This window comes from Amphibalanus amphitrite, unplaced genomic scaffold (assembly GCF_019059575.1).
Source record: "Amphibalanus amphitrite isolate SeventyFive unplaced genomic scaffold, NRLGWU_Aamphi_draft 000104F_arrow, whole genome shotgun sequence".
In the NCBI taxonomy this organism is placed as follows: Eukaryota; Metazoa; Arthropoda; class Thecostraca; order Balanomorpha; family Balanidae; genus Amphibalanus; species Amphibalanus amphitrite.
In genome coordinates this window covers 242,584-373,851 of record NW_024881599.1, presented here as the reverse complement: position 1 = coordinate 373,851, position 131,268 = coordinate 242,584, and the positions used below count along the sequence as shown (strand labels likewise).

Here is a 131,268-nt window from a genome sequence, read left to right as displayed (position 1 = left end):
AGGTGTGTAAGAGTGGCTATATGAATCCATTGTGGGGTCGCCCTTTCCAATAAGTGTCACGTAACAGCAATGGGACCAGGGACTCTATATGAACTGGACCCAAGGTGCTCGCCAAGAAGACCAATGTCTCCATCCTATCATCCTTCCGGCTCTGAAATGGTGTTGTCAGACCGAAAGGGCATAACCCAACAAAACAAACTGCGTTCGCTATCTGGCTGCGTGGTGTAGTGGTTAGCGCACTAACCTCGCGTTCCAATGACACGAGGTTCGAATCCCTTCGCCAGATGACACTTTTGGCGTGTTGTCCCAGTAAACATGCCGACGTCGGCGACTGGGGGGCTCGAATCCCGCCGCCGGTTGATATTTTTGGCGCTTTGTCCCAATAAACATGTCGACGTCGGCCCCGTCGGTCCAACGACAAACGATCTCGTCAACCTCGGCAAACGACCTCGGCCCGACGTCGGCTCGACGTCGGCTGGACTTCGGCTGGACGTCGGAACATGCGGGCATATCCGACGTCCAGCCGATGTCGGGCCGAGGTTGAACCGACGCTGGGCCGACGTCGGACCGAGCCTCGGCCCGACGTCGGGCCGACGTCGGCATGTTTACTGGGGATTGAAAATGAAATTGATGGAAGGCAGCGAAAGCTATGACTATACCTATTCATATAACGGCCACATTTAAATGTCAGTCTCCGAATCATATGAATTGTAAATAAATGAGGGTGAAATTGATTTATCTGTGTTTTAAATATATGAAATTCTACTGCAGATAACACTTATTGGAGATGCTGCCCACACGTAACAACATTGAAAGAGAAATGAGACGATTTTAGCGCGGTAGGCATACCTTGCGAAGTAAGGTGCAACCTCTATATGCACCAGAGGTCAGAGGTGTACACTTACAGAGGTCATGATGTAACCCATGCATACAAAACTAGATTATTGCTATTAAGACATGACGAAGATACGATTCCAAATTTGTGTTCTTTGTGGGCATATCATTCATAAAAGTTCCACTTTTCCAGGCTCCAGCCGAGTGCAGACATATGAATGAGCCGGCGTTAACAAAATAGACTGAAACATGAGACGTCAAGTCACGTCATCTAACTCGTTCTGCAGCTGTGTTTCATTAGGTGGGTCGCTGTTCTTTGCTGCGAAGTTTAGAAACGACTATTGTTCAAGTGCAGCTGAGTTTCACAATATATATACAGGTAAAGCTCGTACGATACTGATCAACAGCTTGACGAAATCAACAACATCAACATGACGAAATCAACAACAACATCAACAACAAATCAAGGAAGCGTCCCTAGAAAAGCTATGGTAAACAAGAAAACACCAGGGCATAGAGCTGACGAAAGCTGTACAAAATCACGCCACGAGTGTGAAAGTCCTCTCACGTTGAGGTGACACCAGTTGTGATTTCACTCTGACCACCAACTGACGCTATAGGGAAGGCGAAAAAGATGGTAGTGACGGTAACAGCACGATGTTGCCCCAGAACACACGTCACGGACAACATCATCAGCTGCATGCAACTAAGCGCCGCAGTTTTCAGCACCTGAAGCGTGCCACCAGTGATCTCACGTCAGCTCTGCAGTCGTAGTGACGTCATCGGTGGCCTACACGTCATGACCCTCGGGGGCCCAAGACCTTGGCAAGGCACCAGTCGCAGTCAACAGACGCCGTCCGTGACCAACATCGATCTCTCTCAAATTCTCACGCTAGGGCGATAAACTAGGACAAACGTGCATGTTTTACAAAAAACGTCATAACTTCTACAAAAATGAATATATTGACTCCAAATTTGGCACACTTCTTCCTTGCTATGTCCACATCTTGTCTCACTCGATGAATGAATCCCCCTAAGCCTCCACGACACGTTCGATTCGGTTGCGGAACCCCTTGCACGCGCTGGCCACCATGGCCTTGTCCAGGAAAGCCATCACCTCGGTCATCTTGATCTTCAGGGTGGGTTTAGCCCGGCAGGCGGTGGGCCTCCCCGCCACCTTCCGCGCGGTGGGGGGAGGGGGCATTTTTTTGCCGCCCCCCACCGTATCTCCAAAACCACTGAACGGAACGGTAAAATTCAAACGGCGTTCGATAGCCCTGTCAAATTTGTCGAAGGAAACCAAATTTCATTGACCTCAGGGTCACCGATGACGTCACAGGTCAGGTCAAAGATAAAATGTTTCACCTTTCACGGGTCTTCTAGGGAATGCACTATAACACCGAGTAAAACGCATTTTGTCGAAAATCAGCGATAGGGCGTCAGTTGCCTAGTAGGTACATATGATGCTATTAGAGGTCACTGATAATACCAGGTCAGGTCACAGGTTGGGTCACCAAACGTCAGCTCATGAACCCAACTTTACTATAAGGTTGTGCGATGCATGTTTTATGGCCAATTTTTCATTTCCAACTCGATGGTGTTGGTTATAAGACCATCAGGTACGGTTTAGGTCACTTTCTGGTGGATGTCAGGTCAAGGTCAGGTAAAAAAGGTCAAATTTTAAAGTTGATAGTTTTGCATAAAATGGGTATTGATTCGATGCAGCTCGTCACGGGGAGTCTAATGGTGGTCTTTGTTTTGCGCTACGACGCCTAGAATTGCTAAAAATTGAGTTTGAAAATTTGACGTCATCAATTTTGAACAGTTTTTCGCTATAACTTGGCAAAAAAAAAAAGAGGTATCGATCTCAAATGTGTTATGTGGATAGGAGGCGATAGGGACTATCACATATAGGTATTCGGTTTTTTATTCAAAAAACTTTTTGGATGTTTTGGTTGTTATATTCAAAAAAATATATTTTTTGATTTTTTGGGTCAAAATCCAAAGATTTCAAAAACCCCAGATAGCAGTTTTGTAGCCCTCTTAATTCTATACCTTTTATGTCTGAAACATTTTTCTATATCTCTAAAGCTGTAGACATGACAGCTCTTCCCGCGAAGCATTTTTTTTTTGTCGAAAATGGCAGAAATGACGTCACTCAGACGGCATTAGCGGCCAACCTATCATAGCCTTTGGAAAAATCTTTGGTCACAATGTGCAAGCAATAGCCATTCACGGGAGAGTACTGAAAGTTTGGTGACGATCGGCACAGCGGTTCTGGAGATATATCGAAAAAACTAAGGGGGGGGGGGCAAAAAATGCCCCCCCCCATCGCCTGGAAGGTAAGTGATGTGAAAGTGATCATTTACTTCCTGCTCACAAACGCTACATCGAAAGCAATTGCACGGATCACAGTCAGGGGAGCTAAGGGACCAGATGTTCTTTGGCAGGTGGTCCATCACGTTTTCCTCCCGCCATGCCAGCGTTTTGTTGGCGGTGTGGGCTGGAGCTCCGTCTTGCTGGAAGGCGTAGTGGCGGCTTCCAATAACGCCCTTCATAATGGCTTCACCACTGTGTCCATCAAATGTGTGTACGCATCAGATTGGCCCTCAGGCCCTCCTTAAAGAAGCAAAACGGCATAACCTCACGCTCATTGGAGACGACTCTCAGCACCATTACAGTGGCTGGAGTCCTGAGGGAATCCCATCTTCTCTTATGGGCCTTCCTTTGCACAGAAAATTCATCGTGGTTCTCTCCACCCACTACTCTTCCATCAAACTCCTTAATAATCCGATAACACAGGTTCCTGGGCTCTTGTTGAGCTCTGCTATTTTGCCAGCGGTCCTCCCAGCGCAGAGCCCAACGACAAGGGCGACCTTTTTGTCTTCTCCTGTCCTTCAAAACGCACAGGTCAATGCAAAATTCAGGTTAAAGACCGTGAACGAACAGCTAATGAAGCTCACACCTACTCAAGCACCATTTTATTGGTCAAATAGCGTCCTCGAAGTTGTCCTAATTTATCGTCCGCACCCTGTATGACAGTCATGCAGTCATATTGACTGCACGACCTATAAATTACCTCAAGAAGCAAACTCAGTTTTTGATGCAGTAGATACAGTTAATGAACAATATGCTTCATAGTACAGCTGATGTGGATTGTGGGGGAAACATGTCGAATAAGTAGCTAAAGAAACATTACTTGCCGTTGTACCTAAGGTACCCTCGAAACTTGTCTTCTCATCGGATTTAGGCCACTTGTTTTTCGTCACAGCCCTGATGCCTGATGCGCTAGCATTTCTTTAACTAAAAAGAAAAAAAATAGAGAAATGGTAGCCATTAGCCAAGCCAACCCCAGCTTTTGTATTTGTTTGTAACATCTCATATGCTTCACCAGACGCTAAAAAACTCGAAATTACAAACCTCCCATTTTTAAGCAATCAACTCAAAGTTTTGCACTGAATATTATTCCCTTTTAAGCACTTGGGGTAGGTGAGGTCAGGTCAGGTTAACCAGTTGGTGTCCCGCCGGCTAGCTAAAGTGGGTTTTAAGTGTCAACCACCACTGACATCTTCGTAACAAGTCGCATTGGCGCCAAAACTACAAATGTTCAAACGGTTGTCAAAATTGACATCATCTTCAAAAAGTATTTTACTAACATGATGGGCTTGGAAAAGTGAACTACGGTCATGTTAAGTAATGACCTTGACTTGATCTTCACTTGACCTTGACACAGGCTTCAGGGTAATTGTCAAGGTGTCAGGGTTATTATATTTTTCAGGGTAGTGTAAATTGATCATCTTGAGAATACTAAAACTTTTGCCACGATCGGCCACTTTTTACGAGGGTGATTTTCCAAAACCTAGGAGCGGGTCTATCCGAACCCCCAATAAGTGCGGGGATCAATCTCTCAAATGCTGGAAACCAACAGCTTCTCTCATTCCTAAAGCTATGTGATATTCTTATTTGACCGAAAAAAGTTCTCTCTAAAAGAATGAACGGCTTACCCGAAATAGGTAATAAACCTGGGTACCGAAACCGAGTGACTCTCCTTCATGGGCGGCACTCCATGGCCCTCTGACACCCCTGTGCAGAATGTTTAGCAAAAACTTGACTGTTTTTACATAAAATTTCCAGAAAGACACTTCGCTATTGTTGCAGGTCCGTGCATTGTTTGAAAAATCAAGGGGACACGGTACCCCTTCCCCGTTCCGCCTGTTTCAAAGAACGGATGCCATCGCCATAGTCAGAATGTTCATGCTAGTGTGACCCGTAGGCATCCGTAAGGTAGCATGTTTACAATCTCCGTGTCGTTGCATTTGTTTCACTTTTCGCTATGAGGTTGCAAAGGCTTAACTCTCGCCCCGTTGGGGGACATTGGCCCCCCTGTGGTTTTTCCTAAATAGCAAGAAAACGGCGGCGCGCAGCGCCGCCAAATTTTCAGTACCTTCCTGGGGATCAATTTGCCACCCTCACACCAAATATTTCAAGTCTTAGGTCACCTTAGATCAGGAGTTATTGAGGTCAAACTGAGGTCATGTTCGAGCAAAAATGAGCAAAAAAACATGCAATCTTGAAACAATCACCAAATCTACAGTTATCAAGCAATTTCAAAGTTCTTTATATGGTCTAGTAGACAAAAAGCGGCGCTACAAAACTGCTATCTAGGATTTTCAAAATTTTGGGTTTTTGACCCCAAAAATTCAAAAAATTGATTTTCTTAGAAAAACTAAATAAAATCCAAAATTTTTCCGAATTTCGAAAAAACCAGAATATGTGTGATAGTCCCTGCGCTCTTCTATATACATACCAAATTTCAGATCGATATCTCGTTTTTTGGCCAAGTTATAGCGAAAAAACTGTTCAAAAATGATGACGTCAAATTTTTGAACTCAATTTTTCGCGATTCTAGACCACGTACGGCAAAACAAAGACCACCATTGAACTCTCCGTAACGAGCTGCATCGATTCGATACCCATTTTTATGCAAAAATATTAACTTTGAAATTTGACCTAATTTGACCTGACCTTGACCTGACTTTGACCAAAACGTGACCTAAGCTGGCCCCAAAGGCTGCCTGACCCACATTATCGCATTTGTCATGTAAAATGGACCATAAAACATGTATCACACGCCACTTTCATATTGTGACCCCCCCGTGACCTGACCTCTGTGACCTGACCTGGTATCAGTGACCTCTAATAACAAAATATGTGTTTGAAGAACATTTCCCCATCGATGATTTTCAATGAAATGCATTTTACTCGATTTTACAACGCATTTCTTGAAATGCCTGTAAACGGTGAAAATTGGACCTTTGACCTGGCCTGTGACGTCATCGGTTTGACCTAGGTCAATAAAATTGGGTCACAAGGTAGTTCCCTGATAGGGCTATCCAACACCGTTTGCCGCTTGTCGCTAGGTTGCGTGGTTCTCGAGATCTTAGGAGGGGGGGCCAAAATGCCCCCCCCCCAACAGGGCGCGTTGCTCGGCAGAGAACAACGGGGCGCGGGTTAAGATGGGAAAGTGGAGGGGCACTCATACTTAGTGACCCTTCTTCATGGTCCCTCTGACACCTGTTCCTACTTCCTACATCTTTGAACAAACACCTGAGTGTTATTGTGCAAGATTTAAGGGGGGTGGGCACTTCGCTATTGGTGCCCCCCTTTCAAGAATCAAGGGCGGCCCGGTGGCCCGGTGCCCCCCACGTTTCACCGCCTATGGCGAGGGAGGTGACGCTTCTAGATCTCGAGAACGGCTGCGTCGATTAAGAACATAGCTAACTACTATGCATTTCAGACCCTGTGGAACAGTCCTTTTCGGCTATTTCTCGTTGTATATGCGTTTGATTTTAACCAAACTTTGGCATCGGTAGTTTGAGATCCCTACCTAATTTTTATCAATATGGTCTATTAACAAAAAATGAAAAATAAAGGCACTTGTCATTGACTGATAATGTTAAGGTCGTCAGAGCCCTGCTTAGAGGCTGGCACAGGCCGGGCGCTGTCTCCCCTCTGATTGGTCGTGACGCACATAGCACACTGCGGCTTGGCTCCACCTACTTGCGGTCCAGCCTCGGGTCATGTCGGCGGCAGTCGCAGTCTGGCCGGCCGGCGTGCGGGCCGCGCGCGCAGCGCAGCGGAGTGGAGCACCTGTTTGCATGTCATGAACTTTTAATAAGTTGCATACTACGACAAATAAGGACGGAGGAAGAAAGACAAAGGAAGAGGAGACAAAGTGAAAATGAGACGAACGGCAAACGTTGGCTAGTGGACGGGTAACATACAATATGCATAAACGCTAGAGCAGAGACTGAGACATGATACAAAGACGGTAGATGAAAGACAGACACAAAAGATGGCAGACCAGACCAGAGACAAGTGACGAAGATAGAGATTACGCTATAGACGAGAGACTAAAGACTATAAACCTATAGACGAGAGACTGGCAAGGGGGAATGAAGGATGGGAGATCTCTCGATATTGCATATCTACATTTTCACATCGAGTCATCTTATTTCCTTCCCTGTTTTATTGTTTTTCGGGCCTAAGATCTATCAACAATATTCCTAAAGTAAAGCATTGTGGAAATATCCAGGAAAGATTGAATATTTTCACCCAAAAATAATAAAATTTTATCCTTAAAAACTACAAAAAATGCATATGTGGATATCCTTAATTATATACGACCGTTGAATGCAAAGACAGTCCGGTAGATTGTCCCGTTACTCCTTAAATGCACAATAGCCGGTAGGAAAACGGCTGCGAAGAGGCTCGCTATAAATTATTGAAAATTAGATTATTTTAAGTCTGTATGGAATATTCTGTAGCTAGAAAGAGTGCTTATCGTTTTATACATACACATTACACCGATCTGCATTGCATTCTTCATCCTTATTCACTCCGCGCGAGATAGGACATATACATATTCACGCAAGGATACCTGCGTTAGAGTGTGTCTCGCTCCAGTCTCTCAGAGCTCCGCACCGCTCTGACCCCGAGCGGCGAATGACCGGTCTCAGTGTCGCGGCGCAGTGGGCGGAGCTTAGCTGCGGCGCAACAGCTGACACTGCTACGCCATGCTAGCCTCTATTACGGTGCAGAGTTTTCCGGTCAGTTTTTACCATTACAAGTCAATGGCAAGTGCCTTTCATTTTGACATTTTGTTAAAAGACCATATTAGTAAAAATTAGGTAGGGCCTTGAAATTCATTGTGTCAAAGTTTGGTTGAAATCAAGCGTTTTGGCAACGAGAAAGAGCCAAAAAGGACTGTTCCAGAGGGTCTGAAACGTATAGTAGTTGGTATTGACATCGTTAGCAACCAGTGAGTAGGGTGGTGTGCAGAAGTCAGAAGCAGATACCCTTTCATACTTCTTCAAGAATTACCCTCTTACTTGCTCGTTTGTCGCCCCCAAAGGTGTCTTACTGGTTACTTATATACAGACCATGAAAATATTGTTAACTCGCGCCGTGCTGGGGGTGCATTTTCACGCCCCCCCCCCCCCTCCTCGTTTTTTTCGCGAATATCTCAAAAACGTCGTTTTTGGCACACCTGTTCATTTTTTCCATACATATTGAGAAAATTACAGACCCTGGTCGTTCAAGGTCAGGTCTCCAGGTCACAAGTGATCTTACCTCAGAAAAGGTTCCGAGAAAGTTTGCTTTTGTGCTGTAAGGGATTACACGGGTAATGAAAAATGCTGGAAAATATTGCAAAATTGATTTGTCATTCAACACCAACAAATAGATTTAGAATATTGGCACAATAAATCGTAGCAAGACAACTGACGGGCAGATGTTGTGTTGAGCAACGGAATGCCCGACAGCGTGCAGGAGGAATGCACATTGCACAAACAAATATCTGCCAATGCATGGTTTAAATCTTTATAATATAGCCTAAATTTTGAAACATATCATTCTAATAACAGTATAATTTGATAACATGTTTTTGATGTGGTATATGCATCTAGGCCCATTAAGGCAATTAAAATGAAAATAAGAAAAATAAAAAGTCAAACATTAATCCCTATCGTAACGGCTCAGCTTCTTTCGAAGCTGGATTAGAATCCGGATAAGCGGTAAGGGATTACGGGTGTTTCCATGGGCAGCCTAAGCACTGATCCGGATCAGTGATGCCCATGGAAACGGGGTCGAGACATTTGTTTCTCTCGTCAAGACGCGTCGAATAAAATTTGAATGGTTTGAAACGTTTTTAGCATAATTATAATCACAGTTCTAATATGAATGAAGATAATTGATAAACTTTTGCTCATAAATAAAGGAAGCCAAACACAAATCTAAATGTAGTTTCGGTGCTGGACCTTCTTCAGTGGAAATACATTCTTCCACTGAATAAGGTCCAGCAACGAAAATATGTGTTGGATTTGTTTTTGGCTTCCTTTAGTTATGAACGTCGAATAAACTTTAACCCTCGCCCTGGCAGGGCATTTTCATAACACGGCCTGGCGGGGGGGGGGGGTTAATGCGACCCCCCTCGCGATTGGCTCCTATGGCACATAGAAACATCAAATTTGGTAGGTAGGTGGGCCCCCTGGAGTTCTCGCCCCTGTGCAAATTTGGTTGCTCTAGGCCAATATTTAGGGGGGTTTTAGGGGGGTATAAATGTAAAAATTTCGCTAAAAACAGCTCAAACGTTTTTCGCTTATGACTTTTGGTCTAATTAAGATAGAGAAAAAAGAAAATCACCAGTGAACTCAGCACGTCAAGGCGCGTCGAATGATATACTTTTTTGCTTGCTCAAGTGTGCTTAAAGTTGTTCTTAATTTTTAAGTAAACGTTAATTAATTAATTAAGTTCAAGTTAACCAAATTGCATCATATCGCATATCATTCGATTTCGATTCGGCTTATCACCAGGAACACAATGATACCATTTTTTAAGCTCTAGCTTCATTATGTGCCAAGTTATTGGCAAAAACGTCATTTGACCTCAGTTGACCTCATTTGACCTGACCCATGGATAAGTACACCAAATAAAGAAGCACCAAGTGACCTGCTGTTAAGTACTGTGGTTTCAAAGCACAAAAGTGATAGAACGAAGCGGATATCTCCAGTATTTTCCGAATTTAGTATTTTCCCATAGGCTTAACATTACGACGTAATGACCTCTAACTGACCTCAGGTCAGTGACATCAAAAAACCCGAACTATATGTTATACAACTCGGTGAACTTAGCACATCCTGAAAGTTTGAAGGAACTCAGTCAAAAACTGTGAGTTGGACAGGTGCAAAAAGAAAATTGAAATTTGACCATGACCTTGTACCGGTTTACCGGACCTGGTGACCTGACCCAAGGTCACCGGGACCTGAAATTTTCAGGTCATATGTAAAAAGGTTGCCCCATAGGCTGTGCCAAATTTGCGCCGCCGTTTTTACGCTATCTTCGAAAAACCTTAGGGGGGTTGCATCACCCCCCCCCCTGCCAGGGCGAGGGTTAACTTGACTTGAAGAAGTTCGTTTGAAAATTTGACCTCGGGTCAAGGCCATGACGTTACTGAAAAAGCATACTACATATCAATCAATCTGCATTGCTGAGCTGATCACAGTCCAGGTGTTTTCATCGCTCTAACACGTCACCGTCAAAAGTTATTGTGAGGTCACAAATCTGACCTTACCCAGGTTAACAATATGAAAATCTGAGATATACATGTACGAATTGTTGCTGACAACCTAATGTAATACACTGAGTTTCAAGCTTGTAGGATATATGCTGTAGGAATGGCAGGCTCGCAAAGTCTTTTTTGGGGCATGGCTACTTAACTTGTTTTGGTGACATACACTTAGTTGACCTGAGATTATGATGACGCGAGGTCGCGTGCGTGAGTGACGTCATTGCGCGCGCAGGTCAGCGAGCCGAGAGATAAGAGTTTTGGTTAAAGCCTGCGGCCTCCCCAAAACTCAAAACCACCATTTGAACTCGATTCAACATTGATAAACTATGCCAATTTTCGTGGCGTTGCGCGCCGCATTTTTTCGAGCTAAACCAAACCTGTGAGGGTGACGGACCAGCGCCCCCCCCCCCTCCACCAGGGCGAATGATGAGTTGGATCCGACACTCCCACTTCACTCAACATCTGCTACAGGACAAAAGCTATTGGTCTTGTGTTGCCATTGCCATTGTAGCATACTAGAGTATGTAGATAGAAGGAAACTTTTCGGAGTTATACAATCAAAAGTACACACTACACAGCATGTTTCCAGTAAGGTACGTACTCATTTCTTAAACTTAAGACTATTGCATGTGCCGATTTTTTGCATTGTTTGGGAACTAGGCGGGAGCATAAGACATAAAAGGTCGAAAGGCGAGGTGTATGTGTACCTAAGGAGCACACCAAAATGTTTGTAGGAAGTTGTTGTTTCTCGAAACGTATTGCGGTAAACGTACAGAGCTTAGACTTTCCAACGAAATAAATCATGCATCACTCTGGAATTGGCTTTGCTAATTTCGATCATACTTATCCTTGAATCATGTGCGCGATTCATTATTGTTTTTTTTTTTAATGAAACTTACATTGCCTGTTCAGCCGAATGTCGTTACCAGAACAGTCGAAGATAAACATAGTCACGTGGTGTTGCTAGGATGTTCAATGGCTATCGTAATTGGGTAGGTATGTCATGCGGATGTCCTCCCCGAAGGCCCAAACTCAAGTGTCCAAACATTTATGCTACGGACAGTGGTCGCCATGGTCCCTGACGTTTGACGTAGGTACGCGCTGACGCCTGCCGGCTAGTGTTTCTGTCCTTGGCCCACGCGCTGGTGTCGAGCGCTGTCCACGCTGATTGCATAGTTACCCACCTACATAGGAACTGCCAACAATGGGAAGATTCCCGGAAGGCGCACGTCAATTGGATGCCCAGGTAGTCCCAAGTGATGCACAGTTAAGAGTTAGTAACATTCCAGTTTGGCTGCCGTTGTAGTGTTTTCCAAACGAAGCTAGTTATCAAACAAAGATGGGGAGTCAGAAATGCAATGTTTACCTGTCCATCTATACCCCTAAGCGACGTGCTACATGCCACGCCGTCACGGAACGCCGGCCGGTCCAGCGATGCGTCACGGTCTTCCCAAATACGGAGCCGAGGTGGCTTGGTATACACTATACACGTCTTGAATTATATAACAGTCATGCTCGGTGTTATTTGATCCTGTGTTTCCCAATGACAGGATAAGTTGTCATGAAACTGTATTTTTCAATCGGGATAGTAACTGCGTTTCAGTACTATTTAAGCGGTCACCTACTGAATGGGATTCACAGTTGTGCCTTGGCTTGCATCGGACAAAGACGGGTCAGCGCTCTTTGCCGATCAGCCTCAACATGGCCGCAGTTCTTTCCGTCGTCTTACTGGTGCTGCTGCGGTCGTCATGGAGCAGCGGTTGTGAGCCGGTGGGGCCCGAGGGCCACGGCTGGAGCTACCACGACCTACACGCCTGGAACAGCGTCGAGGGCTCGCAGTGCGGCCAAATCAGCAAGCAGCAGTCGCCCATTGATCTGACCCGCGGTCGGTGCGGGGCCTCGGACGCTCAGCCACCGCACGTGGCGCTCAACAGCAACTGGTGGCCGGTGGTCGTCTCCAACGACGGCAGGACACTCAAGATCGACTTCGACTGCTTCGGCGCCGTGGACGGCCTGGCCAGCCCCATGATGCTGTTCTTCCCCGGGGCACAGAGTGACCGGCAGGTGTCGAAGGAGGACCTGCGATACGAGCTGGCTGAGGTGCACTTCCACTGGGCTGGGAAGGGCAGAAAGGGCTCCGAACACGCCATCGAGGGTCAGCGATTCGACGCCGAGGCGCACTTCAAGTTCAAGCACGTGACCTACTCGCTGACGTCCTACTACCAGGTACGTCTGACGGAGGGTGCGCTGTACGCTGTCGGGGTGCCGCTGATCGCCGGCGCCGGCGAGCGCTTCAACCTGGTCTCCGACACCGGCTTCCCAACGTTCGGCCTCGAGGACACCATGAGTCAGGTGCGCAGGTACAACACGGGTTTTAACATGACCATCAACGTCGCCGAGCTGAAGACGCTCTTCGACCGGGTGCTGCAGAACGTGTACAAGTACACAGGAAGTCTGACCACACCGCCGTGCACGCTTAAGCTTCCCTGGCTGGTGTCGGCTGAACCCACTTACATCAAACCAGAGTTCCTCGCCGAACTCAGGAAGCTGCGAGATGAAAAGGGCAGCGTCATTAAGCATAACGTTCGTCCACTTCAGAAGAAGACTCTTGGAGGCCAGTCATGTCTTAATGAAGGGTTCTTCTCTCTGGGTAACTTCGGGACTCCTGGTGACTTCGCGGCTGCTAGTAACTTGAGAGCTGCTCGTAACTTCGGAGCTGCTGGTAACTTCGGGGCTGCTCGTAACTTCGGAGCTGCTGGTAACTTCGGGGCTGCTGGTAACTCCGGAGCTGCTAGTAGCTTCGGGGCTGCTGGTAACTCCGGAGCTGCTAGTAGCTTCGGGGCTGCTGATAACTTCAGGGCTGCTCGTAACTTCGGGGCTGCTGGTAACCTCGGGGCTGCTGGTAACTCCGGAGCTGCTGGTAACTTCGGAGCTACTGGTAACTTCCGGGCTGCTGGTAACTCCGGGGCTGCTGGTAACTTCCGGGCTGCTGGTAACTCCGGAGCTGCTGGTAACTTCGGGGCTGCTGGTAACTCCGGAGCTGCTAGTAATTTCGGGGCTGCTGGTAACCTCGGGGCTGCTGGTAAGTTCCGGGCTGCTGGTAACCCCGGAGCTACTGGTAACTTCGGGGCTGCTGGTAACTTAGGAGCTGCTAGTAATTTCGGGGCTGCTGGTAACTTTGGGGCTGCTGGTAACTTCGGTGCTAATGGTTTTTATTGATCGTGCGCTCTCTGTAGCTATTCATGTAGTGTATATTTATGATTTATTAAATGTGTTGTGTGGGTACCGATTGTAAACGTGCCTGCTGTTACCTCCTTCGAAATATTTTGTTTGAATGTGTGCGTTTTGCAATACATGTAGCTCAGGAAACGTATGTATTTTTCAACATCTGTCCGTGGATAAATAACTAGTGTCCTTTCCACTTTCTAGTTTCTTCACGCAGACAAATCAAAGGTGATAAACAATCATTAAAGTCAGCATTTTTTCTTAAGTTCCACCCTCATGGTAAACCTAGTTTCGACGATATTGTTCACCCCCGCAACACAAGGTGCGATATCAGTGTTTTCAGTCATTCTTTCAGCAAATCTGTGAGGTGTGTCAAAGCTCCGTTCAAAAACAAATATACAATGATGGTCAAACTAAAGAAAACCTCCATTGTTCCGGAGTTGCAACTAGCGTCGATCCTGCTATCCGGGCCATTTTTCGTCGCCAGAAGCCTGCTGGTGTCATGGTCTGGGCCGCCGTCGCATCTGACGGCTCAAAAGGGCCTTTGTTCTTCATCAAGGAGGGTATGAAAGTCAATTCAAAGGAGTCCATCTGCTGGAGGAACATGTTTTGCCTTGGGCCACACAGTCGTTCCAAGACAGAAACGTCTTGGTCCAGGACAGTGCGCCGTCCCAAACGGCCAATATCGCTCAGCAATGATGCAAGACCCACATGTCTGGGTTGTGGGACAAAGACATTTGGCCACCATCAAGTCCAGACTTAAACCCGATGGACATCGCCATCTGAACCATCTTAGAGAGGAAGGTGTGTGCAACGCCACACAGCAAAATCATCGCCGTGACGTTGTCCCTCGAGACGGCATGGTCGAATCTTGGCGAGGACACCGTGCGGCGCCCCTGCCCTCCGCAGAGGGACGTTTCGAAACAGTGGTGAAGGCCAATTGTGGCCATATTGATTCGTAGTGCTGTCGCTGAGATGTGTACATGCTGCTGAATACATGTACCAAAAATCAATTCGACCAAAAATCACTTGATATTCGATACCTGCTCCTCTATCCTTTCTTGATGTCCACTGAAAATTTCAAGTTTTTGTGGTTTGTGGTTCCGGAGATATGGCCTTGTTCTTCAGGTCATGTCATGACCCAAATGACAAATATCCAATATCTTGCGTTGGCTATGGGTTTTGTGAGCTTTTGACACCTTGACTTCGGCCTTTTTTGCCAGTCTTACCTCCCACCTATCATGGAACATGTTGTTCGGCGATGTAGGGTAAGGTGCCTAATTAGCGACCCTTTCCGATTTGCGACCTACCTCCCTATAGAAAAACTGGCAGGAGAAAACGGGGTAAAAATATCGTCAAAAGGTCAGCCATACTTTGGTTATCAAATTAAATTATATTCCGGTCGTTGATGTTTCTGGTGGGACGTTTCAGGTGAGTTTAAATAAAAATGACGAGTTTCTTATCCAAAACGTGTGTGTTTGGGCCATCTCTGATGAAAAGCGATGCACATTAGGATGATGCACCTTTTTTATTCTGAATCGACGTTCCTTCTTCAATTGATTGCCGTTTTCCCATAGTGAATCGCTCAACTGTGCAGTGTGCACAGCATGGCGGTTAAAAATGTGTCGCAACTCATATTTCCTATTTGCGCCTGACATGGTCGCAAATAGCTCAAGAAGGGAAAGAAAGGGGAAAAGAGAGAAATGAAAATGAGGTGTTGCTGAAGCTTGCAATGTGTGGAAGGGGATGCCAAATGTCGTCACCGACTGCAGGGGTGTCGAATTCAGCGCGGACCTCGAATATCATACGAGATAGCTCGCAAAATTTGGGTTTCCGCCTTCTTTTCGCCTTTCGGTGCATCACGTGATCAGTTTTTACTTCCGTAAATGTGTTGGATAAACGTTCCTGTTCGAGTGATTGAGTGCTTTGCGTATAGGTTACCTTTTTGAGATCATATTTCATCTTTTCAGGCGTCGCATTTTTTGCCATTTTTAATATGGGGAAACCCATAGACTTATTAGCGACCCTCCCCGGTCGCTAATCGGGAAGAGTTCCCTATTAGCGTTTTTTGCAATGGTTTGCCAAAATGCTCACTACAAATAAGTTAGTGAATATTGGGGCAGAAAATGACTATATTTTAATAGAAAAATGAACGATATCTCCGAAAATCAAGCCAGTAATACAGTGGCACCCACAGAGCGTGAGCAATGATGGTTCAAATTAAGGGGGTCGCTAATTAGGCACCTTACCTACAGATGTCAAGGTCAGGGTCAAGGTCAACCTAGGTCATCTAAAATAATTGCGTTTTAGGCGAGCTGAATTTACTTTTCGTGAAGTTTCTTTGATCGTATTTTTGATAAAAGCTTCTCATTTCATGATCTCATCTAATATGGACACATAAACAATCGGTGCACACATCATTATGCATGCAGACACACACAGACATACAAACACATATCATTGCCCTTGACCTAACTTGACCTGAAATGACCTCAGCAGTAGAGTTGCAAAGTTTTCCCAATGGGCTGCTACCGGCACCGCCCCGCCCCACAAAAATTTTCTGGGATACCGGCATGCTACCACGCCCCAAGGAAAAAAAACCGCCAAATTACCGGCATACCGGTAATTTGGCGGTAATTTTAATACGGCATATGGAACTTTTACCACAAAATGTATTTTGCAGTGGCTAAGATTGCTGTTATTACAATTCAATAGCCTCTTAGTATCCAAAGTTTGAATCATATGCTGATAATTTTTTTGTGTGCAAAATCAAAAATACCGGCATGCTACCGGCAAGACATGCCAGATACCACGAAAAAACCTGCGGTAGTGAAAAATTACCAGCATGCCGGTAGTGCGGTAGGGAAATTTTGCAACTCTACTCAGCAGCAAAAACCTGGTCGGATAGTGTGATAAAGAGGTTCTAGCTGCCTTGGCATCACAATTCGTCATCGTCATCGCGGTATGATGAGCAGCGAACTTGATATCCAACGGTGACCCAAAACAGCAACAGTTCTTAGTTTGACCTGACCTGGGAGGTCAATGACTGACCTGAGAAGGTAAAACTGGGTATCATTGGATTCGTCTCTTCCCAAAGAATCTTTTTGGTTTTACTGCGAAGCTCTATCTCCAACAGGAACGAAATGGCGCGGGGGGTGGGGGTGGCAGCCCCCCCCCCATGTGCGTTCTAGGATGGGAAAATGGCATGTGCGGGCGAGGGTTAATGTAACTGTTTTTCATTTTTGGAAATTTCGGCTTTTTTAAGCAGATAAGGAACGATATCAAGATTCAAGAAATACACAGGAACTAATATCCTTGCTAATATCTAGGACACTACCGCGACGAAATATTTCTATCTCGAGTTTTCAAAGAATTTCATGCACTCGGCCAAGACCTCGTGGATGAAATGCTTTGAAAACACTCGATAGAAATATTTCGTTTTCGCGGTATCGTCCAAGAATGTATATTCTTGGACCAGGGGCTAATGACATGGGGGCACCATGTTTTCCTACTTACAGGAGCGCCAAAATGCACGATTAGTGAAATTTGAAGTGAAAGCCTTTAGCGAAAATCGGAGACAACTTCTTCTGTCTCTCTCCCTTTTTCTGATCTTTATAGATATGATATCTATATCGTTGCGGCACCCTGATTCGTCACTCCGCAGGGCGGTGTATTTTTTTCGGCTAGAGGCTTTAGCTCCCATAGCTCTCCCCCGGATTGTCCCCTGGCCTATGTAAAGACACTCATGCCGCTGTGAAATTTGATTCACCAGTGGACGATTAGGCGTTCCTCGCTGTTTCAGCCAGTACTGGTATGTTTCGAGCAAACCAAACAGCACAACTCTCAACTTGAAAGTCATACATCTGGTAAAGTCTCAATTACCCGGCAGTCGGCACTGAGCATAACCCGCAAATACACCCCTTCCTGCACTTTACCGTGTACATGCTACTTCGTATGTACGACAGATGGATACGAAGTAGCATTCTGGACATTCGTAGTCACGACAAAAGTCAACTGGCATGTTCTGTATAAAAAGCATCACCGTCACGCTCGCGTCATCGACACTATCGCATACATTCTTATGGATCTGAGCTTCGCATACACGGATCAAAGCCTTGAATCGAGAAAATTAGCCACAGTCTCCTAAATCTAGCCCGAAATAGCACCTCAGTGGCGTTCACTACATGCATAAAAAGGAATGTGACAGCTGACAACCAACAGGGAAGGAGCTTGGTGCATGTCACCCATTTGACGGTCGCGCTGATCCATTTCCATAGGCATCGTTGACGGAGGCGTGTCGCACGCGACCCATCCGGTGGCACCGCGCCCGTCAGTACTTAAGGCGGCAGTATCGCACTGGCGGCGATTCAGAAGTGCTGTGCACCTGCGGGCACCGGCCAGGCGCCGTGTCCATGGACTGTCGGCTGTGCTGGCGATGGCCACAGTTCGAGGTGCGGCTCTACTGGTGCTACTCATAGCCCGGTGCCAGGGCTGTGGTCTGGCCCCGCCCGAGGGCCTGCCCTGGAACTATCGGGACTTCCAGCACTGGGAGAGTCTGGACGGATCATTCTGCGGCGAGCAAGAGGAGCAGCAGTCGCCCATCGATCTCTATGGCGAAGAGTGTGAAGAGGACGACTCCTATCAGCCACGCGTAAAGCAGAACAGCAAGACATGGGACGTCACAGTGACGAACAACGGCAGAACGCTCAAACTGATGTTCGACTGTGATAACCAGGTGGCCAGCAATGAGGCTCACGGCCCACTGACTCTCTACTCCGATGTCGGAATGGAACACGAAGGTCTGGATTATGACCTGGCGGAGATGCACTTCCACTGGGGCGAGGACGACCAACACGGCTCCGAGCACGCGCTGAAAGGTAACAAGTTTCCCGCTGAGGCCCATCTGAAGTTCAAGCACCGGTCTCACGCGGGCGTCGCGTTCCACGTGGCTAAGCTGACGGAGGGTGCGGTGCACGCACTGGGGATTCCACTCATCAGTGACGAGCGGGGCGGCAGTGACATCAAATTTCCCACACTCCGCCTGGAAAAGAAGATGAAAAAAGTACGGAAGTTTAGATCCAGTTTCCGCATGAAAGTGAAGGTCAAGGAGCTGAAAAGGCTGCTAGACAAGGTCTTAGATAAAGTGTACAAATATATCGGGAGCCTGACCACACCACCGTGCACGCTGGGCCTTCCTTGGTTCGTTTCAGCCAAGCCGGCGAAGGTGAAGTCTTCGTTTCTGGACGAACTAAGGAAGCTGAAGGACGAGACAGGCCAACAGATTAAACGCAACTACCGAGATTTGCAGGAGCACACCGACGAGCTGGAATTGTGTCGGCACGACGATTAGGAGGATCCGTCGCTAATCATCTCTAATGATGACGAGAACACATCGCTGCACGACTGCGTCCACCGACTTAAGTGTTGTGTGCTTACGACGCCAAGTAGTCGGTAGTCGAGCGATCCGCCCGCACATCTCAGACCAAACGAGCGACCACGCTGAAGAAACAGCGAAAAATGCGCCTGTTTCAGGGGTGTCATCGAGAGGACTCGGCGCGGCGCAGCACTACCCGAACAGCACAGGGGTCATGTCTAACAGCATCTGCATTCCGCATGGGCAGCGTAACAGGTGGACGACAGCCCCTGCTGACTGACTTAGCATCACTTTCGTCAGCGGACAGCGTCACCTGCAAGGAACAGCTGACAAGTAACACAGAAACTCCAAGGGACTTGTAATTGTTAGACAACTAGCCTTCAGATTCAGTATCAGTAGTTTCACATATGCGAGTGCATGTGTTCAAGAACGCCAGTTCGTGGGCTCGTGTATGTTCGTCGTCCGCGCTACTATATAAGCCAACGACTCATTGCCGCGGAATTGAAATGTGATCGATGAGTTTCTCTTTCTCACTTTTTTTACATCACAAGATCATCATTGATCGCTCTCGATAGGACCAATGTTGATTGCAATAAAAAACGAACATTTCGTGCATCACTGTTGACATTTCTTTGAGTTCATTTATTCATTTCGCCTGTGAATAGACATTAGGCATTCCTCAAGGCATTGTTGTGAATTAAATGAAATGTTTATTTAGGTACGAAAAAAGAAATTACCCAAACCAACAAGCGCATTAGTTTGATTTGACTACAGGGTGTCCAAGAATTACCCGAACATTGCTAACTAATTGGGGATTAAGATAAGCTAAAAATAATTGCACTTTTTCTTTTTATCGTCCGATATAGTAAACCAGAGTAGCCATGAAATGGCACACGCAATGGACACGCTAGTTACAATATTAGCCGACAATGGTAGGAAAATGCACGCCGATGTTAGTTTCAGTTGTTTTACGGGTCCCCTAAACTGTTGTAGGCCGGTTTTCATTGACCTCTTCCCGGAGGATAATACAATCATTTCAGATGAAATTTACATCCAGCGTCCCAAGGCCATAATGTAATAAGGCATCTCCCCCCCCCCCCTCCACAAATAATTATGCCTACTCGTACACCACTGTGACGTTGTTTTTGACATTATCTTAAATGGAGAACCTCCATGCCTGAACATGGCGCGAACTTTGGCTTCCAACCGACTTGGTTTTCCAAACAAACCCGTTCATGGCCATTTGGTTCACGGCATCCAGTTTTGTAAGTTGCTACGGAGCGAGCGAAGCGAGCGTAGTCTTTCCTTGATTAACGGAAACTTCTGAGTTCTGAGTAACTATGAGCGGCCGGCCGTGCGGACGCTTATGCGAGGCTTCTTTTATCTCAGCAACCACTTGACCGATTTACACGCGGCAATTTTTGTAGGGTAGCTTCATTCCTTTTACCAAGTATTGGACTATTCCCAATGCATGTGGGTGACCCCTTATGCACGCGGCACGTGTTAAACGAAGAGGTGTCAGTTTTGTAATATCTCGGTACTTGGCCGACTGTGCTGAAAGTTGGCATGTAGGTTAGGCACCCACTAGGCACTGCATATCCATGTGCCAGAGTTGGGGTGCTGCTGCACGTGCGCACGTGCAGGGGTCGTTTCCAGATCTCGAAAACGGCTGGACCGATGGCGCTCAAATTTTATACAGTTAGGGACCAGTTAGTAGGGTGCCGTGCACAAGTCAGATGGGACCCATTTTGCACGTGCGCACGTGCAGGATGCCGCTTCCAGATCTCGAGAACGGTTGGGCCTATTGTGCTCAAATTTGGTACATCGCTAGAGACCGCTTCGTAGGGTGCCGTGCACAAGTCAGTTGGAGGTACCCCTTCGAAATTTCGCACGTGCAAGGCTCACCCTCTCGCTCGCTCCGTGAATCGCCCCAAAAGGCGATTATACTGGTAACGCTATAATATTACCAAAGTAGTACCTACTATGTGTCAACGGTCGTCTTTGGGGCATCATATGACGATGATTGCTGAATGAGTGCACCGTGGCTCAAAATGTCTCACACTTTGATTTTCGACGGGCGCCTGGCCGTCTCCGCTGTTGGGGCGTTGTCGCAATCTGACGTACACACGCGCCTTCTTCGGACGGTTAAAAAGACAGAATATTTTCGTTAGATCAGTTTGTTTCAGCTTGCTTCTTTGTTGTATATGTTAACCCGCGCCCTGATGGGGTCTGCCGAGCAACGCGGTCTGATGGGGGGGGCATTTTGCCCCCCCCCCTAAGATCTCGAGAACCACGCAACATAGCGACAAGCGGCAACAGCGTTGGATAGCCCCAACGGGGAACTACCTTGTGACCCAATTTCATTGACCTCGGTCAAACCGATGACATCACAGGTCAGGTCAAAGGTCAAATTTTCACCGTTTACAGGCATTTCAAGAAATGCGTTGTAAAATCGAGTAAAATGCATTTCATTGAAAATCATCGATGGGGAAATGTTCGTCAAACACATATTTCGCTATTTGAGGTCACTGATACCAGGTCAGGTCACAGAGGTCAGGTCACTGAGGGTCACAAATTAAAAATATCATGTGATGCATGTTTTATGGTCCATTTTATATGCCAAATGCGATCATGTGGGACAGGCAGCCCTTGGGGTCAGTTGAGATTATGTTTTGGTGAAGGTCAGGTCAAGGTCAGGTCAAGGTCAGGTGAAATTAGGTCAAATTTCAAAGTTGATATTTTTGCATAAAATGGGTATCGATTCGATGCAGCTCGTCACGGGGAGTTCAATGGTGGTCTCCGTTTTGCGCTACGTGGTCTAGAATTGCTAAAAATTGAGTTCAAAAATTTGACGTCATCAATTTTTAACAGTTTTTTCGCTATAACTTGGCCCAAAAAAGAGGTATCGATCTAAAATTTGGTATGAATATCGAAGAGCGCAGGTACTATCACATATGTTCCGGTTTTTTCGAAATTCGGAAAGTTTTTGGATTTTTTTTAGTTTTCCTAAAAAAATCAATTTTTCTTATTTTTTGGGGTGAAAAACCCAAAATTTCGAAAATCCGAGATAGCAGTTTTGTAGCGCCGTGTTTTGTCTACACAACCACATAAAGAACTTTAGAATTGCTTGTTAACTGTAGAATTGGTGAGCGTTGCAAGATGTCATGTTTTTTGCTCATTTTTACTCGAACATGACCTCAGTTTGACCTCAATAACTCCTGACCCGAGGTGATTGTGACTTGAAATTTTGTGTGAATGTGTGAAATTGATGCCCGGTAAGGTACCCAAATTTTGGCGGCGCCCGTTTTCTCGCTATTTACGAAAAACCACAGGGGGGCCAAAATGCCTCCCCCCCCCCCTCCATCAGGGCGCGGGTTAAAGGATGCCTTATAAAAGTATGATGCTTGTATGCCATTAGAATCGAGCGCATTCGTACTTTTAGCAACATATAAATGTTTGTGTAATTCTACGACACTCTATTTCTAATTTGATTTCAACGCAGCCCGCACGAATGAGAACGATTGACAGTGACAGTCCGCTAGATTTTTTTTCATAAATTGCTTGACACTACATACATTAAATGTTCTGTGCAATTAGTTTCAATGTGATGAAATTATGATATTGAAGCGCTGCAGTGTTACAACGAACTGTGCACTGTGCAGTGTGTACCATCACGCAATATGCCTACATCATCAAGCACGAAAAAGAAGCGGCTTGACAAAGCCCGAGATGCAGTATGCTATTGCTGAATATTCCTTAACATGATGGCGCAAAATATCTCAATTATACCAACAGTTGGTTTCGAATGGCCGTGTTCATTACTTGACAGATAACACCGATCATGAAACGGGTACGTATGTAGGCATCATAATTTGGAAAAACGAGTCCTTGCTGGTGATGTAGAAGACCAACTGTGAGTGTGACATTTTCCGTTTGCCGCACCACCTCAACATGTTTTTTATTCCTTTGGTTTGGTTTTCATTTCCGAAAGCGCCGAACACATGCCAATGTGTGCCATCGTACGCCATAGAATAATTTTCAGGAACCAGTACAATCAATAAACATGCAGATAGGGTCGAGCTAAGAGCGAACTATCCATCGTTGCTATCCATCGCCATCATTCAGGGAAAAGGGTGTACGTGAAAGCGTGAAGGCGACGCTGTCACAGCCTTCACGTCTGTGCCAATCTAAGCGGTGTCGTAGAGGGTTGGTGGACATTACTTCCAGCGGCCAGACAGTTCTATAGCCTTGGGCCAGACATAAACATTTGGAAGCGAGATACACCACTTAGACTTGGCTAGTTGGTCATATTGTTGCCAAAATAGCCAATGTCGCCAGCTACGCGGTCGTTGACGATACAGTGAGAGTACGTTGGTAAACATTAATAATGCTGCATCTTGGACGTTGAAAGATAGGCGAGTCTATTTATTTATAAAGAGAGAGGCATTCTTTCTAAAAACACACGGAATTTATATAATTCTGGAATAGCGCATGTAGAGTCACAGTTTCGCGTTTATGTAAGCATCCTTGGCCAGCTTCTTCATTATTCTTGACACACTGTCCAGTGTCGCGAGTCCTTATTGTGTCCCGGTTCTTAAAAAAGGTTGCAAGGAAACGGTGCTCTATATAAAAAGTTCAAAACAATAATAGCTTTGAGCTCAATATAGAAGGCTACAGTTGTTCACTAACGGCGACCAGGGATTGTCGATATATCTCGGTTTTCAGAGGCCCGTCATATTGCAAAACTCCATTTTCCCCGGCTGTTTCCGCGAGCCGCCTGCACGCCAGGCAATGGACGGGTCTGCAGGCTGCAGTTATTTAAGAGGGGCACCGGCTGAGTGTGGCCCGAGTCCGGCCCTCCACTCGGCATCGGGTGGTGTTGGTGTGCTCAGCCTACCAGCCAGGATGCCAGCCGCCCGCGCCGTGCTTCTCCTGTCGCTGGCCGTGGCCTGGTGTGACGCCAGTTCGTGTCCTCTCGTGCCTCCACATGGACTTCCATGGAACTACCACGACTTTGACTCGTGGAAGGACGTCCCCAACTCGCGCTGCGCAGAGGAGAGCAGGCAGCAGTCTCCCATCGACGTGTATGGTGAGCACTGTGAAGATGACTTCTTTAAGCCGTGGGTGAGGAAGAACAGCGACAAATGGGATGTTATCGTTACCAACGATGGCAGAACGCTCAAGATGATGTTCGACTGTTTCGGACAAGTTGCTGACAACGGCGCTCATGGTCCGCTGACTCTGATCTCCAATGTTGTGGAGGAGGAAGGCTACGACTATGACCTGGCAGAAATTCACTTCCACTGGGATGAGCACGGCGAAGAAGGCTCCGAACATGCCGTCGAGGGAGAGAGGCGTGCCGCCGAAGTGCACTTGAAGTTCAAGCACATTGCCCTGGCTGGCGTTCCATTCCATGTGGCGAGAGAACAAGAAGGAGCGCTGCATGCGTTGGGCATTCTTCTCACTGATGACAGGCACTTCCACGGCCACATGCATTTTCCAACGTTCCACCTCGAGAAAGACATGCATCATGTACGCAAATACTCATCAAGCTACAGCAAAGAGATCCACATCGATGAGCTGAAGGACGTTCTGGACACGGCTCTGGAGAACGTGTACAGGTACATCGGCAGTCTGACCACGCCGCCTTGCACCCTGGGCCTTCCCTGGCTGGTTGCCACCAAGCCAGCAAAGGTCTCGTCATCATTCCTGCACCAACTGAGGAAGCTGCGGGACGAGCATGGCCACCACATGCACCGTAACCACCGGCCTGTTCAGGAGCGCAGAGATGAGCTCCTGATATGCCGACACGAAGGATAGACCATGAGCATGGCCAATGCGTATTCGGAACCCGGAGACCGTCGCAGATACTTTGAATGGAACGCGTTACACATTAACCAGAAACGTCGAGCCTTGATCGCAGAAAGGCGTTCAGTCTACCTAAACGCACCAATCTGACCGCTGAAAAAATAACCATACGGACGTAACTTTGCATATGGTTGATGTGGAACGCTTCCAACTATCAAGTAAGCGTGGACTTCCAAACTAGCTTAAACGACACGTTTTATTTTTACTCTTGCCATGCAATAAATTCTACAATTTGAGAAATTGTACATGAAACAAGTGTTTCCCATAAACCTACAGGGATGACATTGTCGTGAAATAATTGCAACGACACCACAAGCATACTAGGTACACTATAGATATTTGCTGAGGCGGATGGCATATTACCCGATTTCACACAACTCGAGAGCGCGTTTGTACACCCATGTGCCTACAAAACCAAATCCTAGCGTGTCATTCAAAACGATAATCTGGAATGAGCAATCTTTGTTACTCGGCACAAAAGGCTTTACAAGCTGCAGTTCAGTTACCGTGCATTGCGTAAGTTTGTAAAACAATAGCGTCTGCTGCTTGGATATAATCGGTTATAACCAATATTTCGATTTTATTATTAATGGGTAATTGGTGATGGTGGACGGTAATGGTGGTGAAGGTATGTGACTGATTACATCTATATCTGTGTTCTGTATCGTCTGCTTTATTTCATCGGTAAAAATAAGATTTCCGCATTCTCCCATTTTCCCGTTGGAGACGATAAAGAGGAAAGTCGTATTTTCAATGGAGGCCTATGCACAGAATGCGTTGATTTTTTCTATTGGTATTCAACGTGTCTCAAAATGTCCGACCCAGAAACATAAGAAGCAAAACTTACACTGAAGTGCGGTGTTGGGGAAATCTCTGGAGTTGGTCATGTTAGCCGTCTAGTTACAATACCTCAACTTTTAAGAAGCGCTTTGAAAACAAATACCAATTATGTCTTTCCCGTGCTCAGATGCACTTATAGAAAGCGTATGGAAAAAGATTAGCAACAGTTTTTGCTTCAGACGTAATGATCATGCCAATAAGAGCAATAAATATACGGACACCGTAACTGTATTTGCATCATGAGGCGAACACGACCAACAGAAGTAAAAAACAGACAATTGTAGAAGGGCTTGCATTCCAGCAAGCCACATTTAGCGATCACGCTCACGCAGTGGTAGCTCCACAGTCTCCAAGAGACACCGAGCTGGTGGATCGCCAGGTTCGCACACACTACCACATCGCCGCTGTTGAGCAGCTCAAATCTTCAGCACCTGGGCAGAGAACACCTCCGGGGCCAGGTCGCGCTCCGAGGGCGGCATCCGGAGACGGGCGTAGGAGCCGCCCACTTGGCCCCGCGACAGTCGGGAGGGGTTCACCACCAGGCACCCCGACACCTCCTGAAATGCGCATAAAAATAAGGAGTCATGTACTCGAATATACCTTATGATGTTATAAATGAGGATAACAAACATAGATGGTAATATAAGGATGCAAACGGAGTGTGATACCAAGAAGATCTGACATTGGATTCAATGCTCAAGAGAAAGGCATCACTAGGGAAAATACTGACGTCGGTAAAAAATACTGACAATGTTTCAACACAGAGTATGCCAAAATGTGGAAAATCGGGCATGAGCCTAACAGTGAGTCATTACTCCTTACTGGCCACTTTTCAAATTAAGACGAGGGAACATCTAAATTCAGCATAGATGGCACCAAAGTTGCATAGAAGTTAAAAGTGATCAATGAAACTTTGACCTCAACTCATGATTTTCAATGCGGCATTTCACCAGGATACAAAAAGGTCTAAACATTGACAAGAACTGGGCGTCGACGCCAAATGACAGTGGGAAGGCCAGTTTGTCGGAATCCCTCGGCAAGAGGCCCTACAAGTTACAACGGACGTGATCATCACGAGACACACAAAGTGGCGATCATTTCTAGCCCACAGTACAAACACGACTATCAAATAGGTCCCTTTGCGGTTCTGTTCACTCACGGTTTCAAAAGGTGTTCCAAGCTGAGTACTGTGTAGCCTTGCACAGTTACAGTGTCGCTCACTTAGCAGGAAAAGGAGAACCTGAGACACTTTTGGAGGATTAGCCGGATATTATGGGCTCAAAAAAATGCCACAGTCAATATCACAAAGCGAGGCCCTCGTAGAGGGGCAAGACGATACCGTTGCATTCAACAGCCGCATGTTTTCCCTCACTGTTTCAACTCCAGGACCAGCTACAGACGAGCGCCTTAAAAAAAAAAAACAGCCACTGTACCGAGAAGTTGATTTTGGAAAGGAGAGAATGTAAGAAAACACGACAGGAGCTTACCGGCATGATGCCCCAGCTTGTCGCTAAGGAGATATGACTGCACAATATACAGCTGTGCAGAGTGACATGAGTTATGAACTTTCGTCCTGACAACTAGTCCCCCCCCCCACTCTACCCAATGTTTTTTCCTCGACATCAGTATTTCAAAAACAAATGAAAGAGCTTGCCTATTACAGCTACCTAAGGCCTACTTAAAACTTCAAAAAGACATGTAGCAACTCGCAAACCGTGCAAACATTTGACACTAGAAGGCATCAATCCTTGCATTCTTGCATTATCAATGCAAAATTACTTAATTAACAGCATCGAACTCATTCACCGAGCCTGTAGAAAATTACTCCTCTCAGACTTGACTGGGCCAAATCTTACAAACAGTCGTCTCTCCCTATTTACGGAATTCGGTAACAGTGAACATTATCCGAGTTAAATTTGTCTGCGAACGCCAATACATGATTGACTGAAATGCGTGAGAGCAATTTTGCCTTTAAAAGTCCTTTACTGTTGCCTGACATGACAGTGGCTCCAAATCCCATTTACGGAACATGGCAGGAACGGGCCCACGTTTGGTTCTCCTGCTGCAAGAAAAAGCCAGTACTGCTGGCATAATACTCACCTTGACGAAGCCTTTGAAGTCGGAGGGTGTGACGAGCACGTGCGGCAGCACGGGCAGCTGGCAGTGACGCTGCCAGTGCTGAAAGTCGAGTCCGACACTCTCCTCGGCCGGGTAGAGCGGGTAAAACGACTGCTGGTCGATCAGATAGCCGGCCAGACGGGCCAGACGGTCGGACGGGCCGCCGCCCGGCCTGCCGAACACACAGAGCGGGTTAACTCAGCTCACACGCTGTCCAGGAGCAGCGGGGACGATGCTAATCTGATTAGGTAATGGTCATCCGAAAAGAGGTGTCACCGCTACCATGGATGAGATAATAATGGATTGGTGTCTTCGCAGTTTTTGGCGACATTGAGCTCAGGCCTGCCATCTAGCGGGAGAATTATCGTAAGTTAGGAGCAAGCCGAGTGAACATTACCATTGTGACACACGGGAGTGTGGTGTAGTAGCAGGCTTGTTTTGCAATTTTTCAAAAGGTTATGTCTTTATATGTCAGCAAAAGCGAAGAAATTAATAGATTTATGTGCAGGGTCAGTAATAAGATAAGCAGATCCATGCTATTTCCTCATTAAATCGTGAAACAGGGAGTTATTTGAGACTTCGCCAGCACGTGTCGTTTTCGCTATTTTTCACACGAGTCTTTACTTGGCCTAAATCAAACAAGTTGTCCGATCAAAGAACAAAACGAACGTAAGTACTATCTATAAGTCTAATGAAAAAGTTAAACGGAATTGCTAACGTCATTGCCGCTCAATATGTCATTCAAGACGCTCTATGAAAATGACCCAACCAGTGCTGCGTAGTCGATGAAATTTCAGTGACTTTGGCTCCAACTCCGACTCCGGTATCCAAATATCGACTCCGACTCCTTCGGGTAGAACTGTCGATTCACAGACTCCGACTCTGACTCCGACTCTGCAGCCCTGGAAAGTCTGTGGAGTCGATGACTTTTCGGTGATGTTCGACTCATACTCCGACTACAGCTTTTAAAAATCAACCGACTCCGAGTCGGAACAGAACCGCTGGCTCTGACTACAACTCCGCAGCCCTGGCCCAATATAGCCGCCTAAAACAACTTTGATGTGTGATCTTCTTCGTACATTGTTAATGTTATTTTAAGCAAGGAGTGGAAAAGGGAGACGAAGCCTTCACAAACAAGGATCTCCTGTTGCGGATCAATCAGCTGCTGGAACAGAAAGGCATAAACACCACGCATCTCATTTCATCGTTTTCCTAACAACTCCAATGTAAGCACTGATCAATGCAGTGCGAGCATCGATGTGACATTTGTGTACCAAGTTTGAGTGTTATCCGCCCAGCCGTTCTTGAGATATGGAAGCGGCACCCCGCACGTGCGCATGTGCAGTAGCACCCCCATAGTGACACATGGAAATGCATTGGCCACTGGGTGCCTAACTATTGACGAAATTTTACTGTAATGGACCCAGCCATTGCGGAGTTACTTTATGTGGAACAATTTCGACACCCCTAAGTTGGCACGTGACACGTGCCGTAGCATTAACTAAGGTGAAGAAAATCGGGCGAAATTCGGAGAAGAAGGTATAAGCCTACCAAATATGTATAACATATTGTCAAACTGCTGTACCATTGTGAGTAAATGGCCATATAAAAGCTCGTAAAAGCCGACGGGACTGGGCGTTTCAATATACACACCGTCTTACGGATTTTATTTTCGTTATTACCCAAAGGCTGCTTGACGTTTTTGGCTTTCAAGCATTTAAGACATTTTTTGTGGTCTCAGGTCCAGTAAGATTACCTCCAACTCGTGGGAATATGCACTTCGAGCCAACTAACACACCACACCCACGTGTGTCATAATGCTGAGAGATGGCGTTCACTCGGCTTGCTCCTAACTTACGATAATTCTCTCGCTAGATGGCAGGCCTGATCCCAATGTCGCGGATCCCAATGTTAATTTCCACGAGACACCAATCCAGTGTTATATCATCCATGCCGCTACGATAATGTGGCACAGTAAGCAGCATCGGCATATAGGGCCTTGAGCATCGGCAACGCTGACCCAATCAACAAACAAGCGTTATGAATTATGATTACTTGCGAGCAAAGCAAAATGTAGGTTAAAAAAAACAGATTCACGCCAACCAACCACTCGATAAGACGGATGTCGCACATGTTTGAGTAATTCAAAACATAAATTTTCATAAAGAATTTTCCAGCTGTAATTGTATGAGCCTGATTCCAAGAATGCGCCCACTGACGGCGGCACTCACAGTTTGATGTCCTGCTGGCTGAGGTGCATCAGCACGTCGGTGGACGTGGCGCCCACCACCAGTCCGTCGACCGAGAAGCAGCACGGGTTGGGCAGCATGGTGAACGGCCCGGCGGCGGCGGCGAACGGCGGCGTCGGCAGCACGGGCTCCGCGTGCAGGTCCGAGGTGGACGGCATCAGCAGCACGCGCGTGTGTGACCTGAGGTGCGCAGGGGGGGGGGGGGGGGTGTCAGCGGGGCGCGGACGTTACTCCAACGTAGGTGTAAAGAGCTGTTCATAGTCCCTGCTCAGTGCTTACTCTTTGCGCTTGGGAGATGCAGAATTATCGGTGCTAAATAGCAACTGATGTTCGATCAGTGGTGGAATGCACTGCAATAAAGGTGAATCAAAGTTACATTTTTTGGCCGAGGAATATACAAAAGTGCTGCACAAGCTGCACAAACCAGCTGCAAGACTGTGTTGATTGGTGATTCCCTGTTATCACTGTTATTTAAGATATTCGCTGCAAGTAAATCCTCATGCAGGAATTATCACTTAAAACACACGGTGAAGTTAGAAAATGGTCGCTTTCAAAGCACCTTAAACAGCCGGCATTGATCTACAAAACGAAAAAGCTGATAGTGGTGGCGATAGTGATCGGACAGCGGTCAAAAGGTACATTCGCCAGCGATTCATGTGCATAACTCTAAGCAGAAGTACCGACGACGCATTTTATACAAAGCAGCGCAAAAAGGAGAGGTCCAGTTTTCCTATCCAAAGTTCCCAGCGCCTACAGTAAAATGATGGGGTGACCTAAAGCGCGACAACTGTTGTCAATTTTGGACAGGTGTTCGTAGCCGGACATGGATTTGCAACCGTTCTAAATGCAAATACCTGGCGTGGTTGGTGGGCTGGCCCGTTGTGAAAGGTGCTCGTCTATTTCCTTTTCTAAAATAACTTATATAAATATCTAGCCCAAGAAAGGTAATAATACCTAAATGTTTTCAAAACATGTCAAGTCTTCATAATAAGCGCTTATGTTGATTTACACAGGTTTCAAACTGAGGCGCACTGTCATTTATCGATCATTCAGCCATAATGTAATAAAAAAGTTACCTATTACACTATGACTCAACTAACCACATTACATGTTAACAGGTGCAAGCTGGACTTCTGCGTGACTCTTAATCCCTCCGTATCGCTTCAGAGCCTCACACACGCAATATCATCGCAAGGGCGAGAGGTCGGCAAATTGCTTGCCCCTCTCTGTCTTTAAGTCGTCCAATCACACGGGGAGAGCCCGAACTTCACCAGACAACCGCGCACTGCTGCGGAGCCCCGCAGACAGTAAAGGAAGAGCGGGCAGCGGTCGGGTGGCTAACCGCTACACCGATATAGAGGTCTATGACAGAGCAGATTCAACCCAGAGACGCAGGGACTTCGAGCAGCCTTGTCCAGCCATCGCGGCCGCGAGGTGCTCAGAAACGGGTTGTTTAAGATTATCGCGTTGCATCTAAAGCGATGTCATTTCCAGTGAGCCAAGGCCAGACGGTCCCTGGAGCGAAGTTATTACCGGAACATAGCATTCACGGCTGTCATTGTGTAACAGCCCTGAACTCATGGGAAACGAGGAGGCCGTTTCGCGCCGTGTTAAGCGGTGGGTGTATGCATCGATCTGTATCGACTGCTGTCAGGTAGGAATTGGCTACGGGATACGCTTTGACGGGTCAGCTCGCGACCCAGGCAGTAATGTAGACAAATATGTTGTTTTTAAATGGATTAAGTAAGCCAGTACAATGCATAAACGATCAGCGGCGTCTCGAACTATAATGCACTTGCTTCTTCCTTTACTCATCAGTCACAACAATTGAAATATTCATTGACACTTTAGTCACACTCATCCGGGGTCCGTTTTTTTTTGTCATAAACGCTAGTAAACAAAACCATAGATAACATTAACGTGTACATAGTGTATAGTTCATGTTATCTATGGTTTTGTTGATTAAAACGCTAGAGTACAAACTGAGACACACATGAGACAAAGGTGGCGACAGCAGTCACACAGACCACTCCGGTGACTGCAGTGCAATAGACAGAGGTTATGCAAGAGGTCAGAGATCACAGCTGAGGTCAGATGTGAGGTCACCTCAGTTAAGATGTCAGGCCCTGTGCACATTTCCCACTCACCCCTTCACCGCCACTCTGATCAGCTCCAGGAGGCGGTTCCACAGTTCGTGGTAGGTCTCGGCCAGCTCGTTCTCGATTATCTGAAAATCGGCAGCGCCGCGTCAGTCCAGGCGGGTTAGCTTCCAGTTACTCACAAATTACATTAAATACAAACAAGATATTGAGTGGAAACTCAACTAGGAACACTTAATGGAGGCGGGAAGCTAAGTGTCTCGCTGCCTAAATAGCTCATTTGTCGACATTGAGCGATATGGTTAGCATTGCCGTCCGTGCCTCATATGATGCGACCCGTTGCGACCTCTTTGCTAACGTTTCTGTCATTTGCTCCAGGCTGCAGCAGGCTCGCTCTCGCCTACCACCAACACTGTGTGCGCTGTTGGAGTTCTTAGACGGACGCTTCAGTCCATGTAGTCTTTCGAGCGTCCTAGGTTATCGGAAACATTGTGTGACCCATTATTCTACCTCAAAGTTGGCCTTGACTAAAACATAGAATTACTTTAATCGTCCTTCCACATACACCCAATGCATTCTATATCGCTCAGCAGTCAGCAGACCTCCAAGTCTCTTTCTCGGTTCGCCCGCCGCTCTGTCGCCCGCCGCTCATCACCTTGGTGTCGATGAAGGGCCCGACGAGGAGCAGCAGGTGCGGCCTGAGGCGCGTCACCTGCTCCAGCAGGTCCCGCAGCGGGTTGTACAGCAAGTCCTCGGATGTGGTGAACGGCCCGCAGGCGGTCACCAACGTCAGCTCTGTGGGTCGTGCGGTGGAAGACCGTCACGGGGCCAGTGCAGTGGGGCATAGCATAGTACTACATATTGGTCAATACAGCAGGAGATTTGTATGTGTTTCGACGATAATTTCTTGAATACAGAAGCAAAAGCTCTCACGAACATCGAAGCTCCCCTAATATACGGGGAAAGAGACACAGGCTAGCATCTCGTGTCCAAAAGCGGTGGTAACTAAATCTATTCTGTTCAGAATATCACCCATTCATTACCCGTTATTACCCAGTACGTAATTTGAGATCTTCCGTCCATTTTACATACCGTGTTTGGGTTTGACTGGCTCAGGAGCAGGCGGGGGTACCGCAGTGTAGATTCCCGAGGCGACAAACTTTCGGCCTGTAGGGTTGACTCCCGACACGGCCACCACCTGGCGGGCACAGACAGAAGCACAAGTTAATCTCAATCCCCCCGGAGGTATTCTTCCGCGCTGGGATCTCGCCTGAACTCACAAAAGCTTTATATTAACTGCAAGAACACGAACTATGCGATCGAAACGTTAGATAATCTCACTGCCAGAATATCGGTCCATTTACACTGCGTTTCAAACACCTCCCTGGCTAGAAAATGTCAGGCGAACAGCATTTTTACTCCCAGTGCATTAAACCGTTCATAGATATCAGTGCCCCACACCCTCAGTAATCAGTCACACCGTACGAACCTGCCCGGTGAACAGTCCGGCGTTCTGTAGCTGGGACACGTCCAGCTCCACGTGCCGACCTTCTCCATAGTCGCCCTTGCCGCCCTCCAGCAGGATCGACTTGGAGTTGAGCCGACCGTGTCCATCGCACGCGATGCGCCCAACAGCATACACCGGCTCCTGCGGGAAGTTGGAGTTCCGTCAGCGTCCAATAGATGTCTCTAGCTACAGCTCAATCTCCCATAGCAGCAGTATCAAAATACTCCAACAGATGGCTCTGCCTGTAGCCTACCCGTACCCGCCACGTTTCTGCCGGACAAAGGCAGCAAAAAACGCTGACGGCGGCCGAGGCCGGGCCGGCGCGCTGGCCGCCCGCAGCGGAGCCATTCCAGCGTGTCCCGGCGGCGGCGCCAGTTTTTGTGAGGGTAGCGTCGCCGCTCCGCCGATCCCATCCCCAAGCGATGCTCAATCAAGGCGGCGGCGTCCCTCGCAGCGGGGAGGGAGGGGGGGGGGGGGGGGGTGCGTCGGGACTACAGGTGTCAATTTCAGAAATTTCTTGTCCGATGTCCGTCCAATGTCCAAAATCCTAGCTCACTTTTGTCCGAAAAATGTCCAAGGCATGGATTTGTCCGAAAACTGTCCGAAAGCTGGATATGGAAGGAGAGGATGGGGGAATTGATCTATATTAGGTATATGTTATTATGTACCACATGATAACTAAATAACAGATATCCGCCATCTGGTTTTGAGTGCAAAATATTGCCAACTAAAAATGTTGAAGCAATATCATATGCAGTAGGGAATGGGCATTTGGGCAAAAGGCCTAATCTGATATACAACACAAACACAGCATGTTGAGACAATTAGCCTATTCTGCTCTAAAATGTGCTACAGCCTACAACTGAAGCTGAGTAAGCAGGAATAATGCAAAAGATTGCCTTATCCCTCAAACTTGCGTTCTCAAATATTGACTTCTTGCCGCATCCCTTTGACACTAAGCCACTTGATGATGAATTAATACAGCAATAATGCAAGAAGCTAGTCACTTACAATAATACATATCTTCATCATATATCACACTGGCTGACATGTAAAGTAGAACACTTCTTGCAAAAGCAAAATAGTTCAAGTTCATGTAAGAAGAAACATGTGAGATAGGTAGGTACATCTGGAAGAAACGTGCTCTTCACTGAGCAACACATCTCTGAATATCGAAACAAAATAAGCGATCACAAAAATAAAAATAGTTGCTATGATCCCTCGCATGTGTGCGGCGTTTTCCAGCTTCTAATGTGTAGGGGGGGGGGTCGGTTGGACCCCCCCCTTGCCGTTTGGCCCCTGATCGAGCTAGAGCTTCGCGGAAAAAACGAGCGTGTTGCCCGTGACGAGAGGAAGCCGATGATACCCAATTTTAAGGTCCTAGGTCATTGGTTGACCTTCCAGGTCAGGTCAATGACCCAAAGTCGGGAAAATCGGGACCTATTAGAAAGTCGTAAAGTGTGGCTGCTAAGGGGTTTTTCGGGGTGCTGATCACGAATATCGTGTTAGTTTTGATCACAGATGATGTCTTTAAGCATTTAGACCAGGTCGGGTCAGGTCAGGTCAGGTCAATCAGTAGGCGTCGTGACGGGTATTCGTAGTACGTGTCAACCGCTTCTGACAGCTTCGTAACATGTTACGAAGGCACCAAAACTACTTCGTAAATGCTCAAATGGTTGCTAAATTCGAATTCAGCTCCAAAAACTAGCCTAGAAACATGTAAAACTCGAAAAAGTGAACCGAGGTCACCCGAGGTCACCAAAGGTCAATGACCTGACCTGACCTTCAGGTGACCTTGACACCCACCATAATGCATGGGAGCAACATCAAATCACATGTTTGAACGTTTGAAACCACGAAAAGCTTGCAAACGCGCGGCTAATGCGAGCCGACGTACGCCGAATCGCGATTCTGGCCAAACATGGTCTCGGGAAAGAGGTCACAGGTCAAAGGTCATTTGGGTCAGGGTCATGAAATTTTCAGGGTAGGTGTCAAATCGATCAATGCGAGGGTACTGAAAGTTTCGTCGCGATCGGCCGCTTTTTACGCGAGTTATTCGCGAAAAACCATGGGGGGGGGTCCATCCGACCCCCCCCCCCTACACATGCGAGGGTTAACACAAATTCACTGAAATTCACAAGCAAAAAGAAGTTGTAATACTTGGTAGAATGGAAAACACATTTCATGCTACCATTCTCGGTAGAATGGAACATGGTATCCGGCTTTGAGTCGATGATGTGAAAGTAAATCAGTAATATGACGTCATTATCAGATAATTTGTCCTATTTTAGTACATTTACCATTGGTTGTTTTATTTAAATATGATATGCAGTGCGAAATATGATAATTTTTCAAAAAATGTTCTATTATTAAGTAAACTGCCTGTATTTATCATTTCAGACGTCATTTTTTTGTCTTCTCTGATTCTCATCCGGGGCCATCTTTCCTTAGGTGACATTCATGACGCTTTCGCCGCATTTCATCATCTTTTGGTAATCATTTTCTTTGGATAGGCATAGAGTTCAGTGGGATAGGCTATCGATTTGTTCGATATTTCGGCACGGATATTTTTTGGGGGGAAGGGGTGGAAGGGGAAGATTTTATGATAGGGGGTTCTAGGTAAGACTCTTGTGCTACTTGGCACACCTTGATATTTGCAATTTTCTTCAGCCTCTTCTGTTAACTTTCAAGTGAGGCAAGTCTATTTTTGGATTTCCTACTTTACTGCTTTGGTGCCTAGTGCTTCCCACAGGTCAATGATTGTACTTACATCATATTCATAACTGTGTTATCTAATGATGGGCCTGATGACAACAATGTCACCTCGTAAACACATTTTCAAATTTAGTTAAAAGTTGTCACAGTATAGGTGGGTATATATTTGACTCAGAGCTACCTGCTACATGCAATTATGTTGATGTTCATCTTGCACTATAATTATGAATGATGTATGAACCACCTATCCCCTGCCAATTTTGATGACATGTTTTGCAATTTGCATATTGATAATGGAATTAAGTTTGAACTTTAACTTATTTAAGAAATTTGTAATTTTCAACTAGTTTTCCGAATATGTCCGATGTGTTAGTCACTTGTCCGTCCGATTTCCGAATCGGAATTCGGAAATTTTCGGAATTCCAAAATTTTCGGTTCCGATTGACACCTCTAGTCGGGACGCCGGCCGGCCACCGCGGGCGTCGACCCGCGCCCGCTCTGACAGACACTGAGCGAGCCGCTACATGACTCACGTCCTGTGCTGTCGCCGGGCGGACCGTCGGGCGCGACAGGGCACCTATCGGCCCGTCGACACCGCGACCGCTCTCGTGCCGGCCACAGGACACTGGGACGTCATCAGCTATTCGCGGCGCACGCGGAGCGGTGCGGAAAGATGCGGGGCCGGCCCGGGGTTTCACAATCGGCACTTGTCTGGCGGCCAGACGAAACGAAAAGTTCTTGAATCTGGTAATGGAGAACTTTGGTAGAGTTGGTTTGACGAGAGGACTAATTTCGGCATCAAACACGGAAAGTCATACATGAGTAATCTAAATCACAGTCAAACAGGCTTCCATTCTTTCATTCCCAGACCAACACGTGCTGGAAATCATCGCCAAATAACAAAGCAATTTATTGGGTGGTGACGGCGTGCCTATTCCGTGCGTCACTTCCGTAATATTTCCAGCAGATGTGACTCATCGACCCATACCATATCTGTCCGTTCACCGTTTGCTCCGAGGCGGCTGCACCCGGCCATTTTGGAAGAATGCGCCTAACGTGAGGGCAATGGGCGATATTCCGCTTGACACCATAGGGCTGGCCACTAGATGAAGGTGTAGAGGTGTGTAGGTTCAGGCCAAATAAGGTAGCATTGGGGTGACCCTGGCATGGTTACGTAGAAGAAAAAAATGCGCGAGACGTAATGCATCATACCTCGAGGCACCGACATACGTAATACGTAATGAATGACGGGCCTATGCCTACAACCACAATGAAAACTTGGCGAGTATGAAAACCAAACCCTAAAACTGCACACGGAAACTGCGAATCGTGAAGACCTTTGAACTATGACTTCACTCGAGCCAATCAACTTCGGCGCATCTTGGAATGCACGAAGGGCTAACTTTTGGAAGATGTCTCAAGTACAGATTCCTTTACAGAAACAAAATAACACTGTCGCGAGGCAAGTTCGGCATAGATAAGTATGATAAGTGATAACTCTGCTTTAGTCCCGAGTCCAGACAGGGCAAAGAGCAGACACGTTAGAACTTTGTGAAGGTCGACAAAACTTTGAGCTCCGTATGATGCACAAAACACAATCCACCTCGTCTTTCGTCGGACTAATGCAAAATTCATGAAGCGCGCGCTGATCACGAATTCTCGACTCGTGGATCTCCGAGCCGATTCAGAGCCAAAGCTTCCGATGTTTGTGCCTCGTTCACAATCTTGAGTTGAAGACATCTGTCATAAATTAGCAAAGAGCTGCCGTAAACGCATTACGAGAAGGGAATGTGCTGCGGTATCAACAAAGAAGGCTCAAAGTTTAGGTCACTGGCAGATCTAGAGGGCATGAGTAGTGACAAATGTCCCTCTCCCATATCGTTCGAAGACCAAAAATCACGAATATTTGCCGTTTTTCTGGCATAGTAAAACTAAGCTACCCAACAAACTTACCAGCTTCCGGAACATAATTTCCTTAGAAATGCCTCGCAACGCACGACAAAAGCGACCTCCGATGAGTTTTGTAGTGTAGATAGGGTTTGAAGACAGTATTTCCAGCGCAGCACCCGATAGGCACTGCCACATTTTGTCCAGATAGGAAGACTGATAGGAAGATTGGCAGATAGACTCAAAGGTCAGTTTTTTGTGTAATGGCATACATGATACACTTTCTTGAGACAGCGTTAAACGTATGCAACAACAGCGCACTGTGTAATGTGTATGATGTATGCAATCACTATTCACACTGTCGTGCTCTCAGCGGATCCAAGTGCGTTTTCAGTGCTTTTCAGAAACGTCTCTTACTTCCATTGTTCGTACTACAAATTTTGCGAAGGCCAACACCGGCTAGCTGCCACCAATGAACGCCATGGCGGACCCTGGCGACAGCATTAGGGACATTTGCGCCTAACGCAGAGCCCGAAATCGACGAAATTTGCGGTTTTCTTTGCATGGATGGAAAGGTCAGCAACTAATTCTTTAAAGGAAATTTTCATCTTTAAATGCACAAGAAAACTTGAGCGAAATCCAGAGTTTTTTAGGGGGAACGAAAGATTTCATTGGAGACCCCTTCCTCCTGCAGTGTAACCACTTTTCTGGACCCACCGGTGCCGGTGTGGCGTACTTTATCCGTTCCAGTTCTGGAGCATTTATCCTATTCCCCAGACCGCCATCCATACTTCGAAGAGCAAGGACTACAGAAAGATCCTATAGTGGAACCAGTGCAGCAGCATCAGGATTCAGGGGCATACACATATGCATTATGCAGGGGCGTCGCCACGGATTTTTGAGTGGGGGGGGTCGGGTTTCTAGTCTTCACCCGATGGGTAGGGGTGTTTTTACCTACCTACATCACTTGCGTAAAAATTATCACTGGTCACTTAAGGTCAGGTCGCCATGTCAAGTTCATTTATACGGTATACCTCTATCAAACTTTCCCCTCTCGCCATTCTTGTAGCTTTTCTCCTATAACTTCGAAATTTAGTACACTGTATACCTAATGTATGGGGTTATATGTGTCAGCAATTCATGATTCTGAGGATTTACATCTATGATCTGGAGGCAGGTCAAATACGTGACCTCATCATTAGAAAATAATGAGAAATTAGAAAAAGCACGAATGCCTCCTGCTTTGAAAAAGTTCGTCAGAAACGCAAAATATCTTTGGAGCCATGACAAATCAGCTCATCATTGCCAGGGACAGGGTGCAACTTATGGCGAGTGATGACTCGAAAGGTCATTAGTGGAAATGTCCATCGATGGCCACCAGCATTTTTTTTCTACAACTTTTGACGAAGACGCGGTAGAGCGATGACAGCACCTGGAAGGTGCTCACTGTTCAGCTCAACAACACGGATCCATTCATATGCAGCAGGAGGTCCTTTTTCGATCAGGACATAACGTTGACCTGAGGTCGTTTTAACGTTAATTCTAAATGGTCAGATTTTAACTCATGTGACGCGTCTCAAAGAGATAAACACGGTGGTGACAAGACAACATATGTAAATATCATACAAATTCACGGAATTTAAAGTTATTGCAAAGCAAATGTTTCGGCAGAATCTGTCCAGTTAGCTGTTTGCCTTCTATATGGGCAAAACATAGACCTGAGATGAAATCTGACGCGAAGCTAGCGAAAGAGCGTTGAAAGAGCTATCGAATATGTTTTCTGCTTCACTGTAGCCCTTCTATTGGTGGGTTCCCAGTCGCTAGCGTATAACGTATACTAAAGTAACGCTGAGGTATGCTTTCGACCCCTGATCGATCTAGAGGTTTGCGGAAAAAAGAGCATGCTGCCCGTGACGAGAGAAAGCCGATGATAGGGTAAGGGCGGGTAAGAGTACGCGGGCGATAAGAGTACGCATCAGCTGTTTCGGTTGCTTAGCAACGCGGGTTTGTCGAGTTCATGAAGTGACATGAAGCCGCCAGTGCGTGCATGTCACCAACGGAACGTGGGCGTTGAGCGGCGACGCTGTTGAGTTTAAGGCGATGAATATTTTTTTCGAGCGTTATGATATTATTATGATATGGTACAATAATTTTGATACTTGGCAGTTGAGATAAGGTACATTTCCGTGATTATTGTGGGAAACTTGTGAGGTTATCTGGGGAAATACTGAACAGTGCAATATTCTGTTTGCGAAGTTTTGCACAACGTTTCGGGGTTGTTTTGTGCGCGAATTGCATGTACGGTAAGAGGACGCACTGTTCAGGAGGGTAAGAGTACGCAGAATTATACATAAAATCGAATATACAGAAATATAGAATTATTAATCTATCGCTCAATGACGTTTGTTTTGTAGGTATATCATCAATGGAGCACTGTGATGCAGATGCGTACCCGAAATTCTTCCAAATACGAGTTATTCTCCTTTTTGATTGTGCATTTTTTTAAGAAACACACGACATAATTATTTCCTGATTTATAGACTTGAAAGATTTATTTTATGTTTTTCTTTTTGGATACTTGAATTAACTTAAATGCCTTCTGAGTTTGAAGTTAAGCATTTGGACAGTGCAAGCTGCATAGGTGTGTGTTCATATGCTTGCGTACTCCACCCGCCTGGCGTGCGTACTCTTACACACCCCATATGGTAAGAGTACGCAAGTGCAACGGTTCAGAAAATGTCAGTTTTAGACCACTTCCATTTACGCTGAAGGATCGTTGCCTCATGGGTTGATGGCTAATTCAATGAACTTTAATATTCCCTACTTGCGATTTCTTTCCTTCAAATATTAAACAAATGAGAGCAAGAAATCCACTAAGTGCGTACTCTTATACGACTTCACCCTACCCATTTACAAGGTTTCGGGTCATTTCAGGACTCAGGTCATCGCCAATAAGTAGGGAAACTCAGGACCTGCTAGAACTTTGCAAATGTAAGTTGTGATGGTTTTTCGAGGTTCTGATTACGAATGTTATCTTAGTTTTGAACGAAGACGATGACTCCATGCATTTGGGGTAGATCAGGTCAGGTCAGATCGACCAGTACCTAGTGGATGACCACCACCGATTGCTTCCTAACTTGTTATACATATGTATAAGCAACACAACTACTTCTTAAATGTTCAGATGGGAGCTAAGTTCAAAATCAGCTCCAAAAACTATCCTGTACCTAAATTAAAAGCATGTTATGAAAAAGTGAACCAAGGTCATCTTTATTTGAATCAGGGATATCGATTTATTTTTAAGTAGGTGATTAACTCGAGCGCACCGGAAGTTTCGTTGCAATCGGCTCCTTTTTGCGCGACTTCTTTGCGAAAGCCCGAGACGGTTTCATCTGACTCCCTTTCCCCTACATGTGCACTGTACAGCTAGGTGTGACGGTAGCCATGGGGCTGAGGCTAGTTTGTAGTTTTGTAGTTAGGTACGGATCCGACGAATCGACTGCGACCATTTTTTTTTTTTTTAACGATCAGACGAACGCTCGGGGCAGTTTTGGCGCGTCCAATCCTTTGAGGGATAAAAAGGTGCTAGAATGGTGGCTACTTAAAAATATTGTTGTGCTGGTGTTCCCCGCCCACAGCTAATTGAACTTTAGGTAATTGGCTAATTGGCTTTAGGGAGCTCTTGAAGCGATTCTGAATCTGATGTATTTGTTGGTGTTGCTGACGCCTGCTTCACTGACATGATAGCTAAAAAGCATACTCAGCATCGCAAAAAGTGGGGGGGTCGACACCCCCAGTTTTCAAGAGTGGGGGGGTCACGACCCCCCCCCCCCCCGACCCCCCGTCGGCGACGCCCCTGGCATTATGCATCCTCTCGGAGCGTCCAAATCTCATTGAAATTTGCCGTTTCCTTCGCAAAGACAAAGAAAAACATTTTGTATGAAGCTTGAAGAAGTTTCCTTGAATCGTAATGGAACGCATAATAGATCGGCGGCATTCAAGGAATTTTTGGAAATTGCATTTAAGTTTTGGAGCGTATGCCGTCCCGCGGGGTCCAATGCCGACTTTCTGAATCCACCAAAATGGAAAAATCGAAAAATCTATGAAATGATAGGCAATTTATCAGAAATGCATGGATCTACAAAACTAGCATTTTGATCCATGGCTTTAGTGAAAATGTTCTATTTTTCCACTTTTTGTCTTCCATCTCCAGGATAGCGATGGAAAAGTTCCACCGCCGTCACCACCCAGCGTGATCGCCAACCCTTCCACGTGTCTCAGCGACTCGGCTTTTGTCTCGGGGCCTCTGCTCAGCTCACCCCAGCAGCGCGGCGCGGCGGACCGCCGCCGGCCGCACCCACGTGGCCCGAGCCGGGTGGCTGTGACGTCACAGATCACGTGCTCGGCCCGCCCCCGGCGACTCGGGGTCCGGCGGCCGGCCCGGCCGGCCGGAGCGGCCCGGCGGGCAGCGGGGAATCACTTCTGAGGGAACTGAAAGGTATCACAGCATTACAGACGGGGGGGGGGGGGGCTGCAGATTCCCACTTTTGAAAATGGGGGGTCGAACTCCGTGCTTCAAAAGATATGCTAAACTGCCATTTTTGGTCTTTTTAGGACTGTCATAAACATAACTTCGACAGCCCTGTAGCATAATTATTGGCGTTGAGCATTGAGGGGGTCACCAAAACAACGTGCCCCTACCCCCCGAATTTTCAAAATCGTGTAAATGTTGGTATATAAGGTGAAGCCAAATCAAAGTGTTCATTTGAATCGTTCCGCCACCAATGCGGGGAATCAATCTGTTATTTGCAACGAAAACTGCACCAATGCGGTATGCGGTATGCACCTTCTTCCTTAACTCACACAAAACAGTATAACAAATTTGTAACAAATCAACGCATGCACTCGGTCGGTCTTAGGAAGAGTGCAGAGGGTGAGAGAGGCTCGGGGAGGGTGAGAGGCGGCACGATACGCTCGATACGCTCTCACGGCAGCACGAGTTGCCGTGACGTTCAGTGGAGACGGCGAGAGACGGTATCAGCGGCAGACGGTGCACGATGCCTGCAGACGGCTCCCAAACGGAGGGAGGGGAGGGGTCAGCAAAACAAAAGAGTTGGTGTGTAGTGTGTACTAGAGAGGAGAGAGAAGGGGAGAGAGAGGGAAAGAAAAAGGGAGAGAGATGGGGAGAGAGAGAAGAGAAGAGAAGAGAAGTGAAAGAAGGGAAGAGAACGCAAGAGAAGGGAAGAGAAGGGAAGATAAGGGAAGAAAAGAGAAGCAAAGAGAAGAGAAGAGAGGGGAAGAGAAGAGGTGAAAGGAAAGGAGAGGAGAGGAGTGTAGATATTGTCAAAACTTACTTCAAAATTGTATACGAGCTGAATTCGCAACTTATACATGAAGAAACTGCCTTCCGCGCAGATATGCTTCCTCAGACCATCGTTTCCCGAGACCAGACCAGAGCAGACCACTGAAATGCTTCCCCAGACCATCGTTTCCCGAGACCAGACCAGAGCAGACCACTGCACCATATCGTCCTCTACCGGACACCATCTGGCGAACGACTGTCACCAAGACATGTACCATTATCCACAACATTCATCATACAAAATAACAGGGTTGCTGCGGGCTAATTTCACACACCAACGAACTTATACCCCCGGCACCACTTCGCCACAATAACTGGCTATTTTGCTATCATTTCTAATAAGGCTGACCGTAACACATTGCTCTGAGATGCATGATGTATAGTGCATAAGAACCGAATATGTGGATAAGTGCTTTTGAGCGATAAATTTAGCAAGTTTCCTGCCGCTGCAGCGCCACACACGTCACACAGCGTATAGGTAAGCGACAGCGAGATGAATGGTTTCCTGAAATTATCATACGTGACCTGGCACAGCAGCAGACGTTTTGGTGAATTATCAGTAAAATGTTCTCACTGACACACTAAAAGTGCAGAAGCAAGGCAGCAGGTTTTGGTCAATAAAAGTTGATAACGCCATTAGGCTAGAATTAGATAACTGGATAGATTGTTTATAACCGATGAGCGCTAAAAAATGCGCATCAGTCTTTGTTGCGAAACACGCTCAAGCTACCGTTGTATAGCAAGGACGTCATTTTGTAAGTCCATCCATTCCATCTCCTCTATTCAACCAGCTTCCTTCAAAACTATGCGCTTCTGACTTAACGCACACAGTTGAGCGTGCTCGCCATTGCGTGTGCGCGTGCTCACGTGCGTGTGTGCGTGTGTGCATGATGCATATTACCGTTGATATACGTGTGCGGCGGCGGCCGGCGCAGTGGTGCGGCAGGCTCGATCAGCCCGGGTCCCCGTTACCTGTGATATGGCGTGCGGCTGGACCAGCTCCTCCAACTTGTAGCGCTTCTGCAGCAGCTCCCCCAGCCGCAGGATGTGTGCGTTCAGTACATCGGTCCGCTCGCGCAGACGCTCGAACATGTACCGGTACGGTTTGTCCAGTGTGACGTCACCTAGACGATTGACGTCACCGACGGCCGTGTCGGCGGCGGTCCAGCTCTGCAGCTCGGGTCCCCAGCTGCTGATGACGTCACCGCGGCCGGTGCGGGACTCGTACCGCTCAGACGGTGCCGTGCTGTGGGAGGCGGATGACGTCAGCGTGACGTCACTGGAGAGCACGGCTCTCACAAACCGCGATATCGAGGGAGATTGAGTGCTGTTGTGACATGATATATGGCTGCGAACATCAAACAACATTGTGAACGAGGAATGCCATTACTATAACAGAGACGGCACTGATCAGGCGTGGGTAAAAACCACGGCCCCGTGACGCAAATATGGCTGAAAACAGAAAAACAATGGCGAGTTGATGAGGACATCATCATTACCATCATGCAAAAGTTCATCAAGTACGTCTCTACCCCCTACGAGTTTGAAAACGGATGCAGATTTGCGGGGCTGCAACTTAAGCGATTACAATGGGCGATTGCTGGCGTCTTTCATGATGCCTGCGAGTGCGACATTACAGGGTGATCGAAAAAAAGTGTCACCCCTAATTTAAAAGCCATATAACTGAAAAAAAAGCTGATGGTTTTACTCAAGTGGTAAGGGCCAAACCAAGAAGACGGCAAATTGTTACAGGCTCCGCAGCGTGTCATGCATGTCATTCATTGAAAAGTTCTGCACCTGACATAAGGTCACTATGCAATGACTATGACATTGTGTTCCTGCAAGAAACCTGGTTAGCTACTTTTGAGCTTCCAATGCTGAACATCATGCATGACAATTTTTTGGGCACAGGTGTATCGGCCATGGACTCTTCGGCCAACTTACTTAGAGGAAGACCATATGGCGGGCTGGCTATATTGTGGAAAAAGTGCATTCAGCCTTCCATTAAGGTCAGTGTTATTGATAAACGGATAATGCGTCTTGATATTGAAACAAATGCAGGTTTGGTTTGTCTCTTTAATGTATACCTCCCAACTGATTACGGTAACCATGATTGCTTAGATGATTTCTGTATGTTCCTTGGTCAACTCAGTTGTACGCTGAGTCAACAGCGTCACCGCTCGAACTTGTTGGGAATTATTGGTGATCTTAATGCCAACAGTCGTGGCTCTCGGTTCTTCACAGAACTACTCGAGTTCTGCGCAGAAGAGGGCTTATTCACTTCCGATATGTGCTTTCTAGGACCCTCCACGGACAACTATACATTTCTAAGCGCGGCACATGGCACAACTTCCTGGCTGGACCATTGCTTATGCAGTCCCACCCTGCATCATTTAATCAATGCTGTAGAGATACGCTTCGACATTTGTATAAGTGACCACTTGCCTTTAGTTGTCACATATAACTTAAGACCCTGCCGGCTTACACCATCAAGTCTGTCCGCTCAATGTGCGCCTTCTCTCAACTGGAGAGCTGTTTCCGTCGAGGATTTGTCTCGTTACAACGCTGAAATTCGCAATTGCCTGCCTTCGTACGATGCAGCCGTTGCAGAGATCCATCCCAACTGTCAGTCTGACTGTAACGTAACAGAACACGCGTATGCTTTGGCCGGTATGTATGATTACGTTACTCATGTAATTGTCCGCGCTGGAAACAGGTGCATCAAAAGGCATCCAATGGCACATCCAAAGTGCACACCCGGCTGGAATGGGTCTGTGCGTGCCGAGTATGTAGCGTCTCGCGGTGCCTTTCTTAATTGGCGTGCCGCTGGCTCTCCCAGGACAGGTGCTCTCTTTTCCCGAATGTCACTGGCACGTTCATCGTTTAAATACGCCCTACGCCGCTGCAAAAGGGAACGTGAGATCTTGCTGGCCAATCAGTTGGGTGAGGCTCTTTCCCATCAGCCAGATAATCGTTTCTGGGTTCTTGTCAGGAGGCACCTCGGTGGTGGCAGCCCCGCGGTGTCTAGCTTTGGAGAGGTGTCCGAGAGCTCTAACATTGTTAGGATGTGGAAGGACCACTATTCAGAAATCTTTAACGACCACAGTTGTGGTAGTGACCAGCAGTATCTGGACCAGCTTTACAGTACACCTTCAGATGATCTCCCCGATATCAGTTATGATGAGATCAGTGCTGCTATAAATAAGCTTAAAAATGGCAAGTCCCCAGGCTGGGACGGTCTATCCCCTGATCATCTCCGTCATCTGGATGGCGATATTAAGCAAATATTTGTGCTATTATTCCGCAGCTTTGTTAGCCATGCTTATGTTCCAGAAAGTTTGATGCATTCGATTATCGTACCCTTAGTTAAAAATAAGGGCGGTGCTTTGGATGATAAGTCGAACTATCGGGCCATTGCCCTCTCAACTAGTGTATCTAAAGTACTGGAACTAGTTCTACATGAAAGGCTAGCACCATACCTCCACACGAGCGACGCACAGTTTGGTTTTAAAGATAGTCATTCAACGACCCATGCTACTTTTGTGCTCAAGGAAGTGATCAATTATTATAATGTACTTGGCAGTCCAGTGTATGCATGTTTCCTGGATGCGAGAAAAGCTTTTGACCGTGTTTCGTACTCAAAGCTGTTTGGTATTTTGACCGACCGTGGCGTGCCTTCACAATACCTCAAACTGTTGCTGTACTGGTACAGGATGCAGACATTGGGTGTTAAATGGGATGGTCTTATCTCCGAAAAATTTCATGCTGGCAATGGCGTTAGGCAGGGGGGCATCCTCTCTCCGTTGTTATTTAGTGTGTACGTTGACTCCATTCTGTGCAAAGTGCGAGAAATGAGTGTTGGTTGTCGCGTAGGTGCATGTGCAACGAACATTTTGGCATACGCTGATGACATTGTGCTTCTGGCCCCCACGAGGGAAGCGTTGCAGACAATTGTAAATGAGTGCAATAGGCAAGCTCATCTTCTCGACGTTGAATTTAACCCTCTTAAATCTGTGTGTATGCAATTCCTCCCTCGAAAACCGTACTCGGCCACTCATCTGGTTAATTCCAGACCTCCTTCGTTGCTACTTTCTGGCCAGCAGTTAAGATGGGTGACGTCTTTTAAGTACCTGGGTCATGTAGTTCGTGATGATCTGCGCGACATCGATGACATGCGCCGTGTTAAGAGAGCGCTTTATACCAATGTAAACATGCTATCAGCAGCTATTGGCTTTGCCGACAAAAGTGTACTGACGAAGCTCTTCAAATCGTACTGCACCAACCTGTATGGATGTGAGCTCTGGAACGTGTATCGTGACCAGCAAACGTTTCGAGAGTTGTGTATAGCATACCACAGTTGTCTCAAGAAGCTTGTCAAAGTCCCTCGGTGGAGTAGGAATCATGATCTGTGTCACGATCTTCACATGCTGACCTGCCCAATGCAAATCACCTATCGCCAGTTAGTCTTTTGGCTTCGACTCTCGCAGGCCTCCAACACACTGATTGTGGCCTTGCTAGCCAGTTCCATCGGGAGCAACGGCTTGTCTGCCCGTATGCATACAAAACATCGCCAAAAGTACGATTTGCTGAATCTCAACTTATATGCCACTTCGTCGCCAGATCTATTCAATGTTTTTGTTGCACACATAGCAAGATTCGTTATGGAACGACGCAACCGTGTCTTATGACCAGTGCATCTCTCTGAGGAAAGAGTACCTGGCTTGTGTATTGGTTGTTTGGTGGTGTGTCTGTGTGTGTTTGTTTTAGTGTTCGCCTATATGTACCACTTATGGTATGAAATAAACATGTATTATTATTATTATAACTCGCGATTGGTTGGTCGTACGACTTTGCGCCAGGCAGCATTGGAAAGAGCATACAATTTCCTTTCGAATGGATGTAAATATGCATGGTTTATGCCGCAAACGAAGATGTAGCTATTCAAAAAGTATGTTAAGGACGCAATTTGGCGTGTTCAAAAGTTTGGTTGTGCAAATTTGTACTTTTGACAGAGTTTTTGATCTGACAGCTCACGTGACAGCTCACGTGAGCATTTTTACTAACTGTTCCATGGTTACCGCTGCATAAAATTGATAATCCGGTAGTGCAGGTTGTCGCAATGTTTCGCTAGTTATCGCCGAATTTGTGAATAATGAGGCCGCATGTTTGCAAGGAAGATCTGATAAGGTCTTCCTTGTCTAAGGTCAGCTGAGAAACGAGTCTAAGGTCAGCTGAGAAACAGTCTGCGGTGAACAACATACACTCCATGTGTAATGTGTAAGGTGTGTGTCATGTTGAGTTACGATACGCATTGTTCTCGTTCAGCGGTGTCCGATCCCGTTCGGTGAATTTCGTTTCACGTGAAAGCCGCACATTGACTGGTTTTTGAGTCCATGGGGACATGATTTGGAATAGAAAACAATCATGAATACATTCAATTGAAAAGAAATCGCCTGCTCTTTCCGATGCTGCCTGGCGCGAAGTCATCCGACCTACCAGTCGCGAGTTATGTAAATTTTAAGTTAGGGGTGACACTTTTTTTCGATCACCCTGTACATTTTGAAAGAAATGAACACATCAAATCGGCAGTTGGGAAACGTCACTGTTTGCCAGAAACTGAGCAAAGGTATTAACCATCGGCTGTCATTGCTCAGACATTAAATTACTCTCCTGGACTTTGAGTCGAATCAATGATTCAATGAAGGAATCACTTGTACACAGTACACACGGTCATGGACCGACTGATCCAAACGACAGCAATAAATTCATCACGGTAGCGTCAAAAGCACGTCACGAGAAAGTCCAAAAGAGGAAACGGGCTGGTGAAATGACTCCGGGTCAGCTGTCACCTGTTGCTATATAGTAGATTCATGTGGGTAGGCTATGACTATGGGTACGGGTAGGCTATGGAGCGATGTGTGTTGTGTATCTTCATCATGTCCATTTTTGTTTTACCCGAAACATAGACAAGAGAAAATGTCCTAGCAATTCCTGAATAACACTCATTAGACAGACCCATCTCAAAGCCTAAAAAGTAACTATAGTTTCGTAGCTAAAGATAAAATAATATAAAAATATAGATACCTACGAGAAGCTATACTTACTACTAACACATTCCCTTGGCTTCAGGTTCTTTGAATTCACGGCATTCCTTATTTCCTTTCAGGGAGCTTCAGCCAAATATCCCTGCTCGTAAGTAAACCGATTGGACACAGGTCGGCAGCTCGGCGCCAACGACGATTATATTGGTTCTGATCTCTCCCGCATTGCGATTCTGATATCGCAGATCAAGTCAAAACGAAGTGCGGCAGGTTGGGATGGCGTTGACGCCGGTCGGCGCCAGTGGCTACTGAGTATGGAACCGGTAGAACCAGTAGAACCGGTGGAGCGAGCACAGAGCGACCCGGGGTTCCGCAGGAGAAGGATGAGTTGGACCCTACCAGAAGAATGGGGCAGAGTTACACTACGGGAGGCCTAGGGATGAGTTAGACACTAGTGACTAGTGTCTAACTTCGGTAGTATCACACTACTGAAGGCATATGTATGAAAAACACACTACCGGAGGAATAGAAATGAGGTTTACCACTATCCCTAAAGAGTAGCTGAATACCGAGAGGAGGTTGGGAAGGTCTAGAACGCTACCAGATGAGTTGGGAGGGAGTCAGACACAATGGATGAGTTGGGAATGTTGGACACACCCTCATGAGCTGGGAGAATCGGAGAAAGGATAGAAGACTGGACTGAGACACCACACTTCTGAGGGGGCAGGAAAGAGGAAACCACTACCGGAAAAGGGGTCAGGTTCAGCTCCCCTGTGCACCTGTCTCAGGGGATCATCCGGGAGGCATGTACCTGACAAACTTCCAGCACCTGTCAAACTGGAGAGAGACAGCGGCCACGGAGCCGTCTGGCCCTCAGACACGTCACAGTGGTGACGTAGCCGTCACAGCTGTCACAGTTGCTACACGGGGACGGACGAAACATGGCACACGGCCGCCGGTGTCACGCTGCGACGGGAGGTGGGGTCGTAGGATAATGCCGCTGTCGGACGACGCGACATGTGACATAAAGTCGCGACGTCTGTAGTATGCTACAGCCTCGATCACCTTCATGGTTGTCTGCCACGAGAAAGTTACAAAACTATAGCTTGTGAAGAGTCCACTGGGTGATGAGTGTCATGTGTCGTATAACCTTCACAGTTCACACCCTACAGTTGGTCGTCGAACAAGCAATAGTCGTTATGCAAGAGTCACACAGTCGCAACACGAATGCAAGTCAAAGGCACAATATGAGCGCCACAGGAGTCCCACAAGAGTCCCCCAAACGTAATACGAAGGCATCCCAGTAGTTAGTTGTGTTGCACATAAGCTTCATAAGGGTCCCATAGGAACATCACAAGCGTCACTTAACAGTATCAGTGACAACACATGCATGTCACAGCTGGGCATCACACAAGTGCGTCACAGGCGTCACACATGCGTCACAAGAGTCTCGCTCACACACATAGGACCGTCACAGGCGAGGGGCGGCCACTCGGCGCAGAGGAGCCCGGGCTCCGGCGAGTCGCCTTATGCTGGATAAACAAACAGTGAGATGACAGCCCCGTCCCGAGGCGGGGAGGCCGCCCTCAGCTCGGTCCGCGGGGCAGTCTGTCCTCCAGATGCACCCGCAGGGGGCTGGTGTTACCAGCTGGGCCCAGTGGCCCAGATGGGAGGTGCCCGGGAAATGGAGCGGCGGCGGCGGCGGGATGAGAGGCAGGGGTGAGAGGAGAGCGGCGACGAAGGAGGTTGTGTAACGGACGAGGCGCCGCGGCGAGGAGAGATGGAGAGATTACCACATCTGGCGAGTGTGGAAACGATTTCCGCGCCGCTAACGACGAACGTCGCGAGTTGGGCGGCTGAGCGGAGCGATTGGATAAATGGAGCAAGAGTTGCTGAGCTAATAAACATTTTCTTTTTTGGAAGAGGACATGTACTCGTATTGTATGATCGTCATCACAACGACGGTCCTGTTTCATCGGGTCATTCCTTGTAATATTCCAGTCGGAATACAAAACTCCTAATATATTGCCGGGCTTCGTGTGATAAAAGCTCCCGAAAAGTGCATCTTCGGCAAGTTGGAAATCATGTCATCAATTGACACGTCAAATGGCTCACGAAAAGAAGGCTCAAGTGACACGAAGTACCCATGACTGTTGAACTCAATCAAGACAATGGGACAGTAATCCGGAGTTGCGAACCCGCGCCCGGCTGGGGGTCCTGGATTTCCACGCCCTGCTGGGGGGGGGGGGGGTGTTTGAACACCCCCCCTTCTAACTCGGATCCTGGGCCACGTAGCGATACGCGGAAGGCGGCGTTCGAAAGAGCGTCAAAAATAATGAGGAAATCACTTCGGTCAATTTTTTGGTCAGGTCAAAGGTCAGGTCACCAGAGGTCATTGAAGGCAAAATTTCGCCGATTTCCAGGTCGAATGTCGAACATTTCCAAGAAGCCAACGCATAACTCGGGAACCAATAGAGCTACAGCGCCGCGGAAAAGCGCATTCGATAGCCCTATTAACGCCCTTTCTGAGTAATTCTCTCAGATTTGACCTAACGTCAACGGTTTTGCCTGCAGGGGGCAAAAACTGCAAAAATAGCCGATTTTTTCGGAAACAGTTTTTCTGCAATAACTTTTGACCCAAACCTTGTACGAGCTTACTTTTACCAGCATCGTGTTCCTCTCGTCAAGACGCATCGAATGAACTATAACTTGACCTTGAAAGGTCAACTTGAAAATTTGACCTCAGGTCAAGGTCATGACCTGACCGGAAAGGGTCATGTTGCATATCAGTCGATCCGCATCGTCGAGCTGAACACATCTAAGGCGTTTTCATCGCTCTAGCATGCCTCTATCAAAAGTTATTTGCGAAAAACTGTTAGATACCATTCGTGACCTAAGATGACCTCAGGGCATAAACAGGGGTCACGGACACCATTTTCATGTTCAGTGTGTCTAAACCACTTGTAATTCAGTGTTCGGAAGTGTTTATAATGTCTTTCGTCCAAAGGAGGCGCATTTCAATTTTCTCCCATTGACTTATAATGAGGAGGTCGCAAAATTGACCTGACCTTAGGTCATCGATATTAAAATTCTGAGATATACATTTTGTACATGCTATTGCTCTTAGCAATCGCTGAAAGTTTCAAAGCAATCGGTCACTCAGTGTAGCTATGACAGACATTGAAACTTTTTATGAGGTGAGAAGTGACCTAGTGACCTGACCTTGAATGACCTTGGTCTGAAATTTTCACAATATGTGTAGAATTGATGTATGACAAGGTGTACCAAAAACGGCGGTTTGAGATATTCGCGAAAAATCACAAGGGGGGTGTTCAAACACCCCCCCCCCCCCAGCAGGGCGCGGGTTAAATAGCAGCAGCCAGAAGAAACGGGCTTGCCACTTTCCTTATCGACAGGCTGGTAAGACAACACGCGAAATGAAACAAGCTTTGTTCAATGTTCACCCCAGAACGGCTCGTTTAAAGCACATGCTGTTACAGCCTCGTAATAAAAAACATCGCAAATAGGATATCTTCGCTACAACGAACAAAAGTTGGCATGGCTGAAGTGGTGTGGGTATAACCCTGGGTAAAAAACCGCACTTGATATTCTGATAGTGGTTCCAATTTCGGTAATCGACATGAATACCTACTGCGCCTCAGAGTGGTACAGCTAATGTAAACTATAAATATGCATAAATGCATGCTCCGAACCCAAAGCACCAAAGGTTACGTAAACATGAGGATTAAGGACGATAGTTCGGTATATAGGGGAGAGTGGGGCACATTCGTGCATGGGGCACATTCGTTTTCAGCAGTTTATGGGAACACGAGTGACTGCACGAGCTCAAGGTAAATTATGGAAATATGTCTATCATTGCCGCCCTTCGTTCACCGTAGAAGACAACACTGTACCTGCTGTCATGCTTGATAAAAACGCAAATTTGTAATATTCGTGAGCTTTCCAAACTTTTCTCATATCATCCATTTTCGTGATCCTGACTCGGAAATGTGGTTCAGCTTTTCAAAATTGGGGGTGAAGAAGCCCACTCTATTCACGGAACTGCTGCAAACTTGTTTGTTGAAAAAGTGTCATTTTTTCAAAAAGAAATTTTGAAATATATTACTAATAACGTTGTGGGGCAGGTTCGTGTACGCACTGCCTGGGGGCACATTCGTGCATATTTTTTTTTAGTTTTTGCGATTTATGACTTTATCTGTAGTAGGTTTCTCTAATGACGCTCGCCTGACTCAGTCTCGACTGCTTGCGACGTCGTGACGAGCAATTCACGCGAACTTGGCGAGGTCACGGAGGCCGGCAGTTGGCACATTCTTGTTGGCCAGCCCATTCTTTCTACATTTGTTGTGCAATGCATTCTTGTCGAAAGGAATCAAGTGAAATGACCCCCTGCCAATTTCCTTTGGTAAATTTCTGGTAATGCCCGGTAATTTCTCGAATTTTGCCGGGTGAACGGAAGTGCCCCATCTCTTGAACGAATGTGCCCCATAGGTGGGACAGTTTCGTGCAAATGTTCAGAGTTAATAAAAGTCATTTTTTCTAATGGAAACAATAATTTTATAGGATAACTTTTAAAGAGGAAAACTATCTGCAATAGTTCCTTTCCATACTACAATCAACAATTTTGCCATTGCACTAACCAAAGAACAGATATATGGGTTTATCCATTTTTTGCACGAATGTGCCCCACTCTCCCCTACTCTCATTCAGCACGGCAGATGACACTTGAAGCTTTTTCTTAGGTACAGAGCATTGCATCTATAGGCCCGACCAGTGCTGACAGAGCGAAAGCTAAAAATGTTCCCTTTACACATAAACGTCAGTCCAGTCGCAATACAATGAACAGCTGAACGCTGAATAGCCGTGAAGGCAATGTTTATAATACTCGTATGGATCGTATGTGTCATGTGTGATGAATCGGCCACCCTTCCCCACCCGGCGACCGGCCGGCGGCGCTGAGTGGCGGGCCGGCCGGATGTCAGCTGATCAGTGCCTCGGGCGTCGACCGGTCACGTGGTCTCACAGGGGCGACGCCAGGAGCGCCTGCCGGGTGGACCGGGTCGATCGACCGCACATATTCGATTCCCGGGCAAGGCACGAAGCAGTGTCGCGGACGGGCGCTTGGAACCGTGTGTGAGCTCCTATTATTACGGAGCGAGCGAAGCGAGCGGAGTCTCATACTGAATTAAGGGAAAATCCTGAGTATGAGCGGCCGGCCGGCCGGCCGGCCGGCCGTGGGGACGCTCTTCAAAAGCTAATATCTTAGGAACGGGACATCCGATTGACAAGCGGTCTTCTTTACTGAATGTCACTTGGACGTAAAAGTTCTGTGGTGTGATGGCCACCATGCGTTCTTGCCAACCACCGCACGTGGCGCGTGGTAAAGTTGGACATTTTTTAAGAACCCCCAAAATTGCAACCTCAATAACGGCACAACGGTTGGGCCGATTGAATTGAAACTCGGTACATAGTTAGGTCTCCATCAGATAATTCATCTGCATGTGTTAAGGTTGGGGTGCTACAGCACGTGCGCACGTGCAGGGGGCACTCCCAGATCTCGAGAACGGCTGGGCCGATTGCGCTCAAATTTGGTACACGGTTGGGGACCAGTTAGCAGGGTGCCGTGCAAAAGTCAGTTTGGACCCCGCTTGCACGTGCGCACGTGCAGTGTGCCGCTTCCAGATCTCGAGAACGGCTAGGCCGATTGCGCTGAAATTTGGCACATCGCTAAAGACCCGTTAGTAGGGTGCAGTGCACAGGTAAGTTGGAGGTACCCCTCGCAATTTCGCACGTGCAAGGCCCATCCTCTCGCTCGCTCCGTTGGTCGCCCAAAAGGCGTTTTACTGGTCATATGGTCCACTGAAAATGATATTGAATCTGACCGCGCACACCCAGTTTTGACACTACATATCATTGACCTCTAGTAGAAGTCAATGCACTATGCGCACACCCAGTTTTGACTGGTGTGTCGCATAGGTATTGTCAGTTTTGAAGAGGCGCGCCCTCGTCTCTACCCGCCTTGTGTCTTGTCATTCGGTTTCTCCCTGGTTTCAAAAATTGAACAATATAAATAATGCTCGTTTAACGCAGCATTATCGGCGGTAAAAATGGCCGGACAAAAATTTAGCAGTTGACACGCCACGAACCACGACATGGATATCCATGAATCGCCAAGGTTCGCCTCGAATATAGTAAGAACTTTCCCATAATAGCGATCACAACAAATATGTAAATGGCTGTTTTGACAGTTGTTACCGCGAACACTAGCATATACCCTACGAGCATAGACTTCAAAAAAAAAGAACATATTCAGGTTCCGCCACGGCGGCGGATGACCTGAGCGACATCGCTTGATAAACAGGCCTGCAAACTCCATAGGCATCCGTATAAACGGGAGCACTTATGCAGACGGGGATATCCCTGGCCAGCGATCAGCAGGATCGACATACATTTGCTGTGCATTTCCAATTCAGAATAAACTGAATAGCGATTGCAATGCCCATTCGGCCTTCGATCCGCCTGCATATTGGTCGCACTACCAACCACAGCCCCAAACGCTAAACTGGCGGCAAACAAGGGGCCAGGGTGCAAACAATACCCCCTCTCTGGGAGGGGAGGGGCGCATGCGTCCAATTTGTGACGGGTTTCCTGGCAGTTTAATCCACAATGTTACTTGTGTTTGTCCATTGAGGTGAGCCAAACGTGACAGCATTGCTACAAACGCGTCTAAATGATACACGCTGCGTATCATTGCATGCTTCTTCCTACTCGTTTATGTGGGTAAGCCTTACAAAAATGTCTTATTCAATGAAATATTCCAACCAAACTCTGGTCTAAAATTTGGGTAGGCGTACCAAGATTACGACAGAGCTGTTCGACTCCGATCTGATAGCTGGTGTGAGGCGAATGTGATGTGCGAGAAGCGAGAGGTAAGCATAATAAGTGAGTGTGGGAGGTAACTGTAAGCAGTGTGAGCAGCGTGAGAGTTGTGAGGTGAGAGGTAAGTAACAGAAATGTGACAGGTCTCCGCGGTGAGTTGCGTGTGAGAAATAACTGAGGACTCACCCGCTCGGTGAGTAGCTGGTCGGACTGAAGAGGGCAGACCTGGAAGGACCGGTGCCCGCCGCTCGCTTCGGCGTGGCCTGGCTTCCAGACAGGGGCCGCTTCCCCGTCTGAAACAGACACAAAATAGTTGGGCAGGTCACCACTAGACGGCAGCACATGTGACGGTTATCGAATGCAGACAAATGAGTCACTTGGACACTGTGCCTGTCGTAAATGTAATGCTGTGCGAAATCAAACCGACGAACTGACAGAAAATAAGGACTCCGAATAGGGAGGCCCTAAGTGGAGAGCAGCCATGTCTCGGAATCCATCAATCACCCCAATCTGCAAGCTCCAGAGATACGGCGTTCAATGTCCATGTTCCGGATTCGTGTCTCGTTGGGGACACTATCGGTTGGACACGTCATCAGAGGGCTGAGAGCCGACATCAACACACCCGGCGGCTGCCGATAGCAGGTTTACGTTTCAGCGCAGGAGGGCTTCCTCTGTTTATCAGCATGTGGGCGATCTACCTGACCTATCCGCGTCGGCCGCCGATTTCTGAATGGGAGCCAGTCTGGTGTGCAGCGTACTCACTTTAAAAAATAGAACGCACCGGCAGCAACAGAATAAAACAAAAGTGTAACAAATAACTTATCTATTACACTGTTAATAACACTGTAATAACTGTTATTTAATACCTATACTATGATAAAACCAAGGGAAAGGAAGGCTCATTGCTCCTCTGAATCTGATTTTGAACATGACGTCTAGAGTGCGTGGAAATGACGAATTTCGCAGATTGTTTGGTCCGTCCTCCCCTTCAAAGCTGAAGCGTGGCATTCATAATTCGTTTCGATCGTGGTCAGCCTTCATCGCCCAAAATCTTCAGTATTTTCCTTGGCTTGCTTCTCCATCATACAATATCTTCCCATATGTGTTAAGTATATCTATCATCGCTCAACGCATTTCAAATTGAGTTATGCGCTTATGTTCCGATATATCCTCATTTGATTTAGACTCAAGTGCCAGCGTAAATTCACATTCGATTTTGTCTTCCTCATCTCCCATCAGATTCCCATTCGAATTTGTCTCCCCACCTCCCCACACGGCACCGGGCCGCTGGCTGTCTCCGGGCCGGGCGCCGGAGACCGTTGGCCGGTGGCGCAGAAAAACTGGCCGACGCCGGGTACCGCGCCGTGGCCACGTTTGAAAAACCGGTCCTTCTCGGTGCGCGGCGCGCCGGAGCGCTCCGGACCAGGGACCGGGACCGAGACCGGACCAGGGACCGGGACCGGCCGACCGGTCCGCCGGTATCCGAAGGGGAGACCGGCCCGGGCCCGCCAGGCGACGTGGCAGCCCTGGGGCGCGGCGGCCGCGACTGGGTCCGAGATAGGACCGCTGATACTGTCCCCCGATCACCGGCGCGGAACGGCGCGGCCGGCTCCCCACCGACAGACCGAAAAAAAAAACAATTTACCATAAACTATCTACCTGCAAAAACAGTCGCCATCGCCGTCATCGCTGCCATCAAAAGTCGAAAAGCCTCTAGCCTCGGCAGTTCGCCAGCGCAATTTGGAGGCGTCGGCGCGCGGCATCCACGCTGCGCCCGAGGCTGCGGCGGCGTCCTGGGTCGGTCGGTGGCCGCGGCGGCGTCTTTCCACGCTCGGCGGCCCGCTGGGTCCACCGGCGCAGCATGAGCTGACCTTGAAAGTGGCGCGGCCGTTGGCAGAACGCCAGCCGTCCAGACCTGCCGGCCGGCCGGGCGGCTCGCCTGGAGACCGCGGCGCCGGCCGGCCAGCCGCGGGCGGGGGGCGGGGTGGGAGGAGAGAGAGAGAGGGAGCGAGGGAGGTGTGCGGGGGAGCGGCAGGTGCAGCGGCCGGAGAGCGGAGCCCAGCGACAACGGCCGCTCCGGGCCGAGCGCGCTGAATAGACGCCGCCGAAAACAGGCCCACCTGCATGGGAGATGGTCGAGGGACGGAGGGGGACGACCACGTGTTCGTCACCTGAAATCTGGAATCACCGGCTCCTGGCCCCTGCGATTTTCAACGGAAAGCTGGGGGATTTTGTGAAATAACACCGCTACCTTTGAAAAAAATATGGAGTTGTTCCTCGGCCCAGATGCGAGGATTTGCGACGGCCCGTAACAAAAAAAATATATATATAAAATAAGTGTTGCGCCTGTGCTGTAAATATCTTTGCGAAATGTTTCCTATAAATAATTTTACCGCGGAAAAAAAAAGAACGACTTTGGTAAATGGTAAGAGAGCAATTGATGAACTATCCAACGCAGTCTAGGAAACCTACCTAATGCAAGAGCCCCAGCCAAGTGCTTGATATTTGTACGGAAGAAGGAGAGAATATAAGAAAAGGGGAGCTAAATTCGTCGCATGTATCAGGGTCCAAATAAAATTTGTCAAAAACAAATGGAATAATATTCCGCTCAGTGGCGGATCCAGGGGGGGGGGCATTTAGGGCCATGGCCCCCCCAAAGGCCTAAAGTGGCCTGTTTGGCCCCCCCCCAAAACGTCAGAAAAATTGCTAAGAAAATATACCTTGATGGAGATTTTTAGCCACTTGGTGAAGTAAAGCTTTCCACAGCATAATGTGTAAGCAATATGGTAGCAGTGAGGGTCAGTCAAAAGCTGCGCGAGCGGAGTCGACCTTCAAAAAAAAAACTGTTGTTGGCACGTGTTTATGGCGCGGCAGCTGGCAGTTGGCGGTGTTTCGCGTGGTGTGGCATCACTGGCGGATCCAGGGGGGGGGGGGGGGGGCACGGGAGCCTGAGGTGCCGCTGACAGGCCCGTGGTGCCCCTGGACCCTGGCAGGCCTGTGGTGCCCGTGCCTCTGGCGGGCCTAGGGTGCCCCTGCTAGGCTGCTAATGCCCCTGGGACCTGACAGGACTGTGGTGCCCCTGACAAGCCTAAAGTGCCCCCAACAGGCCCGTGATGCCCCCGACAGGCCCAAGGTGCCCCTGCGTGATGCCGTGATGCCTGCGAGGCCGGTGGTGCCCCTGCGAGGCCGGTGGGGCCCCTGACAGGCCCATGGTGCCCCTGCGAGACCGGTGGTGCCCTGCTAGACCGGTGGTGCCCCTGCGAGGCCGGTGGTGCTCCTGGCAGGTCTCTGGTGTCCCTGACAGACCTGGGGTGCCCCTGACAAGCCTGTGGGGCCCCTCACAGGCCCGTGGTGCCCTTGCTAGGCATGTAGTGCCCCTGGCGGGCTGGTGGTGCCCCTGCTAGGCCGGTGGTGCCCCGGGCACCAAGGGGGGTCATGACCCATGTGGCCCCCCTTGGATCTGCCACTGATACATAATATATTGATTTGTAAAGGCGTTATGACTTATGCAATTGCAGGCACTTGGTATCCCTCACTTATCCCTCATTGGGGGCTCTGGCGGGCTCCTGAGGGCCCATGTCTATCTCCGGGAGCCCTAGACGGGCTCCTTTTGGTCCTTTCAGTCCACTATAGCATAAGAGGTCTCCACGCGAGTCCTATACATCTGAGGGCGTACCCTGACGTCTGAGGTACCCAACTGCAGCTCCAATGGTCTCTTACACTGGCGGATCCAGGGAGGGGGCATTTAAGGCCATGCCCCCTTCCCAGAGGCCTAAAGTGGCCCGTTTGCCCCCTCCCCCAAACGATGATGAAACCTAGTTCAATCAGTGCGTGGCCCAGGAGCCGAGTTAGACAAGGGGTGTTTTACCACCTCCCGGCCCGCAAAGGGACCCAAGCACTGACTCGAAGCGGGTTAACTGGTCGACAAAAGCAATGGTAAGTGTTTACAAAGTAATATAAAGGCATGGGTCGGGTGGGCTACCATTTATATATTTTTCTTTTTAGTTAAAAAAAAAATATTAATAGTGTCAGGGCTGTGACGAAAAATAAGTGGCCTAAATCCGATGAGAAAACAGGATTTGGGGGTACCCTAGGTTTGGCTTCTGCATGAGTTGGTCCCCCCCCCCAAAACGCAAGCCTGGATCCGCCAGTGATTCCGCTTAGCATAAACGATCATTCAATGACAATGATTCAGTAAGATCAGGAACTCTTCACTTGATTTTAGAAAGGAGAAGGCATAAAAATCTAGCAAGGGCGCCATGTCGAGACGAAATTGAAGGTGGAACCGGGAACGACACAAATTACATTTCAGCGCATTTCATTTCATTTCAGCGCATTTCAGCGTAGAAGGGCTAACCGGACCGTGCCGCCGTAGAAAAAGACGTTTCACCCCTCGCTTTCTCCGAAACTACTGGGCCAGCTTTCAAAACTCAAACGGTAATCGTCAAAGGCCCGTTAAAAATCAAACATCAGACCTACTTGCATTGACCTCAGCGATACCGACAACTCAGTTTTTTTTTCTCTCTTCTCTTGGCATATGGAGATTTGGTGTGGAAATAAGCACTGGTAGTTCTGTGGCCACATCGGCATTAACCATCCAGGCGGTGGGGGGGGCATTTTTTTGCCCCCCCCCCTTTAGTTTTTTCGATATATCTCGAGAACCGCTGCGCCGATCGTCACCAAACTTTCAGTACCCTCCCGGGAGCAGCTAGCGCACATGGTGACCAAAAATTTTTCCAAAGGCTATGATAGGTTGGCCGCTAATGACGTCAGAGTGACGTCATTTTTGCCATTTTCGACCCAAAAAAAGGTTTCGCGGGAAGAGCTGTCAGGCCTACAGCTTTAGAGATACAGAAAAATATTTCAGATATAAAAGGTGTGGAATTAAAAGGGCTACAAAACTGCTATTTCGGTTTTTCGAATTTTTTGGATTTTGACCCCAAAAATCAAAAAATAGATTTTTTGAATATAATAGCCAAAAAATCCAAAAAGTTTTTTGAATTTCGAAAAAACCGGAATATATGTGATAGCCCCTACCGCCTTCTATCTACATACCAAATTTGAGATCGATACCTCTTTTTTTGGCCAAGTTATAGCGAAAAAACTGTTCAAAATTGATGACGTCAAATTTTCAAACTCAATTTTTTAGCAATTCTAGACCTCGTAGCGCAAAACAAAGACCACCATTAGACTCCCCGTGACGAGCTGCATCGAATCGATACCCATTTTATGCAAAAATATCAACTTTGAAATTTGACCTTTTTTGACCTGACCTTGAACTGACCTCCACCAGAAAGTGACCTAAACCGTACCTGATGGTCTTATAACCAACACCATTGAGTTGGAAATGAAAAACTGGCCATAAAACATGCATCGCATAACCTTAGTAAAGTTGGGCTCATGTGGTGACCCTTGGTGACCTGACCTGTGACCTGACCTGGTATGACCAGTGACCTCTAATAGCAGCATATGTACTAGACAACTGACGCCTTATCGCTGATTTTCGACAAAATGCGTTTTACTCGGTGTTATAGGCGCTTTCCCTAGAAGCCCCGTGAACGGTGAAACATTTTATCTTTGACCTGACCTGTGACGTCATCGGCGACCCCGAGGTCAATGAAATTTGGTTTCCTTCGACAAATTTGACAGGGCTATCGAACGCCGTTTGAATATTCCGGATCCGTCCAGTAGTTTCGGAGATACGGGGGGGGGGCAAAAAAGTGCCCCCCCCCCCCCCACCGCGCGGAAGGTGGCTGGTAGGCCCGCCGCCTGCCGGGTTAAGGATTCTCTTTATATTGAAAAGGCAGTCAGGGACCCTCGACTTCTCATTTCGACCCCGTGCAATGGGCAATGCGCGGGTTGAGGAAAGGGGCATCTACTTTGCATCCTTTTCCAAATCCCATAGCGCATGATTGTTTGTTTTTTGCTTTTTTTTTGTTTTTTTACTTTCTTGTTTTCATTCTAAACTCAATGCACCATAACTCTAGCAGAGTACGACAGGTACCTTCAGCTGATATCCTGTTTGCATGGGCATTGGGCGTAGGTGACCTCTTCTGAACTATGTTACATCTAGAATCCCTCAATTCGCAGCGTTGTCTGAACTGCAACCGACAACGGCGCCCCATAACCGGCAAACAAGCGACCCCACCGGCCACCTCGCCTGACCGGCACGAGTTAGCGAGCCGAGTACGCCAATAGTCTTCCGAGAAGACAGAACGAGGCGGCGTTCTCAGCATCTGCACCTGCCCCGGCAGGAGGGAGGGGGCAACAATTAATCTCGTTTGTCCGGAATCGCGGCTGGCGTCTGCCGGGAAGTCGCTGGGATTACGGCCCGGGCTAAAGGCTCAAGGAGAGTCGCGGGCATGCGGTGTCAGATTACACTCGGTTTCATCAGGGTGTGATGAAAATGAAGGGTAAATGCAGCAGAACCTGCATTGTGGAAATACGACCTGGCAGCCGCTGTTTATGGGCGTTCCTAGTGGGTGATGAAACACAAAACGTGGTTGAAATGAATTTATGAACAGAGGAAATGATTGCACCCTTACTGAGGTCATCACCTGACAAACCTTCGCATATCATCGAGGAAACACTGCAAAGGTAAGAGAACAACAAAATATCGATTAAACGGACTCGCCGCGTATGTAGAATTCGACAGGTAGAACCTACACTTTTTTCTGCAGCGAGGGAGTTACGTCACAGACAAACTGTTGCCAACAGCGGTAAAACACAAAAACACCCGGCGTGCCGGTGGGAACTGGGGTAATAGCGGCGGCCCGACTGCGGTATGTGCGCCGTCCTCCCCCTCCCTGGCTGTTGTGCTCATTCAGCGGACAGTGAAAGGGGCGGCGGCGGAGGGGGAAGGGACGGGGGAGAGGCAATGGTATGATGGGGAGGGGAGGGGGAGCGACCCGGGCCCGACACGACGCACCCCCGCTGCGTAATGTGCGGTTACCCGTGCCCGGTCGGAGGGGACGGGCGGCGGTGAAAATGGGAGAAACGTTCCGAAAAAAACTGACACAAATTTATTGATGGTGTAGCCGATAAGAGCCGAGCCGTGATCTTCCTGGTATAACCTCGTTGTTCCCATAACTTACAAATGCAGGATTAAAAAAGTAACTTGGAAAACAACAAAAATCGTCCGCAACGAGTATTTTCGAGATAAAAGTTACACTACAACCACGCGAAAACAGCGTGGCGTAGAAAATAGCGTAGGCAGCACCGACAGGCGGCGTAACACAGCAGGCTTTCCCGGCAGCATTAATTTTTGTTAGTTCGGGAGGGTGAGCCAAACAGGCTTAATCAGCCCTTCATTCCCGCTTAACTGCCCATGGTTTATGAGCGAAATTCATCACAAAACGAGTAATAAGTAGAATTGATTCTATTCAGCTCTAGTAACATTCCAGCTATCGCCAGGCTCGGCAGACTGGGAATAACAATACTTGACGCTCATACACAATCACACAGAACCACAGGAAGCCCTCGATAAGTTCCAAATGTCATAGCATGCTTGATGTGTACGGCACACTTACATAAGAGCCATGTAATGAAAACCCAATGAAGCCGTGAGGACTTGCCATGAAGAGCACGATAACCATAAATATTCAGCAAAAAAAAGATGATCAATTTTCTTGAGAAGAGGAATAGGAGACCCAAAAGCATCAACTTGCGCATCAGAAGCTGAAAAGAAGCGCACGGCGCCAGGGTTCGCATCGAGCGATAGCCCGAGAGAGGGCTGAACAGTGAATAGTGTGGCCTGAAAGCGAAGAGAAAGGTGTCGTAAAAACGCGGAAAAAAAGTTTCACAATCGGACCGTTTGCGGGGAACCGAAGGGGAGAACTCGACTGAGAGCCGGAGACCAGGATCACGAAAAGCCGAATGCCTGGAATGCATTTGCTCGCACATGGAGCTCATGTCCTAAACCGCCCCATAAAGTGAGTTTCATCAGGTTCTCCAGTAAAAACGGGCTGTCAGGACGAGTCGCCACGGCACGACCACGCCTAGTCCTGCGCGCGCGTGGAAACTCCATCGCGAAGGAACGCGCCGCTCGAAGGACGCCCATCGCTCTCACACAGCGAGGAATGTCCGGTGGTCCAGCGAGGGACCGCGGCGGGCAGCGAGGGAGCCGGGAGGGCGGGGAGGGCGGGGAAGGCGCGGCGTGCCGGCGTTTCCGTCCCTCTGACAAACGGTCGACCTCGGCCACTCCGACGGGTCCGTATCAAAGCGTCCAAAACCGCAGCATCCAAAGTACGCAACATCCAAAACCGCAGCGTCCAAAGTACGCAACGTCCAAAATACATCCAAAATCGGGTTTATAGGGGGAATTCACAAAGTCCAGAACCGAAACATCCAAAACCGCAACGTCCAAAAACGTATCATCCAAAAACGCAACATCCAAAGACGCAACATCCAAAGTACGTAACCTCCAAAACCACAACGTCCAAGACCACGACATCCAAGGCACGCAACATCCAAAACCAACCTAACCTAACCTAACCTAACCTACTGATTTTTGCCTATCCCTAACCCAACCTAACCTAACCTAACCTAACCTACTGATTTTTGCCTACCGGGGATAAGGAAACCCAACCTAACCTAACCTAACCTAACCTAACCTAACCTAACCTAACCTAACCTCACCTAACCTAACCTAACCTAACCTACTGATTTATGCCTACCGGGCAAAAGGAAACCTAACCTAACCTAACCTAGCCTAACCTAACCTAACGGTTTTGGATGTTGCGTACTTTGGATGTTGCGTACTTTGGATGATGCGTCCTTGGATGTTGCGTTTTTGGATGATACGTTTTTGGATGTTGCGGTTTTGGATGTTTCGGTTTTGGACGTTGTGAATGCTCCCTATATACCCGATTTTGGACGTATTTTGGACGTTGCGTACTTTGGACGCTGCGGTTTTGGATGTTGCGTACTTTGGATGCTGCGGTTTTGGACGCTTTGATGGTCCCCCCACTCCGACACGGGTCGGCGCGGCGAGAGAAGCCGGGCGGGGCGGGGCGGGGCGGGCGGCGACTTCACGGCGGAGCGGACAGCGGACGGCCGGCGTCCCGCGCGCGCGGCGCGTCTGGTGCCGTTGCCCTCTGAGAAGGAGCGGTGGGAGCGGGAATCCCGCCGACGCCGCCGCCGCCGGCGGTTCCAGGCAGTCATCAGGCGTCCGACGCCGACGCCGCCGGCCACGGCCAATGGCGGCCAGCGAGCGAGCGGGAGGGCACCGCCACCGCCGCCACCTCTGCAAAGGCCGCTGGTGCGAAACCATCACAGGAATTATCACTTACGATCCGCAAAGACAGAGACTTGCCGGTAGGTGTGAATTGTGATTACCCGAACGAACTTTTAGCAACAGAGAGTAATAAACGTCAGGGATCTCACATTCCACAACTTCAATCAACACAAACCACATCATTTCGAAGTGAATAACAAAATCTTGTGTCAGTGCTTCTTATGACCGGACTTTCGAATAAAATAAAAGAAATAGCAGCTCAGCGGGCATTCGCTGGCAATACGGATACGGAATGCCTAGCTTGTCGGGATGCAGAAAGAACTGTTGAAACAAGCTTATTACCTTAACAGCTTCGGTACGACGCAGCACATATCGCGCTACATCTTGGCAGCCGCTTTTAACAAACAAGCAGCAAACCGTTAGTGCCAACATTTGAAGATGAAAAAGCTCAGTTCTCACAGAGGAACGGAAGAATGTAAGATTGCAGATTACTTATGTCCACGAATGAAAACTTCTTATGACATTTACATTTTCTTGTGACTTTCAGCCAAACCGTCCGAAACAAAATAAGCAGGTAGCACGTAACAATGAATTGACTAAATCAGTCCGCTCCTAAATAAACGTTGAATTAGAAGAAGCATTCATAACCATTTTTACGTCAATTAGGCATAAAGTCGACAACCGCCGACAAGAATTGCCTAGGTAAGCCAATCGTTCCGTCCTACTACAGACTCGGACAAACCGAGCTCCATATTCCTGCCCAGTCTTTGGTACTCTGTCCACCAGCCAGCCGGACGGCAGGCCGGGGTGTCCGCTCCAGCCACTGAGAATGCCACTGAGAATGCCAGCGTGGCGCCCGCCGGGTCTGTTCAGCGGCGCTGCTGGCGGCAGGCCGGCCAGCCCACACCCGGAGCCTCACGCCGGTCAATCACCCGGCCGATGGAGTAACCCCGACACGACATTGAGCGGAGATAGCTCAGGGCATCACTTAGATCCGGTTGATAGTATTGGAGGAGTACGGAGACCGCTTACTCACTCCCCCTCCTTTCATACCCTGGTCACGCCTCTGCTGACGCAAGGAACCAGCCCCCCCCCCCCCCCCCGGCTCGTGAGACCAGCTCAGCAGCATGGTCCCGACTGTCCAGTGTCCATGGCCGACCGGGGACCACTCGTCACATTCAAATCTCGGGCAGAATTCTCAGAATTTCCGACTTCTGAGAATCGGTAGACGCATCGTTTGCGACCAAATCGCCGCCATCATAGATGGCTCGGCCTTATTCAAATCTCTCCGAAAACACAAGGCCGGAGATTTTTTCCATATATTTCGAAACAAATATACATCCAGCATTGCAGAAACACAACGGCCACATCGTAAAAAAAAAAATAACAGATCGGTAAAGCCGCAGACCGGTTCCAGACTAGTCCGGGCCAGCGCTGTCAGGCGAGCTGGCTACGCAGTTCTCTATCCTAGCAACCCTTTCAGAGCATTGTAGGGTACGCTGTTCTCACGCTGAACCCGCCCTTGACTTCGCACATTGCCACAACGTTTACACACAGTTACGGGCGGCCTGGGCACGGGGCTGGTCCCAGGCCCTTCTGGCTGCCGGCGGGCTAACCACCAGCGTCGGCCTTTGAACCGGGGAGTGCCACAGCCACAACACACACACCTCCCCCCCCCCTCCGCCCCCGCCCGCACGAGGCCGACAGGGTAGGGTTGGGTAGATAGCAGAAATAAGACGGCGAGGGAAATCTCCAAACGTTCAATTAGGCGATAAGCACCCCACAAAACAAACATGGCACAGCAAAACGACTTTCGTAAAAGCCAGGAACGCAGAAAAACCCAAAGGACTGAACAACCTGGAACGCAGGAAAAAATCTTGGAAAATCTGAGAAAAGGCAAAACGGACAGAAAACTATATCGTGCAACATATAGAAAAAAGAACATATAGAAAAAAGTAAAACGTGGTAAACGCAGTGTCGCACCGAAACGATCGCACTTCCCAAAGCTTCGTCATAAATCAAAAGAGATATCCTCGAAAGACGATAAATTATCAGCACTAAAGCAATGTCTTCTCATCAAAACTAACCCTTATTACCAAATCACGACGTCTGGACTCCAAGAAACATTTCAGCCAAATACGTAAAGCACAAAAAGCACTAAGTCCTTATAAATCTACTAATCAATCACTATCACAGCCTAGAACGCGCACCACCGCACGGTGGTGCCGACCACGCGGCCGGTTCCGGGACCTCCATCTTGGTGACGTGTCGGCCGGCCGGCGGGCGCCGCTCCTCGTCCTGGTGACCTCCAGATGTCTTCTAGCCTGGCCGCCGCCGCCGCCGAGAGCACAACCCTCCATTGTTGAGTATAGATCTAGTCATGTATCTAAGAACACCACGCACTAAACCTATACCCACAACGGCTGGCTGCGGGGCAGAGCGGGGCACGGCACCACACCTCAGAGTTGCGCACGCGGCACCGGTCAGAGCAAGACAGAGGCCGGATTAGGTCCACGACCTCCGCAGTCAACCGTCCGCCGCGGGGAGCACCGCCTGAGTGGATGGTGGCCTTGGGACTGGCCACTACCCCTGCCTCGTACACTCGCTGACAAGGCGCCTGACGGCCCCGGGGCCGGTCGGTCGGCCGTCACTTTGCAGACGGCAAAATCAATGTCGCACTGATACAAAATCGATACATGTCCAAGTTCCAAATGTCACTCAAAAATCGAGTCACCAGCGCGTTTTAGCGGCGAAAAATTGGCGAAAATCGACAGGGTTTGTGTCAGAGAGTGTACTTGCCGCCGATTACCGCCGGACGGCACCAGACGCCGGCGCCTGGGGCTACCCGCCCAGAACCGGGTGAGTCACTGCCATCTGGCGGGGAGGCGGGGAACTGACGGTACCGTACTGCAACGCCAGTGCCCCGTGGCGCTGGAATACAAGCGGAAAAAACGTGCCGGACACGCAGGTTATCTGCCGCGATGCTGATTTTAGCCCGCGGCCGCAGCCCGCGTCTCGCACCTATGGAAACCAATCAGACTAACACCAAAACCTCGCCAGCTTTGGATGAATAAAACTAGTAAGATTAAAAAAAAATCAGACCAACAACGAAATCATTAGTGACGTCTTCAAAGCCAGGTCGCCACTCGCCACAAAATAATGAAATCGCAGTTGTAGTCCGATAGTTGTAGTTATCTATTTCCCATTCGACTTCGGTGCTAAAAGTTCAAATGAATGTCATGGCTAGCCTGCAGTCCATCCGTGGCATACCCCAGTGCAGAAAGGCTCATGTAAATCAAAAAGCAGCATTTCGAAATTGAGCAAGATTCGTATTCGCATCAGAGTTATCACCTTTGCCCGACCCGAGGTTTAATTGATGTAACGTTGGAAAACCGATGGAATGCGGGGGTTCGAGTCACTCCGGCGCTCGATGGATGGACGAGACCCCTGTCGGGGACGGTCCACGGCTACTCATGGTTTATGAGTGCTACTGCACTGCAGGCGGATCAGGTAGTGATGCGGAACGTGTCGACGGCTGTACGTGCAAGTTTATCATCCAGGGTCCCGAGAGCCCATAAAATTCCGATCGGTTAATGGCGTTCATTGAATGCACCATCACTGCTTGGCGTGGGCCCGGCTTCGTCAATCCGTCCCTTCATAACATTCGATCACAATGCCATAAAACAACATGCTCATTGAGCTTGCATTGCTCAATTGATGGTAAATACGAACATTAATTTCTATGAAATCCTTCCAATGGACAAATCACGACGAATCAAAATGCGAAAACGAAGAGCGCTCTTTCACTCGGAAGTCTGGCGCATTTTGGGGTTCGCCCAAAACACGAACAAGGGAGCATTCCATGCAACGAAGCAGCATAAAAATACCACCGTGAGCCTAGTTTCCATCTTTTACAGTGGGATTGTGAGGGGAAGAGCAGCCGCCGTGTTACGTACCTGTCCGGAGAGAGGCGAGGATCCGGCCGACAGGTCACTCCGAGGTCTGAGTCCGCCACGTCAAGGAAATGACGTCATTATAAAAAAAGCAGCGCCACACAGAACGCATGAACTTGGTGCTGGGTGATGAGACAGCATATGTCCGTGAACCGACATTGACACGACGTGAGAGACACTCTGGATTTGGTAAAATGAAGAACATAGGACTACTAACGCAAAAATTGATGAAAGCATGCATATTTAAAACGATTGTAAGTACTAGCCAATAGCCATGCACTATGCAAATAACTTATTGACTTTCGCCTGTGTGTGCGGCGTTTTACAGCGTCTAACCTGTAGGGGGAGGGGAGGGGTCGGTTGGACCCCCGTTCGGCACCGGATCGAGCTAGAGCTTCGCAGAAAAACGAGCGTGTTGCCCGTGACGAGAGGAAGCCGGTGATACCCAATTTAAAGGTCCTAGATCATTGATTGACCCTCTAAGTCAGGTCAATGACCCAAAAGTCGGGAAAATCGGGACCTACTAGAACTTCGTAAAAAGAAGCTGGTATAGGGTTTTCGGGGTGCTGATCACGAATTTCATGTCAATTTGATCACAGATGATGTCTGAATGCATTAGACCAGGTCGGGTCGGGTCAGGTCAGGTCAGGTCAGGTCAGGTCAATAAGTAGGCGTCCTACCGGCTATCCATACTAGGCGTCAACCACCACTGACGGCGTTGTAGCATGTTACTAAGGCACTAAAACCACTTCGTAAATCCGAATCGCGATTCCGACCAACCACCGTCTCGAGAAATAGGTCACAAGTACAACTCACAGGTCAAAGGTCATTTCGGGCAATGTCATGAAAGTTGCAGAGTAGATGTAAAAAATTGATCAGTTCGAGGGTACTGAAAGTTTCGTCGCGGTCGGCCGCTTTTAGCGCGAGTTATTTGCGAAAAAATCGAGAAGGGCCATCCGACCCCCGAGTCCCCTCCCCCCCCCCCCCCCCTAAATGAAGTGGGTTAAAAAAGATGTCCCAAAAATATGCAATGCCCAGATGACTTTTTGTAACCGCTGACTTCTGAATGAATAAGTCAAGACAGCACTAATCACTATGCAGTAAGCAAAAAAAAAGTCAGCCCCATAACTCATCAGTCAGTAGAGTGTTGGACTCCCGGAAGTGAGAGCCCAAATTCCAGTCACCCTGGCACGATCAATATATGAGAAACCTATGGGGATGGTCTCCAGTTGGTGAGAACAGCCGCAGCCAGGTGAAGTCGGTTAAATGGGACAGCCATGTCCAATGTCCAACCTTGATGGGCATGCTGAGCGTCTTAATTTGGGCATCTCAATCCCCAGCTACCGGGAATGCCCATTCAGGCAGTAGGGGATGCTGCAACAAGCTCGGCTCAGCATGGCCTTGTTCTCATCCATTCAAAATAATTCAGAAAAACTTATCAACAAAAAACTATAAAGAAACCAGTTAGTCAATGAAATTAAACATTTTTCAAGCTCCTACATTGATCTGACATTATGGAGTGGAAACTTTGAGGATCCAGTTCAAACAAGAACAAAAAAAAAAAAACACAAAAGCACATGATGTAACATGATCATGACATCCGTGAGGTTAGGTACATTCAGACTTCCTCTAGCTCATCTGGCAAAAAACACCCAATCAGAAAAAGGATACGCTTGATCAATGGTGTCTTTGGTGTAGATCTTGATCCTCGAGTTGTTTGCTGATGAAGACTCAGATGGCCGTTTTCCACTGAGTTTTGCCCTGACCATCAATTCGAGGTTGGATTCTGTCACTGGAGGCCTCTTGTTCTCTGATGAGTAGGCCACCCATCCATAGACCAGGTCTTCGGCAGTTAAGTGATACTCTGAGCACAATGATACACCTGAAATACAGCAATGGTGCTAGCTGGTGATTCACAAGACTTCCTGACGATAAAACCACTTAAAAATATGGCGGCAATTTAAGTTGTTCAAAACACCAGCAGTTTTGGCCCTCCAGGTTACTCCTTCTAGTCTACCACAACATGGTCAGTACACTCCAATGGGAGCTACTGCTTTCAAAATGATGGTGACCATTCAACCTGGAGCAGCAGCACAATGTCCTGTTGGTTTAGTTGTAATAGGCATGCCTGAAGATGGAAGATGTCAGACAGCAAGCATCATTTGTCATAACTTGTTTCAGTAGATACAATGTTTTGGCTGCAGTTATTACGAGCGAGCGAGCGCAGCAAGCGAAGCGAAGTCTTTTCAATATAACGGAAAAATCTCAGTATGAGCGGCCCGGCCTGTAACGCTTTTGAGAGGCTTATGTCTCAGCAACTGCTGGACCGATTGGCCTGCGGTCTTTTTTGCTGGGTAGCCCCATCCCTTCTACCCAGTAATTGACTACTTTTGACACATCTCAGTAGTGACCGTCGTGGCACGTGCCACGTGAAAAGTCAAGGGTGTTCAAGCTGTTATGCAAAAGTAGTGATTTTGAGAGGCTCATATCTCAGCAGCCGCTTGGGCGATTGTCTTGCGGTAATTTTTGCAGGGTAGCTGCATCCCTTCTACCAAAGGTTGGATACTCTTGATCTATGTGAGTGACCCCTACTGCACGTGCAAAATGCAAAAAGAAGAGGTGCCAAATTTGTTCCCATTTCAATAACTCGGTAATTACTGGGGCCATTTCGCTGAAGCTTGGCATACAGAGCCTTGTTCGGGCAGCGCATCCTATTGCAAAATTTTGCACGACGCATGCGCAGTTGGGGTCTGTCGGGTGCCAAGCTCCGCCCTTCGGCGTATGACGTCACACGTGTGACGTAGGCTCGCGCAAAATCTTTCAGTTTTGCGCAAGAAGAAAATAGTAGCTGCAGGAGGCGAAAGTGGCGCGGATTAAAGTTTACCCTCATATATTTCTTATTGTAAGTGGTTAGTATGGTGTTGTTTTGGTATCATTATCTTTCTTTTCAGTGGCACATTGCTATTAACCACATTTGAACGCATTTTACTTAGTAACTGAACGAAACACACCAGTCCATCCGCGCCACGGTTCGCCGCGTGTCGCGTGGCCCTCGGCTTTGCGAACCGGCGGAGAGGGGGCAGAGCATGGGCGGAGCCAGGCGGCTGACAGCATCGCATGTGTGACTTCACACTCAGCAAAATATTTTGCGCGGACCCGAACAGGGCTCAGGTGGGCACCCACCAGGCAATGCATTCCCATGTGTTGCGGTTAGGGTGTTACTGCACATGCGCGCGTGCAGGGGGTGCTTCCAGATCTCGAGAACGGCTGCAGGCTGGTCCGTTTGCACTCAAATTTGTTACACGGTTGGGGACTAGTTAGCAGGGTGCCGTGCAAACGTCAGTTTGGACCCCGTTTGAACGTGCAGAGTGCCACTTCCAGATCTCAGGAACAGCTGTGCTGATTGCGTTCAAATTTGGCACACCGCTAGCGACCAGTTAGAAGGGTGCTTTGCACAGCCTGTTGGAAGTGCCCTACCGCCCTTCCGCACGCGCAGGGCTCACTATCTTGCTCGCTCGTTCTTCGCCCAAAAGGAGTTTTACTGGTGTAATATCCAAAGTAAAAAAAAAACAATGTAAAAGAGTCTCATCTATTTTCTACAGGCAAGTCAAAGTGAGGTACCTACAATATTATGATACATCACCCGTCATCGCAGACATTCCGTTTGTTTGTAAGCTTACATTTTGACAGTGTATCTTTCGTGAGGTTGATGCAGAAGTTTCCAAACTCTTCATTTATCTCATCAGCCAGTGGCATTTCTCACAAATTCAATAACACTTTCCTTAAATTAGCAAACAATAAATAAAAATATCGAGCCCGCACAATACCGCGGGACCGCGTGAAGAATTGTTGAAATATACAACCAAAACCAAGGCCGTATAAGAGACCAAAACACACACAACGGACACGCGCTTCGCGCTTCTGCACCTTCTGCAGACTTGGCGCCAAAAAGCATGTTTTGTCTCATATGCCATAACTGTCTACTTCTCTAGAGCATTTCTTATAAAAAAAGAGTTTGTGAAAAATGAGTTTTTATGTCGACTTGGAGGTCGAAAGAATAAACACAAACTTTATCTGCATTTTTCGTTTCCTTTCATATTTATTTCGAATTATTTTCGCTATTTACCATTTAAATTCAGATCGCTTTTGAGACAATTAGGATCCGCCATTTTGCCTCAAGAAAAGAGACGATTCTTTACAAAACTTTGTAAAATGTGACGTAATTTTGACGTCATGATTTCAAACTTTATGCTTCTGATTCGCTCTCGAGCTCAGTCAGACGTCAACTACTAGTTTTAAACATTAGGTTTCATTGAGGTTTCAAAAGATTTCTTGCATGCTAACGTTGGAGTGCGTGAGTGTTATTGATGAATATTTTTAACGGTTTATAATCATAATGGGTGTGATGCATTTTGCTAAAATAATATTATAAAAGCTGCTGCTCCTTGTGCCTGAAATTGTTCATGTTTGGTAAGCATTGCCTGTTTGTCATTTTGCGATGTTGATGTTTGTTCTTTTCTTTTGGCATAATTTGCGACTTGTGCTTATTTCTCTTAGGATTTTAGTAGTTGATGAGCTGTGATTTATGTGCTCGTAAAAGAGTAGCCATCAACGAATTTATGAAAGCTGCTGAATCTGATGAGGCTACACTAGCTGCATTTTTCTATTTTAGCGGGATTTCGGTCTGCGTATGTTTGCTTCGGGCAACCTTTGCATAGAGCATTTTTGTTAAAGCATAGTGATGGTGATATGATCAATTAATGAAAGTATTTTGTTATGCTAATAGAGTTTTGTGAGGCTATTGACAAATTATGTTTTGGAATTTCCTCATTTAAACATAATATTAATGATCTTGAAAACACGTCAAGTTTATACAATCATCACATTCTTTTAGAATGTCTAGGGGCTTGGAGCTAAGCCAGCCTGCAAAGCTCAGTAATTTCAGAGATCTTGTTGATATGGTGCTTTGCTGATGCTGATGCTGATGCTGATGCTGATGATGTGGTCGGGCTGTCACCGGTTGCATCGGTAGCCCTATAAATGCGCGTCGGGTGGTGGGAGGTTTCTGGGATATGGTTAGGATGTAACCTGGACAGAATTAGACAAGTCAGCTTCTGTCCGCTCCAGTCCTCTGCTCACCATCCGTCACGGTCACCAGTTTCCTCTTCCTCAGTCTCCAGAGCTTGTAGAGTCCCTCCTTGTTCTTCTCCATCTCTTCCGTGCTTTCATTGAAGAGGAATGTCTTCAGGACTTCTAGTTGGTCTTCTTGGTGTGGGCGTTGGAGTGAAGTCATCTTGAGCCGTTCTTCTGCGAGTTTGGTGCACTCAAGCAGGAAGTGGTGCTGGTCTTCCTCCCCATCTCCACACAGGAGACACGTGGTTTCTTCGCCAGTGTGTCTCTTCCTAGTCTCCAGCGGGAGCGTGTTGGATCTGGCCTGGAAGAGTATGATTGACGATGCTGTGTTATCGTAGATCGGATCTTCTTTAATGGCTGTTTTGGCAGATCGGTATACCATTATACTGGACTTGGCCTCGAGCTCTTCTTTCCACTGTTTGTCATCCCACTCTTTCAGGCGTTTCTTCAAGGTAGACTTGTTCATCCTCTCCAGTTCTGCAGCATTTAATCCCACAGCTTCCAGGTACCGTTTCGTTGTCTTCGCCCATGTACTTTTCCGCACTTCTAGTTCTGCTCTGGCGATCCTTCTGATGAGGTCGTTGCTTCCTTGCATCGCGCCTCTCAGGAACTGCAAGTGCCCTTCCATGATCCTGGTCTTCATCAGGGAGGTTCCCACCTCACCTCTGAGCGTACAGATCGGCGTGTATCTCGGTGCTCCCAGAATTTGTCTGAACACTCCATTCTCACATACTTGGAGCTTCTTGATGTCTGCGTCCGTAAGGCTCAGGATGCTCGCCCCATGAAGAAACGAAGGGAGCGACAGACATTTCCAATAGCACTTGCCAATCATCAGCTTGTTGCAGCATTTTTGCGTTATTCCGTAGGTCATGTTGGCCAGCTTTTGGGACTTCTGATGCATTACGTTAATGTGTTCCTTGAAGAGCCTTTTCTTGTTTGTGACACAAACTCCCAGGTACTTGATCTGTTGAACCACAGGGATGTCTGCGATGACCTTGGGTTGCTCCTGACAATTGTAGATGATGACCGCGCTCTTGTCTTTGTTTATCTTCAAACCGAACTTGCCACTGATGTCCGCCAGCGTTGTCACTAGGTGCTCTGTCTCCTGTAAAGTCTCAGTTAGGACGAGTCCGTCGTCAGCAAAGAACAACACTGGGATTCGGACAATATCATTTTTGAAGCCCAGTCCCGTATCTGTCAGAGCTTTGGCGATAAGGTATGTTACAATTTTGAAGCTTGTCGTTGACCCATTGCATCCTTGTCGTATTCCTGATGTGACGTCGATGACTGCTTCAGTCCTGTCATTGAGCTTGATTTTCGTTGAGTCTCCCTGGTAGATTTGCGTCGTAGCATCAATGATTTTGGAGTCGATCTTGTAGAACTTCAGGGCTTCTACCATTTCAGCTCTATTAACCGAATCGAAGGCCTTCGAATAGTCAATGGCTGTCACAAACAATGGCTTTTTCCTGCGAAAGCTGTCTTCAACGCAGTAACGCAATAGGAATAAATTGTCTTCAACCTTCCCCCCACTAGTGAAACCTGCTTGTATCTCTAGCATTTCATCATTATACTTTAAGTGACTCTCAATTTTATCCTTCAGAATACTCATGAACAGCTTGTATGATATGTTTGTCAACGCTATGGGACGCAAGTCTTTTGCAGTGGGTTTCTTGATCTTGGGGATCATTTTAGTCTTCGACGTCTTCCACGAATCTGGCTTCGAGTCGGCATCCAGTTGCTGTTGTAGACAGCTTGTTAGGGTATCTAGGCCTTCCTTCGTCATTACGAGTGCTTTGTATAGTTCCGGTTTGAGCAAGTCTGGTCCTGGTGCAGTTTTGTTCTTCAGTCCGGATACTGCTTTTTTCACATCTTCTACTTCAATCTGTGTGGGGTTCATCTGTGATATTTCCTGTCTCACAGGGAGAGCCATATCCATCAACTCTCTCATGTGTCTCGGGAAGTGGGGTCCCTCGTGCACAGTTCTCCTCATACCTTCTTCATATTCCTTCTTCACATCACTGTTCCATATTTTACTGATCTCGTTTGAGTGCTGCTGGTACACAGTTTTCCAGAATTTCACCAACTCCTCTTCTTCCACTTCTGGTTCCAGTTTCTTGCCTTCATTGTCATACAGTTGGATGTCTTCTTGGTTTCTCTCCTTCTTCCTTAGTTTGTCAATGTTTTCAAACATTGACTTGCTCTTGTTAGCACTGTTCCTGATTTCTTCAGTTGTCTTCTTTTCTGATTTTGTCACAGCCTCTTTCACCATTTCCTGGACCTTCTTTTTCTGTATTTTATACTGTTCATTGAGCAGCTTCTCTTGATCTTTGTCTTTGGTGTTTCGTTTTTCCCGGTTTATGGCCCTGCGTTTCTTGATAGCTTCCCTGATTTTATCTGTGACCCATGGCTTTTCTTTCACCTGTTGCCCTATCAGGCTTTTCTTGCGGTATGTTGCTTTTAACTTGCTGTTGGCCACTTCTGTCATCAGGCCATTGAGCTCCTCTATGTTTGTTATGTTCTCATTTTGGAGCCTTCTCTGCATCTCTTCTCCGAAGAGTTCCAATGAGCCAGCATCTACCTTCCAGAATTCTCTGACACTTGTCGTTCCCTTATTAAAGCTTTGGTTTCTTGTGGGTATTTCCATTCTGACCGAAATCATATGGTGATCTGAGAGGTCAAAAAGCTCCCTCTCTTCATCAATTGTCATGCTCTCAATACGCTGATAGCACCTCCTATTTGCGAGGACATAATCGATTGCACTATTTTGGTCCTGCCTTGACCATGTATATTTACCTTGGCAAAATTCTTCTAGGTTTAGCAGTATCAGTGATGATTTATTTGTCCAGTCTAAGACAATTCTCCCATTTTCATCTTCTCTTTGATAGCCAAGCTGTCCAATGTGTCCGTTCATGTCTCCGAGCAACAATAGAGCCTCATCTTTTGCCATAATTGTTTCAATTATGTTATCAATTTCAGCTTTCATGTTTTTATTCCTCTCACAGTCTTCAGCAGATTTCCTTACAGACAGATATACAAGGATGATGTGCAACTTAAAACACCCTAATTCCATGACTGCATGCAAAATGTCTGTGCTACACGTTCTTTGTTTTGCAACACTTGTCCCTTGCTTAGTTTGGAACATTATCCGGAGTCCCCCTCCCTTCTTATCCCTCATCTCTCTCATACTCTCAATCATTGTAACACCTACAGAAACTTCATACTTTTCAAATTTTTGTTGTGTTTCTGTAAGACACAGTATATCACAGTTTGTTTTCAAAAGTTCTTCAAGCTCAAGAAGTTTATTTCTTGTGAGGCCCTGCACATTCACCATGTTGACTGTAACAGTTTTACTCTTTATCAGCTGATTTCCCCTTTTCTTCTTTCTTGGTAGTTCATTGGTTTCTGATGACCCTTCCTCGAAAGATCCTGTGTGTGGCAGTCCCCTTTTCCTCGAGTTCCTTTTTCAGCTCATGGAACTTCTTCCTCTCTTCTGGCGTTCTATCCAGGGATATGTATTTGTTTTCTATATTTACCTCTCTCATCCTCATGCGGTTCTTGTAGATTTCTTCTGCCTCTTCCCTGCTGGACAGTCTCACCAGCATCAGCCTGTTCTTCTTTGTCGTCTCATCTTTCTTTCCGAGCCTGATGATTTTTTCTGTCTTGAAGCTCCTGTTTTCTCCCATAAGCTTTTTCATCATTTCCTTGAATTGTTGTTCATCATGGTCTTTTCTTTCTTCAACATTGGCAGACTTTGACTCGTCTATGTTGTGGAAGATCAGGTTTTGTGCTCTATTCTCCTTCTCTTTCAATCTCACGACTTTCTCTATGTTGGTTGTGTTACTCTCCAGGACTTGACTTTGTTGGGCCATCTGCCTCACCACACTTTCTTCCATCCCTTTGAGTTTATCACTCTGCTCTTCACTTTTCTGTTTGATAACATTGACTGCTTCAGACATTTCTGCTGTTCCCTTCATCGCAGACTGCAGTTTGCCAACTTGATCTTCTATCTTCTTTGCAGCTTCAGCATATGTTTTTGCTGGTTGTGTTTCTTTGATGCTTGTGATGATCACTTTCTCTTGCTGCTTCATGGCTGCCAGGATTTCTTGTTTTTGGGCCTTGATGGCAGAGATTATTGCCTGGTTGTCTTCCTGCACATTTTCTTTCTTGTCAGCCTTTGGTTGTGATTCCTCCTTCTCTTCTCCCATTGTGATGGCCCTTCTTGCAAGCTCTGGGAGGTGCTTTGCGGTGTGGTGGAGATTAACTGGTCTGGTGCACTGCATAAATTCAATTGGCACTGAGCTGTTATGACCCTTAGTGGCACTGTGCAGGACAGATATTGAAAATTATACACAAACACAGGGAGACACAATGGGTTGGGATGGGGAAAATTAACCTTTTATTGTACTTTTGTTTTATCTAAAATCTGGATAATAATGGTATACTGGTATACTGGGATATTGGGAAGAAAATAGGATCAGAAGAACCTGTGGTTTTCCCACTCATTACTGGATTATCATTGTTTTCTTCTTTTCCTCTGTTCAATAAGTTACCTATGTAGCAAAATGTTTTATTCTTGTTCAGTGCCGGCTGGTGCAGATTTCCCAGCCAAAACTGGTTAATGGTTGGTGGGTATGTGCTGGTGTGGATTGATCCCTTGTTGGTCTGTCTTACTGGCCTTGTTATTATGCCTTGCAGTCTGGCTCAGGAGCACAAGAGCCACACAGCTAGAGGGTTGTTTATTTCATAAGATAAAATTGTCTAGTTTCCCATATGGCAATTTGTTTTGGGGTCTGTTAGCTGGAGCTCTATAATTGCTCTGCACCATATGGATAAAAATACAGATGGACAGTATTAGGTATAACTTAGATGTGTTCAATTCCTATTTCTGCAGGTGACTAGGGTTGTGGGCCTGGCTAATCATCCCTCCATAGCCAATCATTGTTTCCAGAAATTCATTCTTCTAACACACTGACATGGGTCTCTGCCATGGCATTGGGCTATAGGATGGCGCACTCATTGTGCTTGGGACACATTGTGTGGCATATTGTCATTTCAATTTACTCTTTGCTAACTCATCACAACACCTCTAGTAATTTTGACTGTTTATACATCACTAAGCTGCTGTTTTGAGGGTAAATTTACCTTATTATTTACCCTTTCCATATGTTGGCAAATGATGGAGCTTTAAATCATCTTCATAATTGCAATCCTGCCAGGATTTCAGAGTAATATGCTGAGAAATAATTATCACTTCATGCAGCCCATCCAGAATAAGCTATAAGAAAGATGGTGTTGGTTTCATGCAATGTTTGAATATGCAATTTGCATCACCAAAACTGTTAAATTTTGTCACCACATTGGCACATTGTACATGAACATATTCAAGTACAGTTACTTCGCATTGTAGCAGCCCAGCAAGAAGTGTGTTTTTTTTCTGACAGAATCCACCTTTTAAGCGATGATGGCTAATGCATAAGTCAGTGTCCTGCTTGCTGTATTCACACTATTAATGGCCATCTTGGCACAAATTGGTGTTTACATTATCTAGCTTAGTTGACTCATGGAGAGCATTGCTAAAATTGGGTCTGCTCTGCTCTGAGTGCTCACTTGTGCAATGTTTCATCCGCACCCTGATAATCCTAAAGGGCACTGAGGCTACCTAAAATCGTAATAATCATTATTTGTTTTCCTTGCAGAATCATAGTGAGAGCATCTCCATCCTGCCAGCAATGGAGAAGTTCACGTTTTGTCTGCGCGGCGGCCTGGCTAAGCGGCTGGAGCGGCTCTCGACGAGCCACGGGCCGGGCTACCTGGACTACCTGCTGGAGACGCACACCCCGGACGCCGACCTGCCGCCGCCGCCGCCGCCCCGGCCCGTCACCGACTGGGCGCCCAAAATCGGCGTCGACGACCTCACCAAGAGCATCGAGATCGACGTGGGCTCACAGGTGGGCTGCGGACGCTGAGTGCTGATCGTATGACGGCGGCTGTAGGCTTACTGAGCTTACATCTTTACTGAGCGTTGATTTTATGAACGTGGCTGCTTTGCCGATTTTTCTTTAGGCTGAGGTGTTTCGAACTTTCAATTGCTACTTTTCATCAATATTACTGATGTTTGGCCCAATCAGCAAAATTCATATCTCATTCAAACAAATCTGAAAGTCGAGATGAGACAGGCTCTTCTATTGCTGTCATTTCCTGCAACGGTGCATCACGTGCATCACACAGCAATGCCTCTCTTCCCGCCCATCCTCAGGTGATAGTGGTGAACCTGTCCGACTTCTACAAGCCGCGCGACGCGGCCCAGCTGTTCGGCACGCCCACTGACGATGTGGCCAACGGCGCCGCCAGCGGACTCGACCTGCTCGCCTCCACGGCCAACATGTACCGCAGTCGCGGCGGCGGCGGCGGCAGCGCCGGCAAAAAGTTCGGCGCACCCAGGTGCGTACAGCGGAAGGATGCTCTGCTTTAACCTCGAATCTTAATCAGGTTGAGGGAAGATGACATGATCAAATGTCGTGAATGAAGAAGTGCCATGTCCTGTCCGTCCTGCTGACACATCTCTATGCTCCTCGGTTGTGGCCAGGTTCACGTGCCCGCTGTGCCAGACCAGCTTTATCCGCCGGCGCGACCTCGACAAACACGAGTGTGACGATGACGACCCGGCGGCGGCCGGCGGACGCAGCGCCGGCGGAGCCGGGGGCGAGCCGCGAGTGCCGCCACTGGTGGTGCGACCGACGAAGGTGGGTGAACACAAAATTACTTTACTCATTATTAATAGCTGAACGTGGCGGGAGATGAACCCTCTGGTATTATATTGAATGGCACTGGAATGTGTTAGTGTGGTGTGGAATGGTAGGTAGGCAATAAAGATGGTAAGGAGGGACTCCCCTGGTGAATAATAACGGTGTGTGGTTAATGGTTTGATTGAGCTGAAATTGGATGAGCTGTGAGGCATAGCTGGCAGAAGCAGACTCGGTCGGTTATCTGGTGTATAGTGCTGTTATGACCCCACAAAAATTTGGCGTCGTATTAATGTCATGAACATTCACGATAGGTCCGAAAATTATGAGCGCTGTAGCGTCCAGTCTTTTTCAGCGTGTTTGACATTTTCTCCGCCCGTGTTTTACCAACAGCAGCAGCAGCCGCGGCGGCTGGAGGACTCGAGCTCCGACGAGGACGGCGCCGCGTCCCGGCCGCCAGCGCCGCCCCGCCGACTGCTGCCGCCGCCGCAGGCCGCCAAAAAGCGACAGGACGGTCAGTGGTCCATCGACTGTTCGGACAATATTCGCTCTCATAATTCAACTCTCAGTTATACGTCGCAATAGCTTGTTGTAACGTACTGAGAGACGTAGTGAGAGACGTATGACGTCTGAAACAGTTTCTCAAATATCAAAGTGAACGTGATGAATCCATAATTGTCTATGATCCATGGTCTGAGACGGTTATAAGTAATCTGTCGTGCTGTAATATGCCGTATCGTGATGCATCTTACAGGCAAGAAGGAGGCGTACGTGTGCCGTGTGTGCCAGTCCAAGTTCCGCGATCCGCAGTCGGTGCTGCACCATCTCAAACAGTTCCATCGCGAGCACGCCATGAAGGCCTGGAGCAAGTTCCAGGTCAGTGTGTTCAGTATGCCTGAGTGGGTTGTGGCGGGAGACTGAGATGTGTTGTAAATGAGTTGGTTGACAGTTTTGTGTATGGATGAGCTCATAAGCTTGCAAGTGCAGACGCTGTGGTAGTTTATTTACGTTGTCGATCATGAGACCAACTTCCCCTACAGCGATGGATCATGCCTTCCAAATTCAGACTTTTGTGTAATCTGCTGTTTTGGACAACCGCAATGTTGTTTTACTTTATTGCCAGGTTTCATCAGCTGTCTCCGTCCTTACCAGTTTCGTGTCTCCTCGCCCCCAGGAGAACCTGCGGACGCGGCAGCCGGAGCCGCCGGCCGGCCGGGGTCGGGGTCGCGGCGGCTCCTCGGCAGCCGTCCACGCGGCGCGCACGGCCGACACGTTCGCCGTGCGCTCCGTGTCGGGCGCGCCGATGAAGCTGAAGCTGTCGCGCTCTCAGCAGCAGCAGCAGCAGGAGCTGCGGCGGCGGCAGCAGCAGGAGGAGGAGGGCGCCGAGCCGGAGGAGTACGCCGTGCTGCCGTCGGAGATCCCGGCGCTGCGGCCCGGCCAGCGCGACCCCATCTACCATCAGACCCAGTACCGGGTGTACCAGCCGCCCGACCCGATGCCGCTGCCGCGCGCCAGGTCAGTCGAGGCTCGGTGACACGGACTGGGACGGGGGTGGGTCAAGCTGTTGGCAGGTCAGGATCGGTGAGGGGACAGGATGGGGGACTGAGGGCAGAATATGACACCGCTGGTCTGACCAGTGAGAGGCAAGATTACTTAGTTAGAGGGAGGGGGAGGGGTGCTGGAGACAGTCATGTAACCCGGAACTAGTGACTAGACAGTGAATAGGGAGTGTTGAGCGCAGGTGACACTGCCGCGGACAGGCCGGAAGGGAGAGCCAAAGGCGGAACAGAACGTTGTGGGTCAGAGAAGGGGAGAGCTAAGGGCAGAACTTGACGCTGCAGCGGCTGTGCTCATCCAATTCACTCTGCTTTCATGAGCTGTCTGCCAGCCGCTGACCAGGGCATTGGTCGAGATCTGTAGTTAGGTATCGTGGCAACAACTTGGGTGCTCTACAATCATTGGCCATTGCCACATACAGATGCCACATACAGAGACATTGTCTCTGTATGTGGCATCTGAAAATTGGTTAAGTGTAAATTTGTCGCTCATTCGGTAGATGTCAGAGTATGTACAAATTATATCGGATGTAAAAGTTGGTAGGGTTTGTTGTTGAATATAGAGAGCTCGGTCTTTGCGCACTCCTTTGCATTCTTGTTTGTTTGTTTTCGTTTTTTTTTTTTGTAAATCAATTGGTCAATAGCAGACATAATTGATCAACGTTCGGACAATAAATTCGATCGGACATTTTGTTGCGTAAGCGTCAGATGCGTTTGCGTTTGTTTGCCTTGGCATACCTATGTAGTTGATCCTTCGTTTTCGTCTCCAGTAAGTATTCCTTTCCTTACTTGCTGTTCCGTATGTCATTTCCCCCTGAGTGTTCCTGTCCTCTTCAGGCAATTTGAATATTTATAGAATGCAGTTAGGTCGTAAAAGACGTAGGTGAAAAATTGTTAAGAACTGTAGGTGTTCGGGCACCGCAAATTCGCCGCCCTAGCTCGCCGGCTTCGCTTTGGGGCCAGCCCACAACAGACGGCAGGGGTCAAGGTCAGAGCCAATCCGGCGCTCTGGGACGGCGGATTTGCGGTGCTCAAACATCCACAGTTCCAATACTTGAGGTCCTGAGCCTGCCGAAAGGCGTTCCATATTCAGCGAAAAAACACCTTCTGGCTCACGCCATGGCCTGCAGCCCTGTACCGTTTACCATGGTTTTAACGTTCATCCGTGAGCTTCTGTTTGCGTCCTAAAGCTGCAATCAACAAACAACTCAAGCCAGTGTTGGGCCTACTGTTTATCATCACCCGTGGACTGAAATTTATAGTATCTGTCCCTGGCATTACTCTACAGTCGACTCTGCATACATTATTTTACTTTTTTGTCATTCCCTTTTATTTTTGTTTCACAGTGCAATCACATGCCAACAACATGTCATATATCGTTTTCGCCATGGCTTGAATGGGTTATCATGAGCGCGTAATCAAATCTTAATAAGCTGGGGGTCTAAAAATATGCATATTCTACTTGAGCGGCCTCTTACGATGTTCATGTGTTACTGTGTCAGATGTACCGTACAGTCAGTCTTCGCTCATCGGTGAGGTGGATCCATCAAGCCCGACCGAGGAAAGGCTGCTAAATTGGAGAATCATTGAACAAGACTGAATCCTTATCCATCCCCCAGGTCACCTGGCTCGTTACTCTCAAATTAGTAGCCTTTCCTCAGTCGGGCTTGATAAGTCCACCGCACTGATACAGCGGTACTTTCAAGACTGACTACAGTATGTACAGGAGAGCGGCCTCTTTTGATTACCGTGTGACTGTGACTCGGGTGCCCGCGCCTGCCGCCAGCAGCCCCCCTCTGGACACGGGCCCACCGCCGGCCAGCACCTCGCCCGGCTACGTGACGTGCGGCGTCTGCGGCGGAACCAAGTACTACACGTACACCGAACAGTGCCGCATGTACGGCTCGTTCGCCTGCGAGGCGTGCCGCAAGTTCGTGGCGCGCCAGCCGCAGACGCAGCCGGTGCAGTGCCAGCTGGGACTGGGCCAGTGCCACATCCCGGTGCTGGTGCCGCGCAACTCGACCGACACGCGCTGCCGCGCCTGCTGGCTCAAAAAGAGCCTGCTGGCGTTCAACATGCCGCAGGAGAAGCACGACCGGTTCCGCGAGTGTCTGCCGCCCAGCATCCGCGACACGGTGCCCACGTTCGCCGTGAAGCCGTACAAGGAGATGGGCGTGTGCGAGAGGGACACGCTCGAGTGAGGGGGCCGACCGCGCCGGCCGCCGTCAGGATGGTGGTGAAACGAAGGAAGAAATGCGATCGACCGAACTGGGTCTGTGTCAGGAGTGTGAACGACCGAACGAAAGTGTTTGGTGATGTGTCTGTTGACATGGTCATTGGAAGGTAGGGTATCCCGCGTTGCTGGATGCTGGAATATGAGAGACGAGCCAGAGAGGCAGCGCGATGTGGGCCCGAAGGCAACTGTACAAAGATTAGGTTAAGGAGCGTCTTGTGAGGCAGGTGTGTAGTTACCCATGATGGCGCTGCCCGCCGCAGGATGCTGCGACTGCCCGGTATTATCTATGGCGCTGCGCCGATGTGTCGCACGCAGGGTGTCTGGGACGGGGCTCCCCGGCTCTGCTCTGCGTCAGTGAGTCAGCGGGTGCCAGCTGCTGGGAGATAGGAGCTATGTGTTGGTCTTGTATCTCAGTAGGGTCATACTGCTGCGTTGAACGGTAAATTTTTGGTAATGTTGGCATCACCAAACTCGTGTGCACATTGTTGGTTACTTGTGTTTTTGGAAAGGCATTCGTCGTCATGTATATCCATTTTGCTTGCCTTGTTTCTCACGTTTTGATTGCAACTGGTAACATTTGGTCGGCATTTTTACTAGGATGCGTGGGGCACTTGTCTGTCAGGCGTCAGCTGTGTGTGCGTATGCATACACACATTGTCAATGAGTAACAGCATGGTTCCGTGCAGCGTGATAGTGCTGGATGAATTTTTTGCTCTCAATAAATAAGCGACCTTGTTCAAAAATTGTCCTTTTGGGAGGGATATTATCCGCACCATTACTTACGTTGATGTCGAATGATATGTACTTAATCTTCTTAGGCTACTTACCTATTTCAGCGACGACCGATCAGTATTGGTTTTGCGTGACGGACATTTCCATATGAGCAATCGCCACATTAGCATATGGCGTACGATCCTGGATCCGCGCCATGATGTTTCGATTTTGAGCACACGCGACTGGAGGGGTTTTCACCGTTTATTTTATACAAATTATCGACGCGTACGAGGAGTTAAGCTTCCGCTCAAATGCGAAACCTGCGTCCAGACAGGCCCCGTCAAGACGACAAGCATCCACAGTTCCACATACCACAGCGCTCCTGACATTGCGTCTCGCAAGTCACGTCTCTCCTTCCGATGAAGGCTACCACGGTACTACTGAAGCTGACTTGTTACAGACCAGTGAAATGCGGTCATTAATTGAAATCCCTTCACTGTTCTCACCAGTCTCTGGTCAGTGATGCGGTTTCGTGAAGTGCTATTAGATAATGAGGATGGATATTACGCGATCGCTCTAGACTTCGAAACAGCGCTTACGCCCAGAAGGAACACTTCCGCGTTTACATCCACCATAGTTCCACCTGCTGCATCATCATCATGCCACATCGCTCTCGCATAGTCTAAGGGCGCGCGCGCCACAGTTACCAACGTATCACAGAAATGGACGTTTCTGCTCAAGTAGGCTTCGTTGCTCCCGAACATCCATCCGTAATACTATATAGCAAGCATGCATCGGATGCTTTCACCGCATCTACTACGCAGCACAGCATCTTACAATGTCAGCACTCATTCAAGCGACCAGACTCCATCGCTCAGAAATTCGAGACAGCATTCAGTCAACGGTTATGGACGTCATAAATAACTTCGGATGACGCATTCAAATGTATATATTCGCTCTGTCCTCCTACCTACTTTGGTCGCGTTCGATTCAACAGTCATATATGTACATAATGACAGTAGTTTTTTACGACTGCGGGCTCCACATTTACCAACGCATCACGGTTGCTGAAACCAAAGAGAAAACGACCAGCCTTGGAGTCGCTAAGTTTGTTCTTGCATCACTGTTGAACGATGAGTTCAGTGATGTTGGCCTGATGATTGACCTCGTTGTATTACCTTGTTCTTGGGGATCATATTACGATGACCAATGAACAGATGCATTCCTCTGATGAGACCCGCTTCTTGCTTTTCATTGAAGGTTCAGGAAGTCTTACTTAGATAGCTACGTAAACGTGATTCAAACGGTCGAACGTAACCAAATAAAGTTGGAGAACTAAGCATCGCGGAGGAGATGCGTAGGAAACTTATCACAAATACAGCTGGTGCTTAGAAGCAGCTAAAACTGAATGACTTTCTATGGAGGTCGGGTATAGTGCGTGGAAGACCATAAAATGATGTGCTGCTTTCAAGCACAACGCGAGAAGCCGCCGACAGGCTCAGGCCGGTGAAGTATACGGGGAAGGGAAGGGTGGCTAAGCTGTCTGCTACACCATAATGCAGGACGCCGTGATCCCAACCGCGCTGTCGGTCTCTAAAACGACCATCCTTACCCTCTTCAGGGGATGAAGCGGACCTGTCAGGCTTTTGTGGCGAAAGACCGAGTCCCACCATCACTGCTCTTGGGTCACAAGTCGGGTATCATTTTCGCCCCGCTAGCGTCCTATTTGAAAGTCAGCTCCTCGGTGTGTGGCTGAGCCAGTCATTGGCACCCCTACCGGGGGCGCCACCGTCGACGACCCAGGACGCTCTAGCGGCGCAGCCTGGGCGCGGCCGTGACGCGGCCCGCCGGCTTCTTGGCGGCGGCGGAGGCGCGGCCGGTGCCCGGCTTGCTCTTGTTGCTGGAGATGGAGGCGCACTTGGGGATGTGCCGGTCGGCGGCCGCCTCGTTGAAGCGCCGCTCGCAGTGCGGACACTGCACGTAGTCGGAGGTGTCCATCGGCGGCGGGGGCGGCAGGTCCTCCAGCTTGCCGCCGTTGGCCAGGTGCTGCTGCGCCTTCTTGGCCGCGCGGATGTTGCGGATGAACTCCTCGTGCTGCTTGCGCCAGTCCTTCTTGGCCGGCTTCGGAGCCTGGCGATACGGAGGGTGGCAGTCAGTTGGGCACGTGACGGAGGATGTGATCGGGATTCACAGAACTGCATAAATTGTCGGGCTTCTTTTTTAGTAAACACGCAGTTGCCTTCCCTGCATATCGAAATATCGAAATAAATGCATATGTAGAAACACGGCACATAATGTTATTGGTAGAGATAAAGAATTGATCTGACAGCGACCAAATGTACCGACGATAAATGAGCTCTCATGGTCAGCAACTATTAGAGATAGCTGTGATTTTCGCTTTAAAATCAGCTTGAAATATACCAGTTACAACAAACGATACGGTTCGAAAGTTCATTGTATTATCTACAGGCATTGACACCCGGGGGCCAGCGCTACTTATCACAACGCAGGAGAGGTCTCGCACGTAGGTAGTCCTTCAGTCCCCATCCCTCCATTTAACCTCACCTCCTTCTCAGGTTTCTTGCTCTTGATCTTGCGCAGGTAGCTCTCTGACTCTGTGCCCTTGACGCGCATCTTGACCGGGTCGAACACCTTGCGCTTCTTCTTGGAGGACTTTTCGCAGATGGTCTGGTGTTTCTCGAGCCGGTCCTTGTTGAACTGGCGCTGGCAGATCGGGCACTGGGCCATGTTGGGATCCGTCGGCGGCGGACGAGGCGCCGGTGGCTGTAAAAGGGGAGAAGGGTTCGTCACTTGGACGGCAATTGACAGTGTGCTCTTCTCGTGTCATATGGCGTGTTGGCCATGACACTGACTGGATAGTCCAAGACGGGAGTGGGGCTGGTTCAGACAGACAGAATGTCAGTACGGTGCAATTTTGTGACATTGAGCTTGAGGTAAGCGCAGAAGAATGTGATTTAAAACGCATTAAAAGGCTTGCCTTTTGATTCTGATCAAATAATTCTCTTTTCAGCTAATCTGAATATTTTAAACCTCTCCCCAAAGACGTACGCTTGTGGCGTTTGGTGGCATGATTCGACAACAGTTCATAATTGGAAGCAGTTAAGAGGTCACCCATTCCGTGCTGCTTCATCATAAAAAGCCCACGACCTGCCGGGCGGGCCCCTATCGCCTGGGCGTAGCGCGAATGAGGCTGTCTACTGAGGCAATGACTCATACAACCATCCCGTGGTCCATTAACAAATTAATTCATTTATTTCTGGGCCCGCGGTAGCACAGTGACGTGCCAAATTAATGAACATCATATTTATCCCGTGCTCTCTATGATTGATGCGTCTCAACCTGTAAACCTTGAGAGCTGTGAGATGTCACCTTCAAAACATGTGATTGATGACGTTCCTTTCATAAATTTCCCGTCAGATATCTCAGATCGGCGCACCAAATCCGTCGTATTCGGGATGCGCGCTCAAGGCTATCCGCATTTCCTACGCAATGCCGGTGAACTGTCGGAACTGTGGGTGGGCTAAGTCGCCCGTCACGTCAATGTCATTGTGACTGCACAGATGGCGGCTGACTGCTGCTCCGGTGTGCCCTCTGTCCCTCCTTCTGATTTAGGGACTGCTCGTGATATCTGTGACCAAACAGGGTAGGTCTGCTGGTGCAGAGTGGCCGGTCACAGGCCAGTCGCGGTGGACCCCGCCAGTACCACCGGCCGCAGAGCTGGGCTGCCCGTCCCCGCTGTGTTGAGCAACTGTCCGCTGTGGGCGGGCTAGTCGCCGGATCGCGTCCTTACAAGGAGCCCACTCTGCGCTGTGGCCGAGCTGTGCTGGTCGCACAAGGCGGACCGTGCAGCCAAGGCTGGCGCTCGCGTGCGGAGGCCGCTGCGGCCCAGGCGAGACAAACAAGCACTGTTCTTTTTGGCCAGGTCGGTAAGAGAGTGAGGATGGGCAATCAAGCACTCCGCAGCGGTCATATGTTACCCACTCTCTTCAAAGCATCTAAGCTCGAACTGGCCGTTGCGTTTGCGTCTACTCACGAGCATCATCACAAACTATCGTTCCATACATCACACACGCAGAATCACCGAGGAAGCTATCACGACAGTCATCGTCCGTCGCTTACCCTGTTCTCCTTGGCTGGTGCTGTGGGCGGCGGTCTGGCGGGGGCGGGGGCGGCGCGGGCGGCCGGCTTGCGCGGCTCGGCGGCCGGCTCCGGGCGGCGCGCGCGGGCGGGGGCGGCTGCCGGGGCCGCCGCCGCCGCCGCCGGCTTGGCCTGAAACGGTGCCGATGTGTCATTGTGACGTCACGATCGGGCGTTACCGAGCAGCTCTATCAGGGATCACCCTGGGACCGGCGAGGAGGCGGAAGGTCAGACGGCCTTTTACGGACAGGGTGGGCGGCCCGGCCCGGTCCAAACGACCGTCGTGCCAGCCGTCCGCCGGGACCGCGAAGGAGCGATCGGACACAGACGTTTCATTAGGAGCTTGGGAGGGATGTCTTTCCAAAGTTTCCAGCGAGTACCGATCATATAGGCACGGGCGAGGTCCAAAAACGGGTCAAGTCAGTCGGCAACAATCAATCACTTAGCAAACTTATGCGAAATGACATTCGGATGATAACATGACGGTCTCAGCGAGTGCAGGTGCATACGTGGTACGCACGCACGAAAAGTACGAATAGCTGCCCGTGCCTAAAAGCAAACCAACAAAGTCAAATATTACGCATGTCGTGGTGATGCAACGAGCACAAAATAATAGAAAAGAAAATGATAAGCAAAAATGCTTAGCATTACAGTTCACATCCATTAGGTACTCACTCCTGGCCAACCCTGCACGACACGAACGTAGCATAAGCGCATATGCTCATGTCAATCACCTGACAGAATTTAACGACTTCCAGCCTTTTCAGATGTCAGTGCACAAAAAGACGATTGAAATTAAGCAGTAAGCAGATCCGCGGATCATTAGTCAATTTCCTGGTTATTAGAAAGTATGGATTTTCGCGAGTGTTTGTGTCGGTCTGTTGTCGACTGGCGCCATAGCGACGGGTATGAAGCTACATAAGCGACCGCATACCAATGAGGACTGTTGCGCCTGCTTCGGTATACAACATAGGCCACTGCCAGTTTCTGCAGGGATTGTGAAATATGCAATATGCAGGTTGCTGTGTTGAACCCACAGAGGAGTGCGGTTACGTGGCCACGGCCAGGCATTCTGTCTCGTGTCCGTGACACATCTGCGTGACACATGTGTCCGTAACACCTCTGTGGCCCCGGGCCCGTGACACATATATATGACACATATGTGACACGGGTGTCCGTGACACGGTGTCGGGCAGCGCGCGGTGCCGGGATCACCGGGACGCGTCGGCCGACACGCCAGTCGGCTATCTCAGACACAGAGCTTCACACGCAACGAGCGACACGCGCCGCACGCAGTGCACAGCCGCGGGCCGTGCCGTGTACGAGCCGTGAAATCACGGGATGTGCGGCTGACTAGACTCCCTGCTCCGCTCCACGGCGCCGGAGACGGTCCGCCAGCTGACCGTTACGGCTATTGTCCGACGTTTTGGTATGAGGCCAGGCTGAATCCAGGACGTTTCCCAGTCGAGTGAAGGTCTCTTCCTGTTTGACGATCGGAGCGATGTGGTTCGTTTTGCCGTGTGAATTAACCCGCGCCCCGTAGGGCTACCGGCGGACCCTACCACCCGTAGGGGAGGGGCCGTTTCGGCCCCCCCCTAAGATCTCGGAAAGTTACCGGCCGATTTTCAAAATTCAAACGGCGTTCGATAGCCCCACCCGGGAACTACCTTGTGACCAAATTTCATTGACCTAGGTCAAACCGATGACGTCACAGGTCAGGTCAAAGGTCAGATTTTCACCGTTCACAGGCAATTCAAGAAATGTGCTGTGAAAGCGAGTAAATTGGTAATTTATTGAAAGCCATCGATGGTACATTGTTCGTCAAACACATACTTTGCTATCTGAGGTCACTGATACCAGGTCAGGTCACAGCGAGGTCAGGTCACCGGGGTCACAATATGAATGTGTCGTGTGATACATGTTTTATGGTCCATTTTACATGACAAATGCGATTATGTGGGTTAGGCAGCCTTTGGGGCCAGCCTAGGTCACGTTTTTGTTTAGGTCAGGTCAAGGTCAGGTCAAATTAGGTCAAATTTCAAAGTTGATATTTTTGCATAAAATGGGTATCGATTCGATGCAGCTCGTCACGGGGAGTCTAAAGGTGGTCTTCGTTTTGCTCTACGAGTTCTAGAATTGCCAAAAATTGAGTTTGAAAATTTGACGTCATCATTTTTGAACAGTTTTTTCGCTATAACTTGGCCAAAAAACGAGGTATCGATCTGAAATTTGGTATGTAGATAGAAGACGGTAGGCACTATCACATATATTCCGGTTTTTTCGAAACTCAAAAAACTTTTTGGATTTTTCGGTGAATATATCCAAAAAAATGCTTTTTTAATTTTTGGGGGTCAAAACTCAAAAATTTCAAAAATTCGAGATAGCAGTTTTGTAGCCCTGTCAATTCTACACCTTTTATGTCTTGATCATTTTTCTGTATCTTCAAAGCTGTAGTCCTGACAGGTCTTCTCGCGAAGGTCTTTTTTCGGTCGAAAATGACAGAACATGACGTCACTCTGACGTCATTTGTGGCCAACCTATCATAGCCTCTGGAAAAATTTTTGGTCACAATGTGTAAAATTGATGCCCGGAGGGGTCCTGAAAGTTTCGTGGCGATATGTCCAGCCGTTTAGGAGATATCGACCGAAAAGGACAGGGAGGGGCCGTTTCGGCCCCCCCCCCTACGGGGCGCGGGTTAATTGGGATGGATGGAAGACCTTGAAATCCGGCTCATTAACAGGCCTTTTAATGGCATCAGTCGCCGTCAGCAGGTACAAGCGGTCCAGCGGATCATTCATTTTACATCTTCCCGCATCTGGTGTTTGATTCATCCGTTCGCTCAGAAGTCAGAACGGTGGGTGGTTCGACAGGCCATCTGATCAGGCGATCCGAGAATACGCCCGGTCACCCGAACACTAATTCGGACTCTTGCCTATTCGGTCTGAGCTTTTGACATCATTTTATTAGGTTAGAAAAATTATTACAAAATACAAATGTTTCAGATAAGGCCTTAGACAAGACACGTAGCTGGTCAAATGATTATTGCATCATTATTCCTGATGGACTCGATATTTCTGTCTATTCGCATATCTACTCGCTTTCAAATTTTGACGATTTCATATTTCGCAGAATCCCTTTTCCTGGAAGTCGGTCACCGTCGTCACGGCGACCGTGTCACTCCTTCCGAGTCTCCGGGCTCGATAATCGCGCTGATTTCTGTCACGCCGCCAGCACTGGTCGCGGCGTGTGACACAGTCTGTTTGACATGTAATGATGTAACGCGATGTCGCGGCGCTGTGAGTTGTCGAGTTGTCAGGGAAACCGGTAATTAGTCGGCCGACTGGCGGCTGCGAACGTCAGTCCATGGGACAACCCCCCTCCCCCCCCCCGGCACCGTGCGTGCATTTTCCGCAATTAGCAGCGTCCTCGGCTGTCGGCTGAATGAAAGAAAAGACGCTGCTAATTAGCGCAGGTTCCAAGGTAGGTACCAGACTTGGTAGCCGTGAGCTGAGGAAAGATCGCGAACGATCTTATACGTTATGAAGTGAACGTTTAGGTTAAAGCCATGAAACATACAGCTTGATTTTCATTATTCATCACATAATATTAGTGGGTGTTGCCTTGGTAATGCAATGAACATTCGAAATACCCTTTAAATACCAGAGGACTGAGGAGCCAGGGCCAGGTGACTGACTGTCTCCAAACCGTCTCCACGTGATGAATGCTCCAGAGTTTGGCTGCACTTTATCAGCTCCCAGTTGGGCGCTTTATCATTATCGATCTGCTAGGATGACCTAGGCGTCACATATTGACCCGTGGTCGGCGCCACCGGGGCCTTTTGTCGGGTGCCGAACAGAGCAGGACAAAACAAGCAGCATGCAACACTGGCTGACCTTCAGGCGTGTATCGTATTGACATAAAGTGCGCCCGTAGGCCGTACATGGCGAATAGCTCGTGAGGCATTACGCGGCATGCTGCAGACCACAATCGAACAATTGACGGCGTTAGACCAGTTGGTGGAAACCCATTGACAGTCAATTTGTCAGGATGCCCGGTGAAAATGGGGACTATGTGGCGGCTGCAATGCCTAGACAAATGATCAGAACACAGTTTTACAATGGATTTATGAGGAATGAAGCGTCATTAGGTAATGCACACATTTCAGCGCAAATGGAAACGTTTCAAATAGTCTCATAGGTAGGGTGACAGTTATTTTCTGATTTTTTGAAAAAGCATAAAGGCAGTTCATTTTATGGTTCCATATAGCATAAAAACATCACATGCAAAGTTTCATCCGGATCGGATTATATTTAACCGTGCCTCCTCGAACTTGAATGTGTACGCTTTTAATGTCCGTGAAGTTGGCGACGTCGCCAGCGACTTTTCCAGCGACGAGCACCGATTTTAGCCAAAACCTCGTCCAAGGTCAATTGGACCATGAGGATCACGAAAATCGAACCCATTCACCCATAAACCTTGACCTTCAAGGTCAAATTCAAGGTCAAAGGACGGGGAACTGAAAAAGTGCCACTAAATATTGTCCGATTTTCAAAATTTTGGCACCAAAATGTAGCGCGTGCAAAGTTCTAGCCGCACATCGAAAACCATTTTCATCAAGGTCAAACTTCAAGGTCAAATTCAAGGTCAAAGGACGGGGAACTAAAAAAGTGCCACTAAATATTGTCCGATTTTCAAAATTTTGGCACCAAAATGTAGCGCGTGCAAAGTTCTAGCCGCACATCGAAAACCATTTTCATCAAGGTCAAACTTCAAGGTCAAATTCAAGGTCAAAGGACGGGGAACTGAAAAAGTGCCACTAAATATTGTCCGATTTTCAAAATTTTGGCACCAAAATGTAGCGCGTGCAAAGTTCTAGCCGCACATCGAAAACCATTTTCATCAAGGTCAAACTTCAAGGTCAAATTCAAGGTCAAAGGACGGGGAACTGAAAAAGTGCCACTAAATATTGTCCGATTTTCAAAATTTTGGCACCAAAATGTAGCGCGTGCAAAGTTCTAGCCGCACATCCAAAACCATTTTCATCAAGGTCAAACTTCAAGGTCAAATTCAAGGTCAAAGGACGGGGAACTGAAAAAGTGCCACTAAATATTGTCCGATTTTCAAAATTTTGGCACCAAAATGTAGCGCGTGCAAAGTTCTAGCCGCACATCCAAAACCATTTTCATCAAGGTCAAACTTCAAGGTCAAATTCAAGGTCAAAGGACGGGGAACTGAAAAAGTGCCACTAAATATTGTCCGATTTTCAAAATTTTGGCACCAAAATGTAGCGCGTGCAAAGTTCTAGCCGCACATCGAAAACCATTTTCATCAAGGTCAAACGTCAAGGTCAAATTCAAGGTCAAAGGACGGGGAACCTTAAAAATGCTACGTCACCAGCGACTTTTCCAGCGACGAGCACCGATTTTAGCCAAAACCTCGTCCAAGGTCAATTGGACCATGAGGATCACGAAAATCGAACCTATTCACCCCTAAACCTTGACCTTCAAGGTCAAATTCAAGGTCAAAGGACGGGGAACTGAAAAAGTGCCACTAAATATTGTCCGATTTTCAAAATTTTGGCACCAAAATGTAGCGCGTGCAAAGTTCTAGCCGCACATCGAAACCCATTTTCATCAAGGTCAAACTTCAAGGTCAAATTCAAGGTCAAAGGACGGGGAACTGAAAAAGTGCCACTAAATATTGTCCGATTTTCAAAATTTTGGCACCAAAATGTAGCGCGTGCAAAGTTCTAGCCGCACATCGAAAACCATTTTCATCAAGGTCAAACGTCAAGGTCAAATTCAAGGTCAAAGGACGGGGAACCTTAAAAATGCTACGTCACCAGCGACTTTTCCAGCGACGAGCACCGATTTTAGCCAAAACCTCGTCCAAGGTCAATTGGACCATGAGGATCACGAAAATCGAACCCATTCACCCATAAACCTTGACCTTCAAGGTCAAATTCAAGGTCAAAGGACGGGGAACTGAAAAAGTGCCACTAAATATTGTCCGATTTTCAAAATTTTGGCACCAAAATGTAGCGCGTGCAAAGTTCTAGCCGCACATCGAAAACCATTTTCATCAAGGTCAAACTTCAAGGTCAAATTCAAGGTCAAAGGACGGGGAACTGAAAAAGTGCCACTAAATATTGTCCGATTTTCAAAATTTTGGCACCAAAATGTAGCGCGTGCAAAGTTCTAGCCGCACATCGAAAACCATTTTCATCAAGGTCAAACTTCAAGGTCAAATTCAAGGTCAAAGGACGGGGAACTGAAAAAGTGCCACTAAATATTGTCCGATTTTCAAAATTTTGGCACCAAAATGTAGCGCGTGCAAAGTTCTAGCTGCACATCGAAAACCATTTTCATCAAGGTCAAACTTCAAGGTCAAATTCAAGGTCAAAGGACGGGGAACTGAAAAAGTGCCACTAAATATTGTCCGATTTTCAAAATTTTGGCACCAAAATGTAGCGCGTGCAAAGTTCTAGCCGCACATCCAAAACCATTTTCATCAAGGTCAAACTTCAAGGTCAAATTCAAGGTCAAAGGACGGGGAACTGAAAAAGTGCCACTAAATATTGTCCGATTTTCAAAATTTTGGCACCAAAATGTAGCGCGTGCAAAGTTCTAGCCGCACATCGAAAACCATTTTCATCAAGGTCAAACTTCAAGGTCAAATTCAAGGTCAAAGGACGGAACAGAGGAACCCTTGAGGCACTTTTGACGCAAACTTTCCTTTAAGGGCCGATTAAGGGGTAAGGGGTAAGATGCACACATCTGGAACCCAAGGCTGCGGCTAGATATTGACCCGAGGAATCGATTGCCGCCCTTATTTTGGCGATCAGACGAACCCTTGAGGCACTTTTGACGCAAACTTTCCTTTAAGGGCCGATTAAGGGGTAAGGGGTAAGATGCACACGTCTGGAACCCGAGGCTGCGGCTAGATATTGATTCGAAGAATCGAGTGCGACCCTTATTTTTGCGATCAGGTGAACCCTTGAGGCACTTTTGACGCGCCCCTTCCTTTAAGGGCCGATTAAGGGGTAAGAGGTAAGATGCACACATCTAGAACCCCAGGCTGCGGCTAGATATTGACCCGAGGGATCGATTGCCGCCCTTATTTTGGCGATGAGACGAATCCTTGAGGCACTTTTGACGCGCCCCTTCCTTTAAGGGCCGATTAAGGGGTAAGATGCACACATCTGGAACCCAAGGCTGCGGCTAGATGTTGACCCGAGGAATCGATTGCCGCCCTTATTTTGGCGATCAGACGAACCCTTGAGGCACTTTTGACGCAAACTTTCCTTTAAGGGCCGATTAAGGGGTAAGGGGTAAGATGCACACATCTGGAACCCGAGGTTGCGGCCAGATATTGACCCGAGGAATCGATTGCCGCCCTTATTTTGGTGATCAGGCGAACCCTTGAGGCACTTTCGACGCGCCCCTTCCTTTAAGGGCCGATTAAGGGGTAAGGGGTACGATGCACACATCTGGAACCCCACGCTGCGGCTAGATATTGACCCGAGGAATCGATTGCCGCCCTTATTTTGGCGATCAAACGAACCCTTGAGGCACTTTTGACACGCACTTTCCTTTAAGGGCCGATTAAGGGATGAAGGTGGGGAGCTAGGGCAAAATAAATGTCATATTCGTGCTCCCCGTCCCCTAAATGACCTTAAGCGTGTTTTTGAAGCGATTCTGAATCCGACGCTGTATATTTGTATTCGTTGCTGTTGCTGACGCTAATTTCACGGACATGACACGTTCGAAACTTTCATATTCCAATGACGTCATTTTATTCAGCAATGCTTCCATACCCATGTCCATAAACTTACAATACACCTACCTTGACTGTTTACACCACCGAAGCCGACTCGGTCATCTCTGTGACGCCTGCGCTAGTTACCTGAGGTGCCCAGTTGGACGATTAGATGGGACCCAGGACGCCCAAAACATTGGGAAACCTGACTGGGAGACCAATTCTCGAAAATCTCGAAAATGAGCGGTCTATCACCAATCACCATCGATCACGTCCAGTCTTCCCGCGCGACGCAAAAATACTGCGCGTTGCCACCAGCGGGTCCGTATCAAAGCGTCCAAAACCGCAGCACCCAAAGTACGCAACATCCAAAACCGCAGCGTCCAAAGTACGCAGCGTCCAAAATACGTCCAAAATCGGGTTTATAGGGGGCATTCACAAAGTCCAAAACCGAAGCATCAAAAACCGCAACGTCCAAAATCGTATCATCCAAAAAAACGCAACATCCAAGGAAGCAACATCCAAAGAACGTAACCTCCAAAACCACAACGTCCACGACCACGACATCCAAGGCACGCAACATCCAAAACCAACTTAACCTAACCTAATCTAACCTAACCTAACTTACTGATTTTTGCCTATCCCTAACCTGACCTAACCTTACCTAACCTAACTTAACCTACTGATTTTTGCCTACCGGGGACAAGGGAACATAACCTAACCTAACCTAACCAAACCTAACCTACTGATTATGCCTACCGGGGATAAGGAAACCTAATCTAACCTAACCTAGCCTAACCTAAAAAAATCGGACAATATTAAATGGCACTTTTTCAGTTCCCCGTCCTTTGACCTTGAATTTGACCTTGAAAATTGACCTTGATGAAAATGGTTTTCGATGAGCGGCTAGAACTTTGCACGCGCTACATTTTGGTGCCAAAATTGTGAAGATCGGACAATATTTAGTGGCACTTTTTCAGTTCCCCGTCCTTTGACCTTGAATTTGACCTTGAAGTTTGACCTTGATGAAAATGGTTTTCGATATGCGGCTAGAAATTTGCACGCGCTACATTTTGGTGCCAAAATTTTGAAAATCGGACAATATTTAGTGGCACTTTTTCAGTTCCCCGTCCTTTGACCTTGAATTTGACCTTGAAGGTCAAGGTTTAGGGGTGAATGGTTTCGATTTTCGTGATCCTCATGGTCCAATTGACCTTGGACGAGGTTTTGGCTAAAATCGGTGCTCGTCGCTGGAAAAGTCGCTGGTGACGTAGCATTTTTAAGGTTCCCCGTCCTTTGACCTTGAATTTGACCTTGAAGTTTGACCTTGATGAAAATAGTTTTCGATGTGCGGCTAGAACTTTGCACGCGCTACATTTTGGTGCCAAAATTTTGAAAATCGGACAATATTTAGTGGCACTTTTTCAGTTCCCCGTCCTTTGACCTTGAATTTGACCTTGAAGTTTGACCTTGATGAAAATGGTTTTCGATGTGCGGCTAGAACTTTGCACGCGCTACATTTTGGTGCCAAAATTTTGAAAATCGGACAATATTTAGTGGCACTTTTTCAGTTCCCCGTCCTTTGACCTTGAATTTGACCTTGAAGTTTGACCTTGATGAAAATGGTTTTCGATGTGCGGCTAGAACTTTGCACGCGCTACATTTTGGTGCCAAAATTTTGAAAATCAGACAATATTTAGTGGCACTTTTTCAGTTCCCCGTCCTTTGACCTTGAATTTGACCTTGAAGGTCAAGGTTTAGGGGTGAATAGGTTCGATTTTCGTGATCCTCATGGTCCAATTGACCTTGGACGAGGTTTTGGCTAAAATCGGTGCTCGTCGCTGGAAAAGTCGCTGGTGACGTAGCATTTTTAAGGTTCCCCGTCCTTTGACCTTGAATTTGACCTTGACGTTTGACCTTGATGAAAATGGTTTTCGATGTGCGGCTAGAACTTTGCACGCGCTACATTTTGGTGCCAAAATTTTGAAAATCGGACAATATTTAGTGGCACTTTTTCAGTTCCCCGTCCTTTGACCTTGAATTTGACCTTGAAGTTTGACCTTGATGAAAATGGTTTTCGATGTGCGGCTAGAACTTTGCACGCGCTACATTTTGGTGCCAAAATCTTGAAAATCGGACAATATTTAGTGGCACTTTTTCAGTTCCCCGTCCTTTGACCTTGAATTTGACCTTGAAGTTTGACCTTGATGAAAATGGTTTTCGATGTGCGGCTAGAACTTTGCACGCGCTACATTTTGGTGCCAAAATTTTGAAAATCGGACAATATTTAGTGGCACTTTTTTAGTTCCCCGTCCTTTGACCTTGAATTTGACCTTGAAGTTTGACCTTGATGAAAATGGTTTTCGATGTGCGGCTAGAACTTTGCACGCGCTACATTTTGGTGCCAAAATTTTGAAAATCGGACAATATTTAGTGGCACTTTTTCAGTTCCCCGTCCTTTGACCTTGAATTTGACCTTGAAGTTTGACCTTGATGAAAATGGTTTTCGATGTGCGGCTAGAACTTTGCACGCGCTACATTTTGGTGCCAAAATTTTGAAAATCGGACAATATTTAGTGGCACTTTTTCAGTTCCCCGTCCTTTGACCTTGAATTTGACCTTAAAGTTTGACCTTGATGAAAATGGTTTTCGATGTGCGGCTAGAACTTTGCACGCGCTACATTTTGGTGCCAAAATTTTGAAAATCGGACAATATTTAGTGGCACTTTTTCAGTTCCCCGTCCTTTGACCTTGAATTTGACCTTGAAGTTTGACCTTGATGAAAATGGTTTTGGATGTGCGGCTAGAACTTTGCACGCGCTACATTTTGGTGCCAAAATTTTGAAAATCGGACAATATTTAGTGGCACTTTTTCAGTTCCCCGTCCTTTGACCTTGAATTTGACCTTGAAGTTTGACCTTGATGAAAATGGTTTTCGATGTGCGGCTAGAACTTTGCACGCGCTACATTTTGGTGCCAAAATTTTGAAAATCGGACAATATTTAGTGGCACTTTTTCAGTTCCCCGTCCTTTGACCTTGAATTTGACCTTGAAGTTTGACCTTGATGAAAATGGTTTTCGATGTGCGGCTAGAACTTTGCACGCGCTACATTTTGGTGCCAAAATTTTGAAAATCGGACAATATTTAGTGGCACTTTTTCAGTTCCCCGTCCTTTGACCTTGAATTTGACCTTGAAGTTTGACCTTGATGAAAATGGTTTTCGATGTGCGGCTAGAACTTTGCACGCGCTACATTTTGGTGCCAAAATTTTGAAAATCGGACAATATTTAGTGGCACTTTTTCAGTTCCCCGTCCTTTGACCTTGAATTTGACCTTGAAGTTTGACCTTGATGAAAATGGTTTTGGATGTGCGGCTAGAACTTTGCACGCGCTACATTTTGGTGCCAAAATTTTGCAAATCGGACAATATTTAGTGGCACTTTTTCAGTTCCCCGTCCTTTGACCTTGAATTTGACCTTGAAGTTTGACCTTGATGAAAATGGTTTTGGATGTGCGGCTAGAACTTTGCACGCGCTACATTTTGGTGCCAAAATTTTGAAAATCGGACAATATTTAGTGGCACTTTTTCAGTTCCCCGTCCTTTGACCTTGAATTTGACCTTGAAGTTTGACCTTGATGAAAATGGTTTTCGATGTGCGGCTAGAACTTTGCACGCGCTACATTTTGGTGCCAAAATTTTGAAAATCGGTTAATATTTAGTGGCACTTTTTCAGTTCCCCGTCCTTTGACCTTGAATTTGACCTTGAAGTTTGACCTTGATGAAAATGGTTTTCGATGTGCGGCTAGAACTTTGCACGCGCTACATTTTGGTGCCAAAATTTTGAAAATCGGACAATATTTAGTGGCACTTTTTTAGTTCCCCGTCCTTTGACCTTGAATTTGACCTTGAAGTTTGACCTTGATGAAAATGGTTTTCGATGTGCGGCTAGAACTTTGCACGCGCTACATTTTGGTGCCAAAATTTTGAAAATCGGACAATATTTAGTGGCACTTTTTCAGTTCCCCGTCCTTTGACCTTGAATTTGACCTTGAAGTTTGACCTTGATGAAAATGGTTTTCGATGTGCGGCTAGAACTTTGCACGCGCTACATTTTGGTGCCAAAATTTTGAAAATCGGACAATATTTAGTGGCACTTTTTCAGTTCCCCGTCCTTTGACCTTGAATTTGACCTTGAAGTTTGACCTTGATGAAAATGGTTTTGGATGTGCGGCTAGAACTTTGCACGCGCTACATTTTGGTGCCAAAATTTTGAAAATCGGACAATATTTAGTGGCACTTTTTCAGTTCCCCGTCCTTTGACCTTGAATTTGACCTTGAAGTTTGACCTTGATGAAAATGGTTTTCGATGTGCGGCTAGAACTTTGCACGCGCTACATTTTGGTGCCAAAATTTTGAAAATCGGACAATATTTAGTGGCACTTTTTCAGTTCCCCGTCCTTTGACCTTGAATTTGACCTTGAAGTTTGACCTTGATGAAAATGGTTTTCGATGTGCGGCTAGAACTTTGCACGCGCTACATTTTGGTGCCAAAATTTTGAAAATCGGACAATATTTAGTGGCACTTTTTCAGTTCCCCGTCCTTTGACCTTGAATTTGACCTTGAAGTTTGACCTTGATGAAAATTGTTTTCGATGTGCGGCTAGAACTTTGCACGCGCTACATTTTGGTGCCAAAATTTTGAAAATCGGACAATATTTAGTGGCACTTTTTCAGTTCCCCGTCCTTTGACCTTGAATTTGACCTTGAAGGTCAAGGTTTATGGGTGAATGGGTTCGATTTTCGTGATCCTCATGGTCCAATTGACCTTGGACGAGGTTTTGGCTAAAATCGGTGCTCGTCGCTGGAAAAGTCGCTGGTGACGTAGCATTTTTAAGGTTCCCCGTCCTTTGACCTTGAATTTGACCTTGACGTTTGACCTTGATGAAAATGGTTTTCGATGTGCGGCTAGAACTTTGCACGCGCTACATTTTGGTGCCAAAATTTTGAAAATCGGACAATATTTAGTGGCACTTTTTCAGTTGCCCGTCCTTTGACCTTGAATTTGACCTTGAAGTTTGACCTTGATGAAAATGGTTTTGGATGTGCGGCTAGAACTTTGCACGAGCTACATTTTGGTGCCAAAATTTTGAAAATCGGACAATATTTAGTGGCACTTTTTCAGTTCCCCGTCCTTTGACCTTGAATTTGACCTTGAAGGTCAAGGTTTAGGGGTGAATAGGTTCGATTTTCGTGATCCTCATGGTCCAATTGACCTTGGACGAGGTTTTGGCTAAAATCGGTGCTCGTCGCTGGAAAAGTTGCTGGTGACGTAGCATTTTTAAGGTTCCCCGTCCTTTGACCTTGAATTTGACCTTGACGTTTGACCTTGATGAAAATGGTTTTCGATGTGCGGCTAGAACTTTGCACGCGCTACATTTTGGTGCCAAAATTTTGAAAATCGGACAATATTTAGTGGCACTTTTTCAGTTCCCCGTCCTTTGACCTTGAATTTGACCTTGAAGTTTGACCTTGATGAAAATGGTTTTGGATGTGCGGCTAGAACTTTGCACGCGCTACATTTTGGTGCCAAAATTTTGAAAATCGGACAATATTTAGTGGCACTTTTTCAGTTCCCCGTCCTTTGACCTTGAATTTGACCTTGAAGTTTGACCTTGATGAAAATGGTTTTGGATGTGCGGCTAGAACTTTGCACGCGCTACATTTTGGTGCCAAAATTTTGAAAATCGGACAATATTTAGTGGCACTTTTTCAGTTCCCCGTCCTTTGACCTTGAATTTGACCTTGAAGTTTGACCTTGATGAAAATGGTTTTCGATGTGCGGCTAGAACTTTGCACGCGCTACATTTTGGTGCCAAAATTTTGAAAATCGGACAATATTTAGTGGCACTTTTTCAGTTCCCCGTCCTTTGACCTTGAATTTGACCTTGAAGTTTGACCTTGATGAAAATGGTTTTCGATGTGCGGCTAGAACTTTGCACGCGCTACATTTTGGTGCCAAAATTTTGAAAATCGGACAATATTTAGTGGCACTTTTTTAGTTCCCCGTCCTTTGACCTTGAATTTGACCTTGAAGTTTGACCTTGATGAAAATGGTTTTCGATGTGCGGCTAGAACTTTGCACGCGCTACATTTTGGTGCCAAAATTTTGAAAATCGGACAATATTTAGTGGCACTTTTTCAGTTCCCCGTCCTTTGACCTTGAATTTGACCTTGAAGTTTGACCTTGATGAAAATGGTTTTCGATGTGCGGCTAGAACTTTGCACGCGCTACATTTTGGTGCCAAAATTTTGAAAATCGGACAATATTTAGTGGCACTTTTTCAGTTCCCCGTCCTTTGACCTTGAATTTGACCTTGAAGTTTGACCTTGATGAAAATGGTTTTGGATGTGCGGCTAGAACTTTGCACGCGCTACATTTTGGTGCCAAAATTTTGAAAATCGGACAATATTTAGTGGCACTTTTTCAGTTCCCCGTCCTTTGACCTTGAATTTGACCTTGAAGTTTGACCTTGATGAAAATGGTTTTCGATGTGCGGCTAGAACTTTGCACGCGCTACATTTTGGTGCCAAAATTTTGAAAATCGGACAATATTTAGTGGCACTTTTTCAGTTCCCCGTCCTTTGACCTTGAATTTGACCTTGAAGTTTGACCTTGATGAAAATGGTTTTCGATGTGCGGCTAGAACTTTGCACGCGCTACATTTTGGTGCCAAAATTTTGAAAATCGGACAATATTTAGTGGCACTTTTTTAGTTCCCCGTCCTTTGACCTTGAATTTGACCTTGAAGTTTGACCTTGATGAAAATGGTTTTCGATGTGCGGCTAGAACTTTGCACGCGCTACATTTTGGTGCCAAAATTTTGAAAATCGGACAATATTTAGTGGCACTTTTTCAGTTCCCCGTCCTTTGACCTTGAATTTGACCTTGAAGTTTGACCTTGATGAAAATGGTTTTCGATGTGCGGCTAGAACTTTGCACGCGCTACATTTTGGTGCCAAAATTTTGAAAATCGGACAATATTTAGTGGCACTTTTTCAGTTCCCCGTCCTTTGACCTTGAATTTGACCTTGAAGTTTGACCTTGATGAAAATGGTTTTGGATGTGCGGCTAGAACTTTGCACGCGCTACATTTTGGTGCCAAAATTTTGAAAATCGGACAATATTTAGTGGCACTTTTTCAGTTCCCCGTCCTTTGACCTTGAATTTGACCTTGAAGTTTGACCTTGATGAAAATGGTTTTCGATGTGCGGCTAGAACTTTGCACGCGCTACATTTTGGTGCCAAAATTTTGAAAATCGGACAATATTTAGTGGCACTTTTTCAGTTCCCCTTCCTTTGACCTTGAATTTGACCTTGAAGTTTGACCTTGATGAAAATGGTTTTCGATGTGCGGCTAGAACTTTGCACGCGCTACATTTTGGTGCCAAAATTTTGAAAATCGGACAATATTTAGTGGCACTTTTTCAGTTCCCCGTCCTTTGACCTTGAATTTGACCTTGAAGTTTGACCTTGATGAAAATGGTTTTCGATGTGCGGCTAGAACTTTGCACGCGCTACATTTTGGTGCCAAAATTTTGAAAATCGGACAATATTTAGTGGCACTTTTTCAGTTCCCCGTCCTTTGACCTTGAATTTGACCTTGAAGGTCAAGGTTTATGGGTGAATGGGTTCGATTTTCGTGATCCTCATGGTCCAATTGACCTTGGACGAGGTTTTGGCTAAAATCGGTGCTCGTCGCTGGAAAAGTCGCTGGTGACGTAGCATTTTTAAGGTTCCCCGTCCTTTGACCTTGAATTTGACCTTGACGTTTGACCTTGATGAAAATGGTTTTCGATGTGCGGCTAGAACTTTGCACGCGCTACATTTTGGTGCCAAAATTTTGAAAATCGGACAATATTTAGTGGCACTTTTTCAGTTCCCCGTCCTTTGACCTTGAATTTGACCTTGAAGTTTGACCTTGATGAAAATGGTTTTCGATGTGCGGCTAGAACTTTGCACGCGCTACATTTTGGTGCCAAAATCTTGAAAATCGGACAATATTTAGTGGCACTTTTTCAGTTCCCCGTCCTTTGACCTTGAATTTGACCTTGAAGGTCAAGGTTTAGGGGTGAATAGGTTCGATTTTCGTGATCCTCATGGTCCAATTGACCTTGGACGAGGTTTTGGCTAAAATCGGTGCTCGTCGCTGGAAAAGTCGCTGGTGACGTAGCATTTTTAAGGTTCCCCGTCCTTTGACCTTGAATTTGACCTTGACGTTTGACCTTGATGAAAATGGTTTTCGATGTGCGGCTAGAACTTTGCACGCGCTACATTTTGGTGCCAAAATTTTGAAAATCGGACAATATTTAGTGGCACTTTTTCAGTTCCCCGTCCTTTGACCTTGAATTTGACCTTGAAGTTTGACCTTGATGAAAATGGTTTTGGATGTGCGGCTAGAACTTTGCACGCGCTACATTTTGGTGCCAAAATTTTGAAAATCGGACAATATTTAGTGGCACTTTTTCAGTTCCCCGTCCTTTGACCTTGAATTTGACCTTGAAGTTTGACCTTGATGAAAATGGTTTTGGATGTGCGGCTAGAACTTTGCACGCGCTACATTTTGGTGCCAAAATTTTGAAAATCGGACAATATTTAGTGGCACTTTTTCAGTTCCCCGTCCTTTGACCTTGAATTTGACCTTGAAGTTTGACCTTGATGAAAATGGTTTTCGATGTGCGGCTAGAACTTTGCACGCGCTACATTTTGGTGCCAAAATTTTGAAAATCGGACAATATTTAGTGGCACTTTTTCAGTTCCCCTTCCTTTGACCTTGAATTTGACCTTGAAGTTTGACCTTGATGAAAATGGTTTTGGATGTGCGGCTAGAACTTTGCACGCGCTACATTTTGGTGCCAAAATTTTGAAAATCGGACAATATTTAGTGGCACTTTTTCAGTTCCCCGTCCTTTGACCTTGAATTTGACCTTGAAGTTTGACCTTGATGAAAATGGTTTTGGATGTGCGGCTAGAACTTTGCACGCGCTACATTTTGGTCCCAAAATTTTGAAAATCGGACAATATTTAGTGGCACTTTTTCAGTTCCCCGTCCTTTGACCTTGAATTTGACCTTGAAGTTTGACCTTGATGAAAATGGTTTTCGATGTGCGGCTAGAACTTTGCACGCGCTACATTTTGGTGCCAAAATTTTGAAAATCGGACAATATTTAGTGGCACTTTTTCAGTTCCCCTTCCTTTGACCTTGAATTTGACCTTGAAGTTTGACCTTGATGAAAATGGTTTTCGATGTGCGGCTAGAACTTTGCACGCGCTACATTTTGGTGCCAAAATTTTGAAAATCGGACAATATTTAGTGGCACTTTTTTAGTTCCCCGTCCTTTGACCTTGAATTTGACCTTGAAGTTTGACCTTGATGAAAATGGTTTTCGATGTGCGGCTAGAACTTTGCACGCGCTACATTTTGGTGCCAAAATTTTGAAAATCGGACAATATTTAGTGGCACTTTTTCAGTTCCCCGTCCTTTGACCTTGAATTTGACCTTGAAGGTCAAGGTTTATGGGTGAATGGGTTCGATTTTCGTGATCCTCATGGTCCAATTGACCTTGGACGAGGTTTTGGCTAAAATCGGTGCTCGTCGCTGGAAAAGTCGCTGGCGACGTCGCCAACTTCACGGACATACGCTTTTAGCCATTGGGCCAGCAGTGTAGACCTTTCTGGTATGTAAACCATAAGCAGTGTTTCTCAGCTATTCATAACGATGCAATCATAAAACCAAAGACTGTGGTACACAAAAACTAGTGATGTATTGTAAAACGATTTAAAAAAAACTGAGATAAGACTCAATGCGTCTTGTGGCAGTTGGCAATCTTGGACCTCCTGAAAAATCTGAGCATTTGCGTCGAATGCTATCGCGCATTACTGCAGATGCCGGGTGACGGTGCCTTTGCTAACGTTTGGAAACCTTCCACGGGGTGCCTCCAACACCTGCAGGATGTACTGCCTCTGGTCCTCATCCTTGGTGAGGGTCAAATTGTACGCCTCCTTCAGAGCGACGCCACGCTTGGCGAAGTCGTTCACCACCGTGATGCCGTTGGCCTTCCCCGCTGCGGCGACATAGCGGGGGTCGTCATGCCACTCAGCAGGGTCGGTCTCGAGGAAGCCGTCGTCAATTCCAAGAGTGACGAAGAACGTCCGCGACGATGTGGTCACGAAGTCTGCGCGGGTGTTCTGCGTCAGGTCTGCGCTGAGATCAACGACGGCCCGCTTGGTCCTCCGAGCCTTCGTTCGAGGCGAGGGCCTCAACCATGGCCCGCTTTCCATGCAGTGGTAGGTAGGCTCTCGTCAAAGAACGCCAACGGGACTAGGCACTCACTCAGATACCACAAGTGACGTCGGGCGAAGCCGCTGAGGAGTGTCTTTGCGAGGGACTTGTCCTTGTACCAGGCCAACGTCTTCAGAAGGGAGAGGTCGTTCTTAGGGGGGGGGGAGTTTCGTCAGAAGAGAGAGGTCGTTCTTGGTCGTTGATTCGTCAAGTTTGCCGTGTCGGTCTACATTCCCGCGTGGTACACCGCACCAAGCCCAACATCGGCCCCTAAAAACGACCTCTCCCTTCTGAAGACGTTGGCCAGGTACGAGGACAAGTCCCTCGCCAAGACGCTCCTCAGCGGCTTCGCCCGTCACTTGTGGTGTCTGAGTGACGGCCTCGTCCCGTTGGCGTTCTTTGACGAGAGCCTACCACTGCATGGAAAGTGGGCCATTGTTGAGGCCCTCGCCTCGAACGAGGGCTCTTAGGACTTTTACCAAGCGGGCCGTCGTTGATCTCAGCGCAAACCTGACGCAGAAGACCCTCGCAAACTTCGTGACCACATCGTCGCGGACGTTCTTCGTCACTCTTGGAATTGACGACGGCTTCCTCGAGCCCGACCCTGCCGAGTGGCGTGACGACCCCCGCTATGTCGCCGCAGCGGGGAAGGTCAACGGCATCACGGTGGTGAACGACTTCGCCGAGCGTGGCGTCGCTCTGATGGAGGCGTACAATTTGACCCTCACCAAGGATGAGGACCAGAGGCAGTACAACCTGCAGGCGGTGGAGGCACACCATGGAAAGTTTCCGAACGTTAATAATGGCACCGTCACCCGGAATCTGCAGTAATGAGCGATAGCATTCGACGCAGATGCTCAGACTCGTCAGGACTCAGGAGGTCCAAGTTTGCTAACTGCCATAAGACGCATTGAGTCTTATCTCAGTTTTTTATCGTTTTACAATACATCACTAGTTTTCGTGTACCACAGTCTTTTGTTTTATGATGCATCGTTCTGAATAGCTGAGAAACACTGCTTACGGTTTACATACCAGAAAGGTCTACACTGCTGGCCCAATGGCTAAAAGCGTACACATTCAAGTTCGAGGAGGCACGGCTAAATATAATCCGATCCGGATGAAACTTTGCATGTGATGTTTTTATGCTATATGGAGCCATAAAATGAACTGCCTTTTTGCTTTTTAAAAAAATCAGAAAATAACTGTCACCCTACTCATAGGCTTTCATTTTATTTGGCCCTATTCGACTCTTTCGTGCAGCCAAAAGCATGATTATTTCTGGAATATCGTTTACCGTTTTCTTGGGTGTTTCTGGAAGTGAAGCTACAAATGGCATCGTGCCTATGTTCGCGTCTTTTCATTGAACCGATCTCCCAGCTCAGATAGGTACCTACATTCCAGATGTCATTGTTCAACGTTCAACGACAAAGTCCTGGTGCCTTGCTCATGCAACGACAGGTGCGCATATAAAGAATAAAAACTAGAAATAAAACAACCGTGCTGGCCTGAACGGCTCGAGACTGTGCTGGAAACTACAAAATCTCACTGATGTGTGCCGACGTGTGTGACTCACGCGCATCGGTCTGCGAGACAGCGGACCGCACTGCTTCTGCGACCGGTCCCGGATGCGCTCCAGAAGCTCGTGGTCCCTCCTGCGCAGCTCGGCGTTAATTCGCAGCCTCTCCGCCTGGCGCTGCTGAGGAGTAGGCTTCTCTCGCACTACATGAATCTCCGGCATTGTGAGCTCGGGCATCGTCAGCGAACTGCGGATACTGCCTGCCCTCGGTTTGGACTCGACCGCAGTCAGGTTGTCGTCACTCAGTGTACGGTGGAGCGGCGCATCTGCTTCGTCGACGGGTTCACTTACCGCTGCGGGAGGAGGTGCCGAGGAGCGAGCAGGTGCCGATTTCTTGATCGGCTCCAGCGGGTAGCTCTTGTCCCAGCCAATGGGAGACGTCTGGTGCGCGGAGCCAGCGGATGCGGCAGTTCCTGCGCGCCGGGACTGGAACATGGCGCGCACCTTTCCGCCGCTACCGGCCGTCGATGAGGCGGCCGAGCCCATCGGAGCAGCCCGGCCTCCGGTAGACACGGTGGCCGCAGTGCTGCCGTTGGTGACCCGACCCCTGGCGGCGACCGGCTGCCGCGACGGTGGCGCCGCCGCGCGGGGGGCAGGCTCAGCTGTAGTTCTCTCGGTCACCGCGGCGGGGCGGGCGGGCTCGGCCGGCGCGGCGCGCACCGGAGCCAGCTCGGCCAGTCTCTGCTGTCGCTCAGCAGCGGAGCGCTGCTGGAACTGAGACTGAAACCAGAGGCGCTGTGTTAATAAAAAATCACAAAATAATGGCGATGGCATAGCTGATTTAGGCTGAATTGGCGTCACCAGTGGACAGTGGTGCTGGTCAGTGGTCAGAGGTTGGTTGCTGAGGTAACGCAGTTTGTTTCATCAACTACTCAAGTGGGATCGATTTGTCAGTCCTAATGACAGGCATTAGGAAGCCTTCCTTTTGATACAAGGCAGTTGCGTGTTCCATATAAAAGGCTCTCGGAACTATGATTTGTTTTCCGATGTTGGCAGGCAGGCGCACACAATCGGATGGCCAAACACGACACCTCGGCAAATACGCTGAGCCAACAGAGGCTGAAATTGGTCACCTCACGTCAGGGGGATCGGGGTGATTTCGTCCTAACTTCAAGGAACTACGCCGCACTTATTTCAGGTTCAACGCAAAACTTCGGTCGGACCTGTCTTTTCATGTAAAGTGGTAAGCAAAAGCTCTAATCCTCGGCCACCGTTCCGTGCTTCTATCCTCAGGATACAGAAATCCTTCTCCTCCACGCCGCAACCCCCCTCCGGGCTGGACAGGCAACTTTATCTCATGCGGACTGCTCCCTTGGAGCGGCACCGCTGCTCCTGAGGGAGCGCACCCCGTAGCCGGGTGCAGTGAGTGCCTTGTGGCTGGGTGGCCTGTCCTCTGGACGGGCTCAGCCCCGGCGACTCACTAGGGTGCCTGCCCAGACCAATGTCTCCCCCTTTATCCTATCATCCTCCCGGCTCTGAAATGGTCTTGCCAGACCGAAAGGGCCTAACCCAACAAAACAAACAAACAATCCTCGGCTTCGATCAGCCACGTCTATCACGGCATTCGTTTTTCAGGGCTGTTTTTAGCCACTGCCCCTTGCTTCAATCCCAGTCGAGCCTGTGTTAATCACGAAGGCACGCTCCCCGTTACGCAAACGTGTTTTTCAACATTTTCACACGTGCCGAGCCGCAGGGTGATTGGATGCGATCATGTTGACGAGAGTACCGCCGCAGGAGTTCCGAGTATGTAGACTGTAGAGAGTGAGTGGGTCAAGGAGCAGACTAGGTTACACAGGATCCGTTCCGAGAGACCGTGTCAGCGGGTAATGTGGAATGCACTGTAGGCTGTTCCGCTCAGTCCCGACCTCGGCAGAAACCGCCCCACACAGGTAGGACGAATGATGTAGGAGGTAGGACGTGGCGCGGGGGTGGATGTTGACTGAGGTGGGTCCACGTCCCCTCCACTCCGTCTGTTCGACATAGCGTGACCGGTAATTACGCCACGGCAGCGCCCTCGAGCTGCCCCCAGCCAGCCCGTCCGGTCGATGCTGCTCAGTTGAGTCCGGCCGGATGGCCCCTCACGCTGCCTGGCACCGTCCCGCGGACGTTATGGCCGTCCGACACGCTGGTTTACACCACCTGCCCCCCCCCCCTCTCCCCCCCCCCCCAGTCGTCCCGTCTGTCCAGTGAAATGCTCCCCAACGACCAATGCCTGCGAGCGAAGGGTACGTAATGGCGCCAGTGCGTCGTTGTGACTCGCTCGGGAGAGTCGTGCCTGCGCGAATGCAAATACCTGCTGAATAGGCGAACGGGTGTGCCTGGTCAGAGAGAATCTGTCTTGGGCCAAGGTTGCGATTCCCGAAGTCAAATGTCACGCCATGCTGATTGGTCCGATGGCGTTAATATTTGATGGCGGCCTTGACCATTATGTTAGGGGGAGAGCAGGCTAACTGTCGTCCCTCAATGAACGGCGCGCTAAGCTGGCGTAGTACCTAATTAGTCAGAGAATGGTGATGCATCGCAGCTTTTTGTCACTGGAACACGCTTGAGGCCGCAAGGTCGGGGTCACGATGGTGGGCCTTGTTAGTCTGTGGTCCGTGAAGTCCGAGATGAGACTAGTTGAACATAAAACGGTCTGTGTCGCTACATTTGCGTAACGGGTAAAATGAAATCTGTATCTCGTTTCCCACGCTAATTACGACCTTGCCACAGTGTTATCCATTTGATCATCTTTGTACGTACCTAGTACCTACTCAGTACTCATCTACCCATATTGGCGAAGAAAGTGGTGAAAGGTGAGATCTATTCTTATTCTTTGGGTGGCAAACATTTATGATTCCAATTATCGAACAGGATACGACGCTGCCAACGTCCCTTCTTTCGCCATTTAGCGTGGCAGTGAACATGTGACACTGCAACGTCTCAGCCTATTGCACCTTCTCGGTTCTGAGTCATTTGTGCGTCATTCTCACTCTCCCAACTCCCGCTCCATGTCTCTCTCTCTCTCTCTCTCTCTCTCTCTCTCTCTCTCTCTCTCTCTCTCTCTCTCTCTCTCTCTCTCTCTCTCTCTATCTCTATCTCTATCTCCCTTTCTCCGTCCCTCCCTCCTCCTCCCTCCAATGCCCCTCTGTGACGTCATCCGTCACGCCCGGCTAACCCGTCAGTACCCCTTATGACGTCACACCTCCACACCTCCCCTCATCACGCCGCACCTGCGGACCGTGCCACTGACCTGCATGGCCGCCAGCCGGCTGGTGCCGCGTGCCTTGGAGACCGGCTGGGGGATGCCGCTGGCCCGCGGCTGGGTGACCGCAGCCATGGCGACCTGCGAGGACAAACAGACAGTGCGTGAGCTCAATATAGCCTGATGATCAGAGCGTGGGTTAGAATCGCCCTGGTGAACAGATTGCGTAGGTTAAATTGTTCTTATATGCTCAGGGTTAGATTCGGCTGAATAGGGAATGTGTGAGACACTTCGTCAACTGCATGGAAGAACGACAGTGCAATCCGCTGCGGCTGTAAAAGTGTGACAGCGCGGAGAAAACGTCCAATTTAGAACGTCGTTGCGTGGTGGAATGCAATCTAGGGCGTTTCTAAGCGACGGTCTGTAACTATGTTGGTAACGACTGACGACATACCGGGAGACGTTGGCAGTTACTACCGCTGTGGTCTGGGTGCAGGTTGACATGCAGTCATGTGCGCATAACGGGCGCAGGACGAATGAAGATTGTGTATGACATGGGCATTGGGCATGGTGCATGGCAGCTATACAGTGAATGTATACAGTGAATGTATACTATACAGGCTATGTCACAATGGGTGTTCAATAGGTGCGGAATGGTGCGTGGTGGGTGTGCCATGGGTGTCTTGTGGTTGTCTGGGTGCACCGTGGCTATGCGACGGGTGCGTCATGGAAACAGCGTAGACGGGTGCTCTGTGGGCACGGGCACAGCGCTGTAACCGTCACAGTCGGCCGGCCGGTCCCAGGGTCGGTCGGCCGACGCCGCTCCGCCGGCGGACGGCGCTCGAGCCCCTCGAGCCGACCGACAATTATTGTCTGCACCACCCCCGGCGGCGGCCCACGCGACGGTGCACAGCAGCGGCGTTGGCAGCCCCAGGCCCACGGCGGTGGCCGCATAGTAGACGGCAGCGACCGGCGGCGGCGGCGGCGGTCAGTGGCGGTCCGGTGTGCTCTGGGCGCTGGTGGCACTGGCTGTTCACGATGATGGAAAAGTGTATGTGGGTGACGGTAGCGAACCTGACTAGCCAACGCTGCGGTGGAAGAATGCAGACGGCCGCACTTCGGTAGCGAACATTGCTAGTCAGCGCTGCAGTGGAAGATTGCATACGGCGGCAGTCCTGTTAGCGGACATTACTAGCCAGCGCTGCGGTGGTAGTAATGTCCGCTAACATTACTACCACCGGACACGAATACAATCGTGTCCGGACAAAATTTCGTCTGACATTTTTTCGTCGGACAGTTTTTTGTCCGCAGATTTTCGTCCGACTTTTATTCGTCTCGCATTTTTTCGTCTGTACATTTTTTCGTCTGTTCATTTTTTCGTCTACATTTTTTCGTCCGGACATTTTTTCGTTCGTATATTTTTTCGTCTGTACATATTTTCGTCCGGACATATTTTCGTTCAATAAATTTTACGTCTGTTCACCCAAGGTTGAGTGAAAACATACTACAATGCTATTCAACTGTGGAGGCAAATGACGTCATAATAATACTCGGGGCGAAGCATTGCAGTGCCGAAGGCATTGCCTTAGGAGAGATTACAGGCAATGGTAAGTCAAATATTTTTAGGTTAAGTGGTTGTGTATCTGGCTTCAGGCCGAAGGCCTGAAGCCTGATGCATAACCACTTAACCTAAAAATATTTGACTTACCATTGCTTGCAATCTATTCATGCAAGTAACTTTTTCCTTATCCCCTGGTAGGCAAACATCAGTAGGTAAGGTTAGGTAAGTTTAGGTTAGGTTAGGTTAGGTTAGGTTAGGTTAGGTTAAAGGTTAGTTTAGGTTAGGTTAGGTTAGGTTAAGGGTTACGCTAAAATTGTAGACGAAAAAATGTCCGGACGAAAAAACGCACAGACGAAAAAATATACGAACGAAAAAATGTCCGGACGAAAAAATGTACAGACGAAAAAATGCACAGACGAAAAAATGTACAGACGAAAAAATGCGAGACGAAAAAAAGTCGGACGAAAATCTGCGGACGAAAAATTGTCCGACGAAAATCTGCTGGACGAAAAACCGTCATGGAATCAATACAATTCATAGTGCGGCGGCAGTCCTGTACCGGTAGCGGACATTACCAGCCCGCCCGGCGCAGCGCAGCGGTACGGCGCTGACCGGCGCGGGTCCGCGGCTCGCGGAACGGTCGCTGAACCGTTGTGCCGCCACTGCCGCCACTATCATACACCACTATCAGCCAGTCCAGTCCAGGGGTCAGCAGGAGACATGCACTGTGGCGCCGCCCGCTGCAGTCGCGGTGAGGCGACGGCTCGGTACCATGCTCCTTCGTGAACTAACGGGTAACTTTTCAGTTCTGATGCCGTAGCCACGTCTCGCACAAAATCGAAATGGCACTGTCGACGCGACTAGCGCACATGACGTGTTCATCTCCCGATTCAGGCTTAGCTCTGGTCTCAGCTTAGCTCTTTCATCCGTGACCAACAGCCTACCACGCAAGCATTTCACAAGGTCTAGTGCCTACTCCCAAGTTTCCAACTCTTTTACCTTCCGCCTTGATTTCGATTGATCACAAGCCCAACTGGCCTCGGAAGCCGATTGTAACCTATACCAATACCACAGTCGAACTCAGTCGTGCTGCTGTGTCACCGAGCTGTTTGTTCCGCCGTCCCGGAACGAAACTGACTGTGCATGTTCCGCCAGAGACAGTGACGGTCGGGAGAAGGTGAAGTGTCCGGAAGACGAGCCGAGAAGGTGCCGGAAGAGCGATCAGTGATCATGATTGACTAGTTTTAGGAACGAAAGTTTCTTCAGTTCTTCAGGTGGGAGGGAGGAATAGGAAGAGAGAGAAAGAGAGAGAGAGAGAGAGAGAGAGAGAGAGAGAGAGAGAGAGAGAAAGAGAGAGAGAGAGAGAGAGAGAGAGAGAGAGAGAGTGACCTCGTAGAATAAAGAGCAGGCCTTGGCAATGCCTCACAATCGGGTAGCTTTCCGCGTTCACCTCTGACAGCACACACGCAGACAGACAGCTCGCTTGTCGAGGTCGGGGTTCCCCGGGGGCGACGTGGGCCAACCGGAAGGACCTGTGACGTCATCAGGCGTGACCTCAGCCTCACGGACGGAGCGGGCCGGCCGCCAGCCACCGCCGAATAACAACAAAGACCGAGCAGGGGACACCGGTGAGTGGAGACGGTGATTCAAAGGCGTTCCCTGCGTGCGGGTGAAGGGGGAGGGCGGATGGACTGGTTCTCGTCAGGGGGAGTGTAGAAAGGTGTGATAACATTCCGCTGACGGTGTGAGGCCGCGGGCAGAGTCCACTGGCCCCGTGGCCCAGAAAGTCGGCTGCAGTGCCGGCGATGGTTTGACCCGGGGCGTGTGGAGAATGGAGATTATTGCGGTCCATGCAGACGTGCGGAGAATGCGGCACAGAGTGAATGCAGTGCAGCGGGGTAGGGTAGGGTCCGGGTGCTGATAAAGAACCGTTAGGCAGGGGCGACGGTCTGTGTTTCACGTCGCTGTGGGATACGGGGTAGGTAGCGAACAGGCGTGCGCCCGCATCAACAGCCTCCGTGCTGTTCGTATTGTGCTAGTAAACGCTTTGACAGAATAACCGATGGATGTTGGACTTATGTATCTTCCAGCCATAGGTTTTGCAATCGGCGGTCTGGCGATCGTATACTGGCGGCCGTTCCCAACGCACCAACACCATTGAATGGCTTGACAACCGGAGCGCTGTATCAACACTTCAACAGTCCCCATGCACTAGCAACCAAAGGCCTCCCACAAAACTGACAACGCTTACCTAGGGGCTCATGAAATTGACGAGGCAAATATCGCACCACCTTCACAGCTCACTCTTCAATCGATCGGTGCTCGCTTTGTCACTTCATTTCATTCATTGTCATTTCATGACCAATAACTGACACGTCATTCTTCATTCAGTCGACTGCCCAAACTTCCCCGTCCAGCCAGTGACCAGTCGCGTCGGTTCGTTCGCCGGACTCCCGCCGTTTCGTGCCACGCTGACAGTCGTGAGAACCGCCGTCAGTCTGAGCCCTGTGAATATGGACAGTCTAATGACCAGCAGCCGCGCAGCCGAGGTCGATGACGGCAGGTTTCGGCCGGCTCAGACAGTCACCTGAGAGGCTTCCTTTTTTATTTGTCTCTGTCAACCGCAACCGATAGGAATCAGCTGTGTTTTTTCGTCTTCGTCGACACGCCCTTCCAGCCTTCACTAGTGCTGTCAATCGGAACTTGAATCTTCGGAATTCCGATTTTGTCCAATGTCCAATTCGGAATTCGGTTGGACAATGGCAGCAGGCTTTGGACAACTTTGGACAATCGCTTGCTACACCTCAACATTTTTAAAAAGTAGTCGTGTTTAACATTGATTGGCTATTAGAAAGCTCAGCTTTCGATATAATTAAGTATTAACACTTTTGAGATGTAACGGTACATGAAAAGCAAATTAAATAACAGTGTTGAGTGTAAACTATTGCGTAGGTGTCGGACATCTTTGGACAAATGGCTGGCTTGGACATTTTTGGACGGACAATCGACGCAAGCATTGGACATTGGATGGACTTTGGACATACGTTTTCTGAAATTGACACCACTAGCCTTCACCCTCGGCTGTCGGCGTCCCGTCGCGCGTCCTCTCGGGTGATCCGACAGCGCCGACAGCGCCCATCTAGGGCGGAAGCCGCACTAGGTGACTCACCGCCGTCAGTGCAGCCGCTGCAAACGGCGCCCGCCTGCAACATTGCAGCAGTGCAGCGGAGGCGCGCCGGCCGGCCACGTGACCCGAGGCGCTCGCTCAGTGGGAGTCACGTGACCCACACAGGCGCGTCCGGTGGCGGTCATGTGCTCGGCGGAGGTGTGGACCACCGTGGCACGTGACCCCGCCGACCGGACAGATGGGCCGCGGCGCCGGCACGGAATGTTGCCTCCGAGGACCCGAGGTGGATTGTGTTTGGGTCAGACGAGCTGAGACATGGGCTCAGCATTGACGGGCCGAGATTGTCAAATGTCGGTATCGACTAAAGTCGAGACGTGACCTTTGGTTTTGGAATGTTGGTATGAAGTTTATGCGTTACGTAGGCAGACAATTCGAGTTTATCCTTGCGCCGAGTTTAGAGAAGACGCGTTTCGGCAGTCGGTCAGGCCTCGCTGTGGCGGAATTACATCACGTATCTGACGGGATGACTCACAACCAGCCAGGCGAGTCTGTTTATATTGCGAGTTGTGGTCATGGGACAGAGAAACCGACGCCAAATAAGGCCGCAGAGCTCAATGGGCACACCGGACGGTCGCCGTGCGGACGGTCACGTAAACCCAAAACATGTGTTACAGCGAGGTTTCCTGAGGGTGATTACTCAAAAGAAAAGTAATCATAGTGACATCCAGCTTGCAGTTTAGCGAAAAACGCGGTACTTCCTCGACTGATATGAGTGTTGTTATGAGTCTATGACTGTCGCCTCAGGCGACCGTCCAGTCGCAGCTCCGCCAGGCCCGGCGCTGAGGGCCGTACCATCTCGATCGCCTACACCTGGGAGGGAGCACCAGCTGCGCTGTATCGACCCAGCTGGGCACCGCCTGTGATCCGTTGGTTGGTTGGTTGGTTTTGGGTTAAGCACCACATCCAGTGGACCAAGGTGCTAACCGGAACTCTCACGCTGTTCCAAGCGGTCAGGTAGCGGCAATGCCACGTGCATTGCCCGGGAATCGAACCCGGATGGCCGAATCTAGAGGCAAGTATCTTACCCATAGACCGGAATGCTCCCCGCCTGTGATCCGTGACTAATACGGCGGCGTCACCTTTGCCGCACGCGTCGGCGTCGCCCGTGCAGTGAGCCGCCGCCGCCGCTGCTGCCCCGCAGTGGAGCGACCGTTACGTTTAAATTTCGCCCGGCGAGCATAATCGCGCGGTCAGGCGGGCGTTGAGACTAGAGATGTCAATCGGATGCCAATTTTTTGGTATACCGATACCAAACCGATACCAACTTGGTATTTGGTATTTCAATCCTAATGTACTTGGTATTTTGTTGGTATTATGAACCCTCACTTATGTATAAGAGGCTGAGAAATTGGTTAAAAGTCGGTATTTCCCTCATGTTATGAAGTTGGTTCGGTATCGGTATTTCTTCACGGTTTATGTTGGTATTTGGTTTGGAATTCCTTCGCCACTGCCTCTGGCTACCCAGACTCCAGTACCTGCTCAGAGCCGCACCAGTATATCTTCAGCCGGATATACTAAACGAGCTGGACGTAACCCTGAAGTCAGCAGTTCAGGATCTGACCAACGTCTACTTTGACCAAACTAGCTGGCAGCAGGCGGTCCTACCCACCTCTCTTGGAGGGCTTGGTCTCAGACGAGTTACAGACGTCGCCCTGCCCAGCTTCATAGCTTCATTCCACCGATGTCAGCAACTGCTGTCTTCTCTTCTACCTCCTCTCTTCACTGCCGCTATTTCTAAGGAGCTGGATGAATCGACGGCTGACTGGCTGACAAAGGCAGGTGACAAAATGACTCCAGACGCTGATGCTCGCCACCAGCAGAAGAAGTGGGACTATCCCCTCGCAGAAAAGCAGAGAGATTCTCTGCTGGCTGCGGCCAACCAGTTTGAGCGTGCTCGACTCCTCAGCGCAGCGACACCTGAGAGCGGCGCATGGATGCGAGCATTACCGTCTGCGAGTCTCGGCACCCTTCTAGATAACAACACCGTCCGTATCGCCATAGCCCTACGAGTCGGGGCCGACGTGAACAGCAGCCATGTCTGCAAGTGCGGCGCGGTGGCAGACTGCAAGGGTCATCACACGCTCACATGCCGCTTCAGCGCTGGAAGACTTCCCCGACACACAGCGTTGAATGAGGTCATCAGTGGTCGATAAAACTTCCAACGTGCCAACGCTCGTTGGAGCAAGATATTAGCAATACTTGGAAGAGCTGGAGACAGTCCGCCCGTCTACATGGATGCTTCCTTACGCCTAAAATACAGCATTGACTTATGACTTTCTAATCGTCCGGTGCTGGTATCGGCTGCTCGGTACCGCGTGTATGTTCCCTCATTCACTCCTGGCAGTGGCGGATCTACGTTGGGGCAAAATGGGCAATTGCCCCCCCTAAACGGAAAATCTCTGGGCAAACATATCTTTTTGCCCCCCCTAAAAAAACTACAACTTGAATACTAAAAATATGGTGTTTGAAAAGAAAATGTGAAATAAATGGAGGACTAGAAGGTTGTCATATTCGTGATATTAAGTTGTGAGCTGATAAAAAGTCCTCCGCCCCATGAATGTCAGTCCATCATCCATCAGCAGTGCTACTACTGCTACTGCTACCAAAAAATAATAATAACACGATTTATTGAAACCTTGAACCAAGTAAACAAACCGTCAACAGCAGACCACCAGACGCCAGTGGGATCAGGGGTCACCACACTGGTGAGCGGTTGGGCAGTGGTGGGTTTGCATGGGTATATAAGAAGTGTTTGCATAATATTTTATTGCTAGATAGCATGGGTGTAGGAGCTGAAAAAAATATTGGTGGGTATAAATATCCATTAGTACCTAGCATTTCCACTGTGGCTACATTAGTTATGTCCAGAGGCGGATACAGCCATTTCCAAAGGGGGTGCCAAAAGGGGTGCGCTGTGTCACTCAGTGATGGCCAGAAAGAACGGTGTACTGCGTGCCTTTGAGAACAAGTGCGAGATAGGTTTCTGAGAGGAATAACGTAAAGAAGATTACCAATCGCGGCTTTTTCATGAGCCATACCGTTATCTAACGGGGACAAACACAGAAAGGCTCAGTCAGAGCTTTTGGTTTGCGAGGTGTTGGAGAAGCTCAGTATGTTGTGGGAACTTAACGCTGTTCAGTGTGATTCCGTTGGCTGTTGCGCTGTGGTCCTATGTAGTCTGTAGATTGTAGAAGCATCGTTTATCTCCTCTCGAAAGTAACACTTATTGTATAATTTTGCTAGCTCGCGAAGTTTAGTCCCAAAGTTAAGGAATGTTCATTGTAATTGCATCAATAAATGCAGGACCGAAAACAAATGCGCTGTTCTTCGTCTATTTCTTGTTGGGATTCTTAATCGACTGATCTCATTTTCTATTACCGGAAACAACTGTTAATACGTTTAACTACGTGGCAACCCTGACTGCGTAGTGCGTATAGTATCGCAGGGACGCTGATGTGGCCTTTGGTCGTGGGCATTTACACATGAACCTGCTGCTGCTACCCTTATCGGTCTCCGGATACAGAAGCCCTTGAGAACCGGCGCGGGCGGACCTTTCGGACGAGGTCTTGCCGAGGTGATGCGGGAGGTAGAGGACGGACCGTCCATAGCGCCGGTGAGCTATTCTCTAACCCGCGCCCCGCTGGGGGGGGGGCAGAATCTGCCCCCCCTCCCGTTTTTCGCCAATAACTTCTAAACGCGTTACGCCAGCGACGTCAAACTTTCAGTACCTTATCATACATCAATTTGACACGTTCCCTGAAAATTTGAGCAAAATCCGTCGGAAAATTTTTGAGAAATTGACGTTTTAGTGACGTCATGTTCGCCATTTTCGCCTCAAAAACGGCAAAATTTCAAACGCCGCTAACATCTTCATTTTTAAAGGAATCAAGACGTAACAAAAAAGGTTATACGTGATTCTACTTTGTCTATCAAATGGCTATCTCGGTTTTTTGAAAATTCTGGATTTTGGCCAAAATTTTTCCAAAAAACTGACTTTTTGGGGAAAATATTTATAAAATCAAAAATTTTGAGTTTATCGAAAAAACCGGAATATATGTCAAAGAAGTGGTCTATGTGCACCTACATACCAATTTTTAGAAGAATCGGTTCAAAAATGTGGGAGTTATTCAAAATTTTATGACGTCACGACACACAAAAATTTTGAAAAATGATTTTTTTGGAAGTTCTGGACCTCGTACGGAAACAAAAATAGCACCATTCGATTCGCCGTGAAAAACTGCATCGAATAGACACCTTTTTAGGCCTTAACAACCAACTTCAAAATTTGACCTCACTTGACCTGACCTTGACCTGACCTCGACCTGAAATTCATCCAGAGGTGGTCCATATCACTTATTGAGTGTGCCTATTGAATTCCATGAGTAAAATGACCCATAAAACATGTGTCGCACATGCCCTTTTCTATATTTTGTTTTTGGTGACCTGACCTGACCTGACCTGACCTTGACCTTGACCTTTGAATGACATTGTGTGCAATGAATATTGTCTTGGTAGTCTAAGAACACGTTTTGGGCAATCAGTCTCAGTCCATTCTTCGGCAACTACGGTGCAAGGCCGATACTGTAGAAACTTGTATTTTGTACCCTTGACCTGACCTTGACCTGACCTCTGACCTACTTAAGCAAAAAAATTTTGGCTCTTAAGATCCGCCTTGTTGAGAGCTTTCGATTGCCGTTTTCCCCGTCTTTCTACGACCATCGGTTCGGAAGTTAGACAGGGGGGCAGAATCTGCCCCCCCCCCCCCCCAGCAGGGCGCGTATGGCTGAATAGCCCAGCGGGGCGCGGGCTAACTATCTCCCGGAGTCAGGGTGGCTGCAATTTTTTTTGCGCTGCCCTGGCTTGGCCGTACTGACAAAAATGTAAAAAAAAAAAAGTCCCGAAATCCGAGGAGAAAAATAGGGGTAGCTCGTTTTTTTTTTTTGTTCCTAAGACTGGACGTTTGAAATTCTCGCCGACTTGCCTGGCGGCGCAATGTTTGCCCCCCCTAAACTCAAATCCTAGATCCGCCACTGACTCCTGGTCACCCTTCGGTCACCCCTCGCTGGGTCGGGCCAGTCGGCTATTTTTATCCTCTTTCCGGCTAGGCCACCCGCTAAGCTCCCGCCGTGCCGCGCCGTCTGCGAGGGACCTGACCCTTCTGCCGGCAGAGGTTTCTCCAGGTGTCTCCAAGGAGCCATCGTAGCGCTAAGGGTGTGCTCCGCATACACATGCATTGATTTTCGCCCTTACTAGCAGGGCCGCTGGCACGCGTTGGCAGCGCCCCGCGGGCATTTTTTCGCTTAGGGTCATTTTGTGGTAAGGAGGATCAGAAAATCGCCCTTCCAACTTTCTCCAGGCCTGGGTGTTTTATCGAGCGCGCCTGAAAACGCACAGTGGACCGGAATCACACTTCGATTGCGTTACTTCGTATAAGGTAATACGATCAAAAGTGCGCTCTTTTCTCAATCAATAAGGACAAGTGCGTTAAAACACACTTATAAAGTTTTAAGTTAAAAGCTTTAAAATGCTAAATTTCAGCATTTCTACGCTGATGATAATCGTTAGTTGTTTCAGACTTTGGCATGAAAACGTAGGCATTCAGATCCACCGTGTGACCGGTCACCGTATGCAGTAGTGTGATGGTGTGAGTTGGGGAGTCAAGGCCGTGTGGGGAGAAGGTGAGGAGATGCCGGTGTGCCGACGCGGCAATTGGCAGTGATTAGACAGTTGTGCATGCATTGTTCATCTAGCATATCATTTGCTTGGGCGAATTTATAGGCATGGCGCCTGTTTATCCGTCTAATTCAAAGGAAAGGTGTGAGTACCAACACTGGTCGTACTTGTCATAGTCATAGTCCAGGTCCTGAAATGACTGGCACCTGAAATTTTCAGGATATATCGCAAGAGGCTCATTCCCAGACGTTGTGCCAAATTTTGCGGCGCTACGCGACACCACCTTTTACGCTATTCGCGAAAAAAACTTAGGGAGGCTGCATCCCCCCTCCCACCAGGCGAGGGCTAAGTTGGAGACAGTGATGGGACTAAGATGTTCGTTGGAGCAACTCCAAGCATTTTATCGACCTCTGGAGGTCATCAGGAGAGCTCTGCAGTCGGCCGGCGTGCCCGCCCTCTTAGAACCGCTCGGCATCAATCGAGGTGACAGCAAACGCCCAGATGGAATGACCATCTTCCCTTTCACACAGGGACAGTGCCTTGTCTGGGATGTTACGTGCGTCAACACGTACGCTGAGTCCCGCCTCGCCTCGGCGGTGGTCCAAGCAGGGGCAGCTGCCGCTGAAGCGGAAGAAGAAAAACGTAGAAAATACCCAGAACTCTGTCGGCGCTTCCGTTTTCAGCCAATCGCTTTTGAGACAAGTGGCTCCTGCGGCCCATCAACAAAGAGTCTTCTCCGAGAAATCGGAGCTCAGGTGTCCGCGGTCACGGGAGAGAGACGGGAGACGGAGTGGCTTCTCCAGCGGTGTTCGATCGCCATCATCAGAGGCAACGCAGCTTCCATCCTGCTGACAAGCACTTCGCTTCCTTCCCGCCCACCTCAGCGTTTGGAGGTGGCCAAGGATGTCCGACAGCGCAGCCAGTGCCAGCTTGAGGCGCGCAAGAAGAGGAGACAAGCAGGGTCAGAGAGCAAGGCACAGACGACCAGTCACGACCTACAGCTGAATCCAGTCATCCCGCCGCTCGACTCGGACAAGAACAGCAAGGACCCACTCTACATCGGCCTGCCCAACTATGGGAACACCTGCTATCAAAACGCCACCCTGCAATCCCTGCTGGGTCTCCAACCGTTCCAGAGTGAGATGGTGTCCCTGATCTCGGGCCCGGTCGAAAGCGGCCAGTGCCGCACGCTGTGTGGCGTTGCCAAACTGATGGATCTTCGCCAGAAGGCGCTCAGCAAATTAGTCTTCAGCCACCTGAATGACCTGCGCGATGTTTTCGCCGACATCGATCCGGCGTTTCGAGGCACCGAGATGCAGGACGCCAACGAGTTCCTGTTGCGCCTGCTGGACACAATGAAAGACGAAGTCGACGCTCGACGATCGACAGACAACCCGGTCCGCGACAACTTCCATTACCAGACCCTCGAGAGTTACAGGTGCACAAAGTGTCATGAGACAGTTCTGAAGCGCCAAGAGAACATCAGCTGGTTTGTGAGCGTACCGCACCACCAGGGCACCGAGGCGCCCACGCTGCAGGACGCGCTGCGGCTGAGCATGCGACCCGACCGGCGCCACCTGCTCTGTCAGCACTGCTGCCACGATGAGTGTTACGTCACCACCAAGATAAGTCAGCTTCCCAGGACACTGATCCTCCAACTGAACCGGTGTGTCTTTCTGGGGGATGAGGCGAAGAAGATCCGGACCAAAGTGAGCATCCCCAAGTTCCTCTCGCTGAACGAGTTTGTCGCGGACGACGTCACCCGGCCTCCCGAGTGGAACTGCACAAATCCTTCCCTGTGTACTAGGGAGTCGGAGGTTCCCTCAGGCCCACCGGCCGCCACCGCCGCCCCAACAGCGCCCACCACTGCAGGCTCTCCAGTGTCGGCCGGAGCCACGGCGCCGGCTCGTCCTTCGCCATCGGCGACTGCTGCTGCTGAGTCGCCGCCATTGCCGCCACCCTAGCTGCAGGTGTTGGACGCCGCCAACTCATACTCGAAGCCGGGGCGGACCCGTGAGGACAAGGGTCGCGAGCTCCATGTTATCAGGAGGTCACAGGAGAGAGAGCCGGCCGGCGCCGTGGAACAGGTGCACCTTTCAGAGTTTTGCGTCCAGGAAGATCAGTCGCTCCGTCCCGTCGACCTGGTCGGCGACTCTACGTATCGGCTGGTGGGCGTCATCAGCCACTACGGCGGCACCGCGCACTCGGGACACTATGTGTCTGACGTGTACAGTGTAGGACGGGACATGTGGTTCCATTACGACGACCAGCGAGTCAGCTGCGTGGACGAGGCGTACGTCCTGAATGAAGGTCACCAACGGGACGGTTATACCTTCTTTTACCTCCACAAGGAGCTCTGCAGCCAGATAGTCAGGATGGAGGGTGGGGGACTGTAACTGCCGCACGGAGGATTGGCGCTTGAACGCCTCCTGACCGTGTCCGAGCGGGCATGTGTGTATGGGTTTGTGTGTGCGTGTGTGTGGATATGTACCGGAAATGTTTTGTATCACCTTTTTATCGACGCCTATAAAAAAAATTTGGAGAACATAACACCAAGATAAAGGGGTTGTGTTTATGAGTCGATTCTAACTCGTTAATTTATAATAGTGAAGGAAAAAAGTTTGGAATTGGTATTCATATTTTCTATAATTGACATCACTAGTTGAGACGGCTGAGTGCGTCAGACGTTTTGATAACGAATGTCGAACGAAAGTGGCGCTTGGCACGTTTGCACTATTATTAAGACCCTGTGGCCTGTTTACTCTTGAGAGGTGATTTACATTTTACATCCTTTCCTTTGAGAGACCTGCTTGATGAAAAGCGACGTGCTCTGATACAGTTGAACACACATTCGCGTTAGCACAAACACCTTACGGCTTACAGCTACCAAATTGCATATAGCATCTTCCAACGTTTTTAAGGATAGGTACTACGAGCCTTGGGTACTACTGATATGAAACATTCCAACTATTCACTACACCATTTCAATATATCCGTTTAACAAAATTCTACTAGTGAATAGTGTTTGTCTATTTCAAACCACCTGCGGTTACGTATACCTACGTAGGTACTACATGCGTACGAACAAAAAGTAAAGCAGTTAAGGTTAATGTCGCCGTTTTTAATATTTACTGGCGATTTTGTCAAAACATCCAAAATCCATCTATTAGCCTTATAACCTCGCGAGTGTGCATCTATGGTAGGTATGTGCAAGGTTCGAGTCGATCCTAGGTGTACCGGCTGAACCGAGTCCGAGTCCGCGCTGCGTGTGAGCTGTCTGAAGTTGGACGGACATAGGTGCTTATCGGACTTATTGTTCGGACTTATCTACACATTTTCGGTTTCCTTCGTTTCCGCTTCGAGCGACTTCAGACGGACTCGGATACGGCACAAAGCATAAGCTAAGTTGCAAGTCGCATACAGTAGGTTAGACGGTCCACCTTAAAAGACTGCCGAATAAATACTTAGGCACGCTTCACTATGATAGATGGACTTGGACACTTCACCGAGCAAAGTACGCCATCATTGTTCAACTTTTTTTATCGTTTTAACAGTAGGACTGCGATCAGCGATATAAAATAGTCGCCAGGAGGCAGTAAGCCACATTGATGGTCATTAAAAACAGTCCTTTTACGTTTGTCGCACCGCACTGGATAAAGCACAGACACACACAGCGGACAGCCGATGGGAAAGGCAAACAGTGTCCGATGGAGCGCGTCCCAGACTGTCTGTCGCTCGTCACCGTAAGTAGTCGTGGCCGCGGGTCGCGACATTTGGAGCGTGAACTTTCCTCACGGGAGTTCGGAGTACAGGGGCCCGTTTCCAGCATTGTGAAACGCGCATATGTAGGCTGGCACCATACCTGGTGCAATCAGGGATCGTTAAATAGCGTACGGCAGGTACGCAACGCCCGTAATGGATGATGAATTTAGAAATGTGAAACGACTAAGGTGGAAGAGACGAGATAGGTTCCAAGATGTACGTTTCCTTCTACCATTTCCAACGACATCTGACTAGCTACTCGCACATTGCGATATGCGATCTTATCTCATCATCTTATCGGTTAGTTATCGCACAAAGATAACTGAGGTTCTGGCCAGCGGGAAACGGACGGGAGACCGGCGCAGCGGCCATCGTGGGTTGGAGGCTGGGGCGGGGAGGGGACGGGAGAGGAGAACGGGGCAGTAAAGTAGGTACACACGGCCGGGCCGCCGGCAGTGATAACACCCTAGGTGACAAACAGGGGAGGAGGGCTGACCGCGCCGCCGCACAGACAGTCAGTCGCCGCGTGGGGGCGAGAGGAGACGACGCTGTGCGGTGAGGCGACCCGCCCCCATCCCCATCATGCCACCTAACCTCGTCTCACATTCCTTTCCTTGCCCCTTACCGTCTGCCCTCGGCACTGCCTCGTGTTTGAGGACGTAAGGACAGGAGCCGTCGCCCGGCACCGGGCAGGCGGCGCCGAGGGCAGGCCTCAAATGGCCAAATGGATGACATGCATCGCTGGGAGGTAAGCACGGGAGTGAGCGCTAAGGCCAGAACTCTGATTGGAGCCATCAGGAGCGCACGTGGGTACGTCCTACAGTGCATCGCTATTTGCAGGACATACCTGTTGGCCTCATAACCTGCACTGCCGGTGTCCCCAGCAGTAGAACCGTCACGGGCTTCGATTCAACAACACGGGCAACAAACAACGCTTCTACAGAGCCGCGTCGCGCCCACAAACGGCCGCTCGTCAAACCGCGAAGTTTGGTGTGGTCGATCTCGCCCCTGTCGCCGTGGTCGATCTCGCCCGTGTCGCCCACTGTCGCCACGGCCTGGCCAGTGTCGGCGTAAACTGGAAACCTAGGCGACCGAGCACGCTGACCGCCGAGCCACCGGTCGTTATTGACCCGGCACAACGCTGGATGGTCGTATCCCGGTCAGCTGACGACATATACAGAGCCCGTCGTGTCGTCCGTCCCGAGGGTATAACAGCGCTTATCGGCCCGTTGTTTGAAGAGGCGATGTTAATGACTTAATTGGGCTGGCATGTTGGTTGTTAGGATCAGGAAGGCGCGAATGACAACTCATTAGTGGAAGAATGTGGTGAGCAAACATTGGGCGATTACACGGCGATTCCGTGTTTTTCGGCGGATATGACATCAGTGATATGACATCAGGGCTCGAGTGATAACATGTGACACTTCAAAGAGAAGCATTCGACACTTACCTGATACGATGAATCAATCTACGTAAAAAACGTCAAACGTGAAACCTCTCGACGGCTCGTCGACGATCTTGATTTCCGGCGCTATCAGCGGGACACCTCGAAATGTTCACCGAGTGCTCTCTCAAACCTCACAGCTCCCTGAACTCTGCACCTACCGATGCAGGAGTCCTGTGTCTCCAGTGCGACCGGACGGAGCGCGACAGTCACAGACACGCCACTGCACACCCGGCTCCTCGCCGAGCTGCTGTGGCGACTGGAGCTGGAGGAGGCCGGAGGCCGGCCGGCGCGGCGTTGGGCGGCGGCGGTGGCGGCGCTGGGGTCGAGCCCGGAGCCGTCGTCGGGCGGGCGGACGGCCGATCGGGACTGTATCAAATGCATACGGCTTGATTCAATTCAATTGATTGACGGGATTGGAGAGAGAGAGAGAGAGAGAGAGAGAGAGAGAGAGAGAGAGAGAGAGAGAGAGAGAGAGAGAGACAGAGAGAGAGAGAGAGAGAGAGAGAGAGAGAGAGAGAGAAGAGAGAGGGAAAAAGGTTTTACCTGAAACGCTATTACAAAATTGTACAAATCGCAACAAACGCTTTTGTCATATTTTCACTTTTACTGCGTATAGGTGTTGATGGCCCTCGGCCTCGGACTCACATATCAATATACATAGGTAGTCGGTGCGATTGGCACATGACCGGCTGAACCATCCGTGGTGAGCCCCGAATCTTCCGCTGTTGGGTTGCCTATTCATGCCTACATGCCTATTCATTTCACCCACCCCACTGGCCATCAGATAGATAAATCAAACATCCACACTTGCTATGAAGACGTCTGTTTTAGTCAGCCAGTACCAGTATACGATGGTAAAGAAATCACACTCCGGTTCTCCACCGATAACCAACGCAAACTCCGGCGCTACGTCACCAAGCACCGCTGACGTCACGTGCACCATCAGTGACGTCACATGCACCACCGGTGACCGCGGGCGTTGTGAGTCAGCCCCGCAGTCAGCCGGGGCCCGGCTGGGAGCGCCCGGAGGGCAGTGCTGGGTGGAGACGACGGACCGGCCGCATCCAGTCACCATAAAAGGCCGCCGGCGCCCCAGCCGCCGACAGGGGACCGGCCACAGCGGAGGAGTGGGCCACTGTGGCGTGACCTTGAACGCCTCCGCTCGACGGTGACCTTAGCGGCTGCGGCTGACCTCTAGGGGACAGCAGTGACCTCAGCGGCTGCGGCTGACCTCTGGGGGACAGCAGTGACCTCAGCGGCTGCGGCTGACCTCTGGGGGACAGCAGTGACCTCTATACAGACAGGTCTGACCTCTGAGAGCCGGCGCTGACCTCCGATGGCCAGGGCTGACCTTTTACAGCTAGCGCTGACCTCTGCTAGATAAATTTAAGCATGACCTCTGGCGGCCGGTGTTTACCTCTCACGGCTACGAATGACCTCTGAGGGCGATGTTGATCTTTGGTGGTTATAGATGACCTCTGGGATCCGGTCTTTGCCTCTGATGGCTAAAAATGACCTCTGACGACTGAGTGAATCTGAGATCAGCGACTGAGCTGAGGGATATAATTAGGTACGTAAGGTTAATCAAACCAGTTAAAGGGACACTCCCACCTTAACATTAGTTTTGAGTTGAGATAGCCAAATTGGTGGCCATGGCCTGCAAATACCGGTTTGGGCACTCACAACATCGACAAATGCTTTAATTCGGAGATATGGAATTTCAAACTTGCAGTTTTCGGATTCTAAGGGGCTAGTGCATTGGTATGCTCCCTTAGAATTTGTGACGTCAGCGGAGATCTAACGATTTTTAAATCGTTTACTAAAACGTTTGGTAGCACGCGGTGGTGTATGCTGCTTTGCGCGCAACAAATGCCGCACTTTCAAATAAAGTCGCTAGGAACCGCGGAGATCCCAAAAAGTAAACAAAAGTAAAAGTCTAATATCTTGAAAACCGGTGAATATTTTTCGATGAAATTTGGTAAATATTCGTTTTCGCTCTTTCTGAACAGAGCGACATCACTTTCGTGCCAATTCATTAACTTTTTTGAAGGTGGGAGGGTCCCTTTAATCAAACCATCAAATCGGTCGTTTTACCAGCGCACGGACAAAAATTGTGTAATTTCTTTTGCTTCGGGAAAGCAATTTGGGTTTCTTTGTTATTACCAAACGCTATTCAACCAACGTCCAACAGTCTTCATTGCTTTCTCAGATCGGCGTGTAGTGGGCGGTACAAGTGATCGAGTGTTTGAGTACTATTGCCTTGTGCTTGGGGCTTCCGAGGGGAGGGAGGACTGGGAGTTTGGTTGCGACGGGGAGGAGGCTGTTAGATCTGGGATTACGACTGGGCTTCCGGGGCGGCAGCTGGGGATGGGGATTGGGGGGGGGGGGTCGGGGTATCAGCTTGGG

At 48.5% G+C, this 131,268-nt stretch overlaps 6 protein-coding genes across 8 annotated transcripts; 3 read left to right on the top strand and 3 right to left on the bottom strand.

The window, feature by feature from the left end:
• The first annotated feature begins 23,966 nt into the window (after positions 1-23,966).
• Positions 23,967-24,881, top strand: LOC122380669 (putative carbonic anhydrase 3). Its single transcript, XM_043364035.1, has one exon. It carries the CDS (start codon positions 23,967-23,969, stop codon positions 24,879-24,881), a length of 915 nt encoding a protein of 304 aa, XP_043219970.1.
• A 1,100-nt stretch (positions 24,882-25,981) lies between these two features.
• Positions 25,982-73,760, bottom strand: LOC122380679 (DNA polymerase alpha subunit B-like). Its single transcript, XM_043364053.1, has 12 exons — positions 73,513-73,760; positions 71,504-71,714; positions 69,836-69,881; positions 56,831-56,937; positions 44,679-44,952; positions 33,725-33,883; positions 33,328-33,433; positions 32,891-33,030; positions 32,284-32,363; positions 30,119-30,316; positions 27,870-28,059; positions 25,982-26,326 (listed from the first exon to the last, which is right to left on the bottom strand). Exons 1-12 carry the CDS (start codon positions 73,586-73,588, stop codon positions 26,186-26,188), a joined length of 1,728 nt encoding a protein of 575 aa, XP_043219988.1. The 5' UTR covers positions 73,589-73,760; the 3' UTR covers positions 25,982-26,185.
• Positions 73,761-74,157: 397 nt separating this feature from the next.
• On the top strand, positions 74,158-86,243 carry LOC122380692. Of its 3 annotated transcripts, none has more exons than XM_043364072.1 (8): positions 74,158-74,302; positions 80,662-80,913; positions 81,222-81,406; positions 81,552-81,708; positions 82,102-82,222; positions 82,463-82,584; positions 82,883-83,223; positions 85,051-86,243. In XM_043364072.1, the coding sequence occupies exons 2-8, from the start codon at positions 80,695-80,697 to the stop codon at positions 85,463-85,465; spliced, it is 1,560 nt and encodes a 519-aa protein (XP_043220007.1). In that variant the 5' UTR covers positions 74,158-74,302; positions 80,662-80,694; the 3' UTR covers positions 85,466-86,243. The 3 variants fall into 3 exon arrangements, with proteins under 3 accessions (XP_043220007.1, XP_043220008.1, XP_043220009.1); XM_043364073.1 differs by having other exon boundaries at positions 74,167-74,302; positions 82,105-82,222; XM_043364074.1 differs by having other exon boundaries at positions 74,167-74,302; positions 85,054-86,243.
• A 214-nt stretch (positions 86,244-86,457) lies between these two features.
• On the bottom strand, positions 86,458-90,414 carry LOC122380696 (zinc finger C2HC domain-containing protein 1A-like). The gene is made up of 3 exons (XM_043364082.1): positions 90,355-90,414; positions 88,780-88,998; positions 86,458-88,344 (listed from the first exon to the last, which is right to left on the bottom strand). The coding sequence occupies exons 2-3, from the start codon at positions 88,960-88,962 to the stop codon at positions 88,024-88,026; spliced, it is 504 nt and encodes a 167-aa protein (XP_043220017.1). The 5' UTR covers positions 88,963-88,998; positions 90,355-90,414; the 3' UTR covers positions 86,458-88,023.
• A 19,473-nt stretch (positions 90,415-109,887) lies between these two features.
• LOC122380664 lies at positions 109,888-129,092 on the bottom strand. Its single transcript, XM_043364028.1, has 3 exons — positions 128,866-129,092; positions 113,281-113,373; positions 109,888-110,768 (listed from the first exon to the last, which is right to left on the bottom strand). The coding sequence occupies exons 2-3, from the start codon at positions 113,365-113,367 to the stop codon at positions 109,953-109,955; spliced, it is 903 nt and encodes a 300-aa protein (XP_043219963.1). The 5' UTR covers positions 113,368-113,373; positions 128,866-129,092; the 3' UTR covers positions 109,888-109,952.
• On the top strand, positions 113,366-126,049 carry LOC122380668 (ubiquitin carboxyl-terminal hydrolase 37-like). Its single transcript, XM_043364034.1, has 3 exons — positions 113,366-113,392; positions 124,538-125,362; positions 125,618-126,049. The coding sequence occupies exons 1-3, from the start codon at positions 113,366-113,368 to the stop codon at positions 126,047-126,049; spliced, it is 1,284 nt and encodes a 427-aa protein (XP_043219969.1).
• Positions 129,093-131,268: the final 2,176 nt, after the last annotated feature.

Coding starts and splice junctions, on each gene's coding strand:
- LOC122380696 (XM_043364082.1), bottom strand. CDS start 88,962: ATGGCCCAGTGCCCGATCTGCCAGCGCCAGTTCAACAAGGACCGGCTC. Junction 88,345..88,779: donor GCAAGAAACCTGAGAAGGAG/GTGAGGTTAAAT, acceptor CCGTATCGCCAG/GCTCCGAAGCCGGCCAAGAA.
- LOC122380669 (XM_043364035.1), top strand. CDS start 23,967: ATGCCAGCCGCCCGCGCCGTGCTTCTCCTGTCGCTGGCCGTGGCCTGG.
- LOC122380668 (XM_043364034.1), top strand. CDS start 113,366: ATGGCGACCTGCGAGGACAAACAGACA. Junction 113,393..124,537: donor CCTGCGAGGACAAACAGACA/GTGCGTGAGCTC, acceptor CGCCCACCTCAG/CGTTTGGAGGTGGCCAAGGA. Junction 125,363..125,617: donor CGAAGAAGATCCGGACCAAA/GTGAGCATCCCC, acceptor CCGCCACCCTAG/CTGCAGGTGTTGGACGCCGC.
- LOC122380664 (XM_043364028.1), bottom strand. CDS start 113,367: ATGGCTGCGGTCACCCAGCCGCGGGCCAGCGGCATCCCCCAGCCGGTC. Junction 110,769..113,280: donor GCCGGCTGGCGGCCATGCAG/GTCAGTGGCACG, acceptor CTCTGGTTTCAG/TCTCAGTTCCAGCAGCGCTC.
- LOC122380692 (XM_043364072.1), top strand. CDS start 80,695: ATGGAGAAGTTCACGTTTTGTCTGCGCGGCGGCCTGGCTAAGCGGCTG. Junction 81,407..81,551: donor AAAAAGTTCGGCGCACCCAG/GTGCGTACAGCG, acceptor GGTTGTGGCCAG/GTTCACGTGCCCGCTGTGCC. Junction 82,223..82,462: donor CGCCAAAAAGCGACAGGACG/GTCAGTGGTCCA, acceptor TGCATCTTACAG/GCAAGAAGGAGGCGTACGTG.
- LOC122380679 (XM_043364053.1), bottom strand. CDS start 73,588: ATGCCACTGGCTGATGAGATAAATGAAGAGTTTGGAAACTTCTGCATC. Junction 56,938..69,835: donor CCTCGCCTCTCTCCGGACAG/GTACGTAACACG, acceptor TGTCTGTTTCAG/ACGGGGAAGCGGCCCCTGTC. Junction 30,317..32,283: donor ATCAGAGTGGCGGTGAAGGG/GTGAGTGGGAAA, acceptor TGCGCACCTCAG/GTCACACACGCGCGTGCTGC.